Genomic DNA, 144,179 nt, shown 5'->3' on the forward strand with positions numbered 1-144,179 from the left:
ACTGTCTTATTGACACATAAGCCCATCGTATACTTCATATACTCACACACCAACTTTTTGTGTCACGGCTGCAGGAGGAGCTCCTCACAGTGAAAGGATTTCGGTTCGGATGTTCCTCTGTGTGAGACTTTTTTTATCCCTATTCCCTTTCCCCCTCTGCCAGGAATTACTGTACAAAAAGCTCCTTTTCAGTACTCTATTTCAAACACCTCTGGATTCCCTTGCTGTAGCTTAAATGTGCCACATCTCTTCCTACCCGCCTTTGGTGAAGTCAGTATCCGATTATTTCAGCCTTCACGACAGAGCTACTTCTGTCATACAAATCCTTTTCTCTGTTGTTCCAAAAACTACAAAAGGCACATGTACAAAACTCAAATTTCTTTCCGTTTTGGAGGTGGCTCTTTGAAATCAGGGCTGAGGTTGCTTTCATAGCTTTGCCCTGACAACACACTTGTTCTTTGGCACCTTGCAGACTCGGCTCCTGCAGCCCATTTGTTTGTTCACAAACACAATTCACTTAGCAAAACCAATAATTGCTTTTCCTTTTCTTACAGACAGCATATATCTGCTCTTTTTGGTCTGCAGAGCAGATCAGTGCCACACAGAGAAGCCAGGACACTGATGGCTTCTGTCACTGCTACCATTCTGATTGCGATAGATCTTTTGGAGGATTAGACAAAGGTTGTGGCCACATAAACAGAGAAAGATGATGCTCTGGGCACAAGCCTGGAGCAAACTGCATTATGCCAGCTCTGATCAAACACACAGGCTATGTTCTGTTGAAAGCACAGAAGGCAAGGATGACAGCCCTTGAGATGGCACAGAAACACAGAGGAAAGCTGCCCCAGTTTGTCCAGGAATTAATTTCTCAATGTTGGGAGATGGGAACAGATAGATTCCTTTTTTTTCTGGGTCTTTTTTTTTTTTTTTTTTTTTTTCTTATGTATTTTCATCTTTGTAAAACCTGGGTTAACTCATTTTGGACCTCTGTCCAAAGATGAAATATTCTTCCTGCTGCTGTGCTCAACACAGTTAAGGAAATAACTTACAAAAGGATATATATGACAAATTTAAAAATGGTGTTAATGTTCAATCCATGTCTGGGGGGGAGCAAATGTGCAGTGGAATCTTGCTGTGCCTCTGCTTCTCCTTCACTGAACATTAAATCTGAGTTTCTACAGTCATTTTTAGGGCACCATGAATTAAAGATCTCCGTAGGAATGTAAGCCATGGTGAGAAGATGCTGCAACACATGAGACACGTCCCCATTCTGAACAAGAACTTCCCAGACAGTTGAGGCATGCTGGATCTGGGCTTTTGGTTTGGCCTGTTATGGAGGAGAGGGCATACTGCCAAAGTAAGAGAGGAATGTGCAAACAGCTAATTCCGGCTAAAACAATATGAGGGATAGAGGCAGGAAAACTCCTAGCACTAGAGTGTCGCCTCACTGAATAGCAGTGTGGGAAGAGTCCCTTTGCTCCTATGGTGAGTCTCATGGATTTCCATCCATCCTGGGCAACTCTGTCAGATCTTCTTCATGGAATTTGTCAGATCGGACTGAAGCAGAGAAAAGCAGAAAACATTTTTTTTGAAACAGGACATAATTTAGAAGCACTGTGTGTTTGCTCAGTAGTCCTTTTCCACTCTGGACTGTTCTTCCTTATGTTGCTGCTGTTAAGCTCCTCAGCTCACTTGGCGCTTCTCTCAGCACCGCTTCAGGCTCTCAGTTTCCAAAAGCAACAAGGCTTCCATGCATGTGCTCTCTCTGTCCCTGCCTCTTTGGGTGTTCCTGCCCTTTCCAACAGATCTTGAACTCAATGGCCAATTTCAGCAACAACTGATGGAGGATCAGAAATCCCAAAATTATTCAGGTTCCTGCCAGCCCCCTGAGCGTGAGTGGCCAGGGAGGACTGCAGGTAACCACAGTAGGAGAGGCTCCAAGAGGATTTTTCAGAAGTGCCTGAGTGATGGAGGGGCTTTGCTGTTTTCAAAGTGGTGCAGACTCCTGGGAGACTCAATTCCTTTGACCTTCCTTGGCTCCTGTCGACAAGTGCGTCTGAAAGCAGGCTGTAAGCCTTTCAGAAACCATTGACACTTGCAGAAGCTCTCAGACTTTCTTTTCTGACTGCTTGAAAGTTTCATTCTGTTGCCATTGATAAATCCCCCTCCCCTCACCAGTTTATGTTTTATAAGTTTGGGTTAAGCTTTGTCTACTAAAAGGATCTTACATAAAACACCGCTTACTGAAATGTGATCTTTGCACATTTCTGAAGTTTTAATTTTCCTGCAGTGTAATCTTGTTACTTAGGTCATTCATTTTGTCACGCCTTGGTATCAGTCTGGTCCAGGTTTGGCTGCAGGGCTATGTTCTCCTGACATTTAAAGCAAGAATTCCCTGGGAAATCAGTCAAGAGATTTGACATTGCTGCTGGCCAAGCTCCAGTGGGTTTAGTTTTACTCTCCTTCTCTATTTATTGTGGAATCAGCCTGTCCACAAGCTGCACATTGAGTTCCATGCTAGAGAAGGAGAACAGAAAGGGACAAAATGGCCATTCATTTGCAGGATTCTTTCAGGCTTTTCAGAAAGGTTTTACAAGAAGCTGTGCACTTAGACGGCTGCTGAGCTTCCTTAACCCTGCTCTTTTACCTCCCTCATGAGACAATTTGGACTGACTGCTTTTTCTTTGCTCTCTCCCCCACCTCAATAGTCAGCAATTACAGCTGGAAAAGCAAAATTAAGATCTACGTAGTATAGGAATCACCTGGAAGCTTTTCGTCTTTAGAAATAGTTTAATTTCAACATAACATGGTGTCATGGTTTAACCCTAGCCAGCAAGCAAGCACCACACAGCCACTCGCTCACTGCCCACCGGGTGGGATGGGGGAGAGAATTGGAAGAGTAAAAGTGAGAAAACTCATGTGTTGAGGTAAAGACAGTTTAATAATTGAAATAAAGTAAAATAATAGTAGTAGTAGTAATAAAAAAAATAATTATAATAGACAAAGCAAGTGATGCACAATACAATTGCTCACCACCCGCTGACTGATGCCCAGCCCGCCCCTGAGCAGTGGTTGCTGCCCCCTGGCCAACTTCCCCCAGCTTTATATACTGAACATGACGTCATATGATATGGGACACCCCTTTGGCCAGATGGGGTCAGCTGTCCTGGCTGTGCCTCCTCCCAGCTTCTTGCGTACCGGCAGAGTATGGGAAGTTGAAAAGTCCTTAACTAGTGTAAGCACCACTTAGCAACAACTAAAACACCAGTGTGTTATCAACATTATTCTCACTAAATCTAAAACACAGCACCATACCAGCTACTAGGATGAAAATTAACCCTGTCCCAGCTGAAACCAGGACACATGGACAGGCCTTTTGCTGGGAATATGGAAAAAAGAGTCCTTTTTCTCCCCTTGTACCAAAAACTGCTGCAAATCCCATTGCAAAAAGCTGCCTAAGTGGCAGAGACAGCAGGATTTGATGAACTGGAGGGGGGGAGCAGGAAAGCAGCCCTGGGCACTCACAGAGGGAGAGCTGGGGGAAGAATCCCAGGTCAACTGGAAATGAGGAAGAGAAGCACCTCTTTTGTGGAGGGCGGCAATGACATGCAGCAGCACAGGGCAGGGTGCAGGAGGGTCTGCATGTGCCAGGAGGGGAAAACAGCCCAACATGCTGGTTGCCTGTGCGCTGAAGGTGGTGTAGTCTTAGACAGTGGGGCCAAAGCAATTTGTCTAACTTTGCTAGGTGAGACACTGAAACTTAGTTAAGTACTTACAGATTTTATCAGCCACAGAAAATATAGTGCTCCGGTTTGTATATACCACTGCTGTACTCTCTTTAACATCTAGCCATGCTTTCCTGACTGATCTGAGTTGCCCTCCCTTACAGTCCTGCTGCTGTTTCTAAGCTCCTCACCTCCAAATGCTCAGTGTCTTCCCCCAGCACCACTTCAGGCCTTCAGCTTCCTACTGAAATGAAGCTCAGTCGAAGAACTGTGGAGTTTAAGACTAGACGGCAACAAAACATTTTCTAGTTAACTTTATATGTCATAGGCCATTACACATCACCTCATGACACATTTCATGAGTTCAATAACTTATATTTGGTTAAATATATTTTAGAAAAAGCATCCTTGCTTGATTTGAAAACGCATGGGATAGAAAATCCACCCATTCCCTTGGTGGGCTTATTCCCAAGATTAATAATTTTCATCACCAAAAATGGTCCTTATCTCTAAATGAGCTTGTATGAATTCATCTCTCATATAGCGGTTCTTATTATGCTGTTCCTTCCCAGACTAAAAGCCTCTTGTACTTCTACTGTCTCCCCATGAGGATACTTATATAATGTGAGCAAGTAATGTCTTTGTCATCCTTTTGATAGCTAAGCAGACTGAGCTCTCGATGTCTCTCACTCTAAAGAAATTTCTGTAACTTTTTTTTTTCAGCTCTTGTTTGTGCCTTCACCACTTTTTCAGCTTGCTTTTTAAAATGCATTTTTAAATCTTGGTGTCCCAGCAGGCATATTCTGAAGTAAAAGCATTTCTTGTAGTGCACCTAGGAATTGAATCAGCCGTTCCTACTGCAGCATCACATTGAGGAGGCATTCTTCCTTGCTTCACCACAATAACTCCTCAGAACTTCTTGGGATATAGCCCTCATTTTGTAGATAAGTCTTGTTTCACTCTGAGATATGAAATTTTGTAGACATTTTGTCTGACAGGGATCACGCTAGAGAGCAATCCAGTCTGCTGCGTTTGGCCATCCTTTTCTCAACCTACTAATTTAAGTCATGTTCAAACTATACTGGCAGTGGTTCTACGTTTACTTCCAGATTTACTCACTAAGGAAAACCCTGAAGCATGTGAGGCCTCACAGCGATCCCTTCAGATCCCTGTCAATTGTTGCCATGCCTAGTCCATTAAGTACTTTCAGAGATCTGTCACCTAGGTCTGAATCCCTTTACCACTCCATGGCTAACATACGGTAGTAATGCTTTAAACAAATGTCACTCGTTATTGTGGTAAAGCCTCTAGAAGCACTCAAACACATTGCTCCGTACAGCTACCTCTGTCAATCAATGTGTAATTGTAAAAATTAAATCTGTCCTGTGTTGTTGTTGGTTTTCTTTTTGGCAAGGCTAAGCCTCAGTGGCATAGTATATTTGACATGTGGCCCAAGGCTAGGAATTTGTTCTTTGTCCAAGCCATCTGCTATATGTAATATAATGATAATATATATAATACGTATATAGCTTCATATTCATAGGATTTATAAACCTAATGGAAATGTATGCCATGAATGGGCTTATACAGCATGTTCTGAGAAAGACAATTTTGCTTCCAATCATTCAGGCTGTCTTTGTAGATTACAATAGTAACTGTCTTCTTAATACTATGTCTTTTACAGGGTTTTTCTTCCCTCTCAACACTAATACCTTCTAAAAGCTAAAACCTCAGGCCATGGAAGTGAAGATGTTGATCGTTTTTTCTATGCAAAGGTTCATCTTTCATTGAACTAACTGAAAAGCAGGGTCTGACTATGAATATTTACAAGTTCAAGCTCTTTTGTCCATAAGCTTCTAAAGAAAACCTGACAGCATGTTTTTCTCGAAATCCTTTGTAGAACATTAGTTTCATTTCTGACAGTTTTTCATGTTTACAGCTCGGAAGAAAATTAGACGAAGCCTTATAACTTGTGATACAGGTGCCACATTTTTATTGGACTAGGAGAAAGGTTTTAAACATGGACATGGCAACTAGAGTTATTCAGTCTCTTTGATGGCAGAAGCTGTACTGCTTTAGAGATTCTTGTGTTGGCTCATCTGTCAACAAAGATAATAGAGATTAATACAAAGAAACACTCTTGCTGCCATCTTCAGCTTTACTGACACCAGTTTATAGCGACTGCATGCATGGATGGACGGTTGGTTGGCAAACATCTGAGACCTGGTCAGTTAGCAATGTTTATTCTTCAGCTACTGAAGTCCAGTGAATGTGCTCTGGGAGCACATGCAGCCACAGAAAACAGTCTTTTGAGGCCCATAGCTCTAGTCCAGTATTCACACGTTTCCTGGCATCCCACAGGGGTAGAGGGTAATTGGTGGATGCAGCCTGCAAAGACTGGATGAAATCAAGCACAGGGCCAGGGGCTCTCCTGCTTTACACTACGTTCACATCCCATGTTTCTTTCTAAGCAACATTTTTGAATCTAACCTCCACGACTTCCTTCTATGGGCATTTATAGATTGGCAAGCTCCTCTTCTGCAAAGCCAACTGAGGGGAACAAAAGCTGTGAGCTGTGTGAATAGTTAAAAACAATACCAAAGGACATTTATTCCGGAAAATTTTGGGTATAATAAATACTTTTTTGACTTGTTTGCAGACTTATCTTATTAATATAGTGCAACTAGTCTGAGACCATTCTTTGTGACTTGCCTCTTAAGACTAATGAGTCTTCTCTTTTCCTGCATCCACGCTTTGGATAGACAGTAGATAGTGCTGCTATAAGTTCCTGTTTACACTGGATTTTGCAAATTCCATGGTGAGAACTAAAGACAGGTGTTGTGTTAAATTAGTGTTAAAAAGGAGGCAGATATGGCTAATGATACCTTTTCAAGGATACAGGCCAAAAAAGTCTGTTGCCTGTAAAAAATAGATCTACCTTTATAAGGATGCATGCAGAGAAAGGGAAATTTCTGAGTTCATGGTTTCACATGTCCCTTTTTATATAAGCGAAACGTCTACAATACCCATCTGATTTGCAGTTTCACCCTGCATACTTGACTGACATGAGCACATTTTTCATACCAGCGGTGCAGCAGAACCAACATGCCCATGAAAGGGATTCTTTTCAGCTACACGCCTCACCAGCACCGTTATCGGGGAAGCTCCCGCTGAGGCATGGCTGGTCCTCGGGGTGCCAGAGGGGGCAGAAAACCACCCAGCCTGGTCCTCAGTGTTGCAGGGTGGAGTTGGCAGAGTGGACTCTTAGAAAATTATTTTTGACTTGTGAACTGAACCTATCTGGTACGAAAGGCACAGAAGAGCACTTGCACGCAGTCTTGCAATGCAATTTTTGCTGTCCAGTTTCAGAAACTTGTAATTCATCCTTAAAAGGTCACCCTGATCCCAACTGCTTTGTCTCAAGGAGCTGACAGTGTACCTGAGAAATTGTAGATATTTCCAAGTTTCCAATACTGTGAAGAGGCATAAAATGCATATGCAGTCCGAGCAGCTTGTAGTCAAGAAAGCTCTTTTATTTTTTATTATTTTATCTTATTCTATTCTAGTCTAGTCTATGTTTATTTTATTTTAATTTTAATTAATTAATTAATTAATTAATTAACTTATATTTTTTACTCAAGTGAGGATGCTCAAGTGAGTCTTGGAGGGAAAATTAATCACCTGAGTTACAGGGAAATGTAATTTATTGGAAAAATGGAGAATTTAAGCCACATACAGAAAACGAAGTGAATGTAAAGCAATAGAAATGATAGTGTAGCCCAAATATCAAACAATTGGAAATGTGTCAGAGATTTATAATGTGATCCAGAGCAAAGAACTTCTAGACACTAGACTGTCCTGATTAAATAATGAATAAAAATTATGCACATATTTCCCCACTGTTTCTTTGTGTGTTGGAGACACTGAAAGCCCTAGACCATTTCAGACGTTTGGGCACACCATTGATTCACTTGGGTTTTGTGATGAGGCCAAAAAAAAAAGAAAAAAAAAAAGAGCCTGGGAATCCCTATAATTGTCCAGCCTCCGTGGTTTTGTTACTGTGCCAAAATAAAGGGTCAGGGCATAATAGCACTAGAAGAGCTCGCTCTCCCTAGATTTTACATAACGAGTTCTCAGCTCCTCTCATTCAGCCTGTGCCCGGTTCTGCAACCAAGGGAGCACACAGTGCAGATTTCAGCTATAAAGCTGCCAGCGGGAGAGCTTGTTTTGCTGTGGTAAATTGCAATAAATTAAAGAAATGCCTCGGCGCTTGCAGGAGGGGTGGGAGCAGAAAGCACAGCTGAAAATGCGAAAAAGAATCTCTTGAAATGTCCTAAAATAGTCTCTCTCCTTCTCCGTGGCTTGCTCAGAAAGTTGTAGGTTTGGCAAAGTAGTCTTTGCTGCTTCCAGTTAAAGTACGTTTAAGGATATCTTTTTATTCTAAAAATCTGTTAGGCATGGTTTCCTAAGAACTGGGTTCTTCAGCCACACTAGTTGTCTCCCTTAGGGCCACCTGCTTTTCAGAGGTGGTCCTTGCAGCTCCTGCTGATGTGCCTGGCAGCAGCAGTTGCTCAGCCCACCTGAAAAGTTTTGCCTGCTTCCTCCAACAGCCGAGACTGAGTAGCCTAATGTATATCAGCTTAAGCTGGAGATTTCGTTCTTAGCAACACTTTTAAGCAAAGCAAGGCAGAAAATAAACTGTGAACCAGATTCTGCCTGGTAACAGCACTTCCATTAGGGGAGATTCTGTGTGTAGAGGCAGAGCAGTGTCCTGGACACACTGCAGCCACTTGGCTGGAGACAGCTGAAAAGATTTAGGGAGAAATGGGAGAAGGGAACCTGTTGGCGGCACGGCTGAGGCACAGAACAATTTTGTCTAACTGTGGTTCTGTGTTTGTGTTTTCCCTCCGAATCAGGAGGACCTGCAGGGTTCACAAGGATTTTGAGAAACATCATCCTCCCTTGGAGCTGAGCTTTTGCCATGCTGCAGTCTTAGGGCATTTTCATCAGAGATACAATAGCAAAGCAGAAATTTCTTATTGTGCACTGTCACCTGCAGCCACAATTAACATTTCCCCTTCTCATTAGAGATTTCCCTCTGTCCCTTTTCTGTTTTGCTTTTTTTTCTTTCTTTTTTTTCTTTTTAAGAGGATAGCAGAAGTCACAGCAAAGGTAGCTGGTGCCTATGACGTGGAGTGGAGTGCATTATTGGTGGTAACACCATAACTTCCTTGAAAGCAGAGAGATGCTGCAAACTCTTGCCCACTTCACTTCTTCCCACTTTTCCCCCCCAAGGAACCTCCCCCCAAAGCCTGCAGCTGTACCCAGGATCGGAAGCAGGTGCAGCTGCAGACCCATAGCCCTGGCAGCATCCTGTCCCAGGCAACCTAAAGAAGCAAAAAGAAAACCTGTGCAAAAGGTAAACTTGCAGTTCCTGCAGGTAGCTTAGGTTCATCTGGAATAACGTCGTGGCTCTGCAACATGCTAACAAAATGTTTACATGCCTATACAGCATATGATACCTTTGCATATACAGTGCTACCGTATTCATTCTCTGCTATAGCCAGAGATGAAAACAGAGTTGATCTAAGTCATAGAATCACAGATTATAAAGGTTGGAAAAGACCTCTTGGATCATCAAGTCCAACTGTCAGCCCAACGCTACCTAAGCCGTGTCCTAAAGTGCCGCGTCTACACGTTTCTTGAACACCTCCAGGGATGGAGACTCCACCACCGCTCTGGGCAGCCTGTTCCAATGCCTGATCACTCTTTCAGTAAAGACATTTTTCCTAATATCCAATCTAAACCTCCTCTGGTGCAGCTTGAGGCCATTTACTCTTGTCCTATCACTCGTGACTTGGGAGCCCGAACGATGGGAGCTCTGTTTCTTCAGAGAGTATATATCTTAATATACAGTCAAGATCTCGAAGTCAAATGCAGGACCTAGGCTGAGTAGCTCCCACTGCCATTGTTGAGCAACATTTGGCTGAATGTTATGAAACTCACATATATATAGTGTGTGTGCACGTGCATTTATAAAACATGCATGCATTTATACATGCATTTGTGCAAGTCTGTAGGGAGGGAACTGCTGTGCAGTTGAACTCAGCTCTCTGAACACACATCGTTTCTCAGATGAAGTGTAACTCATTATCATTCCTAAAACTTAAAAATCTGTCTCTGTATGTGTCTGCTTTTATCAAGAACGAGATAATTCAATAGGCAGGTGCTAGTCTGCCTACATCCAGTTTTTAGTTATCAAGTTGTTAGCTTGGGAAAATTAAACCTTTAGCATTTAATATCCTACTGGCTTGTATTTACAATCCACTGAGTTGTGATTTACATCTCTGTGTGCTGAAATGCCCTGATAAACCTGCTCTGCTCCTACACCTTATGTCTCAGAATGCTGTTTCTTGAATGCAAATTATGTGGGACGCTTCAAATTTGCAGTTCTTGGAAAATGAGCAGTATTGGAAGGTTCTGTGGAAACTGTGGTTTCTGGAAGGAATCTGAGGAAAAAAAAACCTGAAATAGGAGGAATTTCTACATGACAAGGACAAGACAGATATGGGTGCACAGATGGTGACCGACAGTACCATACTCTCAGGCAGGCTTATTAGTGTAGTCTCAGTGTCATGATAACATGGATGTGCTGGACTGGAGCTGGCTTACACTTGACAGCTGAGAACGAACCAGCAATTGGTCTCACCCATTTGTGGTGACATACTTAAAGAGGTGGGAAATTGTATGTGAGAAGACAGAGGGAAGGAAGCAACAATTATACATACTAAAAAAAAAAAAAACTTATGGTCGTGGCCTTGAGATTTTTCCCTTTCCTTTTGTAAGGACTCTTGCCCCTCTCTCAGTGTTGTTAATCACACCACTGTCTGGAGGCAAATAGAAGAAAGCAACATAGTCTGTATCATACCATGTCCATGTTATTAGTAGCCTCCACAGAGCCATAGAAAAAGTGGCTATGTTAGTAGGAGGTAAATCCTGAGAGTCTCTAGCAGCCAGGTAAACTGGAGACTGTCACAAGGGTTGGCAGGACCTCAGGAAGGGCTTGGGGAACGTGGCCCTGGGTACTGGGTTATACAGCCTTGGTGTTTGGGAGAAGGCAGGAGTTTGTGTACATGGATGGGATCCAGTAATGTCACTTACTGCACTCAGATGTCTTTTCTGCTTCTGCAGATGCTCTAGTTGAGTATCACTTTATTTAGGGCTACTGCACCAAAATAAAATAGCTTCCCTTTATTCAGGCTCAGAATAAGATAAGAGAGCAAGATTCTCACACTGTGTCTGTCTGCTCTCCTCTGTACAAAAGGAACCGGAGGGGCGCTTTCCCTTGGTCAGACAACCTGGCACTGGTTTTATGCTGAGGCAGTGACTGGGCAGGCTCGACAGATGCACAGTGTTTTGAAACAGAACTTGCATTCTTAAGGCTGCCAACTGCCCAGAACAGAGCTCAATGATGCACTTCTTGAGGGGAACAAAGCTGGGAAGTCCCCGCTCCCTCTAAGCCATTAGAAATAAAACACAAAGAAAGGGCATGAACATTCTATGAGTTAAATTCCGTGGTAACACCTGATTTTTAACCACAGCTATATATCCAATTAGTTCAATGATTTTAGAAGGCATGTGGTATAATTGCCTTCCATTTACAGGACCCCTTCACCAGTGGGGAGACCAAGGCAGAGAGCAGTTCAGGTTTGTCCAACAGGACCATGAAGTTACAGAACTTGGAGGGGGACCCAGGTCTCTGAAGTCCCAGTCTGTTACCTCAGCCACAAGCGGAGCTACATCTAACATACAAGAAACCTGTGGGACTGTCTGCAAGTAGCTACAGTACCAAGAGCTCAGCAGATCACCCCAAAATAGATATTTTTATGAATACCAAATTTAATCTAAGACATTCTAATTAAACTAAATAATATGACTGTCTCCTTCCCCCCCACACATATGCACATTTCAGAAGACAAATCAATCCCAAGTATCTGGGGTTATGGACAGAGTCCCTCTGCTGAGCCAGCTACACCCCGCAGTACTCTGTTCCTGCCCTGCCCTCTGAACTGTAAATGAATGGGTTGATACAGGACAGGTGCATCTGTATTTTTTATGAAGTGTAATAATTTATGGTCTGATTTTGGACATTAGGTTCCAAGGCCAAATTAGTTTTGAAAGCATCACAGCAGGTTACACAGCTGATAAACTGGCATTAACATTACAGTTAAAAATACTTCTTTGACACATTGTTAGCCTGAAGGCACATACAAGAAAAACTTTTATATATAACCTACATATACAATACAAAGCTCTATTAAAATATTCTCCTCTCAGACTTCTGCAAAGTGTCATATTGTAATTTTCATTTAAATTTAAACTACCTTTAAAATTAAAGTGGTGATCTCCAATGACACATCACCAAGATAGAACCGCCTTAGGCAGGAGTAGCTCCAATAAATTTGGCCTTTTGGGGGAGTTACACCAGAGGACATTTCAAGAGGTGTGCCATGTTTGATTGCACTGTCGTTGCACGCCTCTGACTTCCAGAAAGCAACAGTTTACCAGCAGTTTTAGATGAGATGGGCGTAATGGCTGTGTCTGAGCTTTGCAAGCCAAATCCTACCTGGAAAAAGAAAGCTGCCTTAGGTTGATAAATACAGCAGAATTTGAGAATGCACACCTATGCAGTTTAATTTATTTTTAAATTTATTTTTATTTATTAATTAAAATTAATTTTTCTTTATTATTTCTTATTTAATACTGATTTATTTTAGAAGACAGGCAAATATGGAACACTAGCTTCCAAAAATCAAGTTTTTGTTTCAGGAGGGAAGCGTGACTATCTGGTGTTTGGAAGAGACAAATGAGCCAAGGGAGCACTCTCCTAGTGCTCCAGCCCTCCCATGGACTCGCTGTAATGCCTTTACAGCACATTTGACTTGCCCTGACAACCGACCTGCATTAGAGGAGTGCTTAGAGATCTTCAAATGAAGAAATGTTCATAACTAAAAAGCCATTACTGTAATGAAGGCCCTTAAAAGAGGCTCTGCATGACGCAGCTGATCTCTAGTACAAGTGTAATTGCACCGAATGTTGTGGAGTGTATTTTCATTCCTCTCCTGCATACGTTCAATATCATTTTCTGAGTAAAACAAACGTCTGTGCACAGTTGTGGAGGTTGGATTTTATACTAGTTAGAGTGGATGACCTTCAGCTTTTGTTTTTGCATAGCTGTCTTACTAAATATAAGCCGAGTTACAACCCAACCTCACACTTTGACCTTTCAAAATTTACGTTTAAAAATAGAGGTTATCTTTTATGCTGCAAATTATGCCTTTATAATCCCATAAGTCAGATATCACAGTCCCACTTCAATTATGCTAAACTCTTATGCTAATTTTAAATCATGTAACTTAATTCCTGGCAAAGCAGGCTGGTGATTTTCAAAATGTGGTTAATGAGGCAAAGTACAATCTAGATTCTGCTACTGAGATCATCTGAATCCCTTAGGTTGCTGAAGATGACTATGGAGAGGCTCTTCTTTACAAAAGTCTGGTTTAGATTTTCAAAAAATGAATTTTTAAGTGCAGTTAGGGGCTATGAAATTTGAAGTTGAGCATACAAAGTAGTTAAATTACTTTCACTACAGCCATAGAACAACAGTGCAGCTAAAACAATTATGCTTCTGTGCATATACATGCTTTAAAGGCCTTAAGTTCTGTCTTTCCCTTTTAAATCACAACTGTAAGCCATACCAGGTTTTCAAAATGACAATCCGGGGACCTGATGTCTATGTCCACGGATGCATGCAAATCAATGTCATTTTCCCTCTCATTTACAGAAGCCAAACATTTGCTAATAACTTCTTTCAACCCCCCACCCCGACTCAAACAATAGCTTTATCTAAGACCAGTTAGTACATGAAATCTTATGAGACTGTACAGCTTTATCAATACAATTACGTCCTCCACCCCCAAATCTCTGTCATTCGCTGATCAGACAGGCTGAAAGTTTGTCACTAAAGCAAGCTCAAGGTGAAGCTTAAGTTCTATAGAGACTTTGTTGTTTACTACTATTTATTACTCTGAATTATTCATACAAAATATATACATAAAATGGCCTCCTTTCTTTATTAGCATATTCTTTTCCTCATGTTTTTTTTTCTAAATATTGGTACATGAGCCATATTTTTTGTCTGTAAATTAACAATTAATTAGCACACATCCACAAGAGACAAGGCAAAGCAAATATTTAGACATCCAAAGGTTGGTGTACATTTATTTTTTATTTAACATCTTCAGTAGCCTCCCTACAAGGAAGGAGAGATTCATTCAGGATTTGAGGTGGGAATCAACACTTACAAGAGCAGAGGGTCTAAAGAGCTCCACTGCTTGCATAGAAAAGATGCTTTTTACACCAAGGTCAAATCCAAGAGAAAACTAAGCCAGTTTTCACATGAGTTAAGAGGTTGGAGGACACAAAACCAAAACTCTGGCAGAAGCTGCTCTTTAATGTCCTAATGCATAGTCCCACTTGAGAGCAACAGTCATGAAAGTGCATGGCAAAACAAAAGAAAAATCGTGCTGAGTAAAGAGCCATGGGAACTCAGTAACAGCCATTAACTGGCATGGTGCACAACGCTGGTGTCCCGCATGACAGCAGCTGCAAGGAACCAGCTCTTCAGCGTGGTGCCCTGAGGGCTGAGCCTTTGACCTTGGGGCAGCTGCGCTCCCCACGGTGCCCCATGCAGAGCCGTGCAGCTCTGGCGCTCCCTGCTCTGGGACGGAGCCCTCAGGAAAATCAGGAGGGATCTCTGCCAGGGAAGTCAGACACCGTTTTGAGTCTAAAGGGGAAGATTTAGGGACACGTTGTTCACCTGAGGAAAGGCATGCAACGGGGCAGTTCAATGGTTGGATATCCCATCCCAAACACTTCTGGTATTAACACCTAAGGGTCTGTCTAGGCACAGAAACAGTTCACACAAATAGGAGTGGGCTTTTACCTGCCCAAGGCATCCCTGCACCTCCTCATCGGTGCTGAACACCTGCACCTCTCCACACCTCATGGTGATGATGGCTTATGGGCTTTTTCCTTCTCCTCCTCTTTGCTTGACGGCACCATGGAACAGGCCGGCTTCAGCTACAGGTGCTGCTAGTCACATACAGCACCACTTGGGCTGCCCAGTATGCTTTTACCTGTTCCCCTCAGAGCGGCTCGTCCTGCCATGAGGAGAGATGTGCAGAGGTTGCTCAGTTACTCACTGGCACTGCAGAAGCTGGAGGTGGCTTTTTTCCTTTTCTGAGGAGAAAACTGAGGGAGAAACAAGCAGTGAGGGTATGTAGAAAATGGTCTCTCCTTCCAACAGGGACCCAAAATTACTGCTGTGGAAGGACTGAAGCCGTGCATTTGCCTGAGATGAGGGAAAGGACAGCAATTGTGCTCGTTGTGAGCAGTGGTTGGGAACAGAGGAAAGGGACATTTTATTTGCATCAGTCTCCCAGTGGGCTGTTTCCTTATTCTACAACTTGCTATATCAAGACACTGGAGCAAGGTGCCCCAAACCACTCCAGGAAGCAAAAAATAGGTGTCGTCTTTATTTTGGAAGGGCACAGGGATTTCTCCGTATTTTGCAGACTTCTCCTCCTCCTGGGGCACCCCGGCCAATGCCACATGCAACTGTGGGTTGCAGGAATGACCGCGTGAATGGGTCAGACACCACCCGAGGGAGGAGAGGGAAGAGGAGGAGAGAAGGTATCTTTTTCCTTTTTCTAAATTTCCTTTTATGACCAGGACTGTGGCACTACTGCCTCTAGGATGAATTACCAATCCCTATCCCACCACGTAACAGCTCAGCACCCACCCCACCCCTGGGGTTCCCTGCTGCTGACAAAGCAGGAAGAACAGAAAAACCCAGGTGACTTCCAGCAGCTCTGGGGACAAAAGCAGTCCATGGATTGGGAGGCAATAGGCATACACACTTTCTGTGTAACACATTGCTGGGAGCTGGGCTGACGATAGAACACTGGCAGACCAAGAGCAATCACAGCGGTTGCAACGAAGTTGCTTCTCAGTACAGACCTTACAATGCCCCATAGCTACCACTCTAAGACTTTGCCTTATCACCATATGCGAAGACTATCTTGAATATTGGGACCGCAGCATGCATCATGTGTTTGACTCCACTGTAAATTAAAATGTTAGTTTTAATGTATGTGGCAGTTCTCTGAAAGCAGGGTCATGTTTGTCAACTCTAGTATATCAACCAAAATGGGGTAGTGGACTGGGACTCCAGATCACAGGTTTACCCAAATTTACTCTGCTCAGCAGTTGAGCTGCTCTGTTATTTGTAGTTTTATGCATTTGCATTCAAGAGCATCCTTCAATAAAAAACAATCAGGTCTAAAACCAGCTACAGTCTAATAGTAATCAAATAAACAAGCTTTGCAACTGAGAACACGGCAAACATTTTAGAAAATTAGCGAATGCTTCTTTATTAATAAGTGACAGAAAGTAAAAAATACATTCAAAAATAGTTTCAAAATGAATTTCTGAAGCAGACACACCAAAAAAGAATCATGCTACTCTGAATGCTTTTTTCTTAAACTATTAAAAGAACATTAGGTAAGCTAATGCAACAGCTGCCTGCACTACCGCTTCCACAGTATAATCCATAATGGTAAAAGCAGCTTTTTCAGACATTTTAGTGCAATTTATGCTGTTTACAGGTCTTTTCTTTTGTGCTTTCTCCTATAATTTGGTGTCAATTGGTGTCACTCAAGCTTATAAAATTCCCACTAAGTCAAGACATCTCCACTTAGCAGTAACTTTGTTTCCTTTCAGGGCTAATATGGAAGTAGTTGTTCTGAATCCCAAAATGATAAATATCTAATAGAAGCCTGAAGCTATTCTGGTACTATACAATTGGTGATGTATAATTGAACATTAAGTAATCCAAGTAATAGAAGTCATAGGTCAGCTGTCTCTCCTCCTTAGACAATTCCTTTAAGTACTGCCTCACTACTTCTGCACTTGTTCTCTCATCAGAGGAATGTCTGTCTTTGAATTTAGGAAACTTCAGCTCAGCTGGAGCACCTACCAGCTGCAAAAAGTAATTGGCGTCTTCTTCCAGGGTTTCAAACTTTCCTATAAAATCATAGTTGATGAGGCAGGGGTAGCAGAGCTTACTGACTTGCTCCCAATGAATGTCCATTCCTACTGGGCGATGGGAATCTAACAAATATTGGACAAACTCCTTGAATTTAACTCCTGATCCTGTTTTCAATGCCTCTTCATTTGCATTATGTCTATACTTCTTAATTATTGCCTTCCCAAATACTGGATGGTAATAGCTGTTTGGATGTTCAAACTTATCCCTGAAGGCAGACACCAGTCTTTCTATAGGATCACGTACAAATATAGTCTTGGTGTATGTGTTCAAGCGTGTGTATATCCCTTTTAGGTCATAACTGTCCAGTTTCCTTAGATGCTTTCCATAGTGCACATCATCATGGGAAATGTTGTGTGCTGAAGCAGCAAGTCCATTGAGCACCATGAGGACCCTTTTCCAATTGGAGCAGCCTGCTTTCGGCACTTCGCAGTACAGGATCTTGTGCCTGTCCTCCACATAAATTCTTGACACCAGGTGCACGAGATGGGTTCGCAGATTCTTTCTGCTGTTGTATTTCTTACAGAAGTCATGCAGGAAGGACCTGCGCTTTTCCTGGGTGATATCCATATCCTTCCATTTGCCACCCTTGACTAATGTCTTGTTTAAAGGGTGCAGTGCAGGAGGTAAATACACCCCTCCGAACTGGCTGAGAGGTGGCTCGCTTATCTTCTGCTGCTCAGACAGTTGGCTCACCAAGGAAGCAGCCACCACACCGAAAGGGTCAGCCTTGCCTCGCCAGTGCTTGCCACCCAAGACGGCCATCTTGTGCTTATTGAGGCCAGGAGAATCGCTCCTGCTCCACGCCACTCTCCTTGGCATCCCCGGAGTTGGGAGTGGGAAAACCTGCAAATATGGAAAGAAGCAGAGCTTACAATGCAACGACAGCCCAGCCCAACCCAACCCAGCCCATTCACATTGCAACAGCAGCAAGGATTGTGGTGCACGCTTGAGACCAAGCCACATTTAGTACTACAAACTATCTTTTGAACCACTTGATTGATACATCTAATTTAGCAACAAGCTGGGCTAATTATGGAAACTCGTGCTTCCGAATCTTACCTGTTAGTGCACGGTAGGTCCTCCTACAAAAATAAATAGTTTAAGCCACACCTTTTAAGAAATCAAAAGAGGTTCACACAGGGAGACTGACAGTCCTGGTAGGGGTGGCCAGTTGCTTTTCTCTACCAAACACATTTTCCCCCCACGACAGCACTGGTTGGGTTGCGCAGCTGCTAACAGCTCTCTGGAGCTCATTGGCATAGTCATGCTAACAGTTGCTGCATCTGCTTCCACCGCTGTGACTTGGAGCAGGCCTTGTCCCCCAGTGGCTGCAAGGTCAGCGCTGGTGGCAAGGGACCCACCTAGGGCTCCTAAATAGCTGACTTCAGTTGGTTTGAGAGGGTTGTAGTGACAGACGAAATCCTCCCTCCAAAAAAGGTCCCATTCCTGTCCCTCTACAGATCATGGAAGTGGGATGCGTTGGACTGCATGGACATACAGGTGTTTGCAACACAGATGCCGGCACCTGAGCTAGCTGCTTTCACAGCAAAATAGGTGCCTTTAGAGCCTATTCCATCTGACTTATTTAAACATCAACATTAATGACATCAACTAACTAAACATCAACTAGTGACCCTGCAAAGAATGTGAAAAGATGAGACTTTCCTCCCAAACGTGTCTTTTAATGTTCCCAGCCACTTTGCAATCCACAAACTGCAGAAACAGCAAAGCTTGGATCTGTGTTTTGCCGTCAACTTCTTCAGGATCTTGCTCTATCATGCAAATTGACTGAAGAGTTTCTTGCAGTTTGGGTATTTCTCCTCTCTCATTCCTGGGTGGATTCTCATTTGTCTACTAAGGCCTGTAGATTTCCTCTCCTGTCAGTAGGCAAACCTGCTGCATTGGGACATCTATACAGCTGCCTGTTTTCGTTACACTTGTGGAGGGGGGCGGGATGCTGGTTAACAGGTTTTTAAACACCCTGTTGCAAATACCAGACAACCAAACGGTTAGATGGGCATATGTGCCCAGACTGCCTGACAGCTTTCGTAAGTCTAACATTTTTGGAAACCTACATAAAAAGACTCTTCTGCCATAAACTGATTAAACATTTACTGGAAAGTTGATTTGTGGACTGGAAGACGATAACTGTGGATTTGGGGGGGATGGGAAAGTTCATAGGCTGACTCAAATAAGGCTGTTAAAAATTCAGAGGAATAATGTAAGAGATGGTAATGCATGGAACACAATTTGAATTCCAGTTTGAAATAAAGCCTACAGAAAAACAAGCAGTTCCAAGAAAAGTTAGCCTATCTTGCAGTGTAATAATTTCCAATGACAAAAACAAAACCGGGGCATCAGGCTATTCTGTATCGCTGCAAACCACTGACAACCAGGTCTTTGTTTTCACTGAACTAAGTAAAATGATTTTTGTATTGGTGAAAGCAAATACAAGAACAGAGCCATGCAGGGCTTGTACATCTATGAGAGAGGGCATGTTGGCGTTTTTAGAGATGCAAAAGGATACTTGAATTCTTTCAGTTTGAGGTGGTCAGTTTTTCTAACATAATTTGTTTTTTTAATTCTGTTGTCTAATATTTCATTTTTAAAAACAAACAAAATGCATGTGCTTAGAGATTTATCCCTTCCGCCCTAGGACAGAAAGAATTAGAAGCATAGTTAGTGTGTAATAACAGAAGCCAGTGCTAGTAGTAAAACAGGGGATAGGAATTTCAGCATTGCAGTGAATGGTGGTGCAGTACAAGTGGTACTGCAGAACCACAGACTTACAAATAAATTAAATTCTTTGACCTTAAAAGGAAAACCTGGAACTTAAAAAGGTGAAAATGAAAAAAATGGGATACACAGAAATCAACCACACAATACCAGGCTCAACAGAAGTAGGAATAAAGTTACACTACAGTGCTAAAGTAACCACAGATTGTAAACTCATTGGGGCACCTCTGGGGAATTTTATAATTTAGAAGACAGTCTCCAGTGATGTGTGACTGTACTGGTGTTCCCCAATGCAGAGAAAATTCAAGAGAGGGCAGCAGCACCTCATGACTTCCTACGGTATGTAATCCGAATTTTGCAGTCTATTTCAGGGATATTTCAGTGCAAAGACACTTAAACCATCTGAATTTCAAGCTAAAGCTCAAAAATTAGCCCTATACTTCAGAGGAAAGTTCAGCCTTCTGAATTCAGTCTGCCATCCTGAGCTAGTGGAAGATGCCTCGGTTCCACAGGACAGACAGAAAGGTATGTGGCCTTGATTTTGTTCCATTTCAAACAGTCTGCCTGGGATCCAGGACCAACCCTCAGGGGATAACCCAAGCTGATGCCAGAAGAGGATTGCATTTCAGCCTCAGAAACTGTGAATGCAGCTGTAGGAACCACTGCTGAAGGATTTTTCATGGGATTAAAGACTTCAGAGAAGGACTATTCAGAGAAATCTCAGGTAACACCCTAAAGGAACAACATATGCACAGTAGGAGTCACTTGAAAGGGGCTCCCTCCAAGCGAGATGAGGCAAAAGGAGAAAGAATCAATCAGGGAAATACAGCCCCAAACAGAAGGGAAATAAAAAGACCTAGGGGGAAAACAATGACATGGGAAGTTCTGAGTACAAAAAAATTATATAAATGTGTAAAATACTATTAGTTGCTTCCCCCCTCTGCTTCCCCTTCCCATTGAAACACATATCCCGTAGTGAATACAACAGTATTGGCTAATAAATGTTATTATAAGCTCCATAAGGGATAGTGCGCTTGCAGTAAATGCTGGCTGTATCTTCCTCTAGCTAAGAATGGGAATGGATAGTGATAATTTTCAAGGACATAAATGGCTGTTACATTGCCATGGCAGTTTTCCAACTCAAAAGGACATCAAACCTTCCTATACACTTGCCTGAGTAACTAGGTTAGTAGCTAGTAAAGGTGAAGGGATAAATCAAGCTTTATTTTTGATGAGAAATGTTTAACTAGAAAGTTTTCTTGGGAAACTGACAGAAATTGTTCAATAGATAGTGACATATTTCTTAAGCAAAACTACCTGACAGTCTGGCACATTTAGCTGGTACCGCTCTTCCATGCATGACAGAGCTGAAAGCCTCACCCTTGGAAAGGGTTTTAATGTTTTATGATACCAAGCCTACACAAAGTGAGGTATGTACTTCCTCTTGGTGCCAGTGACTTTTCAACGACCATTTTATGACACTTCAAAGATTTGAACATCTCTGATTTTATGTTGATTTTTTTCACAGCAGGATCAGGAAAAGAAGAAACTTGCAAAAGAAATAAACATTTTTTTAAAAGCCTTGTCCATTATATCTATGTTCCTAACAGTCTACCCCACAAGCTGCTGAGCACCATTGTTTTGGAAAACACCTGAATGTACACCAACAACAGGCAGCACACTGGTAATCCCATATCAGTCACTAACTCTGGATTCAGATCTTCCCCTGCAAACAGTCCTTACCAGACTCTTTGAGCTAAGTGTCTAGGTGCAGGGATGGCCATTCCTGGCTTTCCAAAGAGCTGCTAAGCTTGGGAGCCAGCTGCCTGGCATGGGAGACGAACTCCATGGTCACCTTGGAGAGACACATGGCTGTCCTTGAGACATGCTGACAACCTATGCAGCAGGTTGTGTACATTTCATCTGAGACTTAAAATCCAGTGAAGTGTTGCACCCTTGCCAGTAATTATGCAGAGTGCCTTGTTCTCTGTTTACATTAACACATTTGAAGGAAGTTAAGAAACGGCCACGAGTCCAATTTAGAAGAGTATGCCCATCACCTCTGTCTCCCTTTAGATAGGCAGGAACTGAAGACAGATTTAAAAATTAGTTTAAATAGAAGGGAAAAAGGAATTTGACAGGGTTTTAGTGTGGTGTTTGGCTACTGGCAGGCAACTAAGTGAAGCTGCTGAAACGAAAGGCATTTTTGAATCATTGATGGGTTCATGGATTTTTTTTTTGACATTTTTGTTGCTGGAGATTCCCTGCTCCTCCCATTCTCCTCACTGTAAAAATAAGTAGCCAATACCTCTTCTACACACATTGAAGCTGTCCTTTCCTTTAATACCTCCACAAGCCACTGGGGTAGAAGAGATTGACTACTGCCAAGAATGGTTAAGACTCATCCAGTTATGCTCTGTGGTGGTTTTACAATGCACGGGTGGGATCTTATCTAGGCAGTTTGCAATTTGAGCAACCCACCATACGAAAAGATAATGATGTACTGGAAAGGATGATATTCCAGGGTTGATTTAGAAAGATTTAATGGCTTGCAGTGCAGACAGTGCTGTGTTTCCTAAATGCTTCAGTGCTGGATCTTCATTTTTACTAACAAGAATAATAAAATTAGGTGAGCCCAACAGAATACATAGGACAAAGAACAGTGGAGGAAAGAAATATTCTATTTTATCTTGCTTTTCTGTGCTGCCAAATAACTACATTGCATTAGTGATATATGGTTTGGTTTGCAACATCTAGCTAATATGTCTTCTGTCCTAAAACATGCTTCCTGAAATTGTCCTCTAACATGCTGCTTAGGAGCAACTGCATGAATCTCCTGGGAGCCTCTGTGCTCTTCTTTTTACTGTGGCTTGCACCTAACCGTTGCAGGTTTGAGTGCCCCGAGGAACCTCTCAGCACTATTATACTAAATAGCTAATATGGGTGCTTGGCAAACACATGTATATTCAAAGATGATAAATTCTTTTTTCCTTAAGATAACAACAGGTTAAAATATTTTTTTGAAGATGAAACTTATAAAAAACAATTATTTAGAAGGACAGAGCATTTGTGTTTTCTGAGCAACCCAGGCAGGGATTCTGCAGTACATATTCACAGAAACCTACCTATGAGAAGAAGCAAAGGCCCCCAGTGATGACAGGAGTTTGAAATACATGCTTCGGGTATATTACCTCCCAGTCCTTTGGAACTAGATGTGTTTAGCAGTGCCAAAGTTCACCATGAACTGAGAGCACTAGATACTTTATTTTGCTGTGTAAATACATTTCTTTATGTTGCTTCTAAGGTGAGGGTTATATTATAATGACCATATAATTTCAAGACCTTACTTGTTTACCTAGGATCTCTCCACAGAAAACAGGCAGAGAAAGGCTCTTCTGAGACAAGGTTCCTTTTCTGATACACTCTCTGATTCTATACTATCAGGGAGCCCATGGAGATCAGTCTCTTAATTTAGGTATTTAGATGAAGGCAGCTTGAATACTGGAGGGCTATAGAATGAACATCCGCTTACTTGGATTGTAGGTACGTGTGAGTCAGCCTAAACCTCATTTGCTTAAAATACCAAGTTTTTAACATATTTTTGTTATTGGGCACAGTGAGAAGGATTTCTTCAGCAGAGCTCCATATTTGTGGCAGATGGCTCAAAATTCAGATGTAGTTGAAGTATGAGGAAAAGGTTGCATGATCCCTGTCTTCAGCAAGCCAGTGAAGCCTGGAGCTATTACTGCCTCACCTCAGCTGTAGAAACATGTAGAGCTATACTTAAACATGTATGCGTAAGCTTTCTTAAGCCCGCTAAAAAGAGGGATTATCCTTGACTTTTTTTTGTGCTAGAAGACTATTTGCAAAGCGTAATTCAGAACGGCAGACTCCTCTACTACTAGGCTACCTGAGCTAACATGTAAATGTGCTCACAACTTTCTCATATCACAGCAGCTGTGTAGCGTAGTGTTGGCGAGCTAAACAAATCCCTACAGGAACTCCCAATGGAGAGACTATCCAGGCTTGCAATAAATGACAGGAAATACTTGCTGATGAGCTGCTTCACCTTCTGTGCAGTGGAGATAAATCTCTTGATTCATCACTTGTGCTTAAAACAGCTACTCCAGAGACAGGGACCACTAACCCCTCGCCTCCCAGTGGAGTAATGAATTTTTGGCTTATCTAATTTATTCAGGGCAAATCACCACTGCTAGATTCCTCACGAGCCAGGGTTGACATATTGTTCCTTGTGAACACTGCAAGTTTAGCAGAGGTACTTCTATCAGAGATACCTTGTGGTTCATACACAATTCTGTTATGGAAAAGGAAGAATGAAACAATTGTGCTTTGAACTTTCAGGGTTCTCAAAAAAACCCACAAACCAGCAGCAAGCCTATCTTTCCTCTGGATTAAGATCTAGGAATATTTTGTATGTGGAGCCATCAGTCCTGACAGGCAAAACCTTACTATAACAGACACCACATTTTCCAGTGAGATATGTATCCCTAAAACACATGTGTTTGTACCTAGCATCTCTAAGGTTACTAGAGTTGGGGGAAAACAAGAAAAAAGAAACAAGTATAAGAGGTGCTCAGACCTTCCTGCAGAGACTGAGGCAAACTTTAGTTTGTAGCTAAAATACAGTTAGGTTCAAGGGCGGTACTTGTAAACACCAAGCCTGACACAAATGAGAATGACAGACCATAGTAAGAAGAAAAAATACTGCAGGTAAATTTTAATTAACAGATACCAGTCATTTTAAATATTGCTTTTCAAAACACAGCTTTGTGAATCAGTAACTATTGCCCCTTGAATCTGTTAGCAGAAAGTTCGGCATCTCACTGCAGGGTGACTTTGAGTTATGGCAAGGGCACAGACAAAACCAGTGAAGAAGGAAAGGGCAGAGGGAATGAGATTTTTTTTTAATGTGGTGTTGCCAAGTGTCAGTGAATGAGCTGGTGTGAAACAACTTGAAAGGAGAGCACCAATCCAGAGCTGATTTTGGAGGAGAACAACCCAGGCCCACAGGCAATGGAGAAAGTGGGAAGGCCCCATGGGGTAAGACAAACAGTAAGATTATCAGGATTAGAGCAGTAGTCCTGTCCCCATTTAATAAGGGGACAGGAGGAACCCATTTGTCTTCGCCTGAGACCCTCACAGATACACAACTCCCGGCTTTGCACGGGGCATCCCTCCTCTCCCTGCCTTCATCTATAGAAAGCATGAAGTCACCCATGCTAATGAGGCAAGACAGTCTGCACGAGCCACTTCCACAAGCTGACTCATATGGTCAGCAACTTGGATGAAGGAAACTAATCTCTAATTTGACTTGCCAATTCTTGTTCAAATCTGGAATTAACTCCCTTCTGTTTCCGCCCTCACAGTCAAAACATTTGGTTTCTCCAAAACATGCTCAGAATGGGAAGGACAAGAAAGATCAAAGCACGGTTAATAGAAAAAGTACCAATAAAGATGCTATTATTATCAGAAACTAAGTAACATGTAAGTTTGTGTGACAGATTAAAGATTCACCAAGACAACTGCAACCAAGTATTGACAATAAAAACAAGAACCCCACCCCCTTATTACTAATAAAGAAATCATTGTCGAGGTCCATCAATGGCAATGATAAATTGGCTTCTAGATCGTGCAATGCTGATGCTGCTTCTCTAGCTTTCTGACAGCAGTTTCATGGGGCTGGTTCTTTGCAGTAAAACTTACAGACTTGTAAATAAGCACAGAGCCATTGCAGCCCAGACAGCTTGTGTTTGGATGGAGCCGGCATCCAGTTTGCATGGAGTGCTTGTCTCTAGATGTGTAGCTAAGATGCACTGTTAATAAAAGGCAACTTTCAGATCACGGACCGCTTAACAGATGGCCATATTTAGCCCAACCTCCTTCCTGTGCGGTTGCACTCATTTTGGGTACAGGTAAACCAGTATGTTCAAAGAGTATTTAATTTTGAGCTCAGTCCTCCTCGTCTGCGTACGCTCTGTTAATAAAACCTAAGTCAGTCACTGCAGTCAGTGGCCAGAAATCCTCACCAGCACTCACTTTTATTTTGGTACAGAACAATGTCAAACAATGTTAAAGCAAAGCAGCTTTAACAACCTGAAATTCAAAATGGACTCAAACTAAGCACGCAATAAATATTTTATGAAGAGTAATATTAGAAAAAGACTCTTGGGTTCTACTTCTGGGTAGGTTTACTATATGTAAATAGGGAGCTTAAATCTGAAGATGACACTTTCAGGTAATCTCTGTATATTACATATTGGTCTATTATTCAAGTTCATTAAATAATGTTAATGTACCTACTTTTTCATAACTTAAAGCACAGAAGCAAGTCAAATACCTAAATAGTTCTCTCTGTTGACAAATGCAGTTCTCAAAATCGTTACTTCCAAGTACATGGTAATTCATATATACAGTCATTTTATGAAGAAGAAAATAAATAATGCCTCTTGTATGTTCACAACTCAAGCCAGGCAGGCATTTTTGAGAACATTTCATGTTTTAAACATCTGTTTTCCCCTCTAAAGACAAGGGCTGATGCCTGAGGCTAGACACCAACATATTTTTATCCAGAGGTATTATGGTCCATGTGTTGGGCAGTTGGTGATCAACACCCACCCTGCACAGGGGAGACCTGGTCCCCATGGACCCATCTGGATGACTAGACATATTTCCTGGGAGGGTGATCTAACTGCTGGGCATTAACCCTGGAGGTTAGCTAACCCTGCATGCTGGGACTGAAACCCTGGATCCACTCTTCCAAGGAGTGCTGTAACCACCGGACATCAGATGACGCCCTCTCTCTTCCTCTCCCCCCGCCTGGCTCACTTCTATATACGGGAGGGATATAACATGAGTCTTACATGTAGCAGAAGTTGTAGGCTTGAATCTGCTTGGGCAGAGCAAGAAAACGAACCTGGACTTTCCTATTTCAGGGAATCGTGGTCTTAGTTTTCACAGATATCCCACAGCATGTTAAGAAGACTACCTGGAGTACCTGTACATCATGTCGTCCAATCTGGCAGGTGTGAAGCTTTCCAGGCAAGATGGCCATTTCTGGGTTTCTACCACACTGAGATAAGAAGCGCGTGGGTTGGACCAGTCCTGCCAACACTGGGGCATACCTGTACCCACAGAGGAACAAGCCTACGAGGCTCAGCTGCCTTCTCTGGGAGGTAATGAACAGGCACAGAGGTTGTTGCAGATCTGGACTTGAATTGAATTTAGGTGCTTCCGTTTCCTTCAAAACATGCCCCCCCTGAACTACAGTGAAGATATAACTCCTTAAATTGTTCCTTAGGTGTTTGTTCTCAGTAGCCGAATGTGGAGCTTGGATGCCCATTAAGATACTTGGAATAAAAATGAGGCAAAGAGCACACGTTATGTGGGGAAACAATATGATTCTAAGCCCAAAAAGTTTTGAGTCGGGAACCAAGTCCTTTCCTCAATTACTTTGAAGGAATTACTTCAGCTGCAAACATCAAGCTACAAACAAGCGGTTCAACAAGATGTCCTTACAAGCAGTGATACAAGTAGTAGTCTAATTTTGGAGCAGTTCCAATCATGTTTCCACATCCCAGTTTTCCCTGGCCAGCACTTCCAGTTCCTGCCCTTACCCAATGGTCAGCAGTGGGCAACGCAGTGGCTCACCACCTGCATTTGTGCTCGCCAGCCAGCCCTCTGCCTTCTCCTGAAATAGATATGGAGCTGGGATACCAATGACTGCGTTTCCCCAGCAAGGACAAAACTTCCCCTGTGACCAGCCACCACCCTTCACATTGCTGAGCTCAGCTCTTACAGCTGTGTCAAAGCTGGCTAGAATTGTCCCTCCACAGCTTCAAATGTTACTGTAGGAGGACTGAGAAGGAGATGGCCTGGCAGCATGACCGGACAGGTCTCCCTAGGGCACCCAGGGCACTTATAATGAGAAAAATGTAAAAATGAAGATGATAAACAACTGTACTCCTTCCCCACAAAACCCACCATCCCCTTTGAGAAGAGAGGCCTGTAATGTAATGCTGTGCTTCTGCATACATGGCAGTATTTCTCACATTAGTGGCTGTGGTAAGATCCACAGGGATTTTTTGCTGGTAAACAGAATCCATTTCTATCTTGTCTGCAGGTAAACACACTTATCATCCAGCATAAACAAGACATCTTGCTCTTTTAGAAGTAGTAAGAACAGTTTCAAATGGAACTAGGTTCAGCTGAAGAATATTAATGTATATTCAGGCATGAAGAATTCAATTTCCCCCAAATTACTTCGTAAGAGACAGTAAGATCTCCAGAGGTCTCAAAGCATTTTCCTCTCAATCACAATTAGCATTCAATTCAAATTAGATGACTTCATTGGTAAATAAAAAATAAATAGAAATGTATAATGCGCTCTAGGTTGGCAAATATCTCAAACCTGCATCTGTCTACATTCATACACTTTTAAACAAATTCATGTGTTCAATTTTACAAAAAAAGAAACAACTTGATAATTGATTGCATTCATAAATGACCGTGGGACAAAATAGGCTGTGAATTTAGAAAGGGGATTATCCACCACACACCCCGTCCTTACACTGACTGAAAGGTAGCATATGCTATTTTCACTGAAGGGGGCTAACTCATGTTTATCATAGGTAAAAGCAAATACCCTAGTTTATTTGGTAGGAGTTTTTTGTATAGCTATCCACTCAGTAGGCATTAATCTGCAAGCAGTGCCACAGATGATCAGTGTGCCATCCAAACACTAACTAGGTTCAAGCGCTATCCCACCTTGAAGCAGAGGAATAATGAGAAAGAATGGCATTGTGGTTAAGGGTAGGCACGCCGGCCAAGACCACAGTGTTTGATTTTGTAACTTTGAGCAAGTCCCTTGACCTTCACACTTCATTTTTCCATGTCTGCAAAACAAGGAAAGATAATAATTGCCTACCCCATGTGAAATTGTGATTCCTAATTTCTGATTAACACTGGTAGAAAACCCTTGCCACTTCCACAGAGTGCGAAACGACACTCGGAAAGCTGAGAATCAGGACTGCAACCCAACTTCCCAGCCTGTACTGCCTTTCATTGCTCATGTCTCATGCCATTTCTTTCAATACTTCTGTCGGACATCCAGTCTTCTTAGTATGTTGCATACTCTAATGCTTGGGTTTGTTTTTTTTTTCCCCACAAGAAGACTCATTCTTCATAAAAGAGAAGATATTTTTATCTTCATACACTCCATGTATGCTCCTGTCTATACAGCCTGAGAAATGGTTTCCTCCAAAACGATACTGAAAAGGTTCTCAAATAAAAGTGTCTGCTGTTCTTATTTGAATAATACTTCCTCCTGTGTTTTTCTGAGATTTACCATCCCGGTACTATATATTATTTAATCAGTGAAGGACTGTTATGTTACCTGAACTTGAAGGGGGCAGAGGATGGTATCAGGAACAGCCCTGATCAGCCTGGAAGAAAGAAAATGTTGTGTGTAGGGCAAACCTGAACATTTTTTCCTGTCCAATTTTCCTATCTGATCAGATATCACATAATGAATGGAAAAATAACTTTTAAAAAATGCAAGTTCTGCTTATGGGTAAACAAAATGGGCAGGGAGAGTGGGAGGGATCTCATAGTCTACCGGGCAGGGCTCAGAGGTGCCCACCTCAAGCATATGCGTGTTAACAAGAGGCTACCTACAGGACAGCATGATGGGGTGCCTCCTCTGGGAAACCAGCCCAGCTGGGTCCTCTTCACAGTGCTCGTAGACTATTACACGCTGGACAGGGGGCAAACAGGAGGAATTAGAGGTCTGTGTGCAGTCTCACTGGGATCAGAGAGGTGCAGTAGGACAGCTCACAGGACTGGAGAGCTGGATGGATACAGGCTCTTCAGGAAGGGCAGGCTGAGACAGCAAGGCTGTCACCCTTTCAGTCAGAGAGCACTGGGGACACACAGAGCTCTGCCTTTGGATAAATGAGTCAGTGAGGAGCTTGTAGGTCATGACTAGGGGGCAGACCAGCATGACTAACACTGTGGTAGGTGTCTGTGATACAGCCCCCGATCAGGAAAAAGTAGTGGATGAGGTCTTCTACAGACAGTTGGAAGAAGCCTCACATTTGCAGACTTGGGTCTTCATAGAGGAATTTAACCACCCCAATAGCTGCCAGAGGAGTAGCAGAGCAGGGCACAGACAGTCCAGGTTTGGGGAGCACATTGATGACAAATTCCTAACAAAAGTGATCAAAGAGCCAAAAGTGAGAGGTTGGCTGCTGGACCTCACACTTACAAACATGGAAGGGCTGGTTGGAGATGTGAAGGTCAGAGTAATGGCAGTTGCCATGAGAGGCAGAGTTCAGGATTCTGAAAAGAGGGAACAAAGCGAAAAACAGTATCACAACCCTGGGCTTCAGAAGAGCAGACTTGAGGGTGTTCAGCGACCTGCTTAGAGGACACTCATGGCATACAGCCATACATCTGGGTGAAGTTCAAAGATCACCTCCTCCAAACTTCCCCATGAGGAGGAAATCAAAGCAAAGGTAGCAGGGGTCTGCAAGCTTAAAAAAGGAGCTTCTGAAAAAAAAAACCCAAACAAAAATGGAGCATACCAGAGATGGAAGTTGGGACAGGTGACTTCGGGGAATATAGAGGCACTGTCTGATCATGCAGGAATGGGGTTAGGAAAGCCAAAACCCACCTGGGACGGATGTGAAAGGCAACAAAAAAGGCTTCCACAGGTCTATCACCAGCAAAAGGAAGACTAGGGGAAATGTGGGCTCACTGCTGAACAGGGTAGGAACCTGGTAATAGATGACAGGGAAAAGGCTGAGATACCCGACGCCTTCATTGCCTTGGTCTTTACTAGTAAAGACTGGCCTTCAGCAATCCCATGCTCCTGAGACCTATGGGAAAGTCTGGAGCAAGGAAGACTTCCTCTGGTGGAGGAGGATCAGGTTAGGGAAGATTTAAACAAACTGGACATAAGCAAGTCCATAGGACCTGATGGTTCCATGAATGCTGAAGTAGCTGAAGGATGTCACTGTGAGCCTATTCTTGATTATCTCTGAAGGTCGTGGTGGTGGGGGAAGGCTTCTGAGGACTGGAAGAAAGCAAATGTCACTCCAAGCTTCAAGGAGGGCATCAAGAAAACTACAGGCTGCTCAACTTCACCTCAGTTCCTGGTAGCACGGTAGAGAAGGGGATTATTCCTCCCCAGGGGCATTTCACTTTGCTGAACTTCATGAGGTTCCTGTTTGTCCATTTCTCCACCCTGTTGAGATCCCTCTGAACGAGGCACCAGACACCCGTCTGGTGTCTCAACTACTCCTTGCAGGTTTGTATCCTCTGACAACTTGCTGAGGGTACACTCTGTCCCATCATCCTGGTATGTAATGAAGAAGTTAAACAGTATTTTATTTAGCTGTGACCCCTTGACTACCCCACTGGTGACTGGCCTCCAGCTGGACTTCGTGCTGCATAGATTTATGAAGGGGAAATCATGCCTGACCAGTCTGATAGTCCTGTACAATGAGATGACTGGCTCAGTGGGTGAGGAGAGAGTACTGGATGTTGCTAATCTCAAATTTAGTAAGGCTTTTGGCACTGTTTCCCAGAAAGTCCTCATGAAGTACAGGCTAGATAAGTGTTCAGTGAGTTGGACTGAAAACTGGCTGAACCGCTTAGGCTTAAATGATTGTGCACAAAATCCAGCTGACAGCCAATCACTAGTGCCCCAGTGTCGATGGTGGGTCCAAAACTGTTTCACATCTTCATTACTGACTTGGATGATGGGACAGAGTACCCTCACCACGTATGTAGACTACACAAAACTGGGAGTGGCTGGTACACCAGAGGGTTATGCTGCCATTCAGAGGGACCTCAACAGACTTGAGAAATGGGTAAACTGGAACTTCATGAAATTTGATGAAGGGGAATGCAAAGTCCTGCACCTGGGGAAGAGCAACCCCAAGCACCAGTACAGGCTCAGGGCTGGACAGCTGGAAAGCAGCTTTGTAGGAAAGGACCTGCGGGTTCTGGAAAACAAGCTGACTGTGAGCCAGCAATGTGCCCTCATGGCAAAAAAGGCCAAGAGCTTCCCGGGCTGAATTAGGCAGAGCATTTCTAGCAGATTATGACAGCTGATGCTTCACCTTTGCTCAGCCCTGAACAAACACCAGGAGTGCTGTGTCCAGTTCTGGGCTTCCCAGTACAGGAGACGTGGACATACTGGAATGAGTCCAGTGTATACATGGACATGGACATAGACATACTGGAGTGAGTCCAGTGAAGGGCCACAAACATATTTAAGGGATAGCAGCATCTGACATACAAGCAGTGACCAGGAGAGCTGGTATTGTTCAGCCTGGAGAAGAGAAGACTCGGGGGGATCTTATCAACATATATAAATACCTAGTGGGAGGAGTAAAGAAGACAGAGCCAGACTCCTCTCAGTGGTGTCCAGTGACAGGACAAGAGGCAGCGGGCAGTAACTGAAACACAAGAAATTCCATTTAAATATATATAAAAAAAGGCTTTTCTACTGTGTGAGTATTGGGCACTGACATAGGTTGCTCAGAGGTTCTGGAGTCTCTGTTCTTGGAGGTACTCAAAATCCAGCTGGATGTGGTCCTGGGCAACCTGCTCTAGCTGACCCTGCTTTGAGTAAGGGGGTTAGACTAGATGATCTCCTGAGGTACCTTCCAACCTCAGCCATTATGTGATTCTATGAAGCACACGAAAGTGAAATAATAGTTCAGTTTGTTAGGTAGGCTAAATACATTAGCTCTCGTGAAGATTTTCAAACTCCTAATTTTGGGGGAACAAAGTAAGTAACACTGAGGAATATGACCCCAAGGTGGGAATATAGGAGCAAGGTACATACGTATTAGATAACCTTAAAGTAGCAGCACTTGGAAGCTGGCATACATGGACTGAACTTCTCCTAGCTAGGTCATGTGAGAGGATGAAGGGGACAGAGGAGAGTACTGAAGTAAACTACAGCAGTGCACAAGGAAAACCAAGGAGTTTGGACTGAACTGTGAAGTTTTTGCTTATATTAATATAGATTTATTACACCATGTGAGTACCTGAAGCATCCTTCAGGTCATAACTAAGTCATTCACCAACGTGGTCTGTGCAACAAACTTGTATTTTCATTTAACAGAGGTTTGAGTTTTCTTTCACCTCTTTACGTTGGCTGAAGGTGTGTATATACTGACAGTACATCAGCTGCAGCTATCCCTGGTTTGAGCCTAGCTCTAGCAAGTCCACTGCTTCATCACAGTCCTTTCTGTGTTACTGTTTTCTTAACACCATGTGCAGAAAGGGAAATGCTCCCTGACAGAGATGTTAAAAGACAAAGAGATGGATATGCCACTGCAAGAGAGTCTGCCTTGAGGGAAAGAGCTCCTCAGGGACAGAAGACTGTGACAGATATATGGAGCACTCTCACCAGCCTCCTGACCCAACCTGCAGCTTCACTGCAGAAAGGACAGGCTTAAGTCTGAGCCCAAACACAGCTGGGATTTTAACCCGAAAGCCTGACTGCGCAAACAACTTCAGCTTCTAAATGCAAGTATGCATACTCTTGTTAGTCTTTCATAGCTTCTGAGAGGCACTGGGCAAAACAACATGTAGGAGGATACATTAAGACAGACAAATCTTAGTGGTAAGGATGAAAAATAAAGGATTGCCTTCAGACACATTTCGATTCGTGGTCTGTATGCATTTTTTAGCCAAGACTCCTACACAGTTAGAAGCACAAGGTTTATTCTTGTTTCCTTGCGTTTCCCTTAGCAGTAGTTAACATCTACAGCCAATCAGGCTGTACTTCAGTGCTAGGGTTTACCCTGAAGTTGCAAAGGTAGCTAAAAATAGGTATTGAAAAGCAGAGTGTATACCATTTCCGGATATCTCTGCTCAGGCAGAGTGGTGGACGACTGCTGCTGTTAAACTAACATGCATACCTATATATGTAAATGACAAAAAAGGTGCTCAAGGAAAACCAGCAAATGTCTTATGGTCAAAGAGAACAAGAGCCAGTGGAGATGATAACTGTAGTTTAAGGTTTTTAGAAGCAGATAATACCTTGGGGTTTTATGTATGTCATATTTCACCAAACTTTGCTTAGGCTTTAGAAAGAGCTAAGAACCACACAGAAACAACAGTGGTATTCAAGATGCGAGAGGTCCCAGATGCCCACAGATAGTGAGGGGTTTACCTACCCAGAGATCACCAGGACAGCAGCCTTACCATTTCCCCATCCCCTCTCTGTTTCTGTCACCTCTCAATAAGACATTTCCTGCTCTTTGCCCCTTTGCACTCCTGCTTCTGTCAAGTTGTAACATCATTCATCTTCTGCAGAGCCACTTCTCCCTTGCTTAAATTTCTGGCAGCCAGTTTAACTCAGTGTTGTTGCACTTACTTAAAGGGGACTACAGGTTCTTAAGCCAGATAAGTATTTTATCTGGCATATAAAATTTCAAGTTCAGTTTTGAAGATAAACAGAATCCTTCCATGGGAGATATTCCATTAGGATCAATCCCAGTTGAAATCTTTTCATTCAAGCAATATTACTACAAATCAAATATGCAGTGCTTTGCAATTGTGCCCTAAATTACAGACTTGAGAATGAAATTGATTTCTAATTTGAAATATTCTTCCATTTCTTGCAAGTCCAAAGGCAGTTAGTATGGAATGGGCCATCACTAGCTTCACTAGTATCTGTTTAAAAGTGAGTGTCTACCATTTGTCCCCAAATGAACTTTTTACAGCTTTATTTAGATACACCTCCCACACATCAAGACAATGCAATTTTCCTGCAAAATTAGATGTTCTTAACCGCAGAGAGGCAGAGCAGGTGAGCAATTCAGGGAGGGCAAGCCAGTGGCACGCAGGAAAACACCAAGACTGGACACAAAAAGCAGGGCTACCTAATCCACCTCTTGCAACTATGACAAACGTCCTTTTTAGCACAATACAGTCTTCCTCAGAAAAGAGCAATGTCATCCACAGAGCTGATTTTGTCACACAGAAAGTGTGCAGAATTAGGTCTTCAATCAGCCTTTCACAGTCCTGTCAATGTAGCCTCAAGCTGTGTTTTAAAAATACAACTGCCCCCACTTCTGTCCAATAAGGACTCCCAAAAGTGCTTTTACAAGACATCTCAGGTTAATTTTCAAATGCAGTTTAGTTTTTAAAAGTTAATTAGGCTTGTTTTAGGATATAAACTCTCAAAGCACAGAATTTCCAGTAAGTTTCAAAACATTTCTACACTTATTTGGAAAAAGTGAAGGTTTTCCTTTGCTTATGTAATGCCTATTCTGGACTAAATATATTCACCCATCAATTACTCAAGACAACACGAAGGTTGTAACAATTCTAATGTCAAAAAAACCTGGCTCTTATTTGATGTCTCAGGACCAGGCTCCCATAAGTTTCCAGACCTGCAAGAGCTCACTCAGTCTGGAGTCGTGCCAGCTCAGGCCACTGGAAGTGACACAGTGCTCTGCCACGGCGGGGGATATGCTGTTAGACCCGAACCAGGCTGCCTTAGGTGGTCAGTCACCTGGCAGGTTAATTCTCCATCTAGATGATCAATTCACAGATAACAGTGATGCAGTAATGCCAATGTCTCAATTTATAGCTTAGAGGGAAGACTACTTAAGGGAGGGCAATTGCTGGAATACAAACATTTTTATGACTGCTTTTTAAGTGAAATTTCAAAATAAATCTCACGAACAATACAGATACCCATTTATATGCCATCTGGTTAACAGCATTCAGTAAGAGTACAAGAAGCCAAGAATGAGAAGCAACAAGACACTTGTGTACAAGTCGGGTCCTTTCAATCTGGAAAAGCATGCAATTTAGGAAAGCAAACTCTGGGATTCCTCCTCTCTTTGTGGTTAGGGGAATTTTTTTTTCAGTATAGTTCCTATATTATTTTCCTGACGCTGAAATGTGAAATTGCAGTATATAAAAGGTGATTTTTTTTCTAAATAATTACTTCTAACTGATACAGTAATAAAGACAGAAAACACCTCCACAAGCGATGCCACAGTTTAGTGAAGCCTCAGTGAAAATTCATGGCAGAAATTAAAACCTAAACAACATTGAAAGACACCACTTACACACGCTGTGCATGTACTTCATATCAATAGTTTTGTTTCTTTAAAAATACTAGCAAACAGTAGAAATATAACTTTTTTTAAAAAAAAAAACAACACATAATTCTTTCTACAAAATTTGATACCAATGAACGAATTACCTCTAGGTTTTGTCCTCACCATCAACACATTGAGAATTAGGTGAATTGCTTAAATGGCAAATCTTAGGTTTAAACAAAAATGATGGCTACTCTTGAGAATGTGACACATCTGCAGAGCCAGGCAGTTGTCTGGTATGTGGTCCGTAACATACTTTTATAATTAATATTAGCCTGTTCTGTGAAGTTCTCGTTTTAATTGCTACAATTCTTCTACATGAAAAATTAAGTAACAAAAAGTATGAAAGTGTCAAAATACCTGATTAATTATCTGTCGTCGCATTTTTTCTCCAGACTCTGAAAATGAAAGAAAATAATTAGTTTGTACATACTTTGATGAATATGATCATGTACACACAGAAGAAAAAACAGTAAATTCTTAAAATTAAGAATTAGAATTTAACATCTACAAATTACTTGAAACTTCAAAATGGAAATCCACCTAAAGTAAAAGATGACAAGCCATTCTTAATCAAGATGCGATAGAAAGAAGATTGAGACAGGTAGCCAATCTATCTAACCTCGAACCCCACAAGCAATTACAATATCCAAAGTGAAGACAACAAATTTCAAATATGTGCTATGGAGCATGTTAATGTTGTGAGATGTACTGCTGCATCTATATGTGCTTGAGAGACTGGTAGCCTCCAGCTCAGGACTTGAGCACTAGAGGATAAAAGCAGCTTCTGCCATTACCCTAAAATAAAATTACGTGCCTGTGTCAAGACTGAGGTTAGGCACCAGCTGGCTGAAGGGAGAAATTCTATCCTGACAATATCCACACAGTGGCAAGCTGAATTATGGTCTTGCTTCCTTATTCTGGCCTTCTTCTGCGGTGCCCTTCAGGGTGCTTCTGAAGACATGGTCAAAGCCCAGACAGAACATTGTTTTTCTACAGCCATCTGGGACCCTAGCAGCAATGACACCTCAAACCTATTCTCTCCTTTTAGATTGAAAGGGACAGTAATTCTGCCTCATTTACTGTTCTCATGCACTAGTTGTCAAAAGGGCAGCTGGTATCAAATACCCTCCCTTTATTACTGGAGACCAACCACATGTATCGGGCAAAGTCAGGAATTTCACACTTACCTATCCAGCGAGGCTACATGTCTACATGTGCTCAGCGTGGTGTTTTGGTTTGTTGTTTGGGTTTTTTTAAGTAATAATGATAGGACACTGTTTACAACCAACCTGTCAGTGTCACTACTAACTGTCAGGGGAGCCTGTTTCTGCCTAGCATGGGTGGCTGCCTCATCCAGCACTGCAAATGATACTCCAACAGAATTTTTTCATAGTGGTACACGTGGCACAAGACAGAATTTCTGAAATGGAGTGAAAATATTTTAAGTGTTAAAATACAGTATAAAGACTCTATTAACTAAAGGAAAATGATCTTCCCTACTTGTCCCTGAGAACACTCCTCAAGGAAAGCATTTTGGATAATTCAGATAAAGATACTCACTTTAGGCTATATCATAAGATTGCCTCTTATGATAATTATTTCCTGTATGCTTGTGTTATATTTTTATTTGCTAAATATAAACATTATGCGCTTTTTTTTTTTTTTGGCTAAAAAGTCCCACAAAAATCCAACTATTATTTAGGGGAGACTTCTCAAAATGTATTTCCTTGTTCACTGAGTTCATTTTTGGGAGAAATAGAATTTATTCTTGTAACTAATATTTTAACGAAATATATTGTTGGCAATAGAAGATTAAAGGATTGTGTGTTTTTAGCATTCTCTAATGATATACAAGTTGCTAAGAAAGCAGAGTGCTTGAAATCTCTGGTTAGATCAACACTATTTTGCTCAAAGGTTTGTGGACTTTGAATACTGATGCTTTCCTGTTTCCCAGTACATTTGTTTTTAGGCTATTTTGATTCACTTTAAAGGAATTTTAATAACTTTCTGTTGACAGCATGGACAGCTGGTCTTGAGAATTAGTGAAAATTCACTTGCTGACTGAGGAAGGAAGTGACATCAATGAGTTTCTAAAGTCAGCCCAGGGGGAAAAGTGCGCTCTGCCAGAGTAGCCTTTCATGCCATTGTATTTCCAGTGATGCCTCGAGATGCAAATTGCATTGCATTATCAATCAAACTTGTGGTTTCTACCTCAGACAAATATAAAAATGAACAGAGAGACTGGGGAAGACCTTTGTGGCCATTCCTGACACTGCTAAGAAAAAAGGTAAGAAAAATTTTTGGTAGTTCTTTCCTTGTTCACTTTTAGTTCTTTCTTGTGGCGATTTAAAAACTATAGTGTCAAGGAAAAGGTAGTTGCAGAACTGTCTGTATGATATTCCAGTAATGATGACATGGGTTAAACAGGACAGAGATTGACTAGGCTGTTTAGGATAGAAGAGAGATCAAATTCAAGGTCACCAGCAAATTGAATACTGTGTTCTCCATTTATTTGCTAGATGATCCTTGTCCTCATCCCAGAACAACTATGTGAATTTGGCATAGTCAGCAGTTGTGCTCAGAAGAGGCCAAGGTCTGTAATAACAGGGATGCTGCAAATTAGGGTTGGAAATACATTGGCACCATTATATGCAGAAGCCTGCAAAGTCCTGGTGCGTACTGTGCTTTTGTTTTAAGGAGGAAAAACTACAAAAAGCAGTGAAAAAACATGAACACATGAAACAGCACCTTCTTTCTTATCCTGAATACAAGAGTCTCTTATTTGCCTCTTCCTCATTGCTAATAGATCAACATTAAGTTAAAAAGAGAAATTCTTTCAAAAACAGCAACTATCAAATAAAAATGTCCCTCCAGAATTCAGCTTAAAAAGAGAAAGGATTTTAAAAGGCACAAGAATGTTATGCTGTGACAACACCTGCAGTGCTGAAAGGGGGGGTCAGTTTCCAGTAGGAAGTAACCAGAATTTGGTTTGTCCTGCTTTTTTTTAAAATCCCCAGAATAACATATCACTAATATGTGTTTTCTTTATGGCACCCTCAATTTCAAGAAGGATGTTTCTCTTTAGCTGCCTTGTGATCACTTTTGGTAACCATCAGCATTTACCAGAGGGATTCAAGAAGCACCACTAGAGAGAGTGCTCCAATTCAAAGGACAGGAGGCAATGGGATACTGATAAAACCAGAACTGTCAGAACATGTCAGCCAGTCCCACAGTCAACACCTGCATTAGCTTCACAAAATGCAGGTAATTCTTGAGATTTGCCAGAAGTTTCATTACCTGTAGACCTACACATGTTAAATTCAAAATTTATGTCAGTTTTCCCAGAGCCACTGCAATGAGGTAGCAGCTTATGCAAGATGAATGGATGCATGAACGTCAAACGAACTGGGAAATTTAACCTGCCATCTGGAAATCTATATGGAAGCTGACCAGTAGGTAGCTGGTATAGTCCAAGAGACACATCTTCTGCAACCCAGACTGCATGTGAGTACCTTGTTCTTCTGCATTTCTCCTGAAACTTCCTTTTTCTACAGTTCTAGGAAACTGTTCCTAAATGGGCTCAATAGTGCCATCTGACTATCCTTGAAACCACAAGCAAATCAAAAGGCCTTAGTCATAGACAACTGTACATCACTGATCCTTTGAATCAAAAGATGTATTAACCAGTACAAACTATGATTCTTATTTGCTGAGGCTCTGCTCTCCTGCCTCTCTAACTGAGGCTAAATGGATGCAACTGGATTCCAGCAATGGTTTTGCATCAGGACTGGAGAAACAGACCTCCCCCAATTAATTTTAGTGATTTTCCTCTGTCTCTCCAGATGCAAAAAGTGTAAAACAATAGCTTCATGTGGTTTTGGATGGTTGAGATAAATGGCCTTCTTGGGTTGACCTCAAGCTATATCACTTTAGAAAAAAAAATGAATGACAGAAAATATTCTTTAAAAGATTTATCTGTATTTTCATACACTAATTAGTACACTAATTACTGTTTCCAGGGCAAGTTGGGTTTTTCAATTTTTTTTTTTGCTTGCTTGTTCTTATAATAAGGAAGATTACCTTACTGAGAGGAATAATGTATGTTTTCTAGTGTAACTGACCACAGCAAGACACAAGAGCGTGCCATAATTGATGCTGTCATGAGGAACTGCAACACCGACTCCTCAGTGTTACGCATACAACCTACACAGAGAACAACACGTAATTATGCACACCATGCTCTGCTTACCTCCATACAAAGGAATGTGGTATTTGTGCAGGTCTACAGATTAATCTGCTGTAATTCCTTTTAGTGTTAAACTACTTCCAGCTCAAATATAATTAAGATCACCAGGTACAAAAGATTCAGGCTGGAAATATGAGTACACTCCAACAGAACAAATAACAGCTTGATGCTGTTTCTTATGTTCAAATAGTTGGATACATTAAGGATTTTGACAGCATGTTTGTTCCCTAAGTATGTAGCAAAAGAAGAAAAAAAGGTTTCATTTCAAAAGGCGAAAGACTACTACTGCATTTAATTAGAGTGCAAAATCCCTTAAATACACAGATCTGCCAATTTATGTGACGTGACTGCTACAAGTCCTAGCAACAAAGGATTTCTTTTTTTTTCCTTCCCAAAATCAAATCCGAATTTGTACTTCAAGTAACCATCATCAACATCAATAAAGTGAAGGCCTTGGAATAAAGTTTGTTTCCTTAAGTCTTCAGATAATCCTACTAATATTTGTGGCACGGCAGCAAGGCAGGGGATGAACAGAAATTCTGGCTCTGTCTCCCTGTTCACAAATGTCTGAGGGTTTCTAAGCAGACTGAGAGAAGTGGGGAGAATCTAAGAGGCAAAAGGGGACCCTCACCAGTTCATGACAGAAACTGTAACAGCTTTGGGTTTTACTTTATTTGTGTAGGCCTAAATAAACACATATGTGACCTATTCGGATATGGTACACCCCACTTTCATTACTAGTTTCCTAAACTACCAGAGCAGATTCTGAGAAGTGAAAGGAAACCAAAGCACTCTTTCATGACAAACTTCTAAAGCAATTTCCCATGGCACCAGAGCCTGAGGAAGAAACACTCAGATTTATTTTTCAGACTTACAACTGAGAAGGTGTGACACTAACAGATTACAATCTGTGAAAGCCTGTAAATTGGTGCACACAGCTTAAAATGTTTAGGACAGAACCATGCATTTCCTATAAATTATCCAAAGAATCTCCGAGATCTGTAGGCAGCTGGGGTGGTTTTAGCCAAGGCAGAGTTAATTTTCTTCACAGTAGCTAGTATGGGGCTGTGTTTGGGTTTGTGCTGAAAACAGTGTTGATAACACAGGGATGTTTTCAGTATTGCTGAGCAGGGCTTACACAGAGTCAAGGCCTTTTCTGCTTCTCACCCCACCAGTGAGTGGGCTGGGGGTGCACAAGAAGCTGGGAGGGGACACAGCTGGGACAGCTGACCCCAGCTGACCAAAGGGGTATCCCGCATCATATGATGCCATGCTCAGCACATAACGTTGTGGGAAGAAGAAGGAAGGGGGGGGACGTTCGGAGTGATGGCGTTTGTCTTCCCAAGTAACCGTTATGCGTGATGGAGCCCTGCTTTCCTGGAGGTGGCTGAACACCTGCCTGCCCATGGGAGGTAGTGAGTGAATTACTCGGTTTGCTTTGCTTCCACACATGGCTTTTGCTTTACCTGTTAAACTGTCCTAATCTCAGCCCATGAATTTTACTCCTCTGATTATCTCCCCCATCCCACCCAGGGGGGAGTGAGCGAGCGGCTGTGTGGTGCTTAGTTGCCAGCTGGAGTTAAACCACGACAGCAACGCAGCTCCTGCAGATGTGCATAGCATTTTCCTCTGCCTTCTCACAAGGAATTCAGAAACCTGACACTGCTCATTTATAGCATTGCCTTCAAAACCTAGTTTAGCTTACTTTTGCACCTCTGTAATCTTATTCAGTTGCATAATTATCAAAGTGGCCCAAAATGTATTAATCACATCTTCATGGTATTGCATAATCCTTCTCAGCTGTCACAATGCCAAATCATAAGTTGCCCTGGCAGTAGGAAACATAAAAAGAAACCCAAGTTGATACTGATTGAAGCAAATGAAGGAAAGTTGGCCATCTCAAAACACTGAAACTCGCACAGCATTCCAAGATTTTCCTAGCTAATTTTTTGTGATTACTTTTGATACGAAAAGAGACCTTTAATTGTCAGTCTCTAATAAGGATGCAGAACTGTTCCCTGGGAGGTTCAAAGGACCCTGGGAAACTAAACATTTACAAAAGCTCAAGTAGCGAAATGCTTTGTGTTGATTAACATACACCATTCAGTTTCCACCTAACAAAGTAATAACAAGAAGAAACCCCAAAGGAAAAAAAAATTGGATGGACAAAGAAACATTAGTCTAATAGGACTGCAGGCCCTCATTCATTAATTCTGTTGTGCGTAAAAAGGAAGGGGCGTTGTAACTCAGATCCATTTCTGGACCAAATCCTGCATTGACTAACATTGTGTAACTGTACTTATGGCAAGGAGATGTTAGAATATAAGTTAATTAAAAAGTTGAAGTTTTACCTGCCTTCTGATAAATATTTTCAAATGAGACAGAATTACCAGGATGCCCACTACAGAATTAATAGGCAGGCTTGTTTGCCAGTTTTCTTCTAGAAGGTTGTGCTTTATGTATCTGGGAAAAGGGAAAGCAAAAATTTGTCACCTTCTTCCTTTAAGGATATAAGATTTGAGATAATGGAAACATGCCAGATAGCATATTTCGTTTTAACATCAACAGAATATTGATTTTTTTGATCCAAACCAAATCATGGTTTGGATGGTTTCCAGCTGAACATCGTGTATATTTTCAAAGTCTATTTGGCATTCATCCTGTATCCAACAACAAGAATACTTTGTTTCAATTTTGTTTTACAACTCACTGTGCAACTGCTTTTAAATGTTTTTTTCTTTTATCCAGCTACTCCACAACTTTTTCAGATTCCTGCTTTCTTAAAGAACTGAATGGAGCAAATTGTGGATTGCTACTCATCTGCAATTAGGCAGGCAAAGGTGAGTTAATTATGGCTCAGCAGATGCATTTCCTCAAACTCTTCCACAATGTGATCCAAATCCTAAGGTAGAAACTGCCTCAATTCTCACACTGCAAGGGCCATTGCTTTTTCATTTGAAATCCCATGGACTACCAGCCTCCACTTTCATGTTGTTAGTTATGCATGGTGCTTTATATTATGATCATCTAGAGGATAGGTCACGTAATCTGTTAAAATGCTATGCTCCAGTGTTGAGCTCAATTGCTTATGTGGTTATCTTCCGCAAAATAGGTTTCTGGGCTTTGACACAAAAGAAGCTGTTTCCACCTGTCAGCTGGTTGATTGTAGTTTCCTATATCAAGGCTCTTAGTGTGTGTTAAATGAGGGATGGATGACTCTGATTTTTCTTCTGAAGGAAAATTATCTGGCATTTACTCTAAGAACAGCACGGTAGGAGTTGTCACGATGGAAGAGACCACGGAGAGCAACTAGAGCTTGAATCTACATACTCAGACCTCACACAGAAATAAAGCTGTGGACATACATCTATCTCTTTAATATACCCTGTTATGGTCTTGGGCAGCTGAAGCTTTGCATTGCACTCACAGCAGGGCTGAAACACTGCAATAGTTTGGCTTTGGTTTTGGTTACTGCTTGGTTTCTCTCCATATTAAGAACATATGACCGCCCCCACCCAGACAAGGAATTGGCTGCAGATGAACTTTGCAGTCAGATTAACCACATCAAAGCCACGTGGAGTCATGACCATCCAACCTGGCATTATCCTAAAGGAGGACAGCTGTTGGTCTTTCACTTGTAGTGAGGATGAGCTGACATCCAGCTTTGAAGCATGCTGTCCCCATATAGCCTTTATTGGAATACGCTGGAAATGGCATATGAAGATGAAGGTGCCAGTACCAATGGGAAGCAACACACAAGCTCCTACGGGGTTATGCCCACAGAACCTTATTTTTACCTGCTAGGACAACTGCACCACAAACAGCTGAGCTACAAAGCTCCTCTGGTGTGAATCAGAAGCAGTGTGTGCAACGTGATCATGCAGCAGCCAACCAGGGGTGGAAAAATCCAGCTTCTTGGCACTAATTACAAAGCAGAGTCCCACAGCAAAGTCTCCATGGGAAGCCTCAGCCTACAGTTTCTGTATTTCAGAAATAAAAAGGAGATGAATTGTCTATGCAAAATAAGGCCAGGAAGTGACCAGTGGTGATGAGAGCAAATATTCTTCCAATTTAGTACTCATTCTGAGTTATCCCTACATAAATAAATTGTACTTGTTTGAATCTGCCATGTTCCGTTGCTTAAGGTCTAAATATGCCACTCTAAGGCATACTTTTAGCACAGTGGCCTCCAATAGCTTCTCTGAAATTATTCCATTTGAAAGTAAAATATTCCCAATGAGAATATGACACTTATAGAAAGACACCACTCATGTCTACAAGGGAGATTACATGCAGGAGAATTTGCAATTAATCCACTAGTAAAGAACAGAGGGCAAGAGGAAGAGATGAAATAGAAGCCCTTTGAAATAAAACCTTACCACCTGGAAAACTCAAAAATTCTCTAAACAGGATAATTTTATAGTGACAGACACGAGGAGGAGAAAGGCAAAGAGAAAGAAAGCTAGAAAATAACCTTTTCTAATGCATGGCTCTGAATTAAGATTGGTCAGATACAAACTAAAAACCTACAGCAATCAGTTGCTGCAGGGAATACAAATTTATCTATGTTTTGTATAACTAGAGTATGACCTTTTGCGACCGACTCTTGTGCTTGAATTCAGCCTTAGTTATTGGAAGTCATTTGTAAAAAGGTCATCCATGACTGAGAATATAATATGAATCCAAGATGCACAAGGGTTCAGGTTTGTGCTACTCAAAAGAAACTGGGGAGAGAGAAGGGGGGTGGGAGGCTCAACCACTGCTAGATTTGGTTCTCACATGGATTTGGATAGTTTGACAAATTTAATCTAAGTAGTCAACTTCCAATATGTGAATGTAAATTATTAGAAAATACACAGGTTTTATGATTGTCATCGATGAGTACATTACTGAAATGTTACCAAAGGATGTTATATTACCAAATAAGGCTACTTATTTGTTTATTGTTATTTGAGTCAATTTTTGATGTTTAGACCATCGTAAAACCTCTTCTTCCCACTGTTTCTCCATTCTATGAAAAGATTATGGATGCTCAGTTTTTACTGTTATAAAGAAATAAGGTTCTCAGGCAAAGATGGGGGTTTATAGCCACATCAAACATCTTTACCTGTCTTTCTGCATACACAATTTTAGTACATTAAAAAAAAAAAACAAAACACAAAAAACCAAAAACAAAACAGTTCTAAATGGGTGATATTTTAAGGATCTCCTTAAAAGAAGAGCCTACAATGGTGTACAAGCAACCCGCAACAAGAAAAGTTCAAGAGGCATATAAAAAACTTTTAGTCGTGTTCTCTGAACATGTTATTTGAAGGTCAGAATATTCACGCTGTATCCTCCATACTGACAAGGTAGTTGACTAGAGGAGAAAAAAACCCACAATAATTTATGCATAGAAGTAAAGGAAAATTCGTAAAAGAGAGATTTGACAGTGGTTATTTAATCAAGATCTTATGAGACCACCTCCTCAAAACTCCAAGATCAACTCTGTAGGATAGTCTGCAAAGGATTCACCACCACTATATAAGAGCATGTTTACGCTTTTACCAAAAAAAAAAGTATTCTTGTATATTTAATGTCTTTAAAGCCAAACCTGCAGCTCAAACTCGTAATCTGTCCTACCACTAACTCTGGCTAGTCGAGTAGCAACAGAGTGTGTACTGCACACAGTGCGGCTAATTGCAACTGCCTCCTTTCCCGCAGGTGAAACACCCTGATGCTCCAAGCCTCACAGACAGCACCATACTCTGCTTTGGCAGGTGCCTTTTGCTTACTTTAGAAATGCCCATTGTGCCTCCCTCTGCTTGCCATCCTTGCTACGCTAACTTGGATATTGGCAGCGCTCAGAAGTGGAAAGCGGCAGGGATGATAAAGCAAGTTCAGCTGGAGAAATCATTATGAGAACTGAACTCACATATGTCACTGAAACCATGGTTAAATGTTTACTTTTAATTAAACAGAGACTGAAAATAACAGCAGTGAGGTTGTATCCAGTACCCAGAAACTGCAAAGTACACCAATGCCAAAAGCATAAATGATGCACTGTATTGATTTGATCACTTGGGCAGAGCCTAAGTAGACGTTCCCAGGCACAACATACCCTTTTCATGCGCAGAGGGTAAATCGTCAAATGGGCTTTAAAGCCACACCTGCAGGTTTTGTACACACAAGCATTTTCTTCCCACAAAATATACTGCTGCTGCTTGCAAAGTACCATATGTACATACCAAAAGCTGGTACCTAGGTACAATTTGCATCCATGAAATGTGCAGGTGCAGTTTTATGGAAACCTCCGAGAAGAATAAGCACACAACTACTATTTACATAGCAGCCTTCAGACAACAAGCTAAGCAATCCTTCCGTAGGATGTACCATGCCACGCACAAAGGGAGGTAGAATTTTACAGCTGAGGTCACAGTCATGTTCATGATTTAAGACTTAAGACTTTAAGACTTAAAACTGATTTAAGAGACAAGTCTATCCAGTCCTGGTTTGCAAGCCATGGGTGTGTAACTAATACTGGTAGCAGTGACAGTACCCCAAACTGAGGGTAAGACTAGTCTTCTGCAAAGGTGGAAAAGGCATTTGGAAAGACCTCTTAGCACCAGGTAATTAAAAATATTTTTTATGGCTGAAAAAAGCCCCCTTGTTTATCCTTCCCCAGTGAACTGTATTCTTTTCAAGGCATTAAAAAATAATCCTGCGTGCCTGACATAAATCAGCATATGAATTACTGACCAAGTTAGCTTCAGCAGGTACTAAGTGACATAGTCATAATATGGTGCCTTTATTCACACATAAATTACTAATCTCTGCTGAATTGAGAACTAAGGATGAGACATTTCTCTTTTCTTCTGACAGGGGAACAGAGTCAATACTGTATCTGGTTATCAACAAAACTTGTTATTGGCTTCTTGCTAACTGCAGGGGCAAGGTCTTCACATATTTCCTCAGATTAAGGGAAAAAGGCATATTTCCATTTAGCTTATTATTAGTATTCATTTATAATGGACACAATTCTTTATACAAAATCTAATTAAAGATTGTGAAAAGAAATACAAAGGAAATGTGGAAAAAATCTCTCTGGATTAGAAGGTATTTTGGACTAAAGCCACACCAATTGTTATTACTTAAATAATTAGTGTAGAGTAAAAAACCCAATTTGACAAGACTGAATTTCCTGCCTTCTGAGGATCTAAAAAAGATAATGTGATAATTGAGCATCCACCCCCACACAACTTTTGGGCATCACTAACTTATTGACTTATTGCTATAATTAAAGTGATTTGTGTACTTTGGATTGCTTACAATATAAAGGCTAGTTCCAATTATTGCAAGTATATGAAACAAATCTTCAGAAAATTAATTTTACATCTTGATGTTGCTGGCAGGGAGTGAAAGGAGTGGCCAGCATTTTTAAATGGATGGTTAATTAGATGAACAGCCAGAGACTCTGGAATAGCAGAGCTGCAAACAGCTCAGAGTTTCAAACTCCTGTTCGTACAAACATACCAGTAATCTCCTTAGTTTCAAAAATACTTTTTGCCCCTTTGGATTACAGATAACTAGCTCCCAGGATCACAGGAAAAAAAAAAAGAAAACATAGAAACACTGCTGGTTGCTACTGTACAGCACCAAACTTAACATAGCAACAAACCCACTGGAATAATGGAAACTAGGCTTCTAGATCAGAGAAAGCCACACAGACACAAAAAGAAAAGTCATAAAGAAATCCCTCAATCTTTAATTCTTGTTTCTGAGAGGAGAACAGACCGCTTCTATTAACGCCATGAGGACTCCTCTTTCTTTGCTGGAAAACAAATGGCATGATGAAACCACCTACTCACACTCAACACCCAAACAATCTTAGCTAAAAATACCACTTTAGACAAGCTACAGACACACAGCTTTTCTTAGGGGTTGGTTTAATGACTGGTTTAAGCTGCTCAATGCCTGGCAAAAACAGACAGCCCATCTCTTGCCGCAGCATAGTGACACGCTCTTCCTCCTCCTCCCCTGTGCCAGCACTAGTGCAGCTTCACTGCCTGGTCAAGAGACATCACAGTCCTCCTGATTCAGCTAAAAATTCTCCTCTTGCTTAATAGGCAGATTTTAAACAATATCAGCTCAGATCATCCACATCAGCTGTGCAGATGGAGACAGACATGTGCCTGGGAACAACAACACGGGCAAGAAGTCCCCTTCTGGGGAAGTTTACATGTGGATCAGCATAAACCTGCTGTAAATCCACATCCTTAGAGCCCTCATCTGCTCAGCTGCTACTGAACCATTGGCACCAGAATACCAGGATTTGTCACAAATGACTGAATAGTTCAGGTGAGCAACAATAACACATCTCTCAACTGCCTGCTATTTTCTTTCAGGGATTGCATTTTATGGGGCTCTTTTTTTTTTTTTTTTTTTAATAGTTGTATACATTGTCTATTTGGCTTTCCAAAAGGTATTTGATAACACCTCTCTCACACGATTTCTTAAGGAAACTTAACAGGCACAGAATTGGAGGGAAAAATCTTTGCATGGAGTTATAAAATAAAATGTTTAAAAGATAGTAAACAGAGCATAGGAGTATGACAGAGAACAGTCAATTCTCACCATGGAAGAAAGTCACCAGTGGAGTCCTGCTTCCTCATGTTGAGGACCCATGTTTTTCCACATGTTCTAAAAATCAACCAAGAAAGGGACCAAACAGGGAGGTGGCAACATTTGCTGATGATATTAATGTATTTGGGGTAGAAATGACAGAGGCAAAAGAACTTTTTACAAGAGTAAGTTGGTAATACAACGACATGTGAAGTGCAATTTATGCAAAGTGACACCAGGAAACTTAGAGGGAACAACTTTATGTTTCAGCTCAAAGGTGGAGGACTCTGAACTGAGTTCTGAGCTCATTGTTACTTAGGAATGGGTCTTGGGGTGGTCAAACTTCCGAATAAACATAATTTCTGTGCTCACAAGATAGAGAACACAAATTGAAGACCAGAGGAAAACTAAAAAGAAACCACTGTGTTTCTGGTATGTACACATGCCTGCATCTTAAATATTACATGCAATCCGGATCCTTCTGCTCATGTGCAGAACTGGAGATGAACAGATGAGGGTAAGGTGGTGGACTGAAAGTATAGACTGGCTTACAAGGAGCAACAGCTACGAAACCTGGCAGCACAATGATCCAGAGGAAATATGATAGAGACCTGTAAAATCATAAATGACATGGAAAGGGTGAATCAGAACTGACTGTTTGCTGCCTCTTCTAACACAAGGCCAGGGGCATCAGATGAAGCAGGCAGATGGCAGGTTCAAAACAAACATGAGGAAGTAGCTCTCCACACAACTGGGAAAGGAAACTCGGGAACTCTTCGCCAGGGGATGTTAGGGCTGCTAAAACTTCACATGGATTCAGGGGACAACTGAACAAGCTGAGAGATGGGAAATCCTTTGGGGGTTGATATGCAAACAGAAAATACCCCTGGTGAAGGAAGCACCTGAAACAAACTGCTGGAGTTCAGGAAAGCCACGTGAGGAGATTTCACTTTGCTGCTAAGGTATTGAGCAAGATGGAGCTCCAGTCTGATCCAGTATTGCTGCTGCTATGTGCAACACAACACACTAAAAAAACAGGCCCCAGTTTAAAATACTTCAGAGTCTGGACACCTTCACTAGGTACGTCCACCACCGCTTAATGACATGGCCCACTGGTGGCATGCAGGCAAGGGAAGAGTAAAGCTGTGTTCCTTATTTTGCGCTGCTCTGAACAGTGGGGCTACATCAGACATCTAGTGAAACCATTCTTAGTTCTTGACCACTGGGCACATAAAGTGTTCATTATGCTTTTTCTTCCCACCACCACTCAGATCCTCTGCACACGTAAAAGTTGTCTTCTGGTCATGCCAAGGACGCCCAAACCCTGGCAGTGCTGAGCAGCAAAGCAGCCTGTTTATACCTAAGCTCCTCCAGGTGTCAAAATGAAATATTTCTCCTTTTCTTTTTCTGCCTTCAGCGACCACACCAGAGAGGCAATGTTCTTTTCTGATCCTATGGTTTTTTTTAGTCAGAGCACATGTGGGAGACCTTAAGCATGGGAGGGCATATTTCCCTCCTTGCTGAAGAGGCATAGTGATGTCCTGCTCTGGGGGGATGCCCTCCCTACCATGGAGTCCTCACATAGGATGGATGCTTTTGTCCTCTCCTGTTGAGCTGATACACATGCCTCCAACCACGGGAGACTGACCAGTGCTTAGATAAATTTCCAAGGAAAAGACCAGACTTAATGAATATTAAAAGTATTAGGCTCTGTGTGCAACGAAAAATAAACACAATGACCTCAGTGACTTTCAAAGTTGCATAGAAAGCATACTGAGAGTAGGGGATTGACCTGCAGTATCCTAAACCACATGCTAATACCAGACCATTCCTCCATGCCACAGGTTGGAAATGTCAAATGTTTAGGCAGTATCACAGGAATTTTTTACCACCTGTCAATTTGCTGGTTTTCTGTTTGTGTTCCCTTGGAACTGCACAAAAATCACTAGCGAAAAACAAGCAAGCCTTTTTGAGAACTGAGTTGTGTTAGATTTTTGGTCATAAAGTAGATATTCATTTAAAGAATACAAATAGCCCAACAACCATAAAAATGAACTCTTAAGCACTGTTTCTAATTATACTGCATTGATTAAATACAGTTATATTTTAATTAAGCTTTGTTCATATAGTAGTCATCCTATGTTTTTTTCTCCTAGAAGAGGAAATTAATCTCTTCTTCTAGAGACTCCTTTTCATAGCAAATAATGCTTATCACTTCATTTGTTTTAAAAGTAAAAACGAAAATCTGCACAAAACACTCAATATCTTAGTTGTGTTAGGCAAAAGCAGCTGTCAGCTTTAAAGTTCACCTGCATGGAGAACGCCCAAGTCAATGCCTGCAGGATTTTCACTGCTGATTCCTAAGCCCTACCAGGAGGCCCCCTCTTAGCAGTCTAAGATGCTAAAACTCTGACTGCTGAGTTGTGTTAAATACATTCTGTGAGTGCTCCTCTAAGTAAAATCAGGTTACCTACAATCACAGCTGAAGACCTGCCAAGTGATTTGCCCAGCACTGGTACAATGGAGAAGATATTCCGAATGTTAGCACCTACTGCCCTCTACCTGCTTCACGTAAAACACATAAGAAGCAAAAACACAGAGAAAACTTCTTTTTCCAATTTTTCAAATTCTCAGCCTTATAATATAGCTGGTCAAACCCACTCTGATTATTACTGATTTCTAATCTATTTCTTTTCAATTACAGGAGTAAGAAGTGTTACTCCCCTCTAGGTTGCAAGCTACATGAGGGAATGCCATTACAAAATGTGCATATATTTATTTCTTGCATAATTTTATTCTGTTTTTATAAAACCTGATTTAAAATTTCTCTTAACAACATTCATTGGGACTGTGAATTCAGACGTCCGCTTCATCTTTCCAGGAAACGTGGTGGGAGCTGCGCTGCAGTGAAGTTCATCATGATAGATAGAAAAAAAAGAATTTCAGCCTGTAAATCTGTCCTGCAATATGATCCATGCACTGAAACACTTATACAGGCCATCTGAGCACCTGGCACATACTACAGAAGGGCAGACCTTGATGCCTGCACAGATAAGACTGCACCATAAAGGACAAAGCTCCTATAAGCCATAGCAGATAGCCAGCACCATGAATGGGGACCCAGAAAAAGTTTATCTCAATAGCCTTAACCTGCCATCCAGCCCAAGCGATGCTACTATAATCCACAGTTATCATGCCTGACTTGCACTTTAAATTCTCGGTTCTGGCCAAGAGAATTGTTTGAAATTCCTTAGCTATAGAGAATCGACAGGAAATATATTCTCTGTTAGAGGGTACACACACGCACAAACCTCTGGACTTTAATGCTGCTTCCCTCTGACCTACCCAATAGAAAATATTGCCATGTCCATTTGTGGAGGGACAAAAGCCATGCAGAGGGCGCTCAGAGAGCCAGACCTGGCCTCAAATCCATAAATGCTACGGCAATACGGTAGCTGTAGGTATACATGTGCATTAATAATGAGCAATGGTTCTAAAACAGAAAAGATCCAGGAAATCATGGCAAGGTGTTACAATTTTATTATCCCACCTGCAGATCTTCCAAAATGCATCACAGTAGCATTCCCTCCATGTGAGGCAGGAGATACAGGGAAATATAAATGCCCACTTAGATATGTAGCTACCTGAACCTGTGTTTTCAAAACTTTTTAAATTTCCAAGCATCAATATTCTTCCAACAAAGACTTAATCTGAGGCAATTCAGTTTAAAAAAAAAAAACCCAAACAACAAAAAAAACACACAAAAAAACCCACCACAAAAACACCCAACAAAACCGCATATGCTTCCAGCATGTTAGAGCCTTGTCACTGCTGCTTCTTCTTCTTCTTCCAAAGCTTGGTCACCAGTGGTCTGGCAGTTACCATCCCTTTCCATTTCCAGACTCATTCAGGTTCACACCTGGAATATTTACCCCTGGTTCCACCCTCTCACTACAGCTGATTAATTTGATAACTAATCTGTCACACTGCCCAGACAGCTGAAAAAACCCCAAGTAACACTGGACTGAGGCCTTCTATGGCAAGCTTTGGTCAGAAGCTGAGGACAACGCTGACAAACACACTACCACTGCATGCCATGCTTGCTGGAAGTATGTGTAAACTAATACTTGCATTCTGCATGCCTCAGCGTTAAACTGGCCTGGCAGACACGGTCCCCAAGTGCCTTCTTTACTCCCTGTGATTGGCAGTAACAGCCAGAAAAAAAAATACAGCAAACCGCACCCGCTTGGGGCACCCCTTGGTTCCCTCCCCAGCCCACTGGGATTGTTTATCCATCAGAGGGGTACGGAGAAAGGAGGTCCCATGGCAAACTCCCATGCAGCCAGTGGGTAAAATGCGTTATTTCTCAACACAAAGACAGCTTTACAGGTGTACTGGGAGCTGCCAATATGCCCGTGTGTGTTCAGGCTGCCAGCAAACCTTAAGTATCCCATCAGATCATCACTCGGGTACAGTGGGGTCTGGCAAAACAAACCACGAGAGCATAATCAATCTAGATGGTATGCGGCGAAGTGTCAAGTATTTTAAAGGCGGTTATAAAAGTGCCCTCCATTTAGTATCTTAGGCGCTTCTTGATTGGTACGTGTAAACAAGGGCTCTGTTTTTGTTTGTTTTTAACAAGAGGAGTTTTTGCATTTGTGAAATTAGAGCAGAGAGATTGTGGTAATCAAGAAATATATGTGCGTTTGTGACTATTCCCCACGCACACTGCTAAATATGATAATTTGTTCAACTTCAGGTTTTATTAATTAATACTAATTGAGCAGCCTTTTGGTATATTTTCAGCCTGAGTTGTGTTTGTGCTAAATCCTGTACACTAGCCTCTCTTTAGCCTTCCCCCTTTAACTCCTTTGCCAGAAGAAATATTTCACTGCAGATCACTGCCCCGAAACTCTTCTGTGATTGCAGATATTTATGGATATACATACTCTTGAATCAATAATTTTTTAAAAAAATCAACAGATAATTTTAGATGATATTTTAAAGAAAGCTTTTACAAAAAAACCCCAACCCAAATTTTGTGTGACTAAGTGCCCCCTAGTGACAAAGTCCAACTCCAAATAACTTTCACAGCCACTTCCAAGCCTGTTTTGATTCTCAGTATCTCAAACATCTTTTATTGTTGTTGCTGTTGTTTTCTTTTTGTTTAAAGAAAATTAAGCAAACCAGCCAACCAAACTCTATCTCAAAAAAGCCTAGAATCAGCCTTATTTATTGAAACATGACTCCAAATTCTTGAGTCTTTCCTGCATAAGTAGCATCAAAGTCAATGTGAATATTTCTATAACTCAAGAGAGATGCATAGTCAGCTTTGTGGTGGGTTGTTTAAATTACACAACATCCAGTGAACTGATACACTTCTGTTGCTTCTAAGAGCTGTCTGCCACTGAGTGGGTGATGTTGCAAAGAGTATAAGAGAGAATTAACTGTGGGCCAGCCCTGCAACCCTTGCCTCTTGCTACAAATCCCTAACCCAACACTGAAGCCTACCTCAAATCAGTCATTCCCTCCCCAGAACAGCCCACCCACATGCTGGAGCAAACATGTCTAAAGGGCGTGCGTGTAGCTTCATCTGCTCCGTTACCTTCTCTAAAGATGTAAGTGGAAAACATGTACTCGGGGAAGCTTGGCTTACAAATGAGCTCTCAGAAAACAAAAACAGCTCCAAAAGCAAAAAGCCTATTTTAGTTTTGTCTCTCAAACATTTTAATTTTATGAAATGGAGGAAATCCTGGAAAAAAACCCAACATCTTTAATTTGGACTGCTACTCATTAAGGTGAAAGCTGAAGATTCACAAACTGCTCTTAATACAGAAGAAAACTATGTGTGAAGCGAACACACACACACACTTCAGAGCCATGATCAGATCTGTGGGTGCCACTTCAAAACTATTCATTGCTCTTCTGTAAATAGGAGTTCTCCCATTTCTTTCAGATGCTGTCTTTTGCTTTTTAATGTGGAGAATCTCACATTGACAATTACACTTCAGTTTGTAAAACAGCTCTAGGTCATTTTTTAAAGGACCAACAACAACTAATTTCATAGTGTTATCTACTATGCATTTTTTAAAGAGGATGTCACTTCAGTGAAAACATATTTTTTTGTCTCCACACTTAATGAGCATGAATTATATTTTCCAGTTTTTCTAATGAAGTAATAACCTTACCACATTAATTTTCTTTGCTGCACTCACTCTCTGCACTATTATAATCAATGGTGTTAGCTAGAAAAGCATCTCGCCTGTGTGCTTGCAAGTTACTGTAAAATTGGCGTTTAAGTCAAAAGTACTCCTATATTCCTCTGGAACATTAAATTGAAGGCTTAAAATACAGCTTTTCAGTAAGGAATTTCTTACAGAAAATAAAGAACAGCTCATAAAACAAAAAAAAAGTATGACAAAAGGGACAAATTACCCAAATGCAGACAACATAAAAATGCACTGGAGTAAGTTCAAATCTCCTAAGGAAATTTTGCTTCCTTAAAAACAACAAACACCAATACTAAGATACTCTAAACTGCAATTTGACCTTTCAAGTTACTGTCAAAAAAAAAAAGGTACAGTTCTTAGGTTTTAGCAGAGTACTTACATTGCTGTCTCTCTATTCATATTCAACATTGGCTAATATTGGTTTGAAATGACATATAATACCAAGGACTGTAAACAGAGACTATCTACCCACCCAGCAGAAGGAATAAAACACCCTCTAATATTTTCTCAATCATGACAGAAAAATCCAGTGCCTTCTTAAGGCTAATAAATGTAGACAAGAAACATGTTACTCATACACTTTCATGAGACATAAAGCTCTGCAGTTCAGTGTCTGCGGAAATTTCTTCTGAACATATTAAAATGATCTTAGGGCTCTACAAAAACCCTGCTCATAAAACAAAAAAGCTAGGATAGTTAAAATTAATACTTCATAAATAAAACATGCATTTCAGTATATATTAAGTGACAGGTCTCAGAAACTCCACCGCCACACACATGTTCACAAAGCAGTAAGAACACACGCAATTCATTAAACCCACTCAAGTGTGCTAGTTCTTCCTGGCATTATTCATAATTGAAACATTTCAATTTTAGTTAACAGAAAAAAAGCCCTAATTTAAAAGTAAAACAAGGAAATTAGTTCTGTGTTTCTGGATTACGATTCCATAGTGCCTTCAACTAGCCACATTTAGCCTCAGGGGGTTTAATTAAAAAAAGTTGTTTCTTTCTTTAAAAAAAGGCAATGTAGCCCACTCAGACAGAAACCTTTGCAGATGTCTTAAATATTTTTCCAGTATGCCATACAAAGCCAGGCAGAAAAACAATAAAAAAAGTCTCAATTTATATACCTTTAAATTGTTGTTCCTTTAACAGGAATGCTGTTAAATAGGCATAACAAACAGACTCTCCCATGCCACAGATGGGCTTCAGGGCAGGCCCTCACAGAGAAAAATCCACTGCTTGTAGCAAAATGCAGAGTAAGACCGATGACAGGATGGGGGTGACAGTCTCCCCCAACTTGTTCACCTGCTTTAACCACAAAAGCTCCCTGCCAGGCAGCCCCACAGCCCCCATGAGGTCAGGACACCTCATCTGGACAGCCTATACTAAGGGAGACAAAGCACCCTGAATGAAATGGATTGGTTTATTACCATGAAAATTAATGGCTGAGATTTAGATTTTACATCTCAGACTCAATATTCACAAGCCAGAGGTGCACACATCACAGGCACTGACCCGCGTCCACCGATACTCAACATTTCGTTTGATTTGATTTTGTTCACAGAGGTGAGCGCAGACAAAGCGCATTTCCCTGTTCTTGGGTTGTTTCAGTGGCTCACTGGGGCTCCACACTGCTGTCCTCGGACACAGACCCACACTCTGAAATATAAAAAAAAAAATCCGCCAAGATATAGAAGACCCCACGTGAAACTCAGGCACACGCTGCAAGACTATAATGCCCATGAGTCTTTTCTCACTGTATATGTTATAGCGCTGCCCAGAGCACCAGCACCTTGTAGGCAGAGCTGCCTGCCCCTTTCCTAAAGCCCTGCTACATTCCAGTGCCATTCCCTGAAACAACACTCACTTTCCTCCATGCTGGGCCCTCCAAAGAGCAAGGATAATTATTATTTTTTTTTTAAGTTATTCTGAAATCTCATTAGAGTATTACCTAAGCAGAACTGGGGCAGCCCTGGGGGAAGGGACCACAAAGTTTTGCTTTATTCCTGCAGTCTTCCCCTGCAATCCACTTTTGGTTACCTGCTGGAGACCAGGCAACTGTATTCAGCAGATTTTTTGTCTGGCCCCATGCGGCCCATTATCGTCAGGTAAACAGGCAACCAAATTATGTCCTGCTTACATAAAATCATGTGAAAGCTATTCCAGCCCAACACCAGATGCAGGAGACGACTATTACTCTGGGCTACAGCTGATGAATTCCTGAAATGTAGCTCTGTGCTGGTTTTGTTGCCTTTTGTCAAGGTATAAAAAACAAAAATTAAGAAAAAAATCCAGTAAGTTCCTCATGAAGATCCCAATTTCCCTAAAAACCTGGTCTGGCTTCTTTATCATCCCCTCACTGTAAATTAATAATTTCATGATTTGTACAGTGAGGCAAAAGAGCTGTACACACTTTTCTGTTTGCATGAAAAGGAATTGATTTTACCTGAAAGTGGGGCTGTAGTAACACTTGACCTCATCAGTCACATGGGGCCAGAAAAATCCTCAGAGTTACCATGTTACACAATTCAAGCTTGTAAGTTTTGGAAAAATAATTACTATTATTATCCCTTAACACACCAATATCAGTAAATCTTTACCAAAACGTCTACGAGCCTATTTGATTTTCCACTTGGGATAATAAATCGTTCTGAAAAACAAAACAGCTAAAATAGTTATCATGCCATTGTTTAAATAGCGCTCACCACAAATAAAAATGTGCTGACAAGTCTACACACATCCAAGGTCCACGCCTGTGTAAATCAGAAAGACAGGTAAGTCATTCTATTCATTTAATAGTCACACGATATAAGAAAGGTGAAAAAAAACCCTATACTCTTAAACTTTGCTCTGTCTCTCCATAAAATCATCCTCATGAATTCAAACAGCAAGCAGTTTACCACTGGAAAGCCGGTTAAGTATTTAAGTGCCATGACTACAACACACCAGCAAGCGGAGCAGTAACACTTTGAGAACTACTGTGTTCAGCAATAGTAAACTATACATAAATGTAATAACGTACAGAATATTGATGCCGGGCTGCACAGACGGGGGAAAGGACATTTATTCCACTGAAAGACTGAGAAATTAAAAAAACAAAACCCAAAACAAAACCAAAAACCACAGAGTCTTGCAATGCTATTTGTTTTTGAAAAGAAGTTGGAAGCACACATAAACAGTCTCAGATCAGCCCAGTCTGCCACCCAACATAAAACCCAGGGCAGCAAGATAAAACCCTCTCAAATCTGAGACTGTTACTTCTAACATATTTTCTCCTTTTAAACAGCAATAACTACATATTCCTGTGGGAAGGAGAGACATTGTCTAGCTTCCTAAGAAAAGAAACATGTTGCACTGCTGGGGCTGGTGGGTAGGGGGGCAGAGGCATTCTCAAGCCTGAATTGCAACCCCTGCTAAGGGAAGTAGAAGGTGAAATTTCTCAAAGCAGGCTTTCACTTCTGAATTTCTTAGTTATGGGCAGATAACCGGCATTTCCATAGAAGAGTACATTTTATAACTGCTGGTAAACTGATCTTTCAAATGCTTGTGCCCACAGCACTGACAAAGACCTGCCCGTGAGGTGGTACAAAAGGAAGGGCCAGAAATCCCTGAGATCCCACCACAATGGGAGAAGAGGGAGCACCAACACTGCCTCTTAGGTGCATCATGCCCACACTCTTCCCTTTCAGTCCTATACTACTATAAGGTACAGATACCTCTGAGCAGCGACACTGCCCAACACAACTACAGCCCAGCCACCGCAAAGCAGTGCAGACCCTGGGTCCCAAGCAGCAAAATGCTGCACTAGAGAAGCAAAGCTGAGAAGAAAAGCTGCTGTCTGCACCTGGTTCATCACTGCAGCCAGGGTTCCCACATTCACACCTTTTCTACATCACTGTGAGATTTTCAGAAAGACATAAGAACCCCTCTCCCTCCAAAATGCTGCAACTCTGTAACAACTGCTACCCAAGCAGGTAACCAAGACATTTAATCAACTTGTAAATACCCAAGTGTGAAGACATCCTAAGTATTAATCATGAAATTACCATGCATGACAAAACTCAGAATAGAGTTTTGCTGCAATTGTGCATAATTTAACTAAAAAAAAAAGCAAGAGGAGTTATATTTGGATACAGAAGAAAGAGGTCAATTTGATGAGGGGGAAAAAATGCTGTCATTTTTACTAGTCTGTTAAAGAAATCCTGCACCCAGTGTAAGAATTTTAGAATGTTGCTGCTTCTCCAATGCGATGCCAGGAGGACAAGCCATCAACAAGGGGACATTTAATAGGACAACTCGTGTTCCTGAGCCACATTTTTAACAGAAGAAATCCACCTGTTACCTGAAAGTACACTAATAAACTGCTGTATGTTTCAGTCATTAAAGGCAGAGACCTGCGCCTTATAATCTCAGAGTACAGCTGTTACACTAAAGCAATATAAAGTTTGCCTTCTTTCTGATAAGAAGGAATGGAATTATTAAATAAAAAAGCCCTCAGATGGTCTCAGCAACTTCCTAATTGTTTCCTAACATTCTTAACAATGGTCTCGGTAAATTTCCTAATATTGAATTTGTAAGTGGATGTTGATGGGGTCAACTCCAGGCCTGACTTGGACAGTTTCTTGTTTTTCTTCGACAGAGAAGACATGGGACACAAGTGGCATCCATCCTTGACACACCGTAACAGAGTTGGGAGAGGCTGTGACTCCCCGAGAGCCTGCCAGCGCAGGTTTTGAGCTACCCTGGCACAGTCTTTTCAGGCCAAGAGGTTGCTCAGCTAAGCAAGACTGTGTATGAATTGGCAAGACCAGATGAAGGGATGCGTGGACAGAGGAGTCTGAAGGTCTGCCCACTGCTGTCAGGTCAGCCTGTGTCATCCTGATCTCTCTTAACAGGGCACCAGCAACAAAGAGTCATGCGCCTCCTCCAGCAACATGCAAAAGTAGACTTTGCCATCCTTTTGTACCCTTCCCCTCATTAGTGCCAACCCAAAACACAATTACATCTAATCTCTTTACCTGGCAGGAAGCCAGCAGAGAAAAAAAACTGAGCTGGTGTCCAACCTCAGGACTTGCATGACAGAGAAGGGAGGGAAATCTCAGCATGAAGTGCCCTCCACTGAGAAGAGCTTGCCCCACTGCTTAGGCCCAAGCAGCCTAACTGATATTCTCTGACACCAGCCTGAGGATATCACTCCTTGGGGGATAACACTGGGGCCAAAAGTAGAAAGAATATGAGAAAATTTCTGTCCTAATATCAGGAATAAGTGCCTTTTCCAAGTAACCAAGCTCAAAAAGGGTGCAGAGAGCACAGAAGCTGATTTAAGAAACTGTCAATGCTAATGCAAACAGTCCTGGTTTCTTCCAAATAGAGTCTAGCACTTACCCTTTAACACATACCTTTCCAAGAAAATATTCTTATAAATCACAACCAAAATTCCTTTAGATTTATTTTAAATAAGACAAGTAAATTACATTAGCATAAACACATCTCCATCTTCAGAGGCAGACTCCTTGATAGGTAGCTTTCAATGCACATAGATTGCAAAAAATATGAGGATGGCTTTAAAGACCAGTTTTCAAACTTGCCTAGATTGCAGCTAGATTAGTAACTCTTCTAAAAGTAGTAAAATGGGTGTATTTTTCCACTGAAGGTGTACATCTTTTCAGCTTTTGGAGACTGAAAATTGAATTCTTTGATTTTGAAGATCTCTGGAAAAAAAAATCCATTTTGTTTTATTTGGAAAAGTTAGTAACAGGGTAACTTTACAATCAACAAGTATGTGTAAATGCAAAGTTCTTTATGCAGGCATGATATATATCACAGCCCTACCTAAGATCTCATTTGCAGTCTATATAGACTTCATTAATAAAGTAAAATAGGTCCCATAATGCTCACGTAACCACAAACTGTTTGCTTTTTCCCTGAAAGGATGGTGGCTTTAGACATTGTGCTAAGTGATTTTACCTGCACGTCATCAGCCCCATCATAGACAATCCACTTCCTTTTGCAAATACCAGTTTGGACCCCGCTGGCCATGCACATTGCTGAGTCAGTCCAGCACAGACAATCCCAGGCAATCCCACGCCCCTGGATGGGAAATGCAGGGCATGACTCCAGATCCAAATCTGTTAATCCTCCTTTTTGCCCATTTCAATCTTACCAATTTTCAGTCTCTGTATCACAAACAGGCTCATGGTGACCCAGTTTTCTCTGTGCTATTATTCTGCTTCCTTATGTAAGTAAGCCTGAAAGAATAATTTAATTTGCAAAAAGAGAACAAATACTCAAACCCATAAAAAAGACAGGACGCTGGGCAGAAATGCTCTGGGATGAAGCTATAATATGAAAATGAGCACAGCCATGACTGGCTTTTCATCTTTCCATCATCATAAGAAGAAAGACCCTTCTTTTTCAGAGCCTCCTAGCTCTTGAGTTTGTATATGTGTGCCTTATCTTCTTCCTTCCTCTTTAAGGCAGCATAAGATTCTGTCTCTAATCTCCTTCTCATCTGCTAGACAAAAATTCAAATTCAATATCTTCATTTATTTAAAAAAAAGTATCATCATCAAGAATGTTCCTAATTATCGGTTACCTTGAGAGCTAAGAAACACTTTCGCTACCCTGGGAAAATATTTGGCGTTTTTCAAAAACTTTTCTCCTCCATACCAGGAAGAAGAGTCTAAGATTACAATAATTTTATAACAGAAAAAGCACTTTTGACTAGCTGAAACTTCCAAATGATTTCAAAACATTTAGCCCTTTTTCTTAGGCTGTGAACTCTGACAAATTCAGAATAACTAAGAACCGATCTTTCTATTCAGAAGATGTCAAAACAATAATGTCAACACAGTTCTCCAAAGAAATGAATTTAAATGAAAAAATTAGTCTGAAACTTTCTTTCCCACGCAGTTTCACAGTTGCACTGAATCAGCATTTCTTTATGAAGGAGAATGTTCTGTCAGAAAGATCTCTGACTTGCTTTAGGGCTCTGTGCTTACTTGCATTTTAGCACCAGGAGAATCAAGGCCTGAAAAGATGTTTTTCTACAGTAAGTACTGTAACCCTCCTCCTTGGGGTCCAGCTGCCTGTGATCCCAGGCCCAAGGCCGGTACAGAACAGCAGTGCCACCTTGGCTCAGATTTCTAAAAAAAAAAACAAAAAACCAAAACCAAAACAATACTAAGTTGTGAGGCAGGGATGTGAGAAAGCACCTGGGCTAGAGCCCTGCAAGGTAAGAATGGCAGAGCTGCAGACAGAGGTATCATTATTGAGCTGGGGATGGATGCCGCTACAGGATTCAAGAGGAAAAACACTGACATGAAAAGGTATAAAGTACTTAGGGAGGTGCAAGAAAAATGCAGCAACTTACCTGCTTCTTTCTCTTCTCTAGTTTCCTGAACTAATGACTATTTAAAAAGAAAATGTGCAAAATAGAAAACTAAACTGACTGTAGTGAAAGCTCAATTATAATCTAAAGCATTAGTTCATCTGTATAATTTTAACTTATTTCCCACTGCTAAAGCAGATATTCATTATATATAAATGTATAAAACAGTATTTAGTATTACCCTCAAATAATCTTTCAGTATCATAGTTAATCTTTTAGCTTCATGCTTCTATGTATCAAGGGTCTAATCTTTCCTGATGATTCTCATTGTACTGTATTATTTATCCTATATCCTCATTTCATAGCTTGGAATGAATTACGGTAAATCTGTACATCTAGTGGCTTCCTGATAAAACACATTTTCCAATATTATTTTTAAGCACCTACAATACAGTGTGGCTGGGGCACTATGTGACAGATGCTATGGAATCACCGAACATTCGAAGATTACTGCATTAATTTTATAAGAAGTGTTATACATATTTGCATGGGCTTGTTAGTGATCGCATCACTGCCTAAGTGGTTAGAGGAGATGAATTACTGCAGAAACGAGTGATCAGCGGAGGTTGGGGATACCGATACCAGAAAAAGCAGGTTCTACACCACACCCAGGGTAGTCTACAACAACGAAATGAATTATTTAATTTGTACTAATTAATTCTCCCACTGTAGAAGACAGGCAATCTGCTCTTGATTGAGCATACACATAGCTTATTTATAACATGTTTTTCCTCTTCTGAGCAAACTCTTTCTTGCTTTGGGAAAGCCTGCTGGTCACCACATAAACCTGTCATTTCCAAACATGGTTTAATATATGGGAAGATGAGGCAGGACAGGCAAATGGGTCAATTCCTACCACACGATCCAGGTCACGAGACATCTAGATTTAGCTGGGAGAGCACAGGTTGTGGGGCTGAATGGGAGAGGCTGTTTCTGGCCAGGGCTCTGCAGCATGTTCCGCAATGAAGGAGGCACTTCAAGGATGTCCAGGGAATAAGGCACCTTCCAGATGATGAAAAGCAGATCAGGTGAAAGGTTTACACCATGACACTCATCAAGGCCGTGGCCCTGTGCTGGGGTTGGCTCTGCACTAATATAAAAAATTATTCCATTTGCTCTCATAGCTTTAGTTCAAGAAATAGGATTGTTCTGTTGTTGGATGTTCTGACCTCTCATTTAATAGCCAAGAACAAAATGGACACTGCTGGTTCCTTTTACTTAACGCTGAACTGAGAGGACTTTTTCCAAAGCACTTGCAAGAAAACAGGCAGTCCTCATTGACCACTAGTGGTTGCATGCCACAACTCCAACTGATCACAAACAGCATCTCACTCACAAGCCTCTCTAGCCCTAAAGAGACAAAGAGTGAACCGATGCATTAATGTATACCTGAGTTTCTTCAGAAACTATAAATATGGGGCTTCATTTGCTGACCAGCTTCTAGACAACACACAGCAGTACCAACTTTCTAACTGATAGCTGTCATTTTCTCCTGAATGCAAAAGGATGCAAAGGTTAGCAGTACAGGAGGACTATATCAGTTACACTTTGCTGTTGGTATGACAGTGGATGATAATTGGCTTAATATCCATGAAAAAGAAAGCAAAATGTTCATGCTAATTTATTAGATTAGACACCAAGCTGTTTGCATTACGAAGTCATCGAACAACTGCTTCTAATGGTGCCAACGTAAATTATCACAAAACAAATAATTTGTTTCACAGCCAAAATTGCAGAAGTATACAGTACTGCCAGATATACTTCGAATACAAAACAGTTGCCACTGTCTGCCAGTCTTTCAAACTAATTATTTAGCTTCCTGGTACCATTATAGTGATGTATAATCTACCTGCAATTCACAGCTTTTACTATTCTGATTGTATTTTCTTCCTTTTTTCTAAATGCAAGCTATACACAAAACTGAAGCTACATTTTCACACTTGATTAATTTCATAATCGTTTTGTTAAGTCTGCTCCAACTCAACCTAAAAGACATGGAGAAAGAAAGTTTTGTTTTTCTTTTAGCTTGGATTTAGATTTAAAATGACAAGCAGCAGCAGCAGCGTGAGACACACATAATAGGGCTTAATTACATCTCGTACAGACTTAATTACAAGAAGTGGCAGAAAGAACCTGCAACATTTCATTGCTAGAGAAAAGTTATCAACCCTGTTTCCCAGACTTTTAGTATAGAAGTGCTATTAATTGCTTACTGGCTGCATACAGAATGCATATTTGCTGTTCAGGCTGATACACATATCACAACTGCCACAAGAAATGGAGAGCAAAATTAGTTTGATGAATTTTGTAATAATAAACCTAGAATTTCATCACAATGCTTAGGGAATTGAAAGCCTACATTTAGAAGTTCAGAGTTCTGCAGCAACTGGTTTGCCCTTTTTTCTTCTTAAATTCAGGATAAAAAATTGCTATTTTTATGTCCTTTAATATCCTTGTTTAATTCCCAATGCATAGACAAGTTACTCTATATGCCAAATTAAATAAAAAAGTAATTTCAGAGCTAGTTGAAAATGGTTTCATTCACAGAGGAAACACTAAAGAAACTGGTTTCTAGCCGTGGAAACTGAGTAGAAATTTAAAAAAAAATCCCCACAGCATCCCATATGACAATTTAAAGAAAATTTTTATTGCCAACTTTAATTTTCCGTTATTTCATGACACATCAGTTACAGGTGTACACATTTATTTAGGTGCAATTGATAACCTTTCATTACAGCCCAGGAGGGACAGATTTAGGTGAAAAAAGACAGTACTGTGTTGATTATTGATCATTGACAGATTCATACAGGCTTTTTTCTAGACCATTTGTAACACACCGTTATGTGTTCACCTTATGTTATGCATTATGTGATTTATAGGGGAATTATTAGATATTGCCTAATAATTTTTTGGTGATACAAACAAGTTCCAGAAAAAATTGAAATCATTATTTCAACACTCTGTGGCAATCTGTCAAAAAAGAAAGTTTTTCCAGCAGTGATGATTTTAACAAGAAAAGCACTTTTCACTGAAAATAACCTGCAAAAGAACTCAGAGCAGGCCTAATCCATTCCTGCCTGCTTGATGGTATTTAGTACAGGATCATTTTGTAGACATTCTGCTATATTATTGTTGTTAATATCTTCGAGCAACAGTGCTCCAAAGCTGGTTATTCAGCCTAAGCTATTCCTGGTCATTCTTCATAACGCAGCTGAACACTTTTGCTGTGCTGCAGACAGTGTGTATGAAATGTTAACTACTTCCTGACATTTTCCGTTTCATTTGATGTCACAGAATCACAGAATGGTTGGAAGGGACCTCTGCAGATCATCTTGTCCAACCCCCCTGCTTGAGCAGGGACACCCAGAGCAGGGGGCACAGGAACGCATCCAGGTGGGTTTTTAATGTCTCCAGGGAAGGAGACTCCACAACCTCCCTGGGCAGCCTGTTCCACTGCTCTGGCACCCGCACAGGAAAGAAGTTCTTTCTCATATTGAGGTGGAACTTGCTGTGTTCCAGTTTGTGCCCATGGCCCCTTGTCCTGTTGCTGGGCACCATTGAAAAGAGCCTAGTCCTATCATCCTGACACCCACCATTTAGATATTTATAGGTACTTATGAAATCCCCCCCAGTCTTCGAAACAAACCCAGGTCTCTCAGCCTTTCCTCATATGGGAGATGCTCCAGCCCCCTGATCATCTTGGTAGCTCTCTGCTGGACTAGCTCAAGAAAGATGTCTTCAAAAAAGGTGTATACACCAGGGGAAGACCACCACTTATATGGTTCTGCTATAGGGTGTCACACCCAGTGGTATCAGAGTCGATAAGGAGGACAGGACTGTCTAGTGGTGGGAGCTGGGGTGCAGGTAGCACTTGCTGCATAGGACATTGTTGGCCAGCTGTCTGGGGGTTAGACCTGTAGAAGACGACTATGAAGACACAGAAGTGATTCATACCATATTCCTTCATTCAACGCATTTTATTCCTTGCTTTTCCAGTGCAGCATGGTATGTCTCAAGCAGAAAAATTTTAAGTGACTTTCTTTAGGTAGCTGTTCAATAATTTGTGGCACATCCCTGGCAGAAAAGTCCCTTTAATTTTAGGGTTCCTGGAACCCAGCTGAACACTGCTGCTACTCCTCAGTCACCCAGTCGTTTAATCCACTATTCACTACACTTTTTATGGCTATCAGCATTAGTAGCAAGTTCAGTCCCTCCTCTTGAAACAAAGAAACAAAAAACCAACCCCCTCAAAAAAAAAAAAGTGTTCCTTAGCTTCCTTCTAAGGTCTGAGCATTTTTAATAAATACTTGATTTTGTCTTCTGCTGGGGGCTTATCCCAGTAGGTGCCAATATTTTACTCATCTGCCTCACTGGCATTTTTGATGAGGGGGGAAATCAACAGCCTGGTGAAAAGATGTTGTAATGAAGATGTTAAGAGTAAAAACTTGGGCTTAAATCCTGACTCCTGCAGAGCCTCATTAGTATAACTCGCCCTGTCTCAATTCATCACCATTCATCAGTGCTCATTATTTACAGTCCTTCAACTCACCTACAGTTTGTATGACCATGGTTCTAGCCAAGCCAACACATATTCGTTATTCATGTTTGCTTTGGTGAGACGGTATCAAAAGGTTTACTAAAATGCACATATTATATCACTTGCCTATCATCTGCTTATTTTGTAATCTTATCAGAATGGCAAAAAAGCAGTCTAGCTAGAATTTATCCTTTGTAAGCCTATGTGTCTTACTGCTTACAGTTCCATTATTAAAGATGAGGAAAATAATCTTCTTTGCTCCACCTCTTAATGCATTTATCATTTGCCTGCTTTTTATGGTTCTAATTTCACTGGCTCTTCCAGTTAGTCACAAAACACTCAAAAATGGACCCCGCCATGGGAAAAGAAGTGTCTGCACAATGGGGATAAGGTCTGTGGAAAGAAGCCCAGAAATAGAAGCCAATGTGTAGCAAATTTTGTTCCTAAATCTGCCTTTTCTGACCTTAATAAACTGCATGTGCTAAAACTCAGTTCTGCGGCAAGGAGCACAAATCAACCAGCCAGAGCACTTCAGCACTCCCTTAACTTTAACCACATGAAAAGTCCCTCTTGACTTCATGGTCTACTCAAGTGTCACAAGCTAAGCACAAGCTTCACAGAAGGAAAAAAATCAACTACAGTAAATCACAGGCCTCATTTATTAGCTCTGAGGGCCTACCTCCTGCAGATGGAGGAAGCAAGAATAAAAAGCATGGATGTTAGTGCCGCTGAGGAGCTCTGAGGTCTGCACAAGACAGTTCTTCTCATGCCTTTTTCTGTTATGCCAGCATTCATTGACATTCCTCATTCACTTCGTTATTTGTTGTTGGGTTCTTGAGCTTAGGTTTTTCAATTCCCTGGTAGGACCTGATGTTTGACCTCCCTGTTATACTCTCCCCTTGCTACTAAGTTCACATGCACACAATCCCCCTCTGCACCGGCAAATGGCAGAAATCATTTAAGATGTTATCTTCTACACTGCAGACTGTGTAGAGGTTCTTCGATCGTAAAAAAAAAAAAAAAAAAAAAAGAAAAAAGAAAGACCCCAAAAGTAAAGGAATTGAGGGAGGGTCTGTCTGTTTTAAATAGGCATGTCAACTTTGTCCACAGAACATTTATTCAATCAAATGGGGCTGATAGTTAAGAACTGTATTTTTTAATGTCATTTTGCAAGTTTCACTAGACTTTAAGACTTACTGAGTACAGCTAGGGCATTTTTCCTTAAGTATATTTTCCTTGAGCCAAACTAAGTCTTCCCAGCAAAAAAAACAAGCCACCTCAAAACAAAAAACAAACAACAAAAAAACCCTGCTAAAACCCGAACCCGGCCCAGTAGTCCAAGATAACACCTACCCACCACTACCCACACTGTAGTAAAATCATGCTGCTTCTCAAATGGCCAAGGAAAAACAAAGGAAATAAAAAAACCCTGCTATAAACTGAAAGGGTAACAACATCTTTCAATTCAGCTTCACATGAAAAAACAGCTTTTCCTCTTGGCAGTAGAAGGACGATGTTGTCGTAGGCCAGTTAGAGAACCTCTAAGAGCTGGATTTTCAGCAACAAGAGCAAATGATTAGAACTGTTCAGCATAAGAAATGTGTGAACACAGCTGGGGAGGGGAGAGGAGAAAGAAGACTGAAGAGATGAAGTCAAAAGAGATCTGACTTTTAATATTAAGACATTAAAATATCTTGATATTAAAAATAATTGTGACAGAGACCGATCCAGAAGAAAATACACCCCAATAAAAGGGATTATAGTGCAGGAACAGTTCAAACCAAGGAATACTGAAGCAAATGCTGATGAACAAGCAATGACAAAAGAGGAACAGCAGTGTTCAGCCTGAATGGTATGCGGAAGCAATTTGAACCACTGTATTTGCTTTCTTTTTTGTTGGGGTTTGTGTGTGTTTGTTTATTTTTCTTTTATTAAATAAACCACTTCTGCTTATGCCAATGAAAAAGAAACAAATGTTTAACATTTCAGACATCTGTGAAAGTGAAAACTCTGCAAGGCCATCCAGCAACACTGTAGATATGTTGAACAGGATTCAGTGAACAAAATGGATTTGCTCAGACATCTGCAAATTCATTGACCTCCATAAGAATGAAAGTATTAAGATTAATGATTGCATCATAAGTGTTACACCATCAAATAGGTTCAGTAGACCCTTGAACGGGATGACAAAATGAGCAGCTGTAATTCTGTCTCCTGCTACATAGGACACATGGAGCGTGGGCCACCCAGTAACAAGCAATTTAGGAAGTGGATCTCCTGGCTGGTGCAATACCTTCTCACAGTATGGGATCCTGCAGGCATTTTGCAACACAGCAGTTGCCAACTGAAACACAGGGACACCTGTTTCACTGATGGAAGTACAGAGCACGTCAGTGCTAGTCAGAGAGATACGTGCTAAAGTGTTTTGGCAGCTGAGGTAGAGGGCAGAGAGGAGCAAAACACACAAATGCATGCACTCTGAGAATGCAAAAAATCCCACTCATAATTCCTTCTACATTTATCAGCCAAAGCAGCCTCCTCACCCTTTTCAGTTCTGTGAGAAAAAAGACCCACAGCTATGATTCACACAAAAAGGCAGTAAGGATGCAGCTTGACACACTTACCACTTTGCCTCAAAATTCAGGTAAGATTTACAGCACTTTCAAAAAAAGATTCTTATGAAGTGCCTCAGCTGAGTTACAAAAGAGACAGAGACATTCCAGGTTGCACACTACTTCTGAAAAATTAGACTAGGTAATGTGTAATAAACATGTAATTACTCTTTAATTAGTAATTACTCAAGAGGCATAGAACTTAATTACGGTCTATTTCATCCACCTATTCAAATACAATGGGTTGTGGAGAAGAACCACACAGAAACATCTTCATATCTGGCTTTAGTCAACATGAAGCCAAACATTTTTTTTCCCAAACATTAGTAATTTTTAATTTCAGAATTGCTTTGCTTGCATAGGCGTACTATATTTCAGAGCTGCATTAGACAACAAAATCTTAAGGATTTGCAAAATTGTAGTGCACAGCTGTTTTGTACTTACACTCCATCTTAAAATTGACTGGTTGGAAAATGAAGGTAGTCTGAAAACAATAACTTCTGATCTCATTTAAGTTTGCAGAACGCCCTATGGAAGTCTCTCCTCTTTGAGCTGAAAATGTGATTCACCAGTAAAATAAATGCTGTCCTGAAACTGCAGTCCAGAAAGAAACCAGGATTTTAGTTTCATTCTTTCCTTGTTTGGTGGCTTTCAACCAAAAACCTACAAATGTATTTAAGGGCAGAAGACCCAAGCAAATACAGCTGACTCAAACCAGAAGGTCAGTAAAGCTGGGCAACAGCTGCATGAATAGCTTGCAGTGACCAGAAGCTGTAATTCTCAGAAAATAAATAATTACCTGAGATACAAATCAAACTAGTTCTGTGAACAGTCTTTGATGAAAGTGGTTTTTAAAGAAGTAAGACCATCAAAAGTTGTTTGTATAAGCAGTTAGTTAGGATACACTACAAGCAGAGATCTAAAGAGGTTTCATTTAACACAACTAGAAAAATAAGGGCACCACATTATCTCAGGTAAATTAGTGGCACAACTTAGAGTAATTTCAAGAGGAGTCTCAGACCTCAGGCATAAGGATGGTATTTGTTTCCTAAGCTGGAATTCTCCTCTCTACTAATACTAGAGTGACATGCTAGAGAAATCCCTCGAAAATTACGTGTTTGGAGTTTGTTTAAATGAAGAAAGAAAAACTAAAGACATGCCTTTACGCCTGTGTCATTGCCATGCTGTCAGCCCACATTCTTACATACAATATGCTGAATACTGGGCAACAAAATTATTGCCTGCCATGCAATAGGTACCTGTAGGTGACTGATAAAAGGATCAGTAGTTTTCAATTCCATATTCAAGAAGGTACAAGGAGTAATACTAGGCAGCTTTTAATAGTGTGTTGCCCCATAGTTTAGTCCTCTGATGTAAATTGACAGTTACCAGCCACAAACCTGACGGTAACAAACCAAAGGCAAACAGACCTAACCACACGGGTCCTGTCATGCCTCCTGGTGCCCACTTCAGCCGTGATGAAATTTCAGAAAGGAAATTCAGAAATTTCAAATGAAATTTCAAAAATCTTACAGAAATAAAGTTTTCTAGCAGAGAACTTTATAATCTCTAACAGCAGCCAAATACTGGGGCCTGACGTTGCAGGAGAGCATTTCAGCTAACAAGAGACAACCCTCTGAGGTATGAGGCAGAGATCCCCCGCTACACCCCTAAAACACCATTACACACCAACATCATTGTGCGATAACTGGGGTGGCAGCTGTTACAGAAATAAGCAGCAACTTTCCTTTGAAAATAATCAGGACTTTAACAGACCTGCTTGCTAATTCAGAAGAACAATTACACTTCGACAGCACACTCCAAAATATGAACAAAAAAGGAAATTTCCTATTAAATGCAGGAAATCTTCCCTCTCTGTTTCAGAAACAAAACCTGGAATGCCACCAGGCACTAAAGAATTAAACTGTGTAAAGGAAAAATAAGTGGAGACAGAAATGATTGCTGGTGGATATTAGCCCATGAAAATGCATCAGGACAGTTACAAGAAGCACTGCCAACAGTTAACCTTTCACAGTATTTCCCCTACAACTTCTGTAATATACCAAAACGTTCACTTTGTCATTGAACAGCAAATACAGATATATACCATGCTATGAACTGGAAAAAACACCTCTTCTGATTTTATGCAGAAGACAGTGTACAATCAGTATAATTAAGTAATTTGAAAATAGTAAAAAAGCAGGTTCTGAAGGTTTTGAAGCACAGGACAGAAATCTGTGCTTCTGCATTGTAATAGGTTATTTCTCCTCTAAAAGCAAATGTTTATGATTTTATGCCTGTCCATGGGATTGTCTCAAGGTAACTAGATCATCTACATTCAGCACATAAGTATATTACTCCATTTTATTCCTATACAAATAGCAATTTCCCACTATTAAAAAATGAGCGTACAATGAATCCCATATTTACCCTACTCCCATAGTGTCTCTTCTTCGTAGAGAATAAAAACTGGGAAAGAGTTAAGCTTTTGTGGCCAACTCATATTCTAACATCTTTTGAGTGCTTGATAAGTAAATATCTCCAATCTTTTATAAATGTGTAAAATTCAAATATATACAGGTAAAATTCAAATTCCTTTTGTTTTTATATATATACACACAAAGTTCTAAGGAAAAGCTACATCACAGAATCACAGAATGGTAGGGGCTGGAAGGGACCTCTGGAGATCATCTCATCCAACTCCCCTGCTTGAGCAGGGACACCCAGAGCAGGGGGCACAGGAACGCGTCCAGGTGGGTTTTTAATGTCTCCAGGGAAGGAGACTCCACAGCCTCCCTGGGCAGCCTGTTCCACTGCTCTGGCACCCGCACAGGAAAGAAGTTGTTCTCATATTTAGGTGGAACTTGCTGTGTTCCAACTTGTGCCCATTGCCCCTTGTCCTGCCACTGGGCACTATTGAAAAGAGCCCAGTCCCATCATCCTGACACCCACCCTTTGGATATTTATAGGTAATGATAAGATCCCCCCTCAGTCTTCTCTTCTCCAGGCTGAACAAACCCAGGTCTCTCAGCCTTTCCTCATATGGGAGATGCTCCGGTCCCCCACTAATAACGTAGTGTCATTTACCACAGAATGTCCATAGCAACTCCCCCTTCTTTCCTGTGCTGGAAAACTTTTAATTATAAACTTAAAAAAAATAGACAAAACATTGGGTATGGCATTAAGTACAGCGCTCAGTACAAAAGTCCATTTCAGGCCTAAAAACACTGGTATGGTACTATAAAGCCATTAACTGTGTATTAAATTATACTACATTTCATTTATACTACATTTCATTTCAGCTGTGATGGTCCAGTAATTACTACTGATTGTTTCTGATCTCTCACATATGAAAAAGCATAGCTGGTAAATTAGTGATGATAACCAATAATGGGAAGCAAGGGCATTTATACTTTCTCTTAGTACACCATTTAATTGTTATTTAAAAAATCCATTATGCTCTGTATTTTACTCCGTAAGACAGATCCAACCCATTAAATAGATCTTTTATTTTCTCTCCTTTCTTTAACGAAGATCACAAGATATTATCATATTATCTTTTCTCTCTCACTGCACTGCCAGGCTCTGGCCAACCAATTCTGAATTTGCTTTCACTTTCAGACATTTATCTGCATACAGTTAGGTGAAAGGTATTATTAATCATATCCTGTTGCTAGGCTACCTGGAGACGTTCATTTAAGCTTAATGTTTCTCTTTGTTAAAAAGTGCCATGAGGAACACACAGATTTGAGACAAGAAAAATACCTTGCAGAAGCTGCTTTAAAAAAAAAAAACTCTTATAACAGAATACACATTATCAAGAAAAATAATTTTAAAAAGCCCAACATAGTCTACAGTTTGCATCGTACAGCTTCATTTGGAATGTGGACGTTTTGGATAACAGATGCACAATAAGAATTAAAATTGAGTTTCAACATTCAGCCTCATAGCTGATGGAAGAGCTTTAAAGACACATTATAGTGTCTTTATTTAGAAATAGTTCAGCAATGAGAGCATTATCTAATGGTGGAACAAACAGAAACATATTTACTACATATAAGTTGAAGAAAAATACCATATATGCTTGAGTAAATTAGCATAGTGTTTATAAGTTTACTGGTGTAAGTTTATGTGAGTTTATACCTCCACATATAAATTCATGTTGCTTCTATGCCTTTACTACATTGTAGCACAAGATACTCATTTCACAAACACATTCTGTCAAGTAAAACTACTCGATGAAATCCCACCAGCCATACCCACCAGTCCACATTCACCCACTGAGGGGTACCATGTAAACGGAGGCATTCATTCCTCCAGACATCCTACTCATGTATCTGCCACATCAAGGAAGAGTTACCAATGGCTTGAAACAGGTTTAAGTTACATGTTACAAAGTTTTCTGTAACAAAAGAGGTTAAGGAGCACAAGCCTGGGATGTGCCTTCAATGGCTCATTTTACCCAGTAAGAGGCAGTCATTCAGCTGAATTGGAAAACGCGAAGCAACATCCTAGCTCAGACAAGGCCACACATGGTTTTACTCTAAGGTAGCAGGATGAAGTTCTTGGACTGTCTCATTGCCTTTAATACAACCTGCTCCCTCATTTAAAAATCTGCAAAAGGCCTTGTCTATGTTACAGCTTAAATCGTATTAGTGAACTGAAGCACAACTGGCCACATTGTTCCCTTTCCACTCTGCCCCAGCTTGTCTACACAGAATTAAGGGCTAATTAACTTACACAGTGAGGCTGGTGTACACAGCTGAAATACGCCACTCTTACTCAGAGGACCGGCTAAAAAAAAGGACCTACTTGAATGACTTTCCAAGAATTTTGGAGTACTGATACCCTTTGTAATTCAAATGGATGAGAATAAATCCCATCTCTGCAGGATCCCTTTCCATCACCGAAGACAGAAAGCATCACCTTTGAGAGTATCACTATCTGGCATATACATCCATCTGGAAATTTAGGTTATAGCCCTTAAAAAACATAAGCAGCAGCACCCTCTCAACACAGTGGGCACTCGTAACATCCTAATTGCTCCATTCTGCTGAAAAGCAAAACTTCTGAATGTCAGTGTACAATGGCAAATCTTCTGTTTCTGGGGAAAGTAAGCCTTTTTCTGAAGTTTTGCCCTGAAAGCAAACTCAGCACTTTGACAAAGTGACAGTGAGCAGTGCTACAGAGTTTTCAGATTACTGGCTTGGACCTGGTTATCACAGGAAGCACACGTGGGTGCAGACAGTACTATCAACACCATAAAGACAGTAGTTTTCACCCTTTACAGAATTAAGAAACCAAAAATTACCTTCAGAGACCAGCAGTGACACTGGACTTTTTTTTTTTAAAAACAAAACAAAACTCCTGCTACTTAATGTTTTGGTGCCTTCCAAATAACAACTGCAAACAGTTCTCTTCCTGATTCTTCATGTGAAAAATGGATGCAAAATACTCCTGAAATACATTACTGCAGTGCACTCACGTCTTGCCAAAAAAGCAGTACAAAAAAGTCTATAATATAGAAGAGTAAATAATTTTTGATTTTTAAAAGAAATTATTTCCAATCAACTTTCATTTCTGCCCTGGCTTTATAGGCATAGAGAAGTTTGCATGCAGCATTTTCAAAAATACTAAAACCTGGATTCTTAAGTGCCTAAGTAGAATGTTTTTAAAAGTTGTGCTTATGCCATTTGGGTTTTGAAGTGTCTACTCATTAGTTTAAACAGAGTTTATTTCAATCAATATTCAAGTCTATTTATTCTTCGTGGAAAAAGACAAGAAAATGTTTTTGTCCCAAATGAACCTAAAAGCCTGCAGGCATGATTCCGGCACCAATTCTGGTCTAGGATTCCTAACTGCAGTCATGTTTTCCTTTGAGGAGGGCTAAGATGGAGCCAAACAGGCAATACTGGTGACTAAGCTAGTGCTGATAATGTCATCATAAGAATTTCGATTGTTTGATCAAGGACAAATTGCTCCATGCCTTTAAGAGCAGCAAATATATGGACAAAAGTCAACTGAGAACCTACCGTAATAGAAGCCTCCTCCCACTTGTGTTTGGAGAGGTCCAAAACATGACTGCAGCTGCTCTTGCAGAAAAAGCAGAGCCACAGTGAACAAATACAGGAAGAGAATGTCTTGAACATGACAACATAAGCTCTCTATTCTAAGAGGAAGAGAGCTTTAGAAACCTTGGCCAGTTTACAGACACCCAAATTGAGCATCAAAAGCATGAGCCTCGTGTCTTGTTTGCAGTACTCACCTGCTGTCTTAGGCGAGGTTTAGTGCCTAACGTCAGAGAGGTATTCATATCATTCTGTGGCCAAATTCTCAGATGCAAATAGCATGAAATCACAGAAAGAGGTATTACTTTTTACTTTGGATACTGACATTCAAAAACGTTGAGTGAAAACTTGCAATGTTTGCACAAAGTTGAGACTGGCTGCCTGACACACACAGTGAGGAACTGCTGTTTTTCCACACTGCAGAAGTGGCCAGAACAGAAGCCTTGTCAGTTTAGGGAAAGAGACCAAATTATGTTCTGTAAAATTTTTTAGGAAAAGATAAAGAGGATGCAATACAGGCTCGGTAACTTATGACACGTTCATTGCCTTGAACGGGGGGAAAGTTCTGGCACCTCAGAAATCCTTCTTAGTATACACAGGGACAGAGCAGCAATTTCAAAAGACTGCAAGATTACACTAAAGTTCAATCACGCCTACCACATAGTTAGGGAAGTAGGGTAAGTCATGAGTCCTGAATTATTTCATGCTGTAGCAAGACTGTTACTTATACACAAATTACCTAGCTTGAAGCTAGCCCAAGGTGTCTCCAACACAGTGAAGTCCCTATTTGTGGATGCAATTTAGAGCACAGAGTAGTTGCCAAGTATCTAGTTCCAAAAAAACTGGTTGTTGCTCTGCAACCTTCATATGCATTTAAATAAGTTTAGCAGCCTGAAGTAACACAAATATATACAAATCATATAAGTCACTTGCCCCATATAAAAAACTATTTTACATACAAATATATACATGTGTCACTAGTTCAATTAAAAAAAAATTAGATGTGGTTTTAAAAGTGGAACATGACAACCTCAAAATGCTTTATTGATCAAACACTTTTATATACATCATTGCTGACACTGTACTAAAAGTCATATTGATGAAGATCTGTACATCTGGCACTGGTTTTTATGGTAAGTGTACCAGAGAGCTATTTCATCAATGAAGATCTATTCAGTTTAATATCTTGCAAATAAATTGTTCTGGCACCACAGGATTTTTTTTTTTTAAATTCATTCAAGGAAGAAGAGGTTCAGTTTCATTTAGAAGATGAAGCATTTCTTCAGAGAGAAGAACACCTAGAACAAATGTGACACTGCTGTAAGTTTACAGGATTATGTTTTTTGGTTTGGTAGTCCTGCTCTAATAATGCTTTGTGGCAGTACTAACTCCACATGACTACCCACGTTATTTTTCCCTTGTACTTCAGATTTCAGGTGGGTGAGGGGGAAGAAAACAAAAAAACAACAAAACATCTGTTCTTGATATGAGATAGAATTAGATAAAAGCCTTCACTTTTAACTTCTCATGGTCAGTTTTAATACAGGAAAAGTATACCAAAACATCCCACTTAAAAAAGTTATATAGGATAGCGGTGTATGTATAATCTAGTTTTAGTCTTGAACCTGGTGACAAATAAATCCTGGTAATTACAACTCACCAGAAAGGAGAAAAAAAATTAAAAATCTTTCTATGCCTGGTGGTCTGGTAACCACAGCTGCCACATACTTCTCCACATGTCCTGATGCCTCAATCAAGAGCATAAATAAAGATTATGCTACAGCATGGCAAAAGCAGCATTAAGGTTCCAGGGCAAGAAAGTAATGTACAGGGCAAGATGGAGTAATGTACTAATATTGTCTGACATTATGCAGGAAAAAGAAAAAAAGAAGCTTTCATGAAACTACCACTAAGAAATATGAGAAGTAAGATACTATCCCACATCTAGTCTTGTAGCATGGAACAGGGACAAGTGTATGTTTCTGTACAGTAAAGGGAAACCCTTACAGCATAGATAACAAATATACTGTTTAATTTCACACTCTCTTCCTGGGTTTCCACTCCTACTTTGACTTTAGAGACAACTACTTGATAGCTTACCCCTCTTTTTTGGCCTGTCCCTCCTTTCCTGAATTGCCTCATCCATTGATCCCGTCAGATTTTACTGGGTAGGTCAGCTGAGCTTTAAAATGCCCAAGAACAATCTGGTCTTCTTGCCAGTAGACTGGGCAACTAGCCTGGATCTAGGCTAAAACTCTGTAAAGTTTTACAATGTTAAGTTAGTGGCTGCTCTCCCACACTTCAGTGGGAGACTGTGGAGACAGTGTGGGAGACCACACTGTGCTCAGTGGGTGGGAAGAGTTAACATGGCTTTTACTGGAAAGGATTTATTTACTGGTTTGGAAAGAGGAACCCTAAGATTTTGCATGCAGATTTTTCTCTCATTCACTAAACTTAGGTTTCCTACTACTATACTCTCCTGTAACTGTTGGTAGCTGTCTCAGCAACAAGACATTAGGATGGCAGAGATAGAGATGACATGAGTACTTCAAAAAAGTAGGTGCAGTGATACCCAAGTTGTCTTCCCAAGAAGCAAGAGTTTGTCAGGAGGCAGCACTGTCAAAGGGGCAAGGGGTCAGAATAGAAAAAAGACCTGGATCCTGTTCTGTTTAATAGCTGCTCTGCTTTAAGTACTTGAAAAGAATAAAAACCAATTGACACCTGTCCTTTATATTATTTCTATGACAGAGTTTGGAATTGTGGCAGTATTTTAAATAGGTAGCATCATCTTGTAAGGATCCCTATCTAAAGCATGCAGGGCAAATATAGTAAAGTACACATTTGCTGCAGCTTTTGCATCCCCAAATATGATAGAGAGAAAGCCGTGGATAGTTTCCTCCCCAGCCAGAAGATAACTTCCTCTCATCCCACAGTCTGTGACATGGAGACCACACCAGTGAAGCGCTGCTGTAGGCAGTGTTGCGTGGCATCTTCTGTAGCCCATGAACATTACAATAACTTGTACAGCCCTCCAGAACTGCTCGATTTACCACCAGCAGCTCCTCAAAAAGTATCCCTCAATTGGGTGTCTGTGAGAGTGATTTAAAGCTAACTGAAATTACTTTCTCTCCTAATGAGAAGCTAGTTCTTAAAGAACTTAAACACACCACACCTGCTATTTCACCTAATGAGATGACTCACTAATGTGATTAGTGAGTAATCCCCCTACTGTGGTATTTTGAATGACCAGACTTGAATTTCTACAGACTCAGCTATGAGGTATGAGTCTTTTTATACTACCATGCTGAGCAGGCAGGTTTAGTGCTCACTTATACAATTTAATGTTCCTACCTGTAAGTGCTCAATTTTGTGGTAACACCCAGTGCATTGAGGTTCTCCACATAAGTAACACTTTTATTTTCATGACACGCTTCTCATCTTACAACTTATATACAACTTTTTGCCGTTCAGCTAAAAATGCTGACTTGCTCTTTTCTAAGATCCAAGAACAGCTTTTGTTTCACAGTCATCACCACGACATCCTTCTGATGTCGTTGTTCTTTATACTCCTCATTTAACCAAACAAAATCTGCTTTCTGTAACAATGCATTCTATGAAGTGCTTCCTTTCTGTGTAGGCTTTGTCTTTTTAAAAGATTCTCATTTCTCCTAGAGTACACTTCAGGTCTATTCCCTTCACTGTTTCCTCAGATACACAAAAGAGCCTCAACACCGCCTTTCTTGCTAGCTCCGTGCATGCAGCTCAACACCTCAAAAAGGTTCCTGCAACAGGATTAAGATTTCAGCTAATACTACAAGTGTATTTTCCAGAGCTACAGTCTATGCCCATCTTACAGCAACATCCAGATGTCTTGGCATGCTCTGAGTTTGAGAAGTGGTTCTTTTCTTCTACCTTGACTGAATCGAGTTCTCTCAAATACAGTTTATCCTTCTCAACCTTTGTTATCTTCAACCCTCATGAAATATGTCTCCTCATCTGGAAAACTCTTTCCACTTGATTTCCACTCTGGTTCCACCTGACAGCATCCCTCTGTACTTTCTGTCCAAGCAACCTCTGTTCCACTGGCTCCAGAATTCTGGCCTCAAGATACTGCATTTGAGCTCTGATGGTCAGGTACTACTGTTTATAACAGAATAATTGCAGTCTGAACTGACTATTATAATTTAAGCCACAATTTGTTATTAAGAGGCAGAGGACTGTAACAGATCTCTTCCACATAGTAAAATAAATGCAAAAAGATTTTTATCTCTGGAGTACTCTAAAAGCACACAAGTTTTAGGGTGTGCTTTGAAACATGCTTTCGATTCACTTATTAATTGCAAAACATGAAGGTCATGGTATGGACTATACATCTTCAAAATGTTTATTTAAAGTAGCACCGATTACTAACTTAGTCTATCTACAGTGCTGTTCTTCTCCCGCTACCTTCCTTCTCTTCATAGCTTTTCAGATTCACAGCACATTTTTTTCAGTATTCCTCTGTAGCAATTCCATAATTCATTAAAAGAAATGACAATGCAGAAAGAGCAAAAGGTTTCCATTTTTATAGAAAGTACTGGGCTATAATAACATCCAACCACCAGTGTACCTATTAAGAGAAAAACATCAAAATAGGACTTCGTCTGATTAAAAGTACCATTTTAAGCAAATTTCAAGAATCAATGTCTATGTTGTTAACACCTGCCTTCAGGTAATGTGTGAAACTCTGCTGAAAATTAAATACGCCAGTTGTAGGTGTACGTTATCACACTCCTAGAGTGTCCCGCAGTTTCTTCCAAGCCAAGAGTTTTTATTGCCACTGTAGAAAAACCCCAAAGATCTAGAAGAACAAAGAACTCTGAAAAACATAGTACTGCAAAAAAACGACTGCAAAAGATGGTGTATAGAAATCAGATGCAAACTTTCCAGTATAGGTAGGCACCTACAGACTACCAAAGCCATGCCAATAAGTAAGATGGGGTGGGGGGAGGAACAAACAAAAAAATCCACCCTAAACAACTGAACGCCAAGAAAGCCACCTTTTACACTATGGCTTAGGTGTTCCCCAGAAAGGGAAAAGGGTGTGCCACCATCTCCTAAGGGGAAAAAAATGGGGAGACTTAAAACCCCATTTGTATTCTGAGGTTTCAACATCCAGAGAGGAATTTCATGATCTAAAAACTTTACCTTCCATGTATAGGAAAAGATGAACTTTGGGGGCTTTTGCCTTTTAGGTTTCTTTTAAATACAGGGATAATTTTTTAAGATTATTTAGATCACAGATCTCATAGAACGCTGAACCGCTACTAAGATGTTTTACCCAAATTATATATTTTTAAGATGCCAAAGTATCGAATGCATAGACTATTTATGTTTGGAGGCAGAAAAAGGGTAAGAATAGCACTTTAATTGCTTTGTTTCTACATACCCTCACACTCATGCTCCTATGAAGCTGCTGAGAACCTCAGTAACCCATGAAGAATGAAGTATAATATAACAAAACATCTGTGGATAACTCCGTCCCCATTTTTTGCTCTTTGCTTTTATAAGGAGTCACAAAAATACTTCACACTTCATTATTTTTTAGCACCTATAAGCAAAGTGTACTTTGGGTTTTTTTTTATGTCAGCCAAAAACCCACTGAACTACCAGAAGTTTAATCTTTTAATATTCAGAGTTTCTTCTTACATTGAGTTCCTCCAGCTCCATATATATACAAAACAAGGGCGTGGGAAGAACAGATCGTGCAATTACTAGCCGAAAGGAACAAAGCGTACTTCCGCCTGCCAACCTCTAACTCTTACACCACTTGCAATACTTCATAAGTTCTGTTTTTTATAAAAAGTTAAAAGCATGGCTGAAACTATCTAACTTTTGATAAGGAATAAATGCTTTCTTTCAGCAAGCATGACAAGATAATGAACTATACCCACTTGTATACAGAAGTAGTAAAAATAAAATAAATCACTGAACAGCTTTAAGTTATGGATGCACCAGAGCAGAGAAAATAAAACACATTTTGTGCTAAACCCATACCAATCTGGAAAGAAGAGTCCAAAAAAGATGAAAAGGAAAAAAAGTTATCCATATCTCGTCTACTTACAAAAAGATAGTCTCTTCCCAATATCCCAAGATCCTACTGCATACACAGGTTGAAGGACAAGAACTAATTATAAAAATAACAGCACATATGTATTAAAAGATCCTGGTACCAGCTGAAAATGAGAAAAATACAGCCCAGAGATTTTTACTTTCTTACGTTTCCAACAGCTAATGGAATTCTTCTCTGACCCAGAATTAAATTACCTTGCTGTTTGCCTGTTTTCTGAATTGAGACAATTAGTCTTCCTTCTATTTCCACTGTGGACTCAACATGTGCAAGACTTTTGACAGGTTGTTCCATTTAGTGACCCTGTCCATGTCTCACCATGTTTCTTTCCAAACTGAGAAGCACAGGGACTACCTGCAGAAAATGCTGAGCTACTTGAGGTCTCCCTGAACAAGCAAAAGAGCTGGGTTTGTAGGAGTGACACCTCCACTTTGTCCACATGAGACGGAGACATTTGCTAGGCTCCTGGTGCCCTTCTGTACTGCTGCTCATTTGCAAGGACAAGAGAGCCCTTCAGGATTATAAAACAGCTGTACATTTCCCAGAGACCTCAAGCCAGGCATCAAATGGCTGGTATTAGCAAAAGGTAGAACAATACTCAAAGCAAAATGCCACTCTACTTCTAACCAAGATATGTGTGTGTAAATCCTCAATATCATTCCATGCTCTGTAACTTAACAAGTAAATTTATCCTGATAATGGTTTCTAGGTACAGAATTCTCTGGAACTTCAGTGCCCATGGATATTGGGCATTAAAATGCATAGTTTCAGCTATGAAGAAACAAAAAACCTTGAACGCCTTCCACCTTACATCACCAAGATAACCAGATATGGAACTAGCATCCAAATAGCATCCAAACTGGTAATAAATAATAGGAAACCAGCTTCAGAGGTCAAATAGCATTTATTTTTAATTTAAGGACAGAATTATTTGTCCTGTTCAAACAAAATTGCCATTGCAACTAATGAGATTTTTATGACGACACCAATACTTTGGACAGCACAGCCATGCTTTGTATTTTTGACTGCTAGTAAGAACATAGTTGTACCCAACTCTGATTATTGATATAACTGGACTACTTTTCCACTTTAGCTTATATTTTAAACATTTTCTTTTAAACTATTTTTGGTACAAAAGAACATCCTAGCGATAAAATATTACAACATTTATGTAAAAGGAGGGGGTAGTTTGTGGCTCTTGGGTGCAGATAAGAAAGGCAAAGGAAGTTAATGCGCTTAAGCTAACTTGCTCATCTTTATTTATTGGTGCCTATTGGTTCTGAATATTTTTCTTCTCCTACTTTAATATGCCTTATTATATATAGCTGTTGGAATTAAAATTATAAGAAAACAACATTCTGCCTGAGGGACTGAAAGAGAAATGGGATAACAAAAAGAAACACTCAATCTGTCAAGCTCAGATAAAAAGAATACTTGAAGAATTAGGGGTGATAGTTTGGATATTACTCAGAAAATTTAACAACTTTGTCTTGAGAAGGTGTATTCTTGATAATAAGGAGCATCTGTAGCCATGTCCAGTTGAGGCGTTAAACACCACAAATTATCATCTCTGCCACTGCAAGGTGCACTTTCTACCATCTTTGCCCCTTTAGAACAATCCTTTCAAGTTACTAATTTGCAGCTCGTGTGTAGACAACATGAACAAATCCATACGTTTTCCTGTATTAGGCTCAAAAACCATAAAAAATGCATCTACTTTGGTTTTGATAATGAAAGGCAGCAGAAAGGAACACAGAACGTGGTAAAAACTTATTATATGCAGAAGTATTTGGATCTATTAGGACTTAATCTACCTGATGCAAAATGTTTAAATACTAACATTAACCCCCCACCCCCCAAAAGTAAACACACAGTACAGATCTATGAAATGTAAAGAAGAATATATCAGGCTTATGAAAGAACTCCTGATTAGACCACTGTGCTCAACATTAATACCTTTCATATAAACAGCACTAAAATATCTTCCATCACCACTTCTTTGGAGAGAGTGGATGCTCCCTCCAAACACAGAACTGTAACCTTTGTAGATGATTCTATTTTAAATGGTTAGTGAGCTGTAAATTGTATTTTTCCCCTTCTTTTGTTCCTTAAATATATGAATACTCAAGTTATACACAACTGCCTTACAGAGATTGACATAATTATTATTGAAAGTCTAATTGTGAAGTTATTAGATTGTGTTTAAATTCAATATGTTTTATTATTCATTATTTAATGTTTTAATTAAGTATTTAATATTATTTAATCTTTCAAACCAAGTAAAGCACAATATGTTTCTTGGTTGTATTGTTGCTGTTGTTGTTTTAATTTGGTTTTATTGGGCCAATTATACAAGGACATACAGAGCCAGAAAATTTGAGATGGTGAACAGAGTTGGCTTCTAAAATGTAGTAAATTAAATATTCGTACTGACATACCAGCTACTGACAGTTCTTAAACTAGGATAAATAAGGACGTATTTCTACAATTCACATTTTAGGCACCACCTGTCCACTTTGCAACCCCAGCTACTGAGCCTGTATGCAGCGGCCATTATCATTTATAAGAAATCATTTTATCTGACTAGATAATATATTTTGATAAGATAAATGAATTTCTTATAAGAATTTTGTAAGCAATGAAAGCAGAGCATAAATCTTGAGGAATGGCAAAATCCTGTCTCAGGATTTAATTCATAATGACCCTGGGTTTTCAGAGTTTCTAATGGAATAAGCAGAATTTCATCCTCTGTGAGGAATGTTCTCTTGTCTTCGTAAGCAAGGGTCTCAAAGCACACCGACCATGAAAATACCTTCATTGAGCCTAAGGTGATAAGTCCCTGTTAGCAGGGGAGCCAAATACAAGAGGACACATGCAAAGTAGGACCTGGCGTCAATCCTGCTTTGTAGACAGGGAATTTGGGCATAAGAGTTCTTCTGTATTGTTTAAGGTTTCTTAAGAAATCTATAGCAAGTTCAGACAGGACACGTTATCTTCCACCTTATCTAAGACCGTGGTTGAGAGCTCACTCTTCCTCCCACAGAAAAGGGAGACAAAAGAGTTCAATGCCATAGATCTCTGAATTTGCTGATTACCAGGTAAGTACACCGCAAGTCAAGGGAAAGTCACCTACCTTCGTAAAATAGAAAGCAACTTCCTGAATGTGTAATGGCTGAAAGAGGATCCAGTGCACTATATAAACCTTCTTCTCACAGCTTTTCATGCTGCAGATCTATTTTGCATTATTTTTTTGCTTCCTATATTCACAGAGGAGCATCTGCACTTGCTTGATTAGCACCTCAACCTAAAAATGTTAACTTGAACTATACAGCATAAAAAGGGTTAACTAAGCTGAATAACCACAGAAGAACGTGGCATGCCTTTGGAGTTTTATATAACCTAGCAACATGAAACCCCTTTCTATTCCGGGCTAGATCTCTTTTGCACACCCTCTTTAAAATGTTTATATATAAGGTGAACACAAACCGTAGTACCCCTAGGGGCTATTCACAAGGCTAATTTTAGGCAGAGGAAACCAGCCTCTTTCTAGACTCTCTCAAGCCCCTGGAAAGACAACGGCTCCATAAGAGACGTTCAGAAAAGGATAATTAAACTGGGTTTGTAATTGCAGCCAGAATTCAAACAAGAAAAAAATCCCATTTTTATTTTGAAACTTCAAACCAGTAAATTCACCTGCACCTGCCTGCTCTCAACTCATTTCCAGCTTCACCCAGACGAATGTTCCTCCCAGTCTGCCCATGCTCCCAACAACAAATACTACCAGCTCTCTGGCCCAACCTTAGACCAAACCAGTGAGAGACACCAACCCAACTGACACTACAGTGTAGGAAAGACTGAGACCTGAAGTTGTCTTGGAGGGCAAAAGGAAGCATCTCCCTCTTCACTAACCACAGTGGTCAGGGATATTAGACTACTGACCCCAACATTTCTTTTCCAAACTCCCTCCCACAAGATGACTCCTCCTTTCTCCTATATTTCATGACTCATGTGCCTAGGCTTAAGATGCAAACCATGATTTGAAAATCTGTTTACATCTTCCTTGATGAATCTCCTTACACAATTTATGTAAGTCCCCTTAGACTGATACAAAACTTTCTCCTCATGGTTTGCTTAAGAGAGTATGGAAAATTTTTCTTGATTTTCTGCAACTAAATCAGGGGTCAAATGAGTCTACAACCATGATCTGCTGATGTCCCAGGCTAAAACACTACAGCAAATCTCCATTTTAATTGTTTTAACTTAGGACCCATAAGAGGTACAGCATGTACCCAAGCAGGGGTGGGAGAGCAGTACCACCCACTACAGGACTGTTCATACACAAGGACATCCAGAGACACTCATTTTGGGATTCTACAAAGGCTGAAAGCATTCAGGTGTCTTGGTGGCAACAGCATGTCATGTTCAATACCATGTGGGAAATGTCTTACAGAGCTTTATTGCTCAAATCTGAAATACCTCAAACTTTTCAAACCAAAAATGAGCTATAAAAGTGGTCTTATTTGCTTAAAGCATGAAAAGCATAACACTGAAGTAAGCTGACATTACCCTCATTTCCATAAACCACTGCAACTACTGACTGACATTTTGCAATTTAAGCAAGAGAGGAGTCAAATTTATACTGGCATTTCTACTGTCAGGCAAAATGTATGAAGCATGCATAAACCTGCACTCCCATCTACTGCTTGTCACCGTATCAATGAAAAGCAAGTGTACGTGTCACTTTCTCCTATCCATTTGCATTACACACAGAAGAAGGCATGATGCTCTGTATCTTCTCAAATGCTGTTTTATAGTCAGCAGTGAACCTTTACTGTTTCAGCACAGTACCCACTAGGTCAGGCTGTTAAATAGAAACTATCAGGCTAGAATTTGTCCTCAAAACAGTTGCCACGTGCCTAGGCAGCAGCTAGACCGTTTTTTTAGCTGAACAAAGTGTTTGAACTTCTTCAGCAGAGATTTAGCAGTCTGAAATATATATTCTTGCATCTCTTAACTGGACAGTTACTAAAAATAAATTTCTTGAGGACTTCCTCCCCAAGAAAATGTACTCTTGAAGAAGGATATATTTTGTTACAAACACAAGGTTTCTCCAAACAACAAATACATAAAAGAAAGGAAAAAAAGAGCGAGAGGGCTTATATTACTTTCTGAAAGCTTTAAGGTGTTTGATCACTTCTGCTTTGGAGATTATTTAATCTGTGACTGAATGCTGCCTTTTTGTTACTTTTAGGAATTAAATTGAAAAGGAATGCAACTTTCAACTAACAGTTGCAACAAAAGACAGTACAGTTTCTTTCAGAAAATGTAACTTAGTAGAATTAAAATAAAACCCCCACAAGTTCAATGAACGATGGACAAAACTGATTTCTCTATCAGACTCTCCAACTCATGCTTCAATAAACTGCATAGGCAGACTTTGCTCACAGAGTTCTGAGGTCTCTTCATCTCAAATCAAAACTTAATTGATTGCTGTTGCAAGGTCTCGTTATGAGAAATCATTTAGAGGACAGACTACAAAACATTTGCTAATAGTCTATGAAGTACTGTAGCTAATTAAACAAAGTACATTTGTCAAATAAATTAAGTGATACATTATCATTTGGCTTTTCACTCTTAAATCCAAACACAGTAATCTATAATGCATCTCCAATAAATCAGCATGAGTTTAAGAGGCCTTTGTTACAGCTAGTAAAAAACTCAATTACTCTTCCGAAGGGAAGCCTGACATTGTAACTTTTTCTCCATTTTTAACAGGACACTGAATTTAAGCTACATATCATATATTGCTTTGAATCAAATAATTTCTTAAAAAGCAAACCCAGATATTATATAATGTTAATTTTTGTTACATTTCCATTTGAAATAACCAAGAAAGAGCCTCTATTTTTTATTTGTATTTAGTTTCCACTTTGATAAAATTAGGCCTTCCAGTAAAAATAATTCTGAAAGATGTTCAAATAACCTTAACCTTAATTTACTTAATTACTATTCTTCTGGGATGCAAAGGAAAACAGATCCTTACAAAGTTCTTAAAAAGTCTCTAAAATTTCATTTTCCACCTTTTTTTTTTTCAAAGTGTAAACTCTTACCAGGAAAATAAGTGAAAATTTTTATGAAAGTTAATGTAGTTAGTTACATCTATTTAGTGTTATGCATAATTTTTCTTAGAGGCTTTCTTTGACCCGTCTAGGCTTGTTGGGTTTTTTCCTCAAAAAATTTGTGGGTATTGGTGGTTAGCTAAATTGTTTCAAAGTAGTAAAGTTAATTTTTTCCATTGATGCATCCCTCACATCTGAAAATTTCCCTCAACAGTGACCATTTTACACTACTGTCACCCTCTTCATTAATTGTGAGCTAAGAAGAGAAAACTGAATTTTTGTCTGCTGAAGTTTAGGCAGCAGTTTCACAGCTCGAACACCCTCAGTTGCTGTCAGATGCTCAGTTTCTCTCAGCTGAAGGAGTGAACTGCCATACCTATACCCACTAATGACAGACAGCTCTTCTGAGATGAAATGGCAGCAGGTCAGTTCCTCTAAGCAGTCGAAAAGGCGATGGCAATAGCTTCAAAAACAGTGTTTAATCATTATTCTGTTCCCAAAGGTGTTGCAGCTGATTGATACACTAAAATTTCATTCTAGATGGTGACAAAAGAAAACAAGCTATCCTACTATTCTATTGGCTGTCCATACGCAGCAAATTTTTTGCCCAACTCCAACTGTCAGCTCCATTTCTAATCGCTGTACAAGCAACATTAAGCAAATGTGGCATTCAGAACACTTGATGTTTTATATAAAAACCGCAGAAAACCTCACTTATTTCTCTCCCTCTCAATCTTAGGCACAAAGAGACACATGTTTTGTCAAAAGCATGGGAAAAAATATCCATCTAATCAAAACCTAATCTTTACTTCAGTCATGTTATTGACCTCATTGGCTGAGAAGTGCAGTTTTACCTGTTAATTCATTTTAAAAAAAATGCTAATCCTCCTCTTATGGAGACAAAGCTTCATAGCCAACCCTTTCACCTCCCAAATTTCTATCAGTTTCTGACCTGCTCTTATCAAAATCTCTCTCCTTGAAAGACAGTTTATTTACACACATGGGAAGTCAGTCCCAGAACAGTCATGAGTACAGTTAAATAGATATTCCACCCCCTTTTTTTTTTTAATAATTGTAAAACAACATTGTCCAAATTCCTGTCAGTTCTTTGATAGGTACAAAGCTGAGGTGATACAATCAACATTTCCTGACCTATAGGTTTTGTTAGAGGAAAAAAAACCACAGAAAAGTGCCAAGAATGTTAAAAAGTAGCTAGAATGTTCAGCTAAGCCAATCACCCATTAGTCACTTTTTAAATTTTTTGATCAATAAATGACATTCTTACTGGGACAGAAGTTGGAAAATCTGTTTTAGTGATCCAATGATATCATGCTCTGGTCAATATTTCCATAGAATTAAACAGCATCATATAAAGGAATGCTACTAGGAGTCTCCAGTACATTCAAGCTGGGCACCCCTCAACACAGGAATCCCAGAGGAAAGGCATCAGTCAAGATGACACTGTACAAATTGATGGAAGAATGAATAATCCAGCGCTACTGAACACATGTCCAACCCAGGAAGCCTCTAAATCATAAATCACAAAGGGCAAAGAAAATCCTCTGAATTAGTATTATAAACTTGCCCTATTTTTACAGCAGCTGCTCTAGGCACTGTTGCAGAAACAATATGCCAAGCTTGAAGACCTTTGGAACTGACCTGATTTAGTTTTTCTTTTTCTCTGCCAAAGAAAATTGGCTTCATAAGTCTCTGCTTGAGATACTTGAAGATAGACGCAACCTGACGTGTCTTACGTGGCAAAGGGTGATCACCTCACTACCACGCTACCCTCTGCTTGGCTCAAGTATCATTTCTCTTTGAAACTCACACTTTCAGGTCTGTAGTAGTCTGCATGCCTCCCCTCACTGGTATTCATGGCAGTCCAATATTTTAAGACTGTCATTATGTCCTATAAAGATTCCTCATTTAAAATACTATTTACTATCCACTTGATTAAACTGTCCTGTTCAGAAAAGAAATTTCAGAGGAGTCTGATTTGGGCTTTTAGCTTTCCCCACACCCAACTGGTTTTCAGTCCCAGGTATTTTTTCCCCAAGGGCTGAATGTCACACCACCAAACCTATCTTACCTCCCTTTCAGGCTCTGCCTTCCCTCCCTTCCACCAGCTCACAGCACAATTACAAGGCACTGCCTCCATATACAAATGCTTACTGTTACTTTCCATTACATGTTTTGACATCAGATTAGGCCTCCTTCCCCCACAACAAATATTTTGTTTTGTTAGTAGCTGGAAAACATTCCTAGATAGGTGTAATTTCAAGTGAACATTTTTGATGATAGAGTATTTGGCAATACATGAAATGCAAACGTATTCATTTGCTCAGTTTTACTGCTATTTATTTAAGAACAAAATGTGACTGTCTGTAGCAATATAACTACCTGAAACATTACCTCTACACCACAAATGTGTTGCACAAGTGTATTATCACATCAGAGGGAAACAACGAAAGCCAAAGAAAAAGAATAATCAGAAAGGAGGCTAGGGACTTTGCAGGAATGGCCACTTAAGTACTTTCAATTGGTCAAACTTCAGTGTTCCTTGCACAAAAAAAAAAATTCCTTGTTAATTCTACTGATCACCTGTATGATCAGTAGAAGCCTCACCATCTGATGAAGCACAGAACTTTTTTGGCACAGCGTGATCTTAACACAAGGAAGATATTTTTACTTCTTGCCATAAAAAAGAAGATACTGCTACACATTTCACCACTGTAAGCCTTTACAAACTGCAGCTGCATTCACTTCTTTCAGGTATTTGGAGGGTTGGAAAAGAAATAGCAGTGGGAACTGGAGTTCTGGATAAACATGAGGTATCAGAAGTTTTCTCAAGGCAAAAACACAGTTTAGGCCAGGTTAGTCAAAATGCACCTGCAATATTAATTCTCCATTTCCTACCCTACAGAATGGCTGTGTGATGACAGCCTCCTTTTAACAGTGACATGGGAATATGATTTCATGATAGCGAATTTAACTAATGATTGATATATGAGAAACAGAACATCCAAAGGCCAAAAATATTCTAGTGATAGCAACTGCCAAGAAATAGTTGGATCAAAGTAATATGTAATCATGAAAAACATTAACATGTACAATAAGTACGTAAGAGTATAAAGTTTAGCACATTTCTCGTAACAGAAGTCATAACAGAAGTTAGAATTAAACAACTGTACTATTTGGCTTACCCTCCTTTCCTATCATCAAGGAGCAAGAAAGCATTCACTTTTCTCTGCCTTTTTTTGAGTATCTCTGTTTCTTCTATGGCTTACCTCAGGCAGTAAACAGTAACAAAGCACGTTTGGTAATGAATGTGTCAACTTCAAGACACACATTATTGAACAGGCTGAACTAGCCTTTTTGATCCTTTCTTGGATCTTTGGCCATTGTAGGGGACATGAAACTAGAAAAGCTCTGTGCTACCAGCTCTGGCATTAGGTATTCTGGCAGTGCTCTGACCCACAGGAAATACCTGGTCTTCGGGCACAAACGAATGCCGAAAAGAAATTTTGCAAGAATTTGCAAAATAAACAGATGAGCAAAATGAACACCCAAGTAATTAATATGACTGCCTTAAGTGGATACTAGTCCATGTGAATTAACCCATCTAAAAGATTAACCTCTAGCTTTCAAGAAAGTTGATTATTTATTTGTAGTGCGGCACTGGTCATCACAGGCTAGTCTTTGCTTAAACTGACTCCCAACTGTCATTCAGCTGTGTTTTCTTTACAGCATATTAATGCCAGCCACACGATATGCATATTTTATTAGCTGGAGAGGCAAGGCTGGCTCTACTTGCCCAGAATACTCTGAACCCACCCGTCATTCACAGCATCTGGCAGTTTTAGCTGTTTTATATTTATATGTATATCAGTCCTAAACCTGATGCCAATAGAGTTTTGTTATATTGCATGATCAATCATAACTTAAGAGGTAGCACACCTCAGCTATTTGCAGATTAATTCTACCAGAAAGGAATTTCTGCTCAAAGGTTAAATAAATCATGAAGTATTTATACCTCACTGCAACTACCTCAGCCTACATAAGCCCAGTCTCACCTGCCTATTCATCTTCAAAATAGGCATACCAAAGTGAAAAATTGTAACAGTAAAGTAGGGCAAAATTAATTTTGCCATGTGTAAGAGGATAAAGCAAATTAAAAAAAATCCAAATAGTACAATAATCATGCCTGTATTACTTCTTATATGTCACACATACTTTGTGTTGCCCCCCTCTCCAATGAAACTGGTTTGAAAGTCAGCAGTAAAACCAGGGGTTTTTGAGACAGGTTTATCATCTCCCCTTTGCCACCAGTCCCAAGACTGTAACAGCAATACTTTGACATAAGATCAAAGAGAGGAAGAAGATAAAAATCAAACAGTTCTTGTAAAAATACGTTTGTTTTACATTTTGTTGCTTCGTTGGATATCATTTAATCAGAGGCCAGTCAGCCAACTCTCACTCTAATGATTTTGCTCATACAAGTAATTTCTTTAGTGATTAGGAGTCTATTCATATCAAATGGATTTTATTATTGTAGTAATAATTCAGCAACTCCCACAGCAAAAGAGTGAAAAAGGAGAAAAACATATCCAAATAAATTCCAGTCCCACTACCAACTGTCCTGCCCTAGTTTTTTCCCTCCCATCACAGAACATGACAGATTTTTTTCTTCCCCAGTGTAAAGATTTTACATATTCAATGACCTCTTAGAGGACTGCTAGTAAGCAGAAAAAATTAGACACCTTGGGGATCTTATATTCCTATGGAAATTTGAATTTATAAGGAAAACAAATTTCTGTCACCTTTATTAATAACTGTTCTGTGGAGCTACTCAGCTTGAGTGATTCTAAATAGCTTATAAATCAAGCTGAAGTTCATGAAAAGTCTTGTTTCTTTGGCCCTACATCAAGAACAGAGCTGCAGATCTTTCTGGAAAGTGTACCATAATTCTTGACCTTAAGTACAGAATCATCTTAAAATAATAACATTTAATGAATTATGTACGTAACATGCCTAAAGTAACAGGTTGCATTTTACACACAATTCAAGCATCATGACCTGTCTCAACAGACTGCAACCCATTCGCTCTCAGGAGTGGACAACGCATATTGTGCATTAATGAATCTGTAACGATAGCAAGAAAAAGCCAGAAACAAAGAAAAACAAAAATAAAATTAATGCATCTACATGTGTTTTCTTCATTTATCTTGCCATGCTTCACTTGAAAAGTGTACTGCAGTACTTCAATATGCTGTAGTGTGGGTTTTTTTAAATAAAATAACACTAATGCAACACAGATTCCACTGCATTATTTGGCCACTAAATATTTTTCCAGGAATTAACAAATAATTTTGAATAGATTAGCAGAGCAAAAGGTGAAATTCTATTGACCCAGCTTTATTAAGCTTTTGCTAACTAAAGCCTCTCCTTCAACTGCCACTGTCATGAGGTCAAAGTCTGGAAGAATAAATTTGAAAAATAACAAGGCTCAAGGGTATTTGGTGGAAGAAACCAAAGCTTCCATGACTAGTAGCCATCCTTTAACAAAAGAGCTACAGGTTTCCTTACTCCACTGTTATCTCCAAAGGACAAAGCTGGTGGCCTTTCCCCTGCTAAACCCCATCAATAACAGCTTTTTGGCACTCTGCTGACTGTGTCCCTCAGGAGCACTGAATTGATGTTGTGCCCCCTCCATCAGAGTAGCTGACCCTCCCACGAAGTTTGCATAGTGTGCACGCCTCTCTATTTTCATTCCCACTGAAATGCTGCCAAGAGCGGCTGCAGCGGACAGCAAACGAGAATGGTGGGAATCACGCCACAATTTACAGCTATACAGCAAAAACACCATTTGCACATCACAGCAAATGGGTCTCTTCACTAGAGAGCCATGGTCCCCATCCTAACCCAAGACTGCAAAACTCTTGTTCATGTTAAGGTTTGTACAGACATGTGTTTGAGAATCATCAACTGCTGCATGAGAGCAGGAACATACTTTTCTTTTTAAACATAATCTCCTATCTATACCATTCTCTGAAATCACAGTATGGCTATGCAGAGTCGAAGTAACCTCTTGCGGCATACAGCTCTGAACAACAGAAAAACTATGAGGTTTTGAAAACAAAAAGAAGAATTCAGGAACTGTGTTTTTCTTCCCAGGGTCTGTCTGCTCTTTTTAAAAGTTTAAGCAAGAATATCAAGTATGATCAAAAGTCAGAGTGAAAACTGCCTTTGTACACAGTGTTTGCTATATTTATTATTTCCTATTAGTCACATTTTCTTTCCATAACAGAGCTGTGTTGTAGATGAATGGTGAAGCATCAGGCACTGATATTTTCCTCTTTCTGTTTAATACAACTGAGTGCTTCCAGCTGCAGCTAACAGAACTCACACACCACATCCCCCTAACTGATCATAATCAAAACCAAAAATCTCCACACCCTCTTTTCTCTTGCAAATAATTTACAAAGAGGCAATATGCACATACCTAGGGCACAACTTCATAACTCTAAATAACCCCAAGTTCACTTGAGCGGTTTGCGAGTGCATGCTTATATTAGGCCTAGATTATAATATACCTGTAGCAGAAAGTATTACAAACCTTTAACAGCTTCCTCCTCCTTACATACGTACATATAGCTGGGCGAGTTCTTCTATTGCTAGATTATAATTGGTACTGAAACGACCTGCTCCGTTCCAATCGCACTAAATATAAAATCAATTAAGACCTCCTCTTCTCTCACCTGGCATTTGCTCACAATGAAATTTAATATTGATTCTGATCATTCTTAACCTTAGGCTGCTGATCTTCAGTTACTTTTCTGGATGTTACCCAGTGTCCATGACATGCAGAAGCTGTCCCTGAGGTGCATATCAAATTTTGTGGCTATTAGGCCATCATCCATTACATTCTAGGGCAATGAAATTCTTTGCCAGGAGACAAGTACTGCCTTGCTATCTGTGTTTCTCAAGAAACACATCTTTCCAAAGCCCATGACTTTCTTCAAGTTTCTCCCCCTCCCCATTGTCTGCTTGGCTCACAGCAGGTTTTATGCATGTGAACTGAACTCCTTACAAGCCCTGCCTCAACACCTGTTATCGCGTATGCTGCCCCTGCCATCCCAGCAGCTTCTGAGCTGCAGCACCCCTGCACCAAAAAATAAAAAGAATTAAAAAGTAAATTTAAGTCAACAGTCTCTACATCCCTTTCCTCTATTACTAGTTTGGAAAGGGCCAGCTTCTTTGACCATGTCCTGCTTTTTTTTCTTAGAATATTACAGAACTGCAATCAGAAAAATTATTATTAAATAGGTGATGTGAAATCTTTCATTCGTATTTTGATAACTCATGTCATTGTCCCTTGCAGATGGTGCTAAGTGTAGCTCATAGGAAGCTGGAGGATTAAGGGACAAAAACTGTGCCTACTCAGTCTGATTTTACCAGAGCAATGCACTCTGAATTTCTGCCAGGATCGTGTGATAGAAAGCTGCACGGTCAATATAAACAAAATCATTTGAAACAACAAAGCTGTGAGGGACAAATCGTATTTTCTAGCAGTTATCACACAGGTCTGATAGAGGTCAATGATACTCTTGTATATTGTTACCATGGGGAGGCTCTCAATGTGGTAAGGAAACGATTGTTTTCGGTGGATATGAGCGGGACTGGAAGAAGTGGAAGTTCCTAAAGAACTCCTAGAGGGGATAATATTTTCTAGGTTGCAAAACTCAGTTGCCATTTGCTGCCAACTACATCTTTGCTAAGTCAAGATCAAACCAATCAAAATCCAAAGCAAATGGATGTGTGTGATATTTTATTCCCTATCACTTTACATCAAGTGAGGCCCATACATGCCTGGGAACAGTTTCAACTATATACAGGGCAATGTTTAAAATACAGCATATTTTGCAGTTTTCTTGAGTAATGAATATTTACAGTTTTACAAAAAGAAGAGCCTTTCAGCTGATTTGGTCATTGACCCTGACTCTGGGTAGAAATGAACAAACTTTGGAGGGTTTGGGGTTTTTTGTCTGTTTAAAGATAGCATTTGATAGTACCCAACTGACTCTCCTTTGTAGCTAAAGACAGTAACATTTACTCTCACAGATATAGCCACAAGGCTTGAGGTTGGAGGAGCTGGGAAGGAAAACATTATATGCTGACGTGACAAGAATCTTCCCAGTTTCAAACTGACAGTTATGAAATGCCTTCCACACAAATACTGTAAAAATGTAGAAACATTCTTTTTCTTTGAATATGCCATTAACATAAATACCACAAAAACATACAAAAAGTGAGACAGTTGTCTGAGGCAGCAGGGACCCAAACTTGAAAGCCCAGACAATCTCCATGCTGTCATGCAATGTTTACCTTTAAGAATACAAAAGAACCAAAAATAAAACCAGTTTTTTCCACGTTTAAAAAACAAAAATGTTAAAGGAAATTTTCTTCTTCCTTGAACCTTTTGCTCCAAGACATACATCACTCTTTTTTCTAGCTAAGTCATACATGTGATCTGTAGGACATTAATCCCTTGTGCACTGAAATGGCTCCCATTACATATAACCTGTCAGCCCTCCTGATCTTTAAATGTTTATTTCACGGATGTTGCAAGATGATCAGGAAATATCCCTATTTTATAGCAATAACCTGTTTACAGTAACACCAAATGAGTAAAATGGAAACAAAAAGACAGAAACAAAGGCTGTTGAGACTGAACACCAAAACAATTCTGACATATAAACTGAGCATTCATCCAAATACCTGACTGCAGTGAGATCTGTCTAAAATATTTCTCCTACCAGCAATCCCTACTCCCACACAAAGAAGGCAAATAAAGAGGACACTAAAAGTAAACATACATGCATATGTGTACATATATACACACACAAAAAAAACCCACCCCCCAAAAAAAAACAACCCCAAATTTCTAATTTAATTCTAGTAAGAAACCAAAGGTTTCCCTTGGAATTTTGCAGGTACCACATCACATGCTCTAACGGGGCTGTTTGTAATCAAGTGACATATCAAAGCAGTTCAACATCAGACCCAGAGTTAACCAGCCTCAAATGTACTCCAGCAGCACCCACCTGCTATTCTGAAAACGTGCAGCACATTTAAAGAAAACAGAACAAGTCAAGAACAGAGAAACTTTTATCTCAATGTTTTTCTACTATTACTTCTAAATGATGATCTGCCGGGTAGAAATTCCCTCTCCAGCCTTCTTGCTTTCTAAGGCTCTCTGTATGTCTTAAATGGTACTGCTGCATCACACAATCAGTGCACCGAAGAGACAAGACTGCAAGGCTTCCTTGCCTGAACAATCAGCTTTTAAGGAAAGGGCTTTCTGGAACTGAAGAGGTGCTATGAACTGAAAGTTATTAAAAGCAACAACAATGGCGGGCAATAACTGAAAACTCACTACTTCACTCAATGACAGTGCATCTGTTAGAAAATTATACAAAAGTTGAAAAACTCATATATGGTGTAAAAAAATTATAGCTACTTAACAAAAATGACTGCTAAGCGCTCCATGTAAAATCACATTTACAAATGTCATTTAGATGTTCTGCTCTAAGGACCTGAATAACTGGAAAACAGTATGAAGACTACCTGTATGTGTTTCATATCCAATTCAAAAGAACATTTTGGAGACAGCATGACTGACATGCAGCCTTCCCAGGGAAGAGGACACCCCACTTCATCAGTGTTCCAATATCAAGCCAAAAAACTCTCCAGGAGTAGTTACAGTACAAACTCTGAAGTGAGTTTAGTTACATACCTATAGATATAAGAAAGTTACAGTAGCCTCTTTTGAAAGTCCTGTTTGAAAATAGGCAGGGAGGAGTATGTTCAGGTGTCCTTAGTACAATTAAGATACGTACTACGCCGTTCTGGAAGTAGACCTCTTGTGGTCTAGGTATGACCAAGGTTGGGTGGGTTGTCAAAAACTTACACACAATAATAAACAAAATGTCATCGGCTTCTGCTCAAACATGTTATTGAATATGTAGCTGAGAGGAGCCCCCAAAACCCATCTCATTTATTTTCTTTCTGACCAGTGGTACGTGGAAGCTAAACACCAAAGGATGAAAATGTATCACCAACTCGGAAACTTTCTTCCACAATACCCTCAAGAAAACAGCATGGTAGGAGAAAGAAGGATTTCTAAAATTATATGCAATGTAGGTATCAGAATGATATAAGTAAAATGAATGAGTTGGAACATTGAGGGCTGCTAAACCTCCAGACCTAGGAAGGACCTCCTCACAAACAGAAAATATAATCTTAAATGTTAAGTGCTGCAATATGAAATTTTAACTTCTTTTTCTTAATGCTTCTGGGTTTTGTGGCTGCTGAAGATAGGGTGAGACTCTACAATCACTAACTCTGAAAACCCTAATTTCTTATATTTAGCTTTTATGTGTGTTTTTAGATCATTGTGGTTTGACAAAGTATCAGTCTCTACCTGTTTCTTAACAGAATTTTTTGTGCAAAGACAACTGTTCTCTCCCTACAGCTTGTATCCACTGAAGGGGGCGGAAGGGGAGGGAACTGATTTTATATTATATGGTGAAATTCACCTAATAAAATCTTGTAGTATTTCTGGGACTTCAACGACTGTATAACTGCTCACCAAGCAGCATTTACTGATTTACACAGAGAAAACAGCATATTCTGACCAGAAGGGTAAATCCTGAACACACCCACCCTCATTAAAACAGCTCAACATTAATAGTTGTAAACCAGGAAAATTTGCTTTGTCGTAACAGTGGCATTCTCCAGCCAAATTCACAAGACTCCCATAAGCTTCCCAAGACTTCTACAACAGAAATATTTCGAAGTTACTAGAAGAACTAAATCATTAATTATTAACAACTGTTATTAAGCAGTGCCCTCTTCTCCTTTATTTACAAACCCGGTTTCTACAAATATATTAGTTTATTATATTTAAATGAAGACTGACTGGCAAAACTATGATTTCTGTGTAAACAGTTGCCTTGAGATTCATTGCATGTGAACTGTCCTTTAAGCCACATGATTGTTTCTCCATTTAGGCAAGGTTTAATTAAAAATCAACCCACACAAACAGCAAAGACTAAATATTACTGCGTACACATACACGTTCATTTGCTACCTAGAGTGTCAAGGTAAGGAAGAAGGCTCTGTGGACTCAAAATATCTCAGCAGGTTACCAAAGGACCCAAAAGATCCCCTTGGATTACCAAGTCTAGCAAAGTGGAAAAAAGCCCATCTGCTTATGCCAAGTAGTATAGATACAGCCTGGATCTATAGCAGCCTACAGCAATAGCAGACTAAATTGAGCAAGCTCATGCCAGCTCATGGAATTTCAAACTCCTCTTAAAATGGGATTTTTATCTGAATTTTTGTTCTGATTCTTCACAAAAACAAGAGCTGTAGCCTGAGCAACGGGGACGAGGTCTATGTGATGAAGCTACTCAGGAGCTGGATACATGAAACTGCAGGAAAGCACACAGGCTGCAGAAGGATGCCTGGGCACCCACAGGCTACTACAAAATGGGCACCCTGCAAAGGGAGGAGAAAGCATGCAGAAAAACCCCGGTACCCTTAAGGTGAGGTACGAAACTGCTGGGGCAGAGGCAGACTTTCTTACTCTCAGGAACCAGAAATCTATGGGAGGGCAAAGGCAGTGCAGCCACCTTCACATTAATTAGTGGTCATACTGCACCCCATGAAATGCTGAAGTAGCCCTTCATAATCGTGAATTTACTAGGCATACTTCACAAAAAAAAGGTTACATAAACTTTAAGAGGAGGAAAAATAAACCCCACAACAAAACCCCACACAAGCCCAGCATACAGATCTATTCACAAAGATATTATCAGATAATTTGGTATTAATCAGCCACACTAAATCATATCAGCCCTCCAAAAAACGAAGAGTTTTAAAGTACAAAACTAGAATCCCTAACTTAAAACTCCAATTCACATCTTTAACATGGCAGGATTAAAATGCAAATGTCCTTTGCACCCCACACCTTCCTAACTCAGGTGATTCATGGTATAAAACCCAACATCAACTCTGGAAGACCCAGCAGTTTGCTCCCCCTGTATAAGATTAACAGTGCTGGAAATTACTAAGCATGTAATAAATAGTAATTGCTTTTTAATCAGTGCCACAATATTTGATGCTTTCACTGAAGAATCAAGACCATATGGAGGACTGTCAAGTAAAGCTTTAGGACTTAGTTGAATTCACATCAAGCTTCATTTATGTATATGAATTTATAAATAAGTGAATATATTTATATATGGAGAACTTGAAGTGCTCTATATATTACATTATCTATGTTGGTATCAGTGAAGTTTTCAGCCAGATAAAGTCTGTAGGTGTTGACACTCACATCAGACTATTCTTGACAAGTCTGTTCCTCACTACTCCACTGAACTGAACTGAAGACACCCAACAGAAGGGCTCTGCTATATCTAAGTAAGGATATATCATCCTGTCTTCATATGTTCCATGCACAGAGCCAAACCAAGAAACTCGCCTGTTCTCTCAGTCTGTTAATGTCTCTGAGAAGCCATCAAAGAGGACCACCATGTAGCTAGCAGCTGTTTCTTAGACATCTCTAAATGAAAGATTTTCTCTTTTTTAAGGTATAGGGATGATGAACGTGATGAGAAATAATCTGAAAAGTCCAAGCACAGTGGGAATGAGCAGAAGACATGGCTGCACTGAGAGACACATCCAGCTGCTGAACCTGCAGGTGCATCTGAAGTAGAAGGACAGGATGAAAGATTAGGGAAGGCATTCCTGGGCTGGATAAATTTGAGTGATGAGGAGAGTTTGCAAAAATGAAACAGAAAAAAAAAACATGCTTAGATAAAGATCAGGTCTACAGGAAAATAAGACAAATGGGGGAATCAAATCACAGTTGAGATCTCAGAGATGTGGAGAGCAAGTAGGAAGAAGAGAGCTAAAAAGAAAAAAGTCAAACTATGAGAGAAAAGCAGCATTAGTTCTGGTGTGAAAAATTATGAACACCTAGAAAGAGAAAATGTGGCAATGTGAATGGCGAGTGTGAAAGCAAAAAGTCAGACTTCAATATAGTAGGACAAACACTAATAAGGAAATTGTAAATTAATGTACAATTTTCCAGTTCCCCACAAAAATCTACATCTTCTTGAGAATCACCCACACCACAGCTACAGGAGCCTGAGAAATAAGTATGAATGTTACAAACAACAATCAAGTAAAATATACTATCTCTTCCAGTGATTGTGATTTATAAAGTCTCGAAGTCAGATATTTAGAGGAATGGGGTGGTAAGCAGCATCACCTCACTGGTGCAAAACAGATACTTGCCTAAACTCAGACACATCCAACTTTCCATCCTTCAGCAACCAAATGCAAATGCTGTAGGTCTTGAGCTGGACACTGTGGAAGATAAAAATAGTTCTGCCTACAACAAACACTTATCTCTACAGGCCCATGGCACGGCAGTTGTGAAGTGGGAGGTGCACTTTCCATTTCGTAACAGAACGCCATATGACACACTTAGCCGCTTGCAGATTAAAACTAGCTGTCTTACAGCTGTGTGGCTGGTAATATGATTAAAGGAGCACATAAAATCCTTGTAAAGGTACTTGTCAATTTGCGATTCTCCAGACACAGCTCAATCCCCAAAAAAGCCACAGTACACAACACACGGCAATATGAAAAACACAGCAGAAAAGGAAGGTTGGGGGTGTGTGTGTGTGTAAGAGTGCAAAATGCACATATCTAAGCTAATGTAAATTGTGAATATGCAAATGTTTTATTTCATATCAACTCTTAAGCAGCATATGGAGTGGAACATTAGAGAACTGAGCTGCAGAAAATGCAGAAAATTTAGAGATACAGGTGAAGTTTAGAAGTACAGATTGATTTTTCGCCATGCTCTTTCCAACATGCATGACCTAGCAACTGTAGAGAATGCCAAAATTCATTTTTTTGGATCTTGCTGAATTGCTATCACAATGGCAGTCCACTGAGATAGAAGGGCACTCAAAACTGCAGTCACACTTTAAGCTCACTAACCATTCTGTTATTCTCTGACAGTTTCCATTTTATTAGGGAAATGTTTAGACATGGAAATGACTTATATGTACAAGAAGCCTCTGTCCTGAAGATGATTATGGCAATACATGAAAGAAAACCCCAAAGAAAGCATCTGGTTGCCCAAAAACTCACGGTAGGTTCTAATTCCCCCTTTATTATATTTTTCCTGTTTCTTTTTAATGGTAGATACATACAGACAAAAGAAAGAAGTGGAAAAAACACAGTGAGAAATAGTAACAAGGAGCACTGCAAGGAAAGAAAGGTTAATTACAGCACAAGAAAAGATGCAAGGAATGTGAAGAATGTCAGCAAGTAAATAAATCAATAATCTACAGTCATCATCTACATTCTTGAACTACCTTGAAAGCAGGCATATCTGCCGTTAACATTCCTGACAACAGTAGGGATTTGGAAGGAAGACTCCCCCCCTGCAGCCCTCTTTCTGCCAGCACCCTTGTGTTAACAAGGGAATCTTTCCAAAGGGAGCTTGTACTACCTCTTTTAAGTTTTGTTAATACAAGCTTGTAAATACATTGGACCTGCCCAGAAACATTAACAAGATGAAATAGTGTTGTGATCATTGCACTTAGTTGAAAAAAAACTCAAGGTCAGTGTCAAAAAATTGCAGGAATAACGCACTAGATCCCCCCTCACCGCCACCACTTCTGCTGCCTAAAATATACCAGAGCCTAGCAGCTCATACAGAATAAAAGCACAGATCAATAAAGCCAGAAGACTAATGTGGTTTTACAAATGTACTTCTTCACAATGGTATCAGCATAATATAAAGTAAGAGGCTTACAAAGGAAATGGAAGCTGAGCAATTGAGACAAGAGGACATAAAAGTCAGAACTTCTGAACAAGTCAGGAACATTCTGTATTGTTATTAGGGGAAAAAACCCTAAAAGCAAGCCAACAAACAAAAGAACCAAACACACCAGAACAAAACAAGCATACAACTAAAATCAAGGATATGCCATCAAGTAACATGGCACAACAGAAGTGGATCGGCAGAGCAAAATAGTGGGTGTTAAGAACCTTACTGACATCCACCTTATGCATATTTCAGGGGGGTTACTTCAGACTAACTCTAGACCGGTCCTGTGAACTGAGCATCCACTAGAGGCTGAGGTAAATAGCCTGGTTTAGTTTCATCCATAAAGGAATCTAGATCAACCTGTGGTGCAAATCAAAGTGTGGTAAACAGGGAACAACAGAAACTCAACTCAGAAGCGTAATCCTGAGCCAGTGCTAACACAGATTTACCTGAAGTTGCAATATGACTCTGATGCTATATGTAACAAAAGTCTTCAAGTCCAGTATCTGTCTCAAACAAACAACAAAAAAAATGGGAAAGGATGATTCCACAAGCATTGTTGCTTAGAAGATCACTTTTGTCTACAAGGCATAGCAGTAATTCTCCCAAAAGTGCTATGCCATTCAAAATAAAATGTACAAAACCCACAGAAAATCAGCATACAAAATTATTTCTAAACTGGACTTGCTTGGTTTCATGCATGCACAATCTGCTTTTGCAACACTTGCTTTTGCAAATGAAGCTGATACAATACGATTAGGTAGCCGGGGGCATCTTTTCATGTGACTCAAGAAATTTCCTAATGCTTATATGAAGTGTAGCAATTAAAACAAGTCTGTGTTCAAGCCATTCTACTGCCAAACAGGGGGACTCCCCCAAGCTGTCCACATGTGTTCAACAGATTTTACATTTTGAAGTAATGGATGCACTTACACTTAATAAATAAATAAATAAATAAATAAATACTGTACCTGTATGTTGTTCTTCAATCCAAGCTTGCAGATACATGAAGAGGAGTAGACCAGCTACTCCAAACATCAGTACAGACACAAAGATTTGTCTTGGGTTCATGACCCTATCAGAGGCCTACTTTTCAGCTTTTAGAAGGACACATGGCTCACTTTTGTGAAGTTTTCAGTTTGCCTGCATCTTCCCCTGAGACACTGACCTGAAATAAGAAGAGATGGAGCTAGTTCTCATGTTACATTTTCATTCTTCACCAGAGACTGTAAACAGCATATGATATACAAGCTAGAGTTCTTACAAGCTATTACTTTCAATGCTTAAATTCTTGTTCACAATCTCAACGATCTTTCTACCCCTGGATGAGTTCCAAGCAGAAGTGTTTCTTGAAGTGGCTGCAGTGACCATTCCACCTCCACACCACCAAACATTGCCCCGCTGCCATAATGGAGGCAGGTGACACCCCAAACAAGACGCCTGGGTGTCACACCAGTACACCACTGCCCACCAACCACCACACCTGAGAAGCTACAGCAGCAGCTAGAGGCCCCCCCGGGGGCTGTGTTGCACCCCAGTGCTTCCACCCACCTGTGATGGGGAACCCAGTGCCTCTGCTTCTGGGCCACACAACCCTCTGCACCCCAGGAAGGATGTCTGCAGTCACCCCTGCAACACAACTACTCTGCTTGCAGTGCCTCGGCATTGGTTCAGCCTACGCTTCAGGGAGTCATACTCTGATGTCTACCCTCAAACATGAATCCAAGTTGAGTTTTACAGGGTTAGGGAATGTCAGCAGAAGACTATATCAGTAACACAGCAGAAAGAGAATCAGTGGATTACCTTTTTACTCAGCTACTTTGTATCATGGGAAGGACTTGTCAAGAACCCAATTCTTGCCACTAAGTTCAATGGAAATGAGATCAGATGGAAAACCTTACCAAAAAGATTACTTTCCTGCAGAGCAGAGGGCCCAGAAAAAGGAAGTCATTTACCTTATACCCTGCACCTGCCACAAAGGGGCCATAAAATTCAGTTTATAACAACAGAACATAGAAGACACTGTGGGCCATAAAAAAGCCACCTCCTTAACGTGAATCAGAATATGTTCACTTTAAAAGCGCATTACTAGAAGTTGAAGAGCAGCTGTTGAAACTGGCCTGCACAGCAAAAGAAAGTGTTAAAATTCAACACAATGGACACCCTTGTAAGTGCATATCTGATAGAAGTGCCCGGTAAACTACCACAAAGAATGCAAAGAAGAACTCAAGCTTTTAAAAGGAAGACAGCCTACTGAAAAATATTTGAAAGAGAAGTCTGTTAAAAGAACAGAGCTAAAGTACATAGGCATCCAAACAAACAGAAAAAAAAATGCAGGCATTTAACAGTTATTCTGAAACATGGAAGTACTGCATGTTCCACAAGTTTGTATTTTAAATAACTGAGCACTGTTACATCTATAATTGCCGAGTTTCTAAAAATACACATAAACATAAGGCTTAGCAGGAACTCCCATTAAAAATAGCTGTTGAATGAACAAAGTAACTACGTTAGAGACAAAAGATTTGAAGAACAACAAACTGTGTTGAGAACTCTACAGGGTTTTTTTTTCCAACTCTGTGCCACTAAAACTATACACTTCTTTGAAGCACAAACTTGCCTTCTGACAATGTAAACCAGAGTTTAAATATTAATCATTTTATATGTATTTGTTCTGTAGGAGACAGATAGCTAGACATTAACAGAATGTAAATGTTCTGTCTGACGTCTTTTTTTCAATGGGTCATGAAGTATCTGGTTCAAACCTGGAACACAGAAGGAAGGTGAGTAGGTGCTTCGTTCCATCTAGTTCTTTCCACCTTGATTCTACAAGGTGGAATTTCCTACGTGTTATATACATGTACCTGTTTGCAGCTATTGTGATGATACACAGGACTGGAAGGAAGCAGTGAATATTGGGCAAAACTGAAGAAAACACTTGGGGAATTCTCTGTGAAATGCCTTTTGCAAGGGTGTGGGTAATGGAGCCTCCTTTCAGCCAGCTCTTCATTAGCTGTTATCACTTGCACCTTTTCCTACAGTGTCCTCAGCATTCTCAGACTTGGGGTCTTCCTTATCTACCCTAAAAGCTTTACTTAGGTCTTTGCACCTAACTTCAGTCCTGCAGCAAATGCACTGTTTGCGTGACTTCAGAAATCACTCTGCTGATGAGACAGAAGCTTCCCAGCATAAGCAATGCTTCAAGAACCATTAGTCAAAGGACCAACGAATACAAATCTTTTCTGTTTTCCCCCAGACAAAAGCTGTGTTGTTCATGTAACAGGACATTGACAGCATCTGGATTAGGAAAAAAAAAGCCAAGTAAGACACGAAGGTCCGAGTAAGTATCTTTGAAAGAAACAAACTAAATTCCAGGTACTAGAAAGCAGGAATCAGTTTCTTTTGGAAAAGCTGTTTGGGATTCATAACTTTCTCTTTTATAATAAAAGTAGCAAGGAATCCAGACATGCACAATGAATAGGGGCATACTTCCAAATAAGCCAGTCTTTGTGGTTTTGTCACTTGTTTCCATCTCTGCCTACATAAAACTCTCACATTTTCAGCCCTCCTTTCCGAAAACCAGTGTCCTTGAGCTGGCAAGAAAAGCTTTCTCAGGCCACATGGATGATGCTGAAAGCAAAGTATCTCACACCACATCTCTGTGAGCATTTCCGACACACGTAGGTTGGCACTCCTGCTCTTTCCAGCCACTTGCTCCCATCAGCCCTGACTGCCCAGCTCTTTCTACCAATATGAGGGCTTACACGACTGCACAGTAACATTCAGAAAGCTCACCCAGCTAAAAGAAGGAACAGGAACCTTACTGCCAAAGGAAATCAAGAAACACTGGCTTCATCAAGCAACAGCCCACAGAGGATTTACCCAAGGAACAGTGCTGATGGTTTTCCCCTTTAGCAATACCAGCCATCGCGTGGATCCATGACACATTGATGGCATAGGATATACAGCTGAGCTTGCCCAAACACCATCATGGTTGCATGCAGCACCATCTACAAGCCCTGCATCATCACTCTTTGGATGCAAAAATCAGGAGCGCTTCCAAGCAATTTAATCTGTGAATAAGAAAAGAGATGTTTTTCTACTAGGGCTGTTTCAGTTATGAGCTGATAGAAGTTCCTAAAGGAAACAGCAATTCAAGGTGCTCTTTTTTAAAACCACCAAACACACTCTAAAGCCAATTTACTCCATCATCACAGTACTACAATTATCGTTGTATCAAGAGTTTTCATGCTGTTTGCAATGAGTTTAATTTATTACAATTTAATTTATATGAAATTGTATTCTTTATGTGTTGGCTAAGTTTTAAGATTAGTTTTAAACAAGAGTAACATTAGTTTTAATTAAGACTACCTATTTTAGCACAGGTTAGACTCTAAATACATCAAACCCATCCAAAATCTGAAGCTATTCTGCTACCTTATAAGGTTTTTAAAGGCTTTTTACCTTAAATAAGTAGTTTAATTTATTTAATATAGTGATTTGTAACCCGCATAGGAAAAAATGATAGCAACGTTAAAAAAAGTCTGTGTCCACGAGTCTCCTAGTAGAACTTGAAAAATGGCCACACAACACTGACAAATTTTTCCTTTAGTATTAAAAAGCAATGGTCATGGATAACACTCTCTAGCATCCTGGCAAAGAGGAAATATCTGCAAATATTCTTTAATCAAAATGAATGTCCTCTTGTGGCTGTGAAGGAAGAGCCAGCAAGCAATTACTTTCAACCTAAGTATTTTCAAACGAGATCAGCTGTATCCAGACAGAGGTTCAGCGTCCCTCGTTAAGCTGTAAGTCTGTCTTTGCTCCTGGACCCGGGTAACACGGCTCCACAGGGTGATAGCTTGACCATCCTGCTGGATAGGGCGCTTGCTACAAGGAAACTAATGTAGCCTAAGAAACTGCTTTGTCCCTCTCACCTATGCTGAACTCGATTCTTTCTTTAGCCCAACCTCCCCCTCATCACTTTTGGAAGCAGGGACCCTAATATCTCATCCTTTTCAACTCAAACCTTCACTGAAAATGTCAGAGTGACCCGCGCACCCCAAAATTTCAGGTCCTTTTGAGTATTGGAGAGAGATTACTACACATTGTTCTTATCCATCGTGGAGAAACAGTTAATCTGGCAGACAAAAACACTACATGCCCTAGATGACAACACAGACCTCTTTGCAGCAAAAATTCAGAAACTTGACAAGTTTATAATCATTCACTTCTGAGGCCAAATTATCCGATAGCATTGTCAAATTCAAGAGTTTCAGGAATCCACGTTCCACTAAAGTAAAATCCTTGCATTATTCCCCATTGTGTTTTGGGTCCAGTTCAAAGAGGCACATTCCTGTACAGGGCCAACACAAGCAACTGAAATAGCACAGCCACCCACATATGGGGAAGACTGCATCTCCTGCTTTTGGCATGATTCCTCATTTCTGTACATTGCCCAGCTTTCTCTTCCTGGTAAGCAAATACACCTGCAGCTGAGGAGAGGCACCTCCAGCATTCAGGTACCATCCCTGGCTTCTTCCTATTCCAGACCACACAAAACCAATGGCATCTGGATGCAGTATGTGTGGCTAACTTAAGATTTCCTTGCCACTATTGCCCTCACCATCACCTAGTTCCAAAATCAGAAACATACAAAAGCAAAACATTAGATTGCATCAAACTATTTAGAAACCTTTCTTTTTAAATTCCTCTCCACCTTTTTTCCTTCACCTGAAAAAAAAAGATGATCAAGATGAGTGGTTAGCCAGTAGAATACTGATAAAAAGAATAGATGCTTTTTATAACGGTCAAAGCATTCGTATTACTGTGGGTTACCACAAATGCCCACACGCTCAGTATTTCCTTAGAGGCAACTGAAGTAATGAAAGCAAAATGACAGAAAGGACGCGGAAAGCTACTGCAACCCCTCATATGTTTTTTTTTTCTTCCCTCCTTCCTTACCTCAAGAAGTAACACATTTTCTGTTGCCTTCACTGGAGTATCATGGCCAGAAGAATTTGCACTGAGGAACATCCTGCTGGACACTGGCCCAGGCTACTTTCAGCTCAGTCAGCGGAAGGAGGCAAGGATATCTTCTCAATTCAACGCCCCTTCTCCTCCCTCACTTCTCATCTGTTATCTTGCGTCCTACTTCACGCGTAGGTGATCCTCCAGGATCACCTTTCCACTGCCCACATCTCAGCTTTCTGGCTTCACAAAACTAGCAAAAGGCACGGCTCCAGCTCTTAACAATGCTTGCACAGTTCCTTGTATCAAACAGTGCTACTTTTCGTTCTGGTTTAGTCCAGTGGTTTCTAGGAATAAACATATGCTTACCATTTTCTCTCTCTCTTAGCAAGTTACACTGAGTATTACGGTTGGGTGAAGACTAAGTCCTTAGAGAAATTTGAATTAAGTGCGTAACGAGATCAAGATAACAAAACTCAGTGCTGCTGAGAAAGTTTGTAGGAAAAAAAACCCCAAAACAACAAATGAAAAACCTAACCAAAATTCCCATAATATAGCACTTTATCTCCATAGGAATCTACTGGGGGGTGCGGGGGTCGGGGGGTGGAATGGTTAACAATCTGGCAGGCCTCACTACAGGGGCTGAGTACAGACAGAACAGTGCTGTGGTGAGTTTCTCTCTTGGCCCATGACAGACAGTATTTCAGTACCTGGTGCCAAAGAGGGAGATACCCAGCATACGGGCCCACTGGTGCATCAGTCCTGCTGACACCTCAGCAACTTCTTCACCTGAGGAGCTGCTTATAAGGAGGTTGTGTTGAAGTGTAACTGCAGACACCACCTGGCCTGCACAACTTTTATCACTGGTGGTAACAGAAGTTTACTACCTACCAACCTTGCAAGTCAAGTTAAGGGAATTTTGTTAGAGTTCCATAAGACAAACAATAAAACATTTTCTATTAAATACATGGGGACTTCTTTTCAAAGTGAGCTGTTTAAACAAAGTGACCATCCTTCACTCACCCACTGAAAATCCTGAAACAATAAAGCCCCTTTAAAAAAAAAAAGCTTAAAATTTTAAAATTTCAGGAGCAGTCAGGAAATTCCAAACATCAACATCACCAAAGTAACTTCCCACCCAGCCAAGTTGCACATATTTAACATTTTTCTACTTCACTCTCCCTTGTTACATAGCAGACCACAATGTTGTTACAGCAATTAGGTTTTGTTATTAATGCACTTTATAGCATATAACGCGTTATACACAATAACATGGCAAAGAAAACATGGTTTGCATTTGATACGGCCATTTTAATCTATTAAAGTCACTAGTCCCTCATTATTCTTTCAATATATTTCCAAAGAAAAAACTCCTTTTAATGAAGCAATGGATGTAAACAAGACTCATTTTAGTAAAGAAGCATATATTGGTTTCTGATGCCATTAAATCTTCCCATAGGAGTTGTACTAAGTGACTGAAAGCAGTCCATAGCACCTGCATTGCTTCTGAGAACATGCACAAATACAACCACTTACCTGGTCCTGCTCCTCAACAATAAATCCTGTTGAACTTCAGACCATGTTAGTTTAATCCACAGAGCAACCCTCGGCCACTTGTAGGTTAATTTAAAGCTGCAGTTCTAATAATTATTCTTTATAAAGAAACAAACAAACGCTATGCTTGCGTTAACAGCACATAAATGCAGAGTTGTCCTACCCGTGATTATGTAGGTTAACACATCAGCCTCATGAAAAGTTTTGCTTACTTAAAAAGAACAGAGAAGACACTTCAGTACTGAAAGTAAAGGGTTTGGAATTTCCCTGGTTTACCAGAATATTCAATATTTCATTCTACAGCAGCGGAACATCTCACTTCAAAAAGGAAAAAACATTATTATTCTTCATAAGAGTTCCCAGTCGGGACTGGGGGACCCTATTGCACCTCAGCAGACAAAGACAGGTTTGGCACGCTTAGCTCTTACCTGCCTGAAGCACTGCTTGAAGTCAGCGAGCCGTCCCATGGAAGTCACCTGGATTTTGCGAAGTTAAACAGAAACAGGGCTCACAAGACAGCAACCTGACAGCTCTTAATCTTCTGGCAGGATTGGAAGTGGACCTTCTACCCCCTCTGAGGATGGGGGAGATTAGGAAAAGGTCTGTGTCTATGCAAGACCTTCCTTTTTTTAAAATTGGTGAAATTACACGATCTTGTTTATTGACTGCAGTGAACCGAAGTGATATCAGCATGCCAAGTAGACTCGCAGTCAGCCCCAGCCATGCACTCTACTGCTTAAAAACACACTGGCAATACTAGCCAATTTTTTATTTTGGAGACGTGCCCCGAATGCCCGAGTCCGGGGTGTGGCGATGGCGGGGTGCGTGTATGGGGGGGTGTGTGTGAGGAATCGGCAGAAAAGTTGGTCCTTCCGCGGAGCGCTGCCTCGCACGGTGCCGCAGCGGGGGGCTCAGCATTCCCCTCAACTTTCGGGGGACGCTTCGGAGCCCTGGGCTTCCAAAACAAGCCGCAGCCCCCCACCTCACCCCACCCCACCCCCCCGCCTCAGAGCGGAGGCGACCCGCGGCGGCCGGTCTGGGGGGCGGGAGCCCCTTGCCACGGCCTTCCCCGGGGCCCGGGACAGACATACCGGGGCGGCCGCCCTGCCTCCCCCCGCTCCCCCCAGCCAAGCTCCCGGCGCCCCGGGGCTGGGCGGTGCCGTGGGGGACGGACGGGGGACTGACGGACGCACGCGGCCGCTTGCGGGACCGGGGGAAGGGGGTAATCCCGCAGCAAACCCACCCCGGCTTCGGGCCCCCGCCCCGCCCCGCCGCCCCCGCGGCAGCCCCTCACCTGCCCGCCGCTCCCGCCGCTCCCGGGAGGCGCCGACACACAAACTTTCACCGCAAAACTTTGGGGCCGGGCGGGTTGGGTGAGGAGCTCCCGCCCGAACGGGACCCCCCCGCCCCAACCCACCCACCCGCGGATGCCGGGCGCGTGGGTCCCCGCGGGGACAGGTAAACACAGCGTTTGCTCGCTGTCTTGCCCCGCCGCGTCTGCAAAGCCCGTGTCATTGCGTGGCGAGCTTCACTCCCTTCCTGCCTCTGAGATTAAGCGCTTTGCTAACAGGTTTTGTTTGCTGTTACATATCTAGAGGTAGACTCTCCCTGTCCTAGCAAATAAATGTATTTAAGCTGCCGGGTAGAGGCAAGTCGTAGCTGGAATGAGCTACTAAAACTGGTAGCGTAAAAACTTCATTGTCGTATGGGAAACGAGGTGACACAAAAAAATATTTAATTAATGCTTATTAGCACTCCATATGTGCCTTTGCAAACATTATCAGTCTATTGTGCCAATAGACCAGCCATGTAGATAAATGACTTTATCTCCTTTTAATGGGCACATTGCTTTGTTTACATTTCTTCAAGGAAGCCCTTGAAGAAATAGCTCTAGCTCTTGCTAAGATGGGGTAAGCACAGAGGAGTTCTGACTTTGCAGAGCTGCGCTCCAACCACTTCTATCCGACTCTCTCCCCTTTTGGCATTTCGCTGCAGTTCTGCGTCCCTAGAATTACCCCAGCGCTTATTTTTGAAACGCTGCCTGAGTCACTGCCCTATCCCTCACTTACGGCATAAGCCCTTTCTTGGAATGGCCGTAACGTAACACTTCACATTTTTACATCTTTTACCCTAACAGGTCTCAGATCATCTCACACGCTGTTACAGCCAGCGCACAGGGATCGCTTCTCCAGCCAGCGAAGCACAGCCACCTTCGGCGTGAAGCTGAACATCGCCAACCAGCTCAAGACGGTGGTAGTTCAGGGCAGGCAGGAGAGAGCTGTGTGCTGCTCTGATTTCCAGGGGGGTTTAACTAAGCAGCGTGTAATTACTCCAACCAGAGCTGAGGCGTTGGGGATAACACGTGTTCATTGAAAAGCGTTCTGAAGCAGCCACAGGCAGCCAAGACCTGTGTGCAGGTCTGTTCCCTATGGATTTCCAATCCAAGCGCTAAACCATCCTGCTCCTGCTTAGTTTGGGTTGTGTGAGTACATATAGCCTCACCGTGCTGCTATGAATTTTCTCTCTTTTATCTCACTTAAGGACCTCCCTAGTCACAGTTCATTACAGAGGCTGGCAGCTCAGAGTAGACTCAGGGAGGAAAGATTTTTTTTTTCCTTTAAAGACAACCACGGATCCACTTTTAAAGTTCTGGGGAGTAAAGACTATCCCTCACACCTGCAGCTTGTCTGGCTCCCTAGCACTAAAAACAGGGGAGGAAGGAGGGAGGGATATGGGTTTAACAGCAGAATATGCCAGTAGTTTGTTGGTTGTCAAGAGTTGAGCATGTTTTCCCTTTCAGACAACCTGGCAGGCATGTGATAGTATGATAACCATATGCCCTAACAAAAAATGCAACCTCAGATTTAAATTACAGATCTATTAGTCCCTGATGGCCAGTGAGATTTTAGAGAAAAACAACATGCCTACTGAATTTTAGTTTCCTGAAGTAATACACTTAGAAGATTGTAATGAAGGTCACTGAAGCTTCTAATAAGGATATAGAGATTAAACTTCTGAGTGTTGTAGATTTAATTTCACTCAATAAGTACATGCTGCAAACATATTTCTTCAGATTGATCTACTCAGGCTGTACCCATCAACTGATTAAAGTTATATATAACACTGAAAAGATCAGATGTCTTGATTTTTTTTCAGTTAAAGGAATAAATTAATTGCTTTGGGATAAAGCCAGGTCTTGTTTTACAACTTAATAAAAAACCTCCGTGCACTTAGCTTATATAATACTTATTCCACCACAGGTTCTTCCAGTGCAGAGGGTTTTCCAGCTATGGATTTAAGAATCTTTACAAGATTAAAAATTCAACATGCAGGTGAAATAAGACACTGGATTAGGAAGCTCAGCAACTAAATAAATTTAATCAGCACCTTCTGAAGCCTGACATGTAGCAAAAAAGAAATGAATTACGAAAGGGTGGCGGCAGTCTGTCTGTGTCAGCGGGGTTAGGATGGAGCCAGCACCTGCATCAGGAACCCTGTTCTTGGCAGGTTTCTGCATGTTTCCTGTGTCTTGTGGTAGACAAAGCAGCTCAATGGTTAAAGTAGCAGAGTCATCTTCTGAAAGCTGTGGGGCAGCAGTCAGGTGGTGATGCCTCCTTGAAGTAACAGGAGTAGTCAGTGCCGTTAGAGAAGAAAGATAACAGGTCATGAACTGAAACTGAAACCTGCTAAAAATTACAGGTCAATTCAGTGAAAGACACCTTTACGGTACAGTAAGACCAGTCCAGCCTCGTTAAGCATGTTTCCTGTGGAGATATTCAGCTCATCTTAGCAGCAACAGCCATGGAGGAAAGTTTGGTGTGGAGGGTAGGTCACAGTTACCCATGCTCACAACTGCTTCTCTGTGGGTTGCTAGTGCAGGTTGCGTAAGCCCCCTAAATCCCCCGTGGGTGTTCGGACCGTTGCCCCACAACAGGTAGGACAGAAACCATGTGCGCCCTTGCTGTGAGCTGTTAGGGAACACCTTGGTCTTGCTGAAATTTCCACATAGCCCAGGTTTCCATTTGACATTTTTTAAAGTTTACAGCAAAGCTAGCTCAGCCACCTACACAGCTATACACATTTCAAGGAGTCAGAAGTTGGGATTCTTATGTTTAAAGAAAAATTCCGTATGAAATCTATGACTCAAGTAGCAGCTGTGGCAAAACTGTGCCTGTTTGGCCCAATCCTCTTCCAAAGGGGAAGGATTAGACCTTCAGAGGGCTTTTTTAGACTAGGCAAATTCATTCCGTGTACCATTATCATTTACTGCAGTGAATTTTGGGAGGGGCGACGCTGGCACAGTTTCAGTGCTGTGTGTTGTATATCAATATAGAGCTGATTAGACAAACCGTTGGTGATTAAAAGCATTTTATCATTACGAAGGTGTCTTTTGCTCCAGGGCACAAACCATTCAGCAAGTGGTTTCATTTTATTTCCTTGAGCTTTTTTAATTTTCAGCTAATTAGCTAGAAATACACCACCTACTACACGCTCCTTTTCTCAGTTAGGAGGCTAAAATTTGCCTCCACTAAGCATTGCCATGGGGCATTTGCTTGTTTCTTTAAAAAAACTGCTACCAACTTGGTATAAAATTCATTTGCTCAGTAACTGGTATGCTGGGGTAATTATCAAAGCCTTTCTAAGCAAGTTGTGTGCTCGTTCAAAAATATTAGGCAATTCAAAGTGTCTGTTGCTCTTCAGCTATTAAAAAGTTTTCTTAAGAAGTCTCTAAAAACAAACCCAACTTGACTGAAACACTTCAATGAATTAACTGTGAAGATATTTTATTCTAATGGGCTCCTGTCTCAAAAGACGGCTAAAAGAAAACAGTAGCTGCAACCTTTTTTTCTGAAGGTTAGTGCATTATCTTACCCTAATTCTAAAATGTTCTTCAGATGGCAGCTACTACTTTGTCAAGTGCTGCAGGGCTGGAAAATGCCTCAGGATATCCTGAAAACTAATTTTCTGAGAAGTGAATTAATTCTGTATTTAAAAGATTTGGGAGGGCTTCCAGTAGGAAGCTTAAGATTAGCTCCCCTTCTCTACTCCCTCTGCCCTGGCACTGGGTTAGCAGGGTAGGTATGTATGGTATGTACGTTCTCATGCTGTTATGTGATGTATTTACATCTTAGATAGAAGTATATACAGTTCTGCAGATTCCATGCATGGAGTTTTTCAAGACAAGACTGGATAAAGTCCTGAGCAACCTGGCCTGATCCCATGGCTGGCCCAATTGTGTGCTGGAGGTTGGACTATGGGCTTTGTGTGACCCCATCCTATGTGAGCTGTCCTATGCTGTCTTGTGGAAAGCCCATCTAAAAATCAGGAGGTCAAACTGTCACCAAAAATATCTCATCTCACTCCAAAAATGAGATTTGAAGACTGCTAGCCTACCACAGAATCACAGACCACAAATGAATGAACAAGGCCCTTAATTAGCATCAGAAGGCTTTCTGTTGAAATGTGGTTTGTAAAGCAAGGAGGAAGTTCCTCTGAAAGCCTTCATCACTTTCATGAGAAAATTCCAAGAGATCTGTTTTTCCAGGCCTGTTGAACAGTGTTTGTAAAAATTATGTAACATTGTAATTTCTAGTTCACCTAGTTCTAGAGAAGGGGAAACATTTATCTTTGTTCTGCCAAACAATGCTTGATTATGGTACCCCCTGGAAAAGGGTAGCCTACTTTGTTAGAGTGCCTAGCTGGGAGACAGTTGCTTTGGTGTTTCAGTTATCAGTATGGTGTTCACACAAATTTAATTGTGAATCTCTTAACCGTTTAAGTGCTTTAAAGGCATTCATAAAGATCTTGAAGGATATGTTCTTCATGTTTGTCTTTCAGTTTTGACTGAAGGGACATGAACAGATCATCTCCATCCTTACTGTGGAGTCAGTATTTCTCAGCTATGCCTGACTGCTCTTAGGCATTACACATACTGAAAAAAACCCCACCAAAGCCCCTCTTAGAGCAATTTTTCTGTCTTTTACATAACTACTAAATGTCAGAGAAGTAAAATCTGAATATTGTGCTTTGGTCTCTACACATCCCCTGAATGTGAGACAAACAAAGTTCTCTTACTCCCAACAGCACTCTTGAGAGTAGGAAGTTCTGCACTGATTCAACATCTGTTGACAAGCTGTCTATATAAATCGACAGAGAAATGAACTGATACATGAAACTGAGTGTGCTTCCAAAGTGATTCACAATCTGTTGAAACAAGACACCATACCATTAAATATGTAATTCCAGTGTTCTGGTTCCTCTTCCATCCTAAAATACCTGGAATAAAAAGCAGAAATACGGTGACATGACAGTCTGGCAACTGCCCTGAAGCACAGATAAAGGAGGATTGAATTAAATAAAACAGTACAGAGTTCTCTTAGCCATTGTCAGCATTGTACTACGTGTTGAATGTTTGCTTTGCCTAATAGGACTAATGGACATATTTTGAGCCCATTCTGACAGCCCAGATTCAAACACTGAGCAAATTATGACATCATGGTATTCATATGTGCCAGAAAAAAATAAGTTACGGAGAAATTCTATGGCAAATGAGGGTGGAAAGTACAATGAAGACTAGGCAGACTGACAACCAGACACTATATAGTAGGAGAGAGACAGAAAGAGAACTACAGATCTGTTGAAAAAAAAATTCTAGTGTGGGCGTTAGTCCCAAGTGTTTGGTCGTTGAGTAATGGTTCACATATGTCCAAGTGCCAATATTCTCCTATGCCTTTGCACCTCAGCAAGGTATTCGTACAGGGGCAGCGTAAGGAAAACAAGGTCAAATATTCTATACTGGACGTAGGGTGCATGCTGGCTAGCTTAAGATATGGAAGCAATTTCACTGCTCATCACGCACATCCCTTTGGCTAGAAGTTGAGATACATATAAAACAAAAGATAGCTTTTGAGGGGGCATAACCAAGAGGGGCCTATTTTTGCCTGTTTTTGGCCAAAAATATTCTCACAGCTGGGTTTTTAGATGAAGATATTACACTGAGACAATGGTGATTGCTCTGGTGGGCCATCTTCTTTTAGCTGTAAACTTTTAGTCTAATTACTGTGCTAATGTAGCTAGATCTGTTGGCAGTATTTGAAGGGGTTGACCATCACGTGGTGCTGTTTTGCATGAGATCAAGCAGGGTGGATAAAACTGCACATCTCTTTCTCTCATCCCTCCTCCTAGCCAGGTTGTTGTTTGGAATTATGTATACTCCTGGTTCTGGGACCATCTTCACGTATTAAAAGCTCTTAGTTAAGACTGGGAGACGAGATGGATTTGGGATTCAGCAGCATGCATGAGCAGTTAAACTCTGTATCTTAACGATAGCATAATCAAGCTTTCCAAACACTAAAGGGCATAATATTACACACTAAAAGGAAGAGTACCTTGGGAAAACTCAATATGCCTCTAATGGTGGACTGTTCAAAGAGGAGGAGATCTGGAAGAACTGTTTCAGCTCTGGCTGGGAACTAGGCTTGGAGCTGTTCTGGAAACGGGTGACGAAAGTAAGTTCTCTAGCCAAGGGGATTTCCCTCTTGTCACATACCCACAGCCATTTTTCCTGCCTTCAGGCTTTGCTGCTGCAAAATGCTGTAGAAGAAAGTGCAAGTGAATGCCATGATGGAGCCCCAGGATCATAAAATCCTAACACATCTCACAGGTTTCTTGCTAATTTCCCTTGGCTCAGCTCAGCTCAACTGTATACAAATCATGTGCTCCAGGATTTGGCTTACTTTCTCTCTAGTAATTAGGTTCCCCAGGAAGGTTTTTCTTTATTTTTAGGAAACTTTTCCTCATAACCAATCGAGTTTTCCCTCGTTGATTTCATGCCCTTTTCTTCTCGTTCTTTTCCCAAAGGTCACAGAATAGCTCACTACCTTCTTTGTGATAAGCAGTTACATGGTAAATCATTGCTTCCTACCAAGGAAACCACTACCCAGAGCAGATTGTTTCTTTAATAGGAAGCAATCATCCTTTACCCTGTGTCTGAATTTTGCAATGAATTTATCTCACTCATTAATTCAGTGTAAGCCACCTTCTTTCTGTCTGTCTCATTGTAACCTGCGGAACAAAGGTGTTTTTCCCAAGGATGCTTTAAATGACCCTTTCTCCTGGCCAGGACTGTATTTAGATTTGTGACTACTGATCTCACCTTTTCCAGGTGTTATAATAATTTTCCATCTCTCTGCCTTCAGAATAAAACTTAAGAGTAATCGATAAGTAATTTGGGACAGATTATGAACTTCCGCAAATGTACTTGTGTAGTGCTTTCATTGCTAGAGATTCTTACTCCACATCTGGAGGGGTGAATATGATCTATCACCCCACCCATGAGAGAATCTAAAATAATTTTAGGGTTCATCTTTATGTAGAAAACATCTCTGTGTGCAATTTAAGCACTTGCTAACAACTAATGGAACTGTAGCGTAGTCTCAAATGTCTTTCCTAGTACACACCTGATCCGGGCTTCACAAATGGAATGATTGTTTATATTTATTTTCAAATGTTTTTTTTGATTTTTTTTTTTTAATATGTGATTGGGAATTTAATCAAATTTTGGAAATGGAATAGCTTAAATGTTTTGGGTTTTTTCTGTAATTTTTGGGAGTATCTTAATTACTATGGGAAAAAGGCTAAAGAAAAAACAAAGCAGCCTGTTATTCTTTTGCTTGCTTTACAAATAAATGCTCTACTTCATAATTACGCCTTTAAAGCTAAATGCTTAGGTACAAAATATATTGTTTAGGAAAGCTCCACAGACATCATGACAAATATTTCACAGTACTTGTAGAACTAAAGCACAGCTAAAACTACTGTGTTGTTTATAAACTGCAAAGTTCTTGGTCAGTAGAGATTGAAGTTTTTTTATTTGAATGTTAGACAGGTGAAGAAACTGCAGGAAATGTGGGCCCTGTAAACACTTAGCATCCTTAACCTAACATGTGTGGGTTGTCACCAAGCATAGTTTCCAACTAGAGCTGTCTTAAACTATTTTTAATCATGTATGTTCAGGTCAATGCATGTTTAAGTCTACATGCATACATGATGTTGTATACTTTTTTGATTTCTAAATATATTCGTATGTCCCTTTGTTTCAAATTTGCAGGTCAATTTAAAAAAACCTGAGCTTATGAAGCCAACTGAAACTCTCAGCAGTGAATTAAAGTAGCAGGAATTTTTGTTTATTTTCCTTAATCTCTTTCACAATCACCAAATTGGTGTTAGGCACACAGTTGCTGCTTCTGTCAGTGTTATAAGACAGGCTGCCAAGCTATGTGTTCAAAAACAAATAAATGGAAACAGTCAGGTTTTTCAGGATTGTCTGCTGTAAAAAAACCCTTGTTAGGTAGCTCATAGGGAAACCATTATTAGCAAATCCCATTGACACCCTGCTGTCAGAAGTCCATACACTGCTCAGAATCAAATACATACTCTCACTGCAGTTCAAATTTATTAACCTAGAAGTCCAGAGCTCCACAACATGAAACTCAGCTCCTATTGTGTCTGCAGCCTGGGCAACTCCAGAGTTTTCACCTGTGATCGATCTTCTCCCACCCCAGGACCCACAGAAAATTACTGCCACATCCTTTCTTCCAGGTGGAGTAACTAGCCAGCTGGTAGCTGCCAGCTGTGAAACAACAGATTTTACAGAGGACTGCCCCAAAACCATCAGCAAGGGCTAACAAGATGGAAAAATTCAGGCTCCCACTGAATCATCAGTCTTACTATCACCAACTGCCTATTTACATGGGGGTAGGGGTGGGGGAGGGAGATGAGAGATGATTTAGCAAATGAATTAAATGATATTTAGCAAATAAGATAGGGCTCAGTTTGTCTTCAGATCATCTTGTCTTTCCAAGTGCCCACAAACATGCTTTTGGAGTATCTTTTTTAAGATAAGGGTAAGGTAATGTCTATAGAAGGTTGGAGCAAATGAGTTGACAGCAGTTGCTCAAGTATCTTTGTCCCCAGCCAGTGTATGCATAGTACTGTAATACTATTCTGGGGCTGCAGGCTATAGGTATGATTTCCTTTCTGCCACCCTATCAGCAAAATGGGGCCTCTCATTTAGCTACATCAGATCATGGTTTGCAACTGATGGATCAACTTCAAATAAATGTATGAAATTCACCTTATGACATAAGTGTATCTTGTATTCAGCACCTGCATTCATTACGCTGCATTCTCTAGCAGCTGCCTGTAAAGATTACATTATATAGAAAAAGAGACTTCTAAGCTGTCAAAAAGGACTGAATGCAATCCTTTAAGAAGATGATGGTAGTATGAAACCTAGTCATTTTCAATAAATGAGTTACAACACCTTTCAGGTATTACACTTGCCCCTGAGCATCCTTTTTCATTTCTGCATTGTTATGATCACACTTTCTGCTTCAGTAAGGTCTTTTTTTCCCCCTATCCTAGTGTTAGAAAGGCAGTACTACCACCATTACCTCTATCACCACCACCACCACAAGATGGGATAATTTGACAGGAAAAGCTGCAACACCTGCTATGTGCAATTTAATATATTGAAGTGTACAGATAAAATGAGTTCTCCATCCTTTTAGTGCATAGTAGCTTTGGGTGAGTAGGTAGGTTGAATATTCAGACAGAATGGCTTTTCTTCTAGTCAACAGGCCCACAAAGACTGATGCTTCATAACATGAAATTTTCCTCTAAAGGAGATAATGAAATATCCTGTATTCCAGCAATGCACACTTTTGCATTTGAGATTATATTAATCACTGATCAGAGCAGGTCAACAAATTCCACACTTCTGATTTCCACTGCATACTGTGATCTTGTAAATAAGTGTAAATATTTGCAAGTATTTACACACAGCTATTGCAAAACCTGTGGGGAATGCACATCACGGCAGTGGTAGCAGTTTACAGTGCTGGGAGATCAAGATCTGGTTGCCAAATAACACCTTCTGATGGGCACAGATAACATTTTATTCTGGCACATCTGTGCTCTCCTGCATGAGCATGAGTAACTCTCATGTTAATGCTGCCAAAAACTTAGGGTTGACAGTCCCGAAGGTAATGGTGGCTGTGGCTCTCTCATCACCCAAGCCAGCACCCTGCTCCTTATTCACAGAGGGAGAGTCACGTTGTTTCCACAGAGTCTGACAACCACTGCAATTCCTTGCTGCTTCTGCTTCGAGCACACCTAGATCTTTATCTGTTTCTTCCAGGACAGTTCCTCAGAGGGAGTCCTGGGGATGCTGTGATTATTTAGAAATTCCCTTTAGTTGTTGCCAGTCCCTTGTTCAAGGAGCGAAAGAGCAGCTCCTCAGGCTCTCTCTGATGAGACAGTAGCTGGCCAGGAAGCAGGTGCAAAAAGTCTAGAGCTTCCCACTACACCTCAGCAAGTCCCAGTCAAATGCTACGTGCTTGGCGGAACTACAAGGGAAAAGGTATTTTATCTGTAAATAACTAACTCCACATTTAGCTCTAACTGTGTAAATCTGCAGGGACTTTTCTGAGGCTGATGGGACAACTCTAGAGTTACCTCATTTAGCAGAGCCCCACGTAAAAAATGGGTGTACGCTCAGGAGGTCAGTGGCTCTATCTGAAGGTTAAGATACACAGAAACATTTCAGGAGCTTGAGGAAGAAAATTAGTGTGTGAACATGAAAACCTGAGGAAGGAATGAAGAAATTAATTATCAGACCAAGGGAAAAACAAAGAAGCATGCAGAAAAACAATTAGTAGTTGAAAATGCTCTTGAGTCCAGTAACCTTGGAGAATGCATTGAACTAGTGATGGTGGTTGCTGTCACTTAAGGCAATTATTGGATATCATATAAACCTTTTTTCAAACGAAGACAGAATTGTTTATGTTTTAGGAAGCAGCCATCAACAGTGAAATTAAATATCTGAATGAATGCGGGAACATGTACTAATAAAACTTGAAGGAAGTAATCAGGGAAGATTATCAGTCTTGTCAGCCTGATATTTAGCAGTGTTAAAAAAAGAAAGCCCGGTGCCAATGTGCTTTCCTTTTTGCAAGCCGAGCCTATCTAGCATAATATTAAATGGCAGAGACTCATAAAGGGTTTAAGAACCTCCCTGCAGGATGGAGCTGAAGACATGCACAAAACTGAGATTTACACTAGATTATTAAAATGGTTTACTCTTAATGCCAAACCAGGGCATCCTGGGATCAGCAATAACTTCCCCTGATTGCATAGACCAGCCTCTAGTCACACAGTTGACCTGAATAGCAGAGCAATGAGTTGCAAAGAGGTGAGGCTTTATAGTCTGACCTAAAGAAAAGCAAGACTTGGCCAGCCCAGGACAGAAACGCAGGACCCACTTGCAACCCACTGATCATTTTAACCTGTCCCCAAGGAACAAATGAATGATGGCAATTCCCAACTGAAAAACGTTGTCTCAGTCTGGAGGTCCCCAGTACAAATCCCCACGCAGGCACCCAAAAAGGAGGTCACCGCTTGCAATTACAACCTTACACTGTACCCTGGATACAAATAATACCTAGCGATAGTATGGCCTCTGCGTGTTACTACAGCTCAACAGATGGAGTAGCTGCTAAGCTTGGCTTGCAGGATTGAGAAATGGATTTTTTGTTTTATAAGCAAGACTGTGTGCGGATGAACTTAGGATTGCCTACAGATCATGGAAATAAAATCTATTACTTAGCAGTTTTTTAGGTCAACATACTGCATGTCACACTCCTCTTTCGTCTCCTTCCTGCCTATTTTTTCCCAGAATGTTGTTTGCTTGCTTTTCTCTTGTGCTCCAGAGCTGAACTTCAGCAACTGAAATTTGAAATTGGCGGGCCTTGCTCAAAAAGCCTCCTAAACTTATGAATGCTTATCTTTGATGAGATGGCTTAAGACAAGTAGCACATATATTTGCACGTGATTTCACTTTTTTTCCCTCTGTCTTTATTATAATCGTTAAAGCTGATCTTTGATGAGGTGGCTTAAGCCAGGTAGTAAAATATATTTACGTATAATTTCACATTGTTTTTCTGTGTTTTTATTTTAAGTGGGATTTGTATTAAAAAACATATAAAACGCAGAAACTTGTGTCAAAGTTTGTGTCAAAGATTCACTGTGAAGCTTTGATGCAAACATCTGCTTCTCAAGGCATCCTCCCTGAAATCTCAGAAAGCTCTTTTAACAGCTTTGGAAGTTGCACACTTTTTACTTAAATTCTAATGTGTTTCTTCAAACACCCAAATTTCTACCGTGAGGTAGTAACCATTTTAACTACTATCTCCACATCTCTAGGCCCATTATAGCACCTTATGCACCTTTATTTTAGCCTGGGATCCAAATCCTTGAAATACCAGCAGAACAATTTTTGTGAGATGACATCTTCAGACTAAATCTTTGTATTTACCTTAATGATTAGCATAATTATTAAAGCAATATGCCTGAGTGAATTTTTCCTTTACATGAAGAAAGCTGTTTCCATCTCTATCTGCTTCTTTGTTTAAAATTGACATTTTTTTCCTAAGTTGATCAGAACATTAAAACTGCTTATTGTAAGTCAAATTTCCATGATTAAGGAAAAAAAAGTAAGTACGGCTAGAGAGAGCTCCATGTGCACTGGGTAGAGACCCACAGAGGGAGTGCAAGTGAAAGACGTAACTGATTTGTAATCTTAAAAGTATAAAACAGGTTGCCTTCTGAATGTAGCCATTACAATTTATGATTTCTGCCAAACTATATATTGATTCTCTGTCTTAAGAATCAGCAGCTTTCCCTGCTGATTGAATTCTAATTACTCACTCCATAGTTACATTGATTTTAACAGAATTCTGGACAATTTTGTACCGGGCTGGTTTCAAATTGCACTTAATGAATTCATCATGACTATCGATATAAAAACTTCCATTCTACAGCAACTTTAGAAAGAAAGAAACTGCTTTTCCTCCCTTCTGCAGAGGCCAAACCCACCCTCAGCTTGTACTGACTCACCTGGAGCGGACAGCTGGCCTTAGGCTGCACTCCGTGATGTTGCTGGGGAGAAAAGGCAGAAAAGAACAATTGGTTTTGTATGTCTGAACCCAATGATGAGTATGTCTCCAGCAAACTGTGATTAAATTCATTGTACAAGTTAATTTTTTCAATCAAAAATTCAATCACTTTCCCCTTACTTCGTGTATGGGGCAAAGTCCCCCACCAACAAACAGGCAAAGTGTGAAGTGTAGTAAAGACTAACAGCAAAAAGTTTAATTATAGATTTTTGATCTGTGCACTTTGGAAATATTTGCCTGCAGCCCCTGTGTGTGTGTCTGTGGGGGAGAGACACAGATTAAAAATCCAGGCACCGCTTGGGCGCTGTGGGTGCCCCTTTACACCCTGAAGCCATGAGGCATGGGTGACGGGCAGTGAGGTGCCTGGTTCAGCCACCTAGGGATGTGCCCAAACCTCTCTGCCAGTTCCCAGGGTCACTCCCTCAATGATCTGTCTTCCTGCCTGCCTGCCATGCATACAAGCATTTGCATAAATCAATACCACAGCCTGACTCTTTTACAGTTAACTTCAGGGAATCCTTTTTGGCCTCACGGTTTTATTTGCATTTACCTTGGGCAATGGCTCCCTACTCTTTTGAGTTATTGCTATATAAAGGAGCATTCAATATTCAGTCAGGCTGAAAGCTGCTGATTACATTCATCAGCTTTAATAAGATATGTTATTAGATCTTATTTTCTTGAATTATCTGTAGATCAAAGATATGATCAATGGCAGTCTTTAAATATTTCCAAGTCAATATTTCCAGAGATGCTTTAATTCAAAAGGACCCAGAATTGTTTTACAACCGAAGGACCAGATTCTACTTGAAGGATTTATTCAGGCTTTGTTTTCTTCATTCTGAAGTTCATTATTTTGTGTGCAGCAGTTCTGGTGCCGAACGTGGTTGAAGCAGTAGGGTGAAGCAGTAGGGTGTCTGCAGGTCCAGACCATATCTGATGTTTTTATTATTATGACTGTATCTAAACTACATGCTGCAGTAGTACCCTGGAGTCCTGCCCATGGATGCATCTCCCCTGTGAGTTCAAGCCCATGTTGGGGTAAGACATAGACATGGCTCTGTCCACTCCCACCACCATCATTTCCATGGAAGGGAAGGAGGGTGTGCAGAGACCAGGGGTGGTGTGCCCCCACCACTCTGGCCTTGCCCCGCACCCTGAAGGGACCCAGATCCTGCCCTGTGCCTGACACCCAAATGAGATGGTTTTTTACCTGGTCTCTGATGGAAGGAGTGTGATTTAAGAGTATAATTTTCAGTGTAAACACTAGAATTGTGGGTGTGTTAGAGAGAAAAAAAAGAAAGGGAGAAAACCAATTAATTTAAAATCAGGCAGTGATGTCACAGCACATGCCTATCATGCATTCACAATCACACATTTACCACACCTACCCATTCTGGCAGTGAAGTTTTACTGCAATGACAGGTTGTTTTCTTTTCCAATGAGAAAATGAACAATGAGATGTTCTTTAACTCTGCATATAGAAAACAATTCCAGTAGGCAGGAGAGTTAGATGATTTTAGATGTTTTCTTCTAAATTATAAATCTTCCTGTAGAGATGAACTTTCTTACAGCCTCTGGCAAAATATCTGGTGATTACTCTGCTAAAAGTAGTAAATGATCTAAAAATATGTACATCACCTTTTGAAGGAGAAAGCAAATTAAGACACTTCTTTAAACCTGAAAGCTGAGTGGTTTATTCTCTGTTAGGATAAACACATCAAGTTAGGGTTTACTCTGAACAGTCTAACAGTAAAACAATCTGCATAAACTGATGAAATTTTATCAGACAATGAATAAAAGATTCAAAGAGAAAATTGTTTTTCTTTGGTTTCTATGAGGACTAAAAAGAGCAAAATTACTGGGTTATTTCTTTCTCCTTAAGATCTTTTTATAGATCATGGTGAACAGATGATTCCTTCAAACTTCACTTGCGATGAATTCAAGACAAGATAATATAAACATCCATCTTCTTGATGAACCTCATCATCCTATCTTCAGTCTAAATCCAGGAGAAAAACTAAACAAGCCATGCATCTACACATCTCTTCATTTAAAAATTACAGCTGATGGTTAGAAAATGTTTAAGGTCAAACTTCTAAGCTACCATCTGGTGCTCATTTAACAACTGCCAAGAACATCTGCCACTACCACACATGCACAAGACAAAACTTAGCCAACTATAGTGGCTTGACCCTAGCTGGACACCAGGTGCCCACCAAAGCTGTTCAATCACTCCCCTTCCTCTGCAGGACAGGGTAGAGAAAATATAAGGAAAGGCTCATGGTTGAGATAAGGACAGGGAGAGATCACTCACCAATTACCATCATGGGCAAAACAGACTTGACTTGGGGAAAATTAATTTAATTTATTACCAATCAAATCAGAGTAGGGTAATGAGAAATAAAAACTAAATCTTCAAACACCTTTCCCTCCACCCCTCCCGTCTTCCCAGGCTCAACTTCACTCCTGAATTCTCTACCTCCTCCCCCTGAGTGGTGCAAGGGGACGGGGAATGGGGGTTGTGGTCAGTTCATCACACTTGTCCCTGCCAATCCTTCCTTCTCAGGGGGAGGACTCCTCACACTCTTCCCCTGCTCCAGCATGGGGTCCCTCCCACGAGAGACAGTCTTCCACAAAGTACTCCAATGTGGGTCCTTCCCATGGGCTGCAGTTGTTCACGAACTGCTCCAGTGTGGGCTCCTCCCTGTGGGGTGCACTCCCTGTGGGTTACAAGTCCTGCCAGTGAACCTGCTCCAGTGTGGGCTCCTCTCTCCATAGGGCCATAGGTCCTGCCAGGAGCCTGCTCCAGTGTGGGCTTCCCACAGGGTCACAGCCTCCTTAGGGCACATCTACATGCTTTAGTGTGGGGTCCTCCTTGGGCTGCAGATGGATATCTGCTCCACTGTGGACCACCTTAGGCTGCAGGGGGCAGCCTGCCTCACCAGGGTCTTCACCACAGGGTGCAGGGGAATCTCTGCTCTGGCACCTGGAGCACCTCCTCCCTGCCCTTCTTCACTGACCTTGGTATCTGCACGGTTGTTCCTCTCACATATTCCCACTCCTCTCTCTGGCTGCAGTTGCACAGGATTTTACCCCCCTTCTTAAATTTGTTATCCCAGAGGTGGTACCACCGTCGCTGATGGGCTTGGACTTGCCCAGCAGCAGGTCTGTCCTGGAGCCGGCCTGCATTGGCTCTATTGGACATGGGGGAAGCTTCTAGCACCTTCTCCAGAAGCCACCCTTGTAGCCCCTCCTCTACCAAAACCTTGCCACACAAACCCAATACATGAACATCACCTTTTCTTTTAAGGACAAAATACTAGAGTCTTGTGATTGTTGGCTGGGATGCTTTGCTGCCAACAGTCAGAATTTAGTGCAAATTTAGTGCAGTTGGGCAACCAGCGGAGCCATTAATATATAGATAAAGACAGTTTTGCAGTTTTTAACACAGTGTTCACCATCTATAAGCCCCATCTCACAAATAGTAGTGTCATTTACAACTTTGCAAGACATATCAAAAATGTTGTGGGGCAGAGATACCTCCTGACTGATGAGGATTGAAATGCAGTTGTGGGGTAGTCAGAGTAAACTCCAGTTGCTGCTGTTGGAGCCACCCATCTGCTGTGGCTGCAAGAAGGCTTCAGCTCTCAGATTGCTGAAGGCAGTATTTTTCAAAAGTTCTGTAGGTGAAATATGAATGCAGACACTTAAAAGCTAAACAAAACATGTCCTCAGAGATGGGTATAATATTCTCTGAACTTTTATGACAAAGCTGAAAGATACAAAAATCAGAGAAACACATGGCTTACAAGGTCTAATACCTCAGATAGAGCTCTGTGTCTTTATTCGTATTTTAAGATATAGCAAATCCCACTGACTATTAATTCCTTACATTGGGGAAGACATTTGGAGTTTTAAAAATAGTGTAAGGTTGCTGTTCTTTACTCACATGCTTGAATTCCTAGTAGTAAGAAGTAGATTATGTGAGATGAAGACCTATATTACCAAATACAAGAGAAATGGTTTTTTTTTTTTCATGGCCTGTATGGAAATTATCTCTTCTAAGTGATGGACATGACATATAAAATGTCTATTAAGATATGATAAAAAATTTAACTAAAAAGAGACATTTTACATGATTGCACCATTAATTTCATGATTTGGTCAGACAGGACAGACGCTTTCAGACATGCTTAGTGTGTCAAATTTCTGTAGTTTGGTAAATGTCATGTATTGGATTATTTTCCATAGATGAAAAAGTAATAAAATATAGTAAGTATTTAGTGATTCATCTGTACTATGTAATAACTGATATGTGCATTTCAAGGTAATGCATATATATATTAATAGGTATAATAAATAATTTGATTCCATTTACAGAACACTGAATCTGTATTTTAATGGTGTCTAGAAAGCAGAGAAAATTAAAATGATTGCTTTCATTCAGTTGAAAAGCTATGAATGTGACTGAAATCCCCATATTGATTATAGATCAATTTACCTTTGAAACTGAAAAACAGGAGTTACGCTCCATGTCTTTCTTTTCTCTGTTCTTTATGAGTCTTTGAACTACATTACATTTTGTATTTTAACAGATGGCAGAATTTAATCCTCATAAGAGGGACAGGACTTATGTAGAAACTGGTTGTTATTTCATTGTGTGGAGAAGATTTGTGGAAAGTATTGTGTTTTGTTTTTCTTCATTATAGCTAAACAGATATCTGCTAAAAGTTTGTTATCATCAGATTGGGATTTTTACAGAATCTTTGTGTCTGTATGAAACCAAAGAGAAAGGTGCTTGCAGCCAAACCTCCAGTAAAGCAACTATTTGTTTACCAAAATTCAGAGCACCGTTATCAAGTCCGGAACATGAAAGACACTGAATGTGATCTCCACCTTGGCTTACCTTTCCAGTTCTGTTCAAGAACTTTAACCGGCAGAAGAACTTGTTACTTTGAACGTATTTTTACTTTTTTTCTTGAAGTCAAGAAATTGTTTATCTTCTGTAGGATCTAAATTATTTTCTTTGCTTTTGAAATGGCTCTAGCCTGAAAAGTCTGCTCGCAACTGAAACAGAATTTGTAAGCAGGCTGGCTATCATGGTGTGACTCTGAAAACACATCCTTACCTGATCCAAATTAATTTAGACTGTCGCTGAATCTTCAGTCTGCTGAACCTTCCTGGAGTAACTTTTCTACATTATGAAAATTTAAAAAGGTCTTCTGCTTTTGAGATTGAAGTGATAAATGAAAAAATGATAGCTCTTCACAGCATAGCCACATATGTAAAGGAAGATGTCTCCAAAATTTTAATTACAGTAAAAGGCCAGAGAATGCTGAGATTAATGGTTAACTATATTTATGAGATCAAATATTTCAAAGTTAGAAAAGCCTAGAAGTTAAGGTTGACAGGCAAAGTTTACAGGATTTGCTAGTACGTTTTGCATACTTTAAAATAGCAAAGAAAAATAATGTTTTATGTTTAGCTTGGAACAAGAGAAAGACAAGTCTGAGCAGAAACCCGCATGGGAGTTGGTGAAGATATGTAAAAAATAGTCACAATTTATTGTGTTAATGCATGTCTAATATCAGCCAGTGTCACTAGCTACTGCACAATACCTTCTTTCTCCCTCTGCAGAATAGGGGTGGTAATACTGTTTACATTTACTTTATCTCAATGCAGTATCGTGCTCCTTAATCATGTCCTACCAAGCAAGCACACTTAAGCATTGGAAGTCCTTGAGGAAGAGGGGAAAAAAGGGAAAAGAAAAAGCAGGACAATTTGAAATCAAATTATACTGGAGGGTGGGGGAACTCTAAACCTGGGGCAAACTAGTATCTGTTGGATGTTTTAGAAAGAAAAACATCGTGTGGCCAATATTTTCCCTTTGCTTTTATTGAAGATATTTATAGGTTTTAATAACTGCAAAGACTCACGCTCATCATCTAATGCTACATGCTCTGTTGTGGTTATAATGCTGATAGTGCCATAATACAGCCTTATGATACCTTAGTGGAAACAGAGTTTTTATGCTGCATATCACTCAGGTGGTGCCCCCCTCCCACAGCCCTGGCTCTGGCCCACTGTCACGCCGCTGCACCCCGCGGGCCTTCCTGGGTTGCCTGGTAGTGGTTTGGAGCTGCTCAGCAAGTGACAAAATAATCTTTTCTTCATTTTTGCCTCTCGCTAGCCCAGCTACCTGTTTTGGTGTCATCAAAGGCAGACAGACATTTGAAGAAGAATTATGCAAGCTGGGGAGGAGGTGGAAAGGTATGTCACATATATCCTCCTGATTCCCAGCTGCTGCAAGCTGATGTTTCAGGATATTCTTCTCTATCATTAAGCAGAGGATATTGGGGAGGTAACCCAGTTTGTGGTGAGGTTCATCTGGGCTGGGGAAAGAAGGAGTGGGGGAAAAAACATGGAAAAGGGACAAGGATGGAATGGTTAGAAGAAAAAATCAAGATTGCAAGAAATAAGAGAAAATTATGAGACTAAAAAGTAGGTTAAAGTGACTGAGAAAAGGGGTTGGGAGGGAGAGAAAGGAAAGGAAATACTGAAGGTTCGTTTGAAAAGTTTGCTGACGCTGTCAAAAAATGTGTAGTATCAGGAATTCCCCAGAACTCCCCAACTCTACAAACAGGAGAAGACAGGCAGTGGCTGAAAGAGCTGGTCTTATTTTAATTAAATGTTTATTTAAGTCTAACATATTTGAAAATTATAATTGGTTTCCCCCAGCAATGCCCTTAACCAAGCCCCTTTCACAGAGATCTTTGAAAAGCAGTCAACTCATGAAAAATCCCAGTTGGCAACCCTTTTTCCCTGAAAAAGTTTACCGAAATCTTCAAAGGCCAGAATCTGGCATAGTTTTCTCTTGGGTAAAGTTAACTCTGCAAGTTGAAGCCCTGCCAGGAAGCATGATGTGCTCCAGCTAGCTGCAAGCATGGTCGCTGTATGCCCAGACCCACAAGCTAGAGTGATCGACCTTCCTGCCCATCTGCCTGCCCAGCCATTGATACCTCGGCTCATGCGACCTTCCTGTGCTAATGGAGCCCATTTTCATTAGTGGGCCAGGTGGCAAACTACATCCATTCAGCAGCTGTCGCGTGAGCAGCTGAACTATCTCTTTACCATGGCCAGGATGGACAGTTGAGAATCGTACCAAAGCAGCCGTTCAGTGTAACCCATCCCTGCTCACGGACTGTTAAGTGTCCAGCTGTGGCACTGCAGAGCACGGTCTCTAAGCAGGGGCATAATCTCACAGTAAGAACATAATAAATCAGTTTGCAAGAACTTCGTTCTGCAAAAGCTACTCTGCTCCCACCACCCTCCAGTGTCAGTGGAGGTCCCCTACACTAGCTGATGAAAGACAAGATGCAATAACCATACACCTGAGCAGACTGTTGTCATTCAGCAACCACAGAGCTAAGGCCTGGTTTAAATGATCCTTTCTTGTATCAGGCTTCTGCTGACCGTGATCAGTTTTAATGTGTAAGAACAAATCTTTCAGAAGAAAGAATATCACATTCCTACTACTGTGCAATTAAAATACACAAGCATATTTAGGGAAAATTAAATGTGTGTCCTTGCTCCACCACATGTAAAAATGTATGAAGTGACTAGTTGCCTGAAAGCTCAAAAGGACAGCAAAATTCTAAATATGACTGATGTTGGGAAACCAGACCCAATGTTCTGAAAATCAGGCTCCTTTAATGTGTTCTAGGTAGGATACTTTAATATTCACATCACATAGTCTATGTAATTCTGATATTAGAACACACACAGAATAAAGGTCAACAGACAGAAAAAAACAATAGTAATGAAGTGAAAATGCATATATATTCCTGTCTTTAGCAAATACACAATGGAGCTGGCTGTGCATGTTTAGAGGAAGCCATTTTTCAGGCAGAAAAATCAGTTTGTGAAAGAAAGCTCTGAACAATACTTTCTATACAGTTTCAGTGTGGAAAGAATTTCTGGTCAGAGTACCTGTCAACTCATTATCCACTGGCTATAGCCCCTGCTGGGGAGGAGTCATAGGAAGGCACAAGTCCTTGCTGTAGATTATTTCGTCAAGGGACCTGAACCTCCAACTTGTAAAGAGTGCCCAGACGCCTGGGCTGCAGTGGGAAGCACTTCGAGGGGGACTTTTAGAATGGGACAGTACCTTCCTCCAGCTCCTCTGCCTTGCATTCCCTTCTCACCCCCAGCCCAACCCAGACAACACCTGGTGATTTGGCACTTCCCTGGGATGCGAGTGGGAATGTAAAATACGTTTCCCATGCTGTCGGCAGCTGCCGAGGAACTGGAAGAGCCCCCCGCCCCCTGGCCAGCCTCTCAGTTAGAAGCAGCCTCTCTCTCTATCACTCTTGGTGGTTGTTAACAGTCAAGGAGTTCATAAGAGGAAATTGAGTTTTCCATTTCTGAAGAAAAATCAAATTACTTGCTTTTGAGTCTGAGACCTAGGCAGGCACAAATAAACCAAGTATAATTTTGTGATACCAATTTAATTGAATATTTCTTTCAAACTATATGACCACCTGGATGCAGTCACAACAATAACCACAGCAAATCAATGTTTGTGAGGAAATGCAGTTAAGTATTAAGATCTAATAATATGCTCCCTTGGAAGCAGCTGTAAAATTCTTTGTTTCCCTTTGCAAACAGAGTGTTAAGAATGCCAAGAACCAACAAGTATCTAATATCATTCTTCCCCAGATGAAATGAAAGATATTGATTTCTACGAAATAGATTCCCTAATATGTAAACACATTATTCTAAGGTTTAGAAGAATCATATACTTTTATTTCTGCTCGCTTCTGAAAACCCTTGAAGGGAATATTTTATCAAAAGAATAAAATAAAATGTTGTGTACGTTTCCTGAAAAAAGCCATCTAATATATAAAGCACCTTTTCACATAGTGGACATGTATGTTCCTAACTTTACCTTATATTTACCTGAATAAAAGGCATCTCTGAATACTAAAAGACATGGGTCTGCAATATTACTTCAGTGTGATTACATCATGTCATGAGATTGGTTTTCTGAAGAGGGTCTTCTTCTCACCTCTTGCAAAGACCACTCATGTGCTACCTGTTTGAAATGGTGATTCTGCTGCTTTACACCAGCACAAATGACCACAGAGAGATAAGGAATAGGGATGAACCAGGTACAAAGTACTTCTTTTTACTGGAGTGGTTTTGCAACTGATACTTAGGGGTTTCTCATTAGGTTAATAATTCCTTTCATTTCATTGAAAAGGGAAACCTTTACTAAGATTTCACAATTTTATTAGCAGTCTGTTAGTCATCTATGAGGTCGTTCATCCCAGTTCATGGGACAAGAAGCAGAGATGCCCCAAATACCACAGAAGGATGATACTGGCATGTTTCCAGCTTCGCTGCATGAAGAAACTGTCAAAACCCTATCTAACATTCTGAAATATTTTTTCAGTGCAATCAGCCATTTGAACCCTTGGACTCCTTCTTAGAGTCATTTGTCTGTTATGATAAGCATATCAGGAAATCTATTACTTTATCTAGCTACTTCTGTATACACAGACTGAGAGAAACTTCTCAGATTTACGCATTTTAGATTTTAGAAATGTCCTTTACTCCTTTGTTTTTCCTCAGAATGGACTGCCATTATTCAGACTTAATTGAGGCACAGGTTGTTCTAACTCATCAGCTGAAGTACCCTTCTTCAAGAGGCTTGGCCAGGGAGACTACTGTTTCATAAATATCTTCCATTTCCCAGCAGCTTTGCCTTGTCTTGAACACATGCATAATGGAAAAGGAAAGGCCCAGAAGTTACCAACTGCTCAATAAAGGACAAGGAACATTCCTGTGTTTGTCATGCAACCATGCAAAAAAGCAAAGAAGAGAAGCATGTATTATATTCATGGTTACCCAGGACAGCAAAACGAGGAGGCAGCCCTGAGATTAATAGGAAAAAATGATCTGATTCATAATGGTCACAATAACTAGATGGAAAAAAACCCCATATATTACAATTCAAGTTAAATAAAAGCCTGTTTCTGCCTAATACTTTTGAGAATTTGTCTATAAGCACTTCATTATTTAAACAGTGTTCCTGTGGTACAGCCAAGTTTAGAAAGAATTTATTTAACATGCCATTACAGCAATTAGCCCCAGGGAAAGTTCAGCTTGCATACCCAGCTTCTAAATATGTCTTGAGTTTGTATTTATCAAGTGAGTTTCCTTTCCCCCCCTACTGAGTATAAACTTTCCCTTTTTTCCTCACCTCACAGCTCCTATGAAGCTTTCAATCTGAGCTCTTTTCTGAGTACCCAGCATGTCGGAGCTCCATTCCAGAGGCCCTTTTCCACCTTTCCTCCTGAGGACACCAGCACAATGTCTGTCCTCAGTAAGGTACATCTGTCAGGCCCCAAGTGTCAGTTTGGATCATGACTGCGGGAGTAAGTAGATAAAGACAGGATGTTTAAGAGGCAGAAAGGAGATTCAGGATTTTGAAGTTCAGTTTCTAGCTCTGGTGTGACTTGAGGCAAGTCATTTAGTGATTACCTGTATCTCAGATCTCCAAGTCTGCATTGTGATAGTCATAGTTTATCTCCACCTTGCTTATTCAGTCTATAGTGAATGAACTACCAGTTGCAATATTTATTTATGACATGTAGTACATATAAAGTCCAATCTCACTTTAGGCCTCCAGACACAACCATTCCTCAGAAAGTTTTCTGGACCCTGTCTTTGATCAGACCTTCATGACAAAGTAAGGGTGACACTCTGCATGGTGGAGGAAATGAGTTCTGCTACCTGAAAAATTCTGGGTTTGAGTTTGCAGGGTATCATCTTAAAAAAATACAAACTAGAGTTCTAAACATTTTATTTTTATTCCTCAGGTTTTGGATGCATGTCAGAAGAATAAAGAAATGCATAAACATTCCAGGTTTACACTGGTGCTGACGTGCCAGTTGCCACTATGCACTGAATGCCAGGAAACCAGAGAAGTTGTACCTCAAGTTGCTCATCTGCCAAATCCACGACATGGCTTCTGTTGCCTTTACCCCTCTCTGGGTGACAAGGAGCAGAACCAGCACTGGCCTCCCTCATCACAAACAGCTCTGGGCCTCTTGGCTTCATTTTTGCTTTTCCTTTCCCTCCATCCATAGCAGTGACTCTTCAGGTTCCCTAGGGAACAGGAAAGGAAAAGATTTCTTGCAGCTTTCAGCTGAATGCAGCACGCCACCAACATCCCAATGCTGTAATCCCACTTTCATCTGCCATCAGCTGATATTCATCTCACAGTGCATGTGGCAGGAGCTTGTCCTGGGTGCGATCTCCCATGCAGAGTGGGACCAGTTTCTGCTACCTTTTCAGCAGGATTTCCCACTACATTAAATGCCCAGAATAGACTTGCAAAGAAGCAGAATTAAGACTGTCTAAGCAACTCTAAATCTACTGGTTTTTAACTCTACAAGTGAAATTAGGTTCTTTTAACAATTCTTGATGGGCATGCATTTTATAGTCATAACGAATTGTGAGTGTTGCAATAGAAGAACAGTGTTTCAAAGCCGCTGCTTGCTGTACATACGAGCAGTGAGAGGCTTAGGGAATGACACTGCCTGGGTTAAAAGAGTGATGTTGCTTTGGTTTTGCAATATACATGAAAAATCAGCCTTTTTCACTGTGCGTACTCGTTCTGCATACCACAATGAACATACATTCATTATACACCAGCTCTAAACGAAGCACAATGAAGTCATTGTACAGTGATACCAATGGAACTTTTTTCTCAAACATCAACAGGATTGGCCAAACTCTGATTTGTTGGAGGCAAAAAACCCCATCTAGTTTCATTTTCTACCACTATCTGTATCATAAAAATGACCCAAAGTACAATAATACTTCTAGCAAATGACCCAATTTACAAACCCATAACTCTCCAACAGTTTCAATGACTGGACTTCTTTTTTAACAGTATTTTGAACCTTTTGCTGCCACAGTGTCAATAAATTAAAATCTGAATATTTCCCAATCTATTTTGCAGCATTATTTCCTTCACATTATATCTGAACTCTTCAGGATGAATGCCTATGGCCAGAAAAAGTGAGGGGAATTTCAAGGGCTCCATGAACACTACCTAATGTACTGCTGCAGTTTAAGATTAACTGACATCAGCTTGACCCACTACCTGCCTAAAGAAAAATGGTCAGATAGCGTTTGGTAAAGTTTATGATATGCCAAATCCCACTGTGGTGTATGCAGGTCTTTAATTTGCTGCAGTTTATGTCTGGAAGGCTCCCTAGGCATACTGCTTTGACACAAAAGTGACAGAGGATCAAACTTCAAGCCAGTGATCTTTTTTCCACTTTTCCCCAGTATTCTTTGGAATGAAAGGAATGTGATAGAGAGAACAGCACAAGTATGATGAATAGTCTTCATGGGAAGTCATGAATAAAATAGAAATCAGTTACATAAGCATTTGAAGAGAAAATATATGCAATTGCTCTCAACTGCTTGCTTAGTTGCACAGAGTTTAGTAGGGCACATGATTTAATTTCATTTAAAAATCCTTTTTAAATTAATTCTATTAATTTTAGAAGAAGAATAATTCTATGATATCTAGTTTGGAAGAAACAAAAATTCCTCTCGCTGATCATAAATCTATGCCACATTCGAAGCACTTATTTTAACAAATATAATGAAGAAATATAGAGGCAAGTTATCCTGGAAAAATAAATGAACACAAGCCTTTGAACCCGAACAAGCTTTGATCAAGAGCAAACTTCTATGTAATGTTAGGAAACCACTCATATATTTTAGTGATAAAAGCTGTCTGGTTATAAAGAAAAACAATCACATCTGTTTTTCCCTCACTGAATTCCTGAAATTAATAGGGAATGGCATAGTGGCTGTGAGCGCTTCACAGTTTCTGGGGTGGAGAACAGGGGAGTATTTCTCACTGATTTCTACTGACCCCTTGTGGTAAACTAAACTGAATAGCATTGCTGAAGAAGGCGTTGGCTTCATTGACCTGTACCATGCACGGGCAGGAAAAGTCTTAAGAGCTGACTGACCATCTCAGGGACCTCCTAAGAGCATGACATCTTAGGCTCTCAAGAGCCCAGAAGGTGGTCAAAATTCAGAAGTCGCTTTTAGTCCATGAGGGGAAGATACCAGACTATGCGCAGCGGTATACCCTTCTCAGCACACAAGAAGTCTCTAAATCCGTAAGATATGTTGTAGTGACATCCTAAACCACAAGACTGAAATTCAAGTAATTAACTCCATTCACCAAAACCACAGGATGAAACTTTTAGTTTACACTGGTGGGGAATACAATTGTCTATATAAATGCCTTTCCAAACTAAGTTCAGCACTAAGGTGGACAATTATTCAAAGAAAAACACTGCCATTATGTTGGGTAATTTAGTTTAGATTTCAGCCACAAGGGAGAAGAGACAAGCTATAAGAGTGATGGTTTCAGATATTCCAACTTTTAGCTTTTCTAAAATACATACTAAATCCAACTGTAAGACAAGAAGTTTAAAAAATATCTACTGGAAAAAAAGATTTATTATGATATATGCTCACTCTCAAGTACTTATAAATGCTTTATAAACAGCATACTCAATACACAAACATTCCTTCAATTGTAAACAAGCCAAAGTTATCACTAGTTCCATTTGTCCCAGAAATGGGTCCACTTTGAGAAGAAAAAAGAGCTAATGGGAATATTAAAGAGTGTGTAGCAAAGGGTAAAATTTTATTTTTACATAGAGAAAATACATCTGAATCTCACAGAACCCATACACCTAAGAATTGTACTTTACAGATTTTGTCAGCTGTCAAAACACATAATGAATGGTTGAAAGATAGTTATTGTTTATTGATGAGAGAAACAACCCATAAGCAGTTCCAAATCTCATGTCATGTTTCTCTAGCCCTTGCAAAAATTAGGAGGTTGTTACCTTATCTGACATGCCTTCACTAGAGTTCGTGGCTAGTTATATTAGTTGGGAATCTGTTCCAGACTATTTAACACACATGGAACCAATTCAATGGACTCAGTCAGTATTGCTCTCACTCTTCCCCTTCTTAAGAAATAAAAATAAAAGAAATAGTTGGAACCAGGAATAAATGTTATGTATGTTGGCTAAGCATACAAGGTACTATATACATAAACTCCTTTCTCCATGTGTTTTTGCTTGTTTTGTGTGCTTCCTGTAAAACTGCTTTAGATTGTCCTTGAAAAGGGGAAGAATTTCCATGAATATTTTGAGTCTCTTAAAACCGAACAAAAAAGACAACAAAAACTACCTTAGGTGAAAAAAAGTTAGTTATAAAATTTCAGAGCAGGTAAACGGAGCTTTTAAGCTTCAAACAAAGTAACTGGGCAGCAAAAGCACCTGGGAAAACAAATTTACTTTAGACCTGAATGGATCTGGCCCAAACTAAATCTCCCTGTTTTTCTGTATTAAGGAATGTGCTCTTGAGAGCATCTTTCAGCTTAACATGGGAATAATACATGATTGTCATGCCTGATGGGCCGCCCACAGCATGCAGCATGGAACTTTGACACCAAAAGAACCATGGAAATTAGGCATTTTCATAAATTTATCTTTAAAATATTGTTCTAATGTCTACAATGAGAGTTGTCATCCGCTTTTCCTTTTTATGTGTTTCATATACCAGTGCCACTTTAATACGTTTTGGGGCGTTTTGGGAGGGGGTAAGTTTTCTTTTCAGAACATTTTAAATATCTGAACAGATGTAAAATTAGTCAATGCCGCACAGTATAACCAGTTGTATACAGCAGACACTCTTGTCAGAAATTCTAATATGATATTTATCAGCTTTTAAACGAGAACACAAATATCAGCTCCGGCTCAGTCTAGGATAATGTAGTGTTTACCGCTGAAGAATGACTGAATGTTTATACTTACAGAGGTGTTCACTTTTTAATGGCCACATTTTCCAGTCCCATGATAAAACAGTATAAAAAAATCTTTCTTTCACTCTATATGCTAGGTTATAACAGCAATTATTGTGATTTTTATATCTATACAATGCTGCCTACAAAATATTTAATACCTAAGCAGCTGGTGCACTGTGGATGATGCTTACTAAATGAATAAATGTTTTGTCTTGTGTTTCCCCGGTGTACTTGCATCCATCTGTTGCCTTGTGTCATTTTTGATTGAGGCCTAGAGGCACTACCACAAAACAAATAATGTCAATTTTGTTTCCATTATTGCAGGGCCAAGGACCTTACTTCCAGCCTGAGAACACTTTGGTGCGGCACAAACACAACTGCAAAAAGAGCTGTTTTCCGTACAGCCACAAAAAAAGCCATGAGGTAGGACATATTTACAGTACAAAAGTTTGCATGAGAGTTTAAATTGGTATTCATTACAGGACAAATAACTTTATCAAGTGTGCAATCTGAGTGAAAGCAGATTTACCAAGCTGGCAGAGGAAACTGTAGTTCCCCCTAATGAGCACTGTAAAGTGAAGCCTGTTCTCTGGGTCAAATGACAGACGAGCATCTGTTTCACTTCACAGCCTCCCCGTCCTCGCTGCGCCTGCAACCTGCCCTCTTCCAAGACAAGAGCTCTCCAGCTCCGACCCAGAGACACTGGGGGCCACGGCGTGCTTGCGCTTAGCCCTCAGTAGTGTTGCATTGCCTGCTTCTCCTCGCGGTTGGGGGTAATCACTCTGTGTTACTCCAACACAGGCCCATACAGCTGATCTCCCGAAGTCCTTTTTAATATAGAGAAGGTAACATAAGGATAGTTCTTGTCTGCAGGGCTATTGCAAACAGCAGTGTTAGGGATGGGAATGGCTTCTCATGCAGACAGCTTCTCATTTTCATCAACTGCAGAGGGAGACTGCCTGGTTAACGAAGTCAGTTAATTCAGGTGCTTGAAGTTGGCACCCTGAAACTTTTCAAATGTTTCAAGACGGCTCTTGGGTCAGAATCAAATCATGTGTTTTGGTGGCTTGCCTGCTCAGCCCTGGCATTACATGAGTATCCGCATTGGGGTGGTGGATTTATACACCCATACAGCAATATGCACATGTAGTTATCTACACAGCCTTTCCATTCTTGTATAACTCACGAAAAAACATGTAGGCATGGCAGGGTGTTTGCTGTCAGGAAGAGAGAATTTCTGCAGACTGAAATATCTAGAACAATTCAGCAACCTGAACCTCTGAAATGTGACCTGTCTGAAAGCAAACACTCCTTTTTGTGGCATGGAAGAAAGAGATACAGTTGCAGCAAGAGCCAGAATGAAAATGAGAGAAACGCTGCTGGTGACTACAAGTACGCATGAGCCTCTGCTCCCATGTGTTTGGACAGTGAACTCTGGCTGCAAGAGCAATCCAGCGTGGGCCCTCCATTTGGGCGATACCTTCTGGGTCTAAGCCTTGTTCACATTACCTAGTTAAGGCCAAGGAACAATTCATATAAAGTCAAGCAGGGTTTCATCCCAAAAGTGAGTGCTCTAGAACAAGTCTGTTGCCAATCCGTGAGCTCAATTTTCTTGAGAAACATCTTGGAGTTGTCTGTTTCCACTGAGCAAATGGCTTCAGGGACAAAGAGCTGAATCCTGAATTGAGTGAAGTAGATTGCCCCTGACACCTCTGTCAGGACAGGTTTTCTCAAACCAAGGACACAATCTCTTTCTTTTGGAACTGCATAAGAAATCATTCAGTGTGGTCATGTTTGACAACTGAAACAAATACAGCTGTATTCAAGAACTTCAGTTAAGTAACTCAGTACCATGGAAATTTTTAGGCATGCAGTTAAATCTCATGACCCATTTTCCATTCTCTTAAATGCCAAATAAAGCATATTAAATATTCATTTTCTATCTGTTTGAGAGTGTATCTCTGAACTTTGAAGACCATTCCTCTTGGGGAGGAGAGAAGGGAATTCCCTCATATACTCAGAAGAAGATTTATTCTGTTTTGTATGATTGCTGGCATGGGAGCAATCCTTCCCCTCAGAAACGGCTGTACGTCATGTGTATCCAAATGGTATAAAATACCAAATTCAATTGAGCAAGACAGATACAGCCCAGGCATAGAAATTTTGTGGGAGAAACTGATGAAACATCTGCTTGGTTGCCTCTGTCCCCTTCTTTCTTACATAACGAAGGCATGCAATGGACCTCATGTCAGACTAACTCTGGACATTGGAATGGAGTAATCTCTGAAGGGGTTTTGTTTTTCCTTCGTTCTGTTTTTACTGGGGTGATGGTGGAAACATTGACTCCTGACCATTACTTTGCTACTAATTACATGTATGACAGAGACTCCTAGAGTCATGAATGGTTTCTACCTTTTTTTTTTATTTTGGCCCTTATTTTAAGAGTCTAAGTAAATGAATAAACAAGTGCTTGATTAGCCCATGTAGCAGAGGTGCTTGTATGAGCTCTCCCTGCATCATCTGAGTGAGCCAAAGCCTGATGGTGAGGCCAGATATCAATCCCTGAGGTTACTGTTATTATTACTTCAGTAACATCTACCCCAGTTAGGATCAGAGGCCCCATGTTCTAGGCACCGCACGCTACATGGTAAGAGATATTTGCTATCCCCCAGAGCCTTCAGCCTAATACGAGTAACAAATGAAGCCAAAGGCTGTTCTGCCATTCATCAGGGAAGCAGACTGAGCGGTTGCGCTCTGTGGATTTTGTGTGAGAAGAGTCTGTGATTGCCTGCATCGCTGGCCTTTCTCTGATCCCCAGAGCATGACTAAGAAAAGGGGGGAAAAGGTAGGAAGATGAAGGTAAAGTCAGTTACAGAGTTGTATATTTGATAGAAAGCTACATGGAGAGTAAAAACAAAATCATAAAATGACAGGGCACAAATGCAGTGGGAGTTAGGGAAAGATGAAAGAAGGAAGGAAATTGGATAACAATAGTGATCAGAAAGAATAAAGGCAAAGACAAATAATGACAAGCAAGAAAGAAAGAGGATTAGAGGTGAATGATGAAAGCTATGGAAATCAGGATGAGAGCTGCTATCAGAATTACAAGTTATTTTATTTAAGATGTCATTGTTAGGAGTCAGAAAATGTTTTGTTTTGTTTTTTTTTTTAAACCTAGATGATCTTGAGAAGAAGAAGATTTCAAGGCAAAAAGGATATTGGGGAAATGTACAAAAACAACTGACAGTATATTTACACAGCACTAGCTGCTGAGGATGGCTTAGCCTGGTGTACTAGTAACGGTACAGCTTGTGCTAGCACAGACTTTCACACAGCCTGAGCAGCCGTGTTAAAATGTAGAGGGTTATAAAGTGCTATCTGAAAACCCTCTTAGGTGCTTTTGAAAATTTCATCTGAGCAGGATCCACCATCATGAGTTGTTGTAGTTACTTTCTTTTTAATTATTTAATAATGATAATTTTTGTATGGGATAAAAAAAAATCACACGGCATTGTCAAGAACATCAACAAACTTCCTTATGAATAGTTGATGCATGCATGAATAGCATAGGTTTTGGAGTTTGTGTTACAGGCACAATTTTGGCGAACTCCTAGGGAGTCCAAGCCTGACTGCATGCAAGGGGCTACAGGCAGAGTGCCAGGACCTCAACCTGAGAAACCTCTCTCTCTTTCTCTCTGCCTAGCCTGTATCCTAAATGGACATCCAAGATGCTCTTGCCAATAGCCTATGCTTACATCAGATAGCACTGAATAAGTTGTTTAGGGAACAAGCATCTGAAAATCTGGTTGCCACATAAATACAGATGTGAACACCTTCACCCTCCCCAGACAGGCAGCTGAGATTCTTCCCTGTATCACAGCGGAAGCTCCTTGTGATGGGTACAGCGCTGAGACCCAGTAATTCCCAGAAACAGACATCAGCCCAATCTCATTTTTTCTCTTGACAAGTCATTGGGAAGACAAGGAGAGCAAGGAGAGTGAGCCAAACATGGCAGCTGGGCCCCTGCCAGCGTGGGAGCAGAGGAGCCTCAGGGCACCATTGGGATGGAACCTCACCACGGCTGAACCAATTCCAGCATCTCTGTGTCCAGAGGGCAAAGGGTGTTTGAGATCCTGGTGCTATTCTGGGTCTGCTTCCAGCTGCCTGTGCCTTACAGTAGCAGCAGGGTGAATTTTGCAGCACCTGGGTTCTGTGGCTGCTCCAGAATATCTCCATATTCACCACCAGAAAGGATTAATTAAAGACATGTAAATCACTGTCATTGCACCAGCCATACTAATTTAGAGAAGTCCCACCAAATGTTATTTTTCTATCCCGCTGCTGAGTTCAGTAAAAAACACGTTTCTGTTGTTCCTTGTAATAGCGCTTTTTTGTCCCCAGAGAAGAATCCTCCTCATCTTAATAGCAGTACATGTGTAGTTAATAGCTGGAGTTTGTAAGGCTTGTAATGCCTTGCTCTGCTTCCCCAAATGCCAAGGTACACTAAGCTTCTATGTGGGATTGGTTTACCACAATACCTTGCAGTCATGCTGGTTAAAACAAGCTCAATTTCTCTGGGGCTTGTATTTCATTGGATTCCTTGCAATTCAGGTTATTTGGGTGCCATTGGTTTATTATGAAGGTCAAACTATTCTGAAGACCTGACTCATCCAAAAGAGGTAAGGATTTGGTAATTTACAGGGACTTACAGCACAGGAGAGCCATACATTTCTGTGACTAAAATGACACAATAGTCCAGATAATATCTGCAGATTTTTTTTTCAGCCAAAGCTCTTGCCTAAATCACCTCACAGAATGAGGGATATCTGGCTGCACAGAGATCCATAAACAGTAATTATCAGAGCTGGGTGGAAAAAGATAATTCCAGCTCCAGGAGGATTTCAATATTTGATGACTGCTTTCATGCCGATTTAAAATGAAAGCTCAAAATGTCAAAGTTCTGCTTAGCCAGACTCCACATTCAGTTTAAAATCCTGGGCAGCTGCAAACTGTTCCTGAAGCACCAAAAATTCTGAAATATAAACCCTGCTGATTAATTAATCTTTCATGTGAAAGGTTTTCCCACCAGGAAGGAA

At 40.5% G+C, this 144,179-nt stretch overlaps 1 protein-coding gene and 1 long non-coding RNA gene across 8 annotated transcripts; one reads left to right on the forward strand and one right to left on the reverse strand.

Annotated features, from left to right (window-relative positions):
- Positions 1-16,193: 16,193 nt before the first annotated feature.
- On the reverse strand, positions 16,194-111,695 carry CHST9 (carbohydrate sulfotransferase 9). Of its 7 annotated transcripts, XM_075084906.1 has the most exons (7): positions 111,443-111,695; positions 110,577-110,624; positions 103,596-103,792; positions 103,074-103,130; positions 101,073-101,144; positions 36,150-36,187; positions 16,194-17,739 (listed from the first exon to the last, which is right to left on the reverse strand). In XM_075084906.1, the coding sequence occupies exons 5-7, from the start codon at positions 101,098-101,100 to the stop codon at positions 16,642-16,644; spliced, it is 1,164 nt and encodes a 387-aa protein (XP_074941007.1). In that variant the 5' UTR covers positions 101,101-101,144; positions 103,074-103,130; positions 103,596-103,792; positions 110,577-110,624; positions 111,443-111,695; the 3' UTR covers positions 16,194-16,641. The 7 variants fall into 7 exon arrangements, with proteins under 7 accessions (XP_074941007.1, XP_074941008.1, XP_074941004.1 ...); XM_075084907.1 differs by lacking the exon at positions 101,073-101,144; XM_075084903.1 differs by lacking the exons at positions 101,073-101,144; positions 103,074-103,130.
- On the forward strand, positions 105,334-109,149 carry LOC142053363 (uncharacterized). Its single transcript, XR_012659196.1, has 3 exons — positions 105,334-105,407; positions 105,881-105,964; positions 108,595-109,149. It is a non-coding gene; the product is annotated as an uncharacterized LOC142053363 (long non-coding RNA).
- Positions 111,696-144,179: the final 32,484 nt, after the last annotated feature.

Source organism: Phalacrocorax aristotelis, chromosome 2 (genome assembly GCF_949628215.1).
Source record: "Phalacrocorax aristotelis chromosome 2, bGulAri2.1, whole genome shotgun sequence".
Taxonomy (NCBI): domain Eukaryota; kingdom Metazoa; phylum Chordata; class Aves; order Suliformes; family Phalacrocoracidae; genus Phalacrocorax; species Phalacrocorax aristotelis.

Excerpts from the sequence above, each read along its gene's own strand:
- CHST9 (XM_075084903.1), bottom strand. The coding sequence starts at position 103,695 with ATGAACCCAAGACAAATCTTTGTGTCTGTACTGATGTTTGGAGTAGCT. Across the intron at positions 36,188-103,595 it reads GATTGAAGAACAACATACAG|AGTCTGGAGAAAAAATGCGA; the intron begins GTACAGTATTTA and ends TTTCATTTTCAG. Across the intron at positions 17,740-36,149 it reads GACGACAGATAATTAATCAG|GTTTTCCCACTCCCAACTCC; the intron begins GTATTTTGACAC and ends CCATATTTGCAG.